The 144179-nt window shown below is 36.4% G+C and overlaps 1 protein-coding gene across 1 annotated transcript; it reads right to left on the reverse strand.

The window, feature by feature from the left end:
• Window positions 1–762: 762 nt before the first annotated feature.
• On the reverse strand, window positions 763–110760 carry plcl2 (phospholipase C like 2). Its single transcript, XM_088929430.1, has 6 exons — window positions 109559–110760; window positions 49256–51742; window positions 41394–41597; window positions 27788–27863; window positions 9535–9644; window positions 763–2067 (listed from the first exon to the last, which is right to left on the reverse strand). The coding sequence occupies exons 1-6, from the start codon at window positions 109814–109816 to the stop codon at window positions 1873–1875; spliced, it is 3330 nt and encodes a 1109-aa protein (XP_088785556.1). The 5' UTR covers window positions 109817–110760; the 3' UTR covers window positions 763–1872.
• Between the last annotated feature and the right edge of the window lie 33419 nt (window positions 110761–144179).

Genomic DNA, 144179 nt, shown 5'->3' on the forward strand with positions numbered 1-144179 from the left:
AGTGATTTTGAGAAACCCATTTAATGGGATTATATCAGAGTAATGATACAACATGATGCCTTTATCTTTTTAAATTTTACAAATGAAAATTTAAATTCAATGACCTTTATGCATATTGGTTCATACCATAGATTTTGATAAATGCAATGATATTTGACTGGTTCATGTAGCGTTTCACATAGAATGTCTCACCTTTTTGACTTTTTGTTTTTTAATGCATTAGGTCTTGCTTCCTTTCTGGTCCTAAGGCATGTTTGGCAGTAAACCATTGTTTGCACTGAGCATTAGACAGCCCATTTGAGATATACTGGACCACTGACCTCAAGGCATTTTGATCTAACCTTTCTTTTCTCAAGGATCAAAACAATATGACCTTGCACTATTGTGCAAGAGGCTTTATGTGGATCTCCTGTCTTGAGAATTGCTCAAAGAGGCTATCAAAGCAGTTTTATCGTTGTCTTTAAAAACACAGAACTGCTTTGTTACAAAAAGTGTTGTGCTCATTTTTATAGCACTGTTTTTTTATATTTAAAGCATGGTGTAAAGACAAAACAAATGATAAACGATGAAAATACATGGAAAAGAAAGTACTACACAAACGTTGCATATGTAAAGTTATGTTTGCTTTTTAAGAAACAAATCCTGTTTTCTCACAAAATATTTTACATTGCATTATGATGATTGAGGATTAATCCTGTTAGACTATGCTTGCCTATTTTTGTGGTCTTTAAATATCTGTGGATTAAAGAAAGGACAAGAACATTTTCTTTATGTGCAGCTTTATTTTTTTGTTCTATGCTGTTGGTTGGATTAAAACACAAAAAACTTTGAACAGTAAAACTGGGTTAATGTAAAAGGTCATATTTATACCTAGTTTGCACAAAATTTTATATATACTGTACTGTATAACAACAGTTTCAAATTGGTCATTAACCTTGCTGAGATAAGCATTTATTAGAAATGACAAATGATAAAAAGGAATAACACTGTCCTTAATGTTAAGACCTTAAACATGGACCAGTTACAAAAACAACATTTTTTTTTCTTTTAAATTAATCAACAGGAATATTTCAGGCTTCAGCTACCTTAGCTCTTTTATTAACTGGAGATTCCCAGCAATGAGGCACTATTACATCTCATTAAATGAATCAATTTATCCACAACTAGATTTGCCAGGTTCCGTAACAATACCTGAATAACTTAACATCTGACATTTAATATTTACTTCGAATAACTATACAAAGTAGTCTGCACAATCCATTTCTCTTCCCTTTACAATGCTGCAGAAAATATTGGGTCCAGAACTTAAAAAAAATACTGGTACTGCTACAGATCCCATAACTGGTTACATTACCAGTTCTTCTACAAGGGCTTTACAAGGGGATATACCGTATATTTCATAGTCAGAGAGCACATGGTACTGTACGTGGCATTCTTCCATCAGGACTTGGTGTTGAAACCTTTTGGTTTATTTTACGCACATTTAGACAAAATACTTAAAAAAGAACAAAGCAACTCCTCTAGATACACTCTATTTAAAACAAAAAATAAACAAAAAAGTTTATTCAAAGAACACAAAACATTGCACTTTAAAGTGTAACATTAGACCTCCATATATACACGTTTGGCAGAAAGAACTATAGTTCTTTGCTATAAATAGCGGATTTGTACACTGAATTCTGCTACATTCATAGCTCCAGTTTTTTAGACTGCTCAGCAACCTCCAGATTGTGCTTTAGGATTCCCTAAACAGAAAAAAAAACATAATAGCATTAAAAAAAACAACAATTCTCTCCTGTTTAGTTTTCCTTCACACCTCCAATATATGAGGAAACTGATGCTGTCACTCAATCTATTCATCCCAGGTGCTCTTCAGTTTTCTCCATCCATGGACTCCTCATCTCCTGTCATTTTTTCAGGAATGGCCTCTAGGCTGCGCCTGGGCTTGATCAGTTCTGTGGTCCCAGTGTTCCCTTTACACAGGTTGCAAGTCAAAGCAGCATAATGGATCTGCTTCAGGTTTTCCAGCACCTCATTTTTAGCATGCTTCAGCAAATCTGCCTGCCCCTATATGGTGGAGAAAGCACAGAGATCAATTCCAGCTGCTGACGAATGGGATTTACATAGTTCAGTCAGTAAACTACCTGTAGCTCAGTTGAGGCACAATCATCACAACAAATTGGTGGAAAGAAGACAATTGGTTATAACAAAAAAAGAGTATAAACGAGTAAATTAATTTTAATAAAATATATATGTATGACACTTTTATCCCAGGACTTGGGACAAAATGAGGACAATTTTAATTTCAACCTTAAGTCAAAATGTCGTTATTAAAGTTATACTACATTGTCTTCACATGATTGAAATATAACTTTTTAATGAAGCACAAAGGTCTTTGGTACTCAAAGTGAAGATGTATTCCTATTATTATTATAGTAATAGCTTCCATATTAGAAATAATAACAGTAGCAAGGGAAGTTGTTTTTATGTTTTTAACACTTTCAGCCACTAGGGGGCAAAAGCTATTCCTTTGAGTTCGGGACCTACAGTAGTTAATCTTTTCTAAACGTTAATCTAAACGTTCGGTGGTAAACCCACTAATCTTTTACTCCCTTATTCAAAGCTTTACATCTTACTCTGGGATTTTTTCATTAAAATGTTATGTATCTTTAAATTATGACAACTGAGTACCCTTTATTGTAAAAAGTTAAAATAAGTACATTGTACTTATTTTAACACCTGAAGTATTTTGACACCTGAAGAAGGCTCCATGGCCGAAACGTTGTGTTCTCTTTCTTCTTTTTTTCAGCATGGAATAAACCTATTACTTGTTCCATAAGCACATTGTTATTTATTCATCATTATTTTTAATATTTTAATTATTTTATTATCACTTTATTTAGTAAAGAGATGTCATCCTGTGAATGGATCATCACAGCCACTTCTACTAAGACAAATGCAGTTCCTATGAAAACTGATTCTTCTGTTCAATACCAGGACCTTGATATTGCTCACTGGTGATAAATTTCAATGGAGAAATTCAAAATTACTTTAACTTCGGGGCAATATAAAGACAATTACAAGGAACATGCACAGGGAGTAAAGTCAAAAAGAGAACCCAGGGGAAAAATAAAACATTGAGAGCAAAAGGCAATTAACTGTTTAAATCTAAATGTTAGGAGTCTTAGAAAGAAAAGACACGAAGCTTCAATATTAGCAGGTGATTATGATGTAATTTGAACGTAGAAAAATACATGGCTAATGGAGAGGAAAAAATACAACATTAGTGGATACACAGTGTCCAGGAAAGCAGTAGAATAAGACATAATGGATATGGAATCAGTAAAGGATGGATGGACACAATGAAAGATATTGTGCTTGAAGCACAAATCAGACTTATCCCAAGAGTAAGTAAATCAGAGGTTAGAAAGTACCAATTTCGCAGATGTCAGGTTACAATGGTGTTTGCAGAATTACAGTAGATTCAATAAACTACAAACAGACTGCATAAACTACTGTACATTCAGGGAGTCCTGTGCACAAACATAAAATCATTGTTTTCTTGTACCTTTAATACTGTTTCAAAACTATGCATTAAAATAGGGAATATTTTATGATATCAGTTAATACTGATAAACGTGAAGAAGGTCCAGACTGTGGAATTCTACAGCCTGAACAAATTCCAGTGCAAAACACTGGAAAGGTGTTTGTCATTTTTGTATTTTTCACTTATAAAATACCAAGGTCATTGTATGGTATTTTGGAAATACAGGAAATACCAACAGTAGTTTACAGAGAAGGTCAGAAACATTTTCTTCCACTGAAATGACATCCGCAATCAAAATCTACAAGAATATGAAGAACGTATAATTAGTTTCAAACAGATATTAAAGGTCACAGTCAGTAATTTTTCCCAAGCAATGTCCATCATCTGTTCATCTGTTCAATTCACGTAGTTAACATCCTTGAACAAGAGCAGACGTGTCATATTAAAGAAGGGTCTGAATAAGCTTCAATCAAAAAGCACTTTTCTGCTTGATACCATACTTGTGTACGTAACAGCATAAATATTATACTGTACTCACTTCAGCACATTTTATTGACAGCCGGGTGTAGGAATGCGATACAGAAAATACAGAACTTTATGCACAATTTGTTTGTTGTGGCCGACATTAAAATAATGCTGTCTGGATTTGCTATTTATAAGTAAAAGATCTACAGTATAACAACATATGATTATAAAACATTATTAGTGAAACATTCAAAAGCTTAAAGAGCTACAGAATGTCTCAGCTTGCAAATAGATTATTATTACTATTATGAATTTACATGTACTTAAGCTAACATGCTTGTCTAACTAACATGCTTAGGCAACTTATAGAGCAAAATTGACCGGCGGGTTGAATTCTGGGTCTGGTATATTATCGATGGGAAGTTTATAGGTTCTCTCTTTTTCTGCATGGGTTTCCTCCAGGTGCTTTGATTTTCTGCCACAGTCCAGACATACTGATAAGTTAATTGACTTTTACAAAAATTGAACCTGGTGTAAATGTGTGCGTGTTTATGGTTGCTGTCCTATCCAGGGTGTATCCTGCCTTATGCCTGTTGCTTGCTGGATTAGGCTCTGGCTCTCCTGCGATCCGGTATTGGATAACGTGGCTGGAAAATTGGCAGATGAATGGCATAAATGAATAAAGCTACAATAATTAAATATAATACAATGACCAAAACATCCATTGATTTTCTAAATGCACTGCGAGACACCAATACTAACCACTGTGCCACCATGAAGCCTAAAAACCAGAACAAACAACAGAAATGACAGCAATATGAGATGAATCCGATACAGTGCTTTGAAAAATCAGTCAGATCCGTCCTATGGTGTCCCATTTTGTTAAATAACAAAATTATTCACACACATTTTTTAAACTTAATATTTTTTTCAATGCCTAAATCCTTAAACAGAAGACTTCTAAGTGTAAAAATATGTTTCAGTAAAATTAAGTAGAAAAAAAGATAAAAATACTGTATGCTAATTGCATAAGAAATGAGATCTCTGAATATTTGTTGGAAGCCTTGACACCCTTGGCAACAATTACAGCTTTTGTGGTATAGTAAGTCCCTACCAACATTACACAATGATTTGGTGCAATTTTTGTCCACTCTTCTTCTCACTTGCACAAGTTCTCAAGTTGCCTGGGACTCACTTGTGGATTGCGGTTCTCAAGTCTTCCCAAAGATTCTCAGTAGGCTTCTAATCAGCATTTTGACTGGGGCACTTAAAGATATTCACCTTCTTATTCTTAAACCACTCCAAATTAGCTGTGGTTTTTTGCAGTGCAGTAGATCATTGGTGAATTTTTGTCCCCGTTTTAGTTAGAGCTGGTTTTCTATGATTACTTTATTCCCGGCAGTCTTTACAAGCTTCCCAGTCCCTGCTTATTCTTTATAAAAAACTATAACATAATGCTGCTACAGTACCACCATGTTCGACAGTAAGGTACTGACTGAGTAATGTTTCATGAGCAATAGTCGGATTTAACATTTAGACCAAAATGTTCAACAAAACCCTTTTCTACATATTTGCAGTATCAATGAAATGTTCTTCTACAAATTCCATGCAGGATATGAAATGGATTTTCCATTCTGCCAGCTTGTGTGGATTAATTGGTATATTGTTAATATTTTGTTATATATTAACAATAGTGTTTAATATTGTTAAATTTTATTGCATCTCAACCATTGAACTCTGCAGTTCTTTCAAAGTTTTCTCCTTGGCTGGCTGCTCAGTTAAGACAGAAAGCTAAACCTAGACAGTATCTAAGTGGTACAGTGCAAATATTTAATTCTGACTGAACGACTTCACACTGCTGAAAGCGATATTCAGTGTTTTGGAATTTTTTTATACCTGTCTCCTAATCTGTGCTTTTCTACAACTTTATCTCTGAGTTGTTTGGAAAACTCCTTGGTCCTCATGGTTGAATCCTTGCTTGAAATTTACTACCTAACTGCGGGGACCTTACAAGACAGTTGTGTTAATTGTGAAATCACATGAACCACTATTAATGCACACAGAGACCACTCAACTAATTCATGTGGCTTGTTATATTAATTTTGTGCACTTAATAATAATATAGGTTTGCTACAGCAAAGCGTTTGTAACTTACTGTAGACAATCATTACTTTTCCATTTTTCATATTCATTATCTGGCTACTTCTTTTTTTTTGTTTTAAATGTGTAGAGAAGGCACACAAAAACATACTTTGTGTTCAACCCAGCGATTTCAAGTGAACATAATGTCTGGGACATTCACATTAAGGAAACGTATTTAGTTGCATATCCCTTTAAGGCAACAACAGCATGACGTCTGAGTCCGAGACCGATTGAGCTCACCAAACTCTTTGTGCAATCATTTGAGATGATTTGCCAAGCATTTGCCACTTTGAGTTCTTGTCTATCCTTGGGGCATTCTGATTTTTTTTAAGCATGTAAAGTGCTGCTCAATTGAATTTAAATCTGCTGCTTCACCTTGCAGCGTGACAGTGACCCATATATAATGCTAATGGAACTGTGGATGTACCTGGAGAAAACAGTAGAAAACATCCAGATTTAAATCAAATTGTGCATGAATTTTTGCGTAACCCAAAAATAACAAAAAACATATTAATCCTATGATTAGCAATACAAACAAAAAATGAGTGTTGCCTTGCTGTCCCAGATCAAGCTGAGAAATGTAAGTTATGTCACTCTATGAGTCTTAAAGAGTAATACTGTAAAGCTTTAATTTGTAAGACTCTGCATCTTGTAACTGCACAACCTGTATATTAATAGCAATGGTCAATTTGTGCATGGCCAAATTTCTAAATACCAAAAACAAGAATTAATAATGAGAAAAAAATTACTTACCTTGCTAAATGGTGCAACACATGTACAGTACGTATACAAATGTTAGATAGCATTAATGAGATTTTTGCCCATTAATTAACTTTCACAGGTTAAAAAGGGAATCTTTACTGTTTCATTAAATTCTACTCTTGGTACATTGGAGGTCACCTCATTGGTTTAACGAGGTTCATGTAATCTCTTGTTAACAGGGTACTAAGTTTCTGACATACACTATACTGTAGTACTTTAATTGAATAGGATGTTTAGCCAACTTTTGACGTCTTCTTGTTTTAAATAAACTCTTTCTTTTTTCCCCACTAAAAACACCGTGTTTATAAATAAACTAGATGCTTTGTTTGCAGATTTCTAGAGTTATACTTATCTTAAATTATTGATCTGCTAGTTTATATGCTAGATCCTTGAAATGCTATTTTCTTTAAATCAGGTAAAAAACAGCACTAAGATCGCTACCCCAAGAAGTGGATTTTGAGTCATATGGCAAAAATGTCCCTTTTATTTTTAGCAATAAAACTGAACTCATTTTTAGAGATTTGCAATATTTATAACACACATTTTGATTACTTGCTTATGTATCAAAAGTAACAGGACTGCTACTAAGCTTCCTGTAATCAAGTCAGCTGCATATGCATCATTGTCCAAAAAATGATTTTATTGATCTAATCAACAAGATATCTGCCTGAGCTGGCCTTGCTCATGTTGACTTACAAAAGGCTCACAATAAATTATAGAAGGCCTATTATAATGGTCATTTAGCACCAAATGCTAAAAATAATGTATTTTTAATTATGCAATCAAAAGACAATCTTAAATACCAAGTCCACCTTTAACAGTGATGTTAACTTTGTACCACCCATCCATTTTCAATCATTCTTTAGTCCAATACACTGTTGTGGTGAGCCAGCGCCTACAGGCAGAAGGCAGGACACAATGGAACCAGGCACCAGTCTTTCACAGCACACACACATACTGTATGGGAATGCCTATTGAACTATCACATCTTTGGACTTGAGAAAAACCCATAGGGCCACAGGGAGAGCATTTAAATTCACACAGAAGACACCTTAGGTCAGAATGAAAACTAGAATTCACGAGCTGCCACATTGCTATTAATTACTAGGAATGAAAAGGAAGGAATAAAAAGTGTGACATATTGGAACAAGGTATAATTCATTCAGTGTGTCTATGAATTAAATGCCCTTAATTACAAAAGTGTAAAATCAGACTTCCATGAGCTTTCTATATCGAACTACAGTATGTGAAGCATTATAGATAGTGTTTCAATAAAAAGTAAAATAATCATCAGTTAAAGCTGATGAAACATAATACTACTGTAAATTCAATTTCAGAAACAATACATTATGATGGCTTAGCATACGTTTTATAGCTGTGGTAGAAATATGTTCCTTGGGAATACTATCTCTTCTGCATTTCAGTCCAATGTAGAACTCACTTACAGTACAGTACACTCAATCAATAACTCACAACCACACAGGAAAGTGAATTAAATGGCTGACCCTTCTAGCTGTTTTCAGCTCCTAAGAAGTTGCACATACAGGTACAGCCACTCAGAACGTGCGTCAATTCTTATTCCCGTGTTTGCGGTATTGCAGCACAGCAAGTTGTGTGATTCACTGGCCAAAGACAATCGATAGGTGGCACTTATGGTGCGCTAGATGTGAGTGAAACGATTGCTTCATTTAATCTGTTTCCCTACTGGGCATCTTTAAATCCACGTAAAATGGAATACTATTATGGAATTATAGTAACTAAAGAGAAATATGCAACTAAAGAGAAATTTTGGCAGCTGAAAATAAAAACGACAGAAATATAATGTTTATGAACGTCATTAATTTATGAATATAAATAGGCTATACCAAATGCAATTTCCTGTGTAGACAACTAATAAATATGGCATGAAACCATTTATATGGCAAGAAAATTTAGTGCTGGAAGGCTTTTCTTTTCATAATGTTACATTGGCTATTGATTGGAATGGATACATTTTACACATTCTTTAAAAGTTCTGCCATGGCATACATACAGATGAATTAAGAAAGAAAAGTGTGGCTTTTCTGTATGAAAATATTTTTGAAACTGTCATGGAATTTATACAGGATTCCCTACATATACTAGATAAATTGTCACCTGTTTGGTCACCTGGTGTAAGCTTCATAACTGGTTAGTTAGTATCACAAACTTGATACTAGATACTTAATATCTTAAAATCTTACCTACAGTATTAACTCCGTAAGATAAAACTTAAGATTACCAATGATTCAGAGCTCAAGAGCACATTATTTACTCAAAGATAAAAGTCAGGAATTGTACTTTGTAGTAAATCCCATACAACATACAGTACATAACACAATGATCTAAAAGTATTTATCATTTATAGCTATATATATACGTTCTGTGTAATGACCAGAGTAAAATCTAAATATTTTCCTTATGTATTCACAATCGGTGTTAAAAAGAGTTGCGAAAGAGGCAATCCATTGCATACCAGGTCAGATTTGGAAATGTTTTACTTTCCTGCAACACTGCAGTGTTTATTAATCAAGGGGATTTCAAAGCCTGCTCTCCGCAAGTAAAACATAACCAGTAGCTGTGTCTCCCACAGACCTTACCTTGAGAATGGTGATATTCCAGGTAAAACTCTCCACAGCCTTCTGCAGCTTCCGTCCTTTAAGTCCCTCTTTTACTGCTACACTGTGCAGATTCTCGTGGAATTCCATGCCTGCGAATAATCAAATGCCCACTTACATTTGTTCTGTGCCGCATTGTAAAAGATTACACATTACACAACAGCCTTTAATCTACAGCTGTGAACTGAATGGCTAGGACTAACAATCAGGCAGCAGTTTGTAGATGTCATTAGAAGCTGTGAACTCTGGACCAAAAGGTCAAAGTTTATATAGTTTTAGTTTGATGTTGGAGTGATACCTCTGAACTGTGTCCCAAATGGGGTTTTCTTAGCCAGTTTCCATCAAGCAAAGAATTACATGTAATATAAATATTTTGGGGGCTTGTTTATACCAGCTTTCTAAATAGGACATACTAGATGTTTTCCAATAAGTCTGTTTTGCTCAGCTACCGAACTTAGTGGAGAGGAACAAAGATAAAACTGTACACAAACAAGAAGGGATTTCAAATAAGTACACTTTCTTATTCATTTTGTTATCTAGTAAAAACAAACATGAATTGTCTTCCACCAAAATGATTAACGCCTTTTTTATTGGCCTTTCTCAAGAAAGATATCAAGACAACAGTTTGAAACACCCCATGCTTCTCGATAAAATAATAAGACAACACTACAGGCAGACTTTTCAAAATCTGCAATTACATTCCTTTTAAGACATTGTGAACACAATATCTTAAACCATTCCAGAAAATTGTGCCTGGCAGTGAATGTGCTTCAGTTTCCCTTTCAATTTAAAGGTCTGTCAAAGCAACTGTTTCTATAGAAACAGAACATGAAGAGGAGCTTGAGGCATACCTTTGAATGTAAGATCCAAGCCAGAAGTTGAAGGATAGACTAGTTTTAATACAGTATGTTAATATCTGCTTAGCAATCCTGTACAATATGAGTAAATTATGACAAAATGAGTTAAAAAAATAATGTTACAAAAAGGCATATTGTTAGAAATTCAAAATACATAAAGAAAATAAATCTACCAACAAGACCAATTGATATAAAATACAACATAAAACAACCCCTATACTGAGGAAAGAAAACCTATCAAAAGGATCACATGCTCTCTGCCAGAGTGAGGTGGTACTGCAATGAGAAGGCTCAAACATAAAAGACAAATATTTGATTTAAGACAAATGATTACAAAATAAATATTAGCAAATTATCTACAATCAGGGCTATTATTTGTAATCATTTGTAATCATTACTTGAGTTCAGGCCTTCTACAATCTACCTACATTCACTCAAATATGGAGACTCTTACTGCAATCTGAGACAGATGTTTAGGGAGATAATACCTGTTTCAACAAAAGACTCTCTACAGAATAGTCCTCTTTCTAACACTAATGCTAAAGTATGAGAACTACATTTCAGTCTAAAGCAAAAAATGCATCCCAGAAATACTGTTCTACTTGACAGGAACTAAAAGGAAATAAATCTTCCCTCAAATATAATCAAAAACATTACCTCTTAATTAAATTCACTTCTCTTTAATGCTCAAAAATATATTTTAGTTCAGTATTTAAAGACGTTATCTTGTTATTGTGTGTGGGCATCTTTCCTAGAAGTCTCTGCCACTCCAAGGGTGGGAGGTAAAACTAGGCAGGGACATCTAGGGAAGAATATGAAAGGAAATCTTGGATATTTTGAAAATAATATATTCAGAATATGTGGTTAGTGATCTGCAGCACATTTCTACCTACAGTAACTCCGTACATTTTCCAAGCCTTATTCCTGGCCTGTCTTAGTGACTGATTTCCTGTTTTTGGTTAGTTTCATACATACATAAAACAAACTTCCAACCATCTTAAGCAACTCAAGTATATGTTTAGATACACTGGAACCACTCAGCACGTAGCCTCCATAAGCCACCTGTGAGTTTAACGCAATGTACTGGCGTATTGTCTCAATGGTACAGAATATTAATTGGTTATGTCAAATTTTTATATACTGTAGGTATAATTGGTCTACCCTTCCGGCACACAGCAACACAGTACTGTATGTGACTGCAGAAAAAAAAAATAAAATACTTGGAATAAATAAAATAATGGAAATACTTGATTTTATATCTACTAACAAAAAACCATAAACAGTAAAAAATGACTTTTTTAAATTATAAGACATCAGAGGAGAATCACATGGTTCAAGCAGTTTGTAGGTATATCACTTTTTTTTGCATTCAGTTGTTTTAGCTTAATCGTTTTTAAGTAAAACAACAGGCACTGAAAAATTAATTGGGCCCATTTAAATGGCCACCACGAAACTGGCTAAACATGATAAGGAATACCGATGAAACCCTTTCATCCACAATACACAATGGTCACAATGCATAAATTCTTTGTCTATGGTACCAGCTGTATTAAGTTTATTTTGCAGTTCTATAACCTCCTCTACATTTTATAGTTATCACAGCTCACAAGAAGCAGAATTTGAAACAGCATTGCCCTTTAAGGTTAGTAAAGCACTACAGACAGTTTTACTAAACACACTCTATGCATGAGTTTTAACATAGGCAACCAAGGAAGAAACACGGAGTACAGAAATACAGCACAAGGCACTTCAGTACTATGCAAGTCCCAGAGGATGAAAAGCCATCCCTAAACATTTTTTAGGGCAGGACATTGTAGGGAAACAGAAATTATACCATTCATATTTATGCCAGGCCTTCATCCAATTGTTACACACCTTAATATGCCTAGGGAAATCCAAAATAATTTTTCTCTTTCTCTTTATTATCTGAACACTGTGATACACAAAAGGTTTTCTCTATTTTTTTTGTTCTATATCTGCCACAAACAATCTGCACAAGTCACTGTATTTATAGGACTGAATCGCAGCCCTTGCAAAGAAGTAGGTAAGGTAAACCAGGGTCCTGTCTTATTCTGATTATCTGTGATGAGATGTACTGTAATTTATCCTACCCTTTGAAGTCTTCAGTTGAAGTGTTCAAGGCTTAAATAAAATAATGAGCTTAAAATGTGTGTACTGTATATCATTTGGTTATTTCACAAAATGAGACAGCAAGAAGAGTCTGAATAATTTTGAAAGAATTGTCATGAATCTAATTAACTGCTCAGTATGACAGCAAAAAAATGAGGTCACACACTTCATGAAATAACAGCAAACATGAGCAGTTCCTACTGGTCTAAATTAATTTATGATTCAAATGTAGTTGTTGAAAAACTGCAATAAGTCAAGAAAAATAATTGGAAAAGCAAACAGGGCTTTTTGGCAAATGAATAAATATTTTTGTGACTGTAAAATATTACTTTTAAAATAAATTCGGAGAATACACGGCCACTGTATTGTTCACTGTATTCTTTAGGTGTCTACAAAGACATCTAAAAATCTATGTTTCACATCAAATATGTAAGAAGAATATTGAGAAAAACTTAAAAGGATCAAAAATCCAACAAGGAAAGATAGAAAAAATGAAGAACTGTAGTATTGTAAGTACTATAAGTTTACAGCAATAGACTTTATTTTTTAAGCATTTAATGAAAAATTCGTTGTCAACTGTTTAATTATTACTTCAGAATTCTCACATTCACACGGAATGTCCAAAATATTGTCTTATGTGAGGTCACAGATATAGAATGTTTCTTCGTCTCTAAATTTACATTTTTCTTTATTCCTTGTTCAAATCAGCTTGATAGATAGATAGATACTTTATTGATCCCGTGAGGGAAATTGCAGTGCAACAGCAGCTTAACACACACAACACAGCCACAGTGTAACGAATTATATAATAATAGTACAATACATACTTTTTTGACCTTTGACCTTTGCTTGGCAGCTTCCTTTCATTTAGGACATTTATAATAACATATTTATGATCTAGTTTTGGCAATACTAAAACACAAGGGGTTCACTGACTATGATTTTGACAAATACATTCCTTATCAAGTTCAAGTTCAAGTTTATTGTCATTATACTCATATACAGGTATATGGTATAACGAAATGCTATTTAGCTAGCTCTCGGACGATAAGTAGTACAAAAAAACAACAATACAATTGTATAACAAAAGAAAGAGACAACAGGCAGTGTGCAAAACAACAAAAAGGTAACAGGTAATGTGCAAAACAACATCAGATGTGCAAAAACATGCATCAACAGAATGAAATAAAAAGATAGAAATTATGGGGAGTGAGCTTTTTGACATGTAAGGTAGAGGTAGATTTCAATGTGACTTTTTGCTAAGAAAGAAGGCACTGTAAGGTTTAGATCATAGGTGAGAGGTGAGGTGAGAGTGAGAGAGGGTGGGAGTTTAATAGTTTTATAGTGCAGGGGTATCTGCGTCTGGTAGTCCGGGCCCGAATGCTCCGGTACTGTTTTCCAGATGGTAGAGGGTCATACAGTCTGTAGCTGGGGTGTGTGGGGTCTTTGATGATGCTTAGAGCTGTCCTCAAGCACCGTCTGTCATAAATTATGACTTATGACTCCTTAATTAAATCATGCTTGCTTAGGCTCCAGCATTTTTTTTTACTTATTGCATCAAAACAAGAGAATGGGAATCCCAAATTTTATGCATTCAATTTTTAATTATTTTGTTTCTCCACTGACATTTTAATCCATGCAATTACATATCCATAACACTACAGTTGGGGGATCAGACTATGTCTCAATTCCCTTCAGAGGCCTCAAAACAGATTGCCACAGAATTAGTTTCAATCCAAAGTGAGACAAAGATGATCTAATTAGTAATTAAAAATTAAAAGGGGGCTCCTAATAATTAAAGAAAGTGTATTTACAGAATCCATAAAGAGTATTAAAGGCCATGGATTTTTCTGCATGTCAACAGTAACTAGGGCTTTACAAATTATGAGGAAAGTGATCCTCCTGTGCTTTATCAAAATATCTATTAAACACCCAGGGCCATCTTTTACTCTCTCCTAACAAGCTAATTACTTTCTAATACAATGGTTTTTTAGGCAATTTTTTTGAAATACATAGATTTTTTCTGCTTTTTAAAAAAATCTATTGCAATATATTTTCTCCCAAGGAAAATTAAACATTTGTCTCCATTTACAATTCCATCTCCGCATTTATAATGACCAGATTAAAAATTTAACTTCTGAAGATTTTTTCAAACTTGCCCAAAAGATTCTTAGACATACAAAGGCTGAATTGAGCTTCTGTACATACAATGTACCACTTTATTACAGGCAACAGTGGGAGCAAATCAAATGTATCTCTGCATTTTTACAGTTGCATTTCTGACTGCATTTTGCACTTCAGTAGGTGCTTTGTCACAAGGAAAATGAACATTTCACACTTGTTTATTACATTGCCAGGATTCTGAGATATGTTCTGTTGCACTTCACAGGGGGAAGCCCAGCTTTATTCAACAACAGGAAATAAAGCCAAACCACTCCCTCCCCCCAGAATTCAGATCGTTTGGAGTTTCATCTTCCTTCATACCGTCATACAGTACTTTTTTATGCTGTTGAACAATTGATTTGTTATGCCTCATGAATGAAAAGTTTTTCCAGTTAACTGAAGTGAAATGATCAGTGCTTTTCCTGTAAGGCCAAAGTCTGAAATATCCATCCACCGTTCTGTATCTTTCCATGGGCATGTTCTCATGTCAGGGAAAACTGTTGAAAAGCTGCAGATTTCTTGGGCATACTGTATTATTCTTCCCACTTGATGCACACTTAGTATAAACTCCACTAAATTAAAATGTAGGAACCCGGGTTATAAAGAAGCACTACACTGCTGAAATACAGCTAGAAGGGATGAAGACCAGACATACTGTCCAAGTCAGATGCCTTGCAAATCTCAAGTCACACTTCATTTCATTTAAGACACAGTACTTTAAGGAGTCCATGTGCTCCCACTCCCACCGTTGTAGCTCAATGTATCCAGATGTCAGGCACACTGGGTTTGTCCTCCATAGGATCATATGGGTTCCAATTTAGGGGCAAGAAGATCAACTATATAACATGGCAATCAATGCTACACTAGCAGATTTCAGAAAATGCAGGATTTTACTTTTACCACCAAAAGTAGTCTTCAGTGAAAGATACTGAATATATGAAAAGTGTTCTGCATTCTCCAGGCACTCATCATGAAACTAATTTGATGGCACCGGGTTATGTGGATCTGGAGTTCCCTGATGGAGGACTTTGATCTTCTTAATGTCAAGTCCCATCCCATATGATTCAGTAAACAATGTAATTGTCCCAGGATATATTTCTATTAAAGGCACATATCGCAGTAATATCAGTGTAGTGGAGTTTGATGACTGATGACTCTATTCTAATTGACTCTATTTCTAAATGGAAGATGTAATTATACAGTAAAGGCAACAAATGCTGCAATGTATTTTTCAAAACAAAAGAAGAATAAACTGTTTTTTACAGTAGTAAACTTGATATATATACACAGGTATTTATAATAGACAATGTCAATAGCATGTGCCATACTAAAGAATGAACAATTTCACTTCTCGCTGTTTACAAGTCCCTAAAAGACTTTGTCCCTAGACCTAGGTTTCAGCAGTAGACCTGCTGAAACTTTGCTATCAGTCCTTCAATGTCTACTGTACATGCCAATTTGAAAAAAATCAGATCATTTGCTGGATTCATTTTCCAACTTGTTAAGGTGGTCGTAAATCACTTTTGGATGGATCTTTCCCTGTAACATTTTGCAAGATTTTATTCAGATTTAGGAAGTGTAGATTCAGCTTGAATGGATTTACTGCACTTATAATTCTCTTTCCCTCCTCTGCCGTTTGAAGCTTAGCTCATTATGTTGTGATGCCATGAGAGGCTGTTTCCTTGCAAGGAGTTACTTTCCCCAGAGGGGAAAAGTCATGATGGAATTCAGGATCAGGATTCACAGGAGGGAAATTTGAGAAGCTCAAGTCCACATACACACCATGTATTGCAAATGCACAACTGGAAATGATACAAACCTGTTTTGTGATCAAAATTTTTTTTTCAGTTACATATTTTCTGAATTCATTGTACATATACTGTACCTGCCTCTTGTATGCTCCTGCTCCTTGAGTGGCAAAATAATGAGAAAATCCTTCTTTTTTAAATCCTTGAAGGCCATTCACATGAAAACAATCTGTTAGGTCATACCAGCATATCCACTAATCTAAGGAACTGCAGTTTCAAACGTTTACAGTCTGCTAAGTCTTGTTATATTTGAGAAGCCCTAAAACAACATTTACACTACTGTTGAAGTGTCAAGTGGCAGGCTCTTGGTAATTGTCAGAATTTCATCTTTGTTTTTAAAATCTTTGAATAATGTCAGCACCGATTGTCATTTTCTCTTTAATAACTACAGCATCGGTGAATTATGCTGAAGCTATTGGGAAGACATTTCTGTGCTAGTTTTGCCTGTGTCCAAAAGTTTATAAAAGATTGACTGCTGAGCTTACAAAATGCCCTTCAACTTTTCAACTGTATGAATCGTGCCATTTTAAGGACTTTTTCTTGAAAAAAATTACATACACTGAGCTGTGCTGTTTATCAAATTATCTCTTCTACTCGAGGCTATAGTCAAGTGACAAATGAGACAAATGCTTGTCTTTGATGGGCTCATTTAAGAAAAGGTTAGATTAAATTTTATATTTGTTTTTCTATTACAAAATAAATAAGATGGAATCCTCATTTCTTTTACAACTGTTCTATAGTGGTGATTAGCATACTTAACACACAAGAGGAAAGGCTATTTACAGTAAGCTTTAGGCGATTAAATCAAGTACTGATTTAAACTGGCCACCTTCAGTAGATATCAAAGAAAGAAAGCAAATGTAACTTAATGTGAAACAATAAAAAACATCAGAAGCCTTCCTCATAGTGAAATAAATAATTCTGTCCTGTTTTAAAGTTTACCCACATTTGGTTTAAGGTTATTCTGAAACAGAACATCGACATAATGATTTCTGGCAGTTTCCTGGCATACACAACTGGATAGCTATCCTCCTATAATTCTGTGGCTGAGTGCTTAATGTATACCATTCCTAATCAGACAAGTACTTGCTTGTAAGGTGGAACAAAACAGCCTGCAAATCACTTAAATTAAATAGGAGTTAAATATAAAACACTAGTGTTTGCACTCAGTTGATTAATGGAATGAATAATTAATTATATAGTGTACTTAAATCTTTTTACAATAAATGAGCACTTTTGCAAATTGGCTCAGTTTTGCAGAGGCTTAATCTTGTGGGTTTTTTTAATTATAGCATACTGTATGTGTTTTGTTTATTTAATAAGGAAATCAATTTCTAGAGTTGCTTGCAATTTACAAGACATCAAGAGTCCCTTTATATGAATAGTATGAGATTTATTGGGTGTTCGACAAAAAAGAAGATGAATCTGCACAGAAGATGACTAACACTACTCAAGGTAGAGACCCCTTAGAAAATATCCATATCCAAATACCAGACTTCTAGGACCATAACTTAACATAACTTAAATTTATTGTGGGTGTTAAAGTGGCATACCAATTTGCAGTACCTGAGAAACATGAAATCACTTAACTCTGTAAAACATTGATTACTTTCAAAGAAGTTTTTTTTAACATATATTTTAACAAATATATGTAAAAATATATATACTGTACTAGCAACTATATCACCCTGCAATTCACAACGGGCAACCCACTGAATCTAAGCAGGTGTGAGCTTGGTCAGTACCTGAATGGGAGACCTCCTGGAAAAGCTAAGGTTGCTGCTTGAAGAGGTGTTAGAGGGACCAGTAGGGGGCGCATAGCCTGCAGTCTGTATGGGTTATAATGCCCCAGTATAGTGATGAGGATACTATACTGTAAAAAAAGGCTTTGTCCTTTGGATGAGACTTAAACCAACAGTCCTGACTCTCCGTGGTCATTAAAAATCCCAAGTTGTTTCTTGAAAAGAAACCAATCATGACCTCTTAATAATCCCCATCTATGAATTGGCTTCATCACTCTGTTCTTCTCCCCACTGATAGCTGGTGTGTGGTGAGCGCACTGTGCATACTGTGCGCACTATGACTGCCATCACATCATCCAGGTGGATGTTGGACATACTGTAGGTGGTTGTAGAGGGGAGTCCTCATTACCTGTAAAGTGCTTTCAGTGGAGCGTCAAGAAAAGCACTAAATTATTATATTAAAAATATTTAATAATAATAATTTTACCTCCTAACCTCAAGTGATATTTGACATTACACAACAATGTCACTATTTTCTTTTATTCTCTGGCACAGTTTGATAAGAGAATTAAGAACAAGCAAGTGGCAAACGCAGACAGAAAAATAAACAAAACGTTACACAACATAACACAAGTCACACTATGAACAGATACACAATCCGTTAATACAGGTTTGTAAATACCAGAGTCCTGCCTTCTACAGTCATAACAAAACCCAAAACTGGGTCTGCTCCTATAATCTTAACAGTAAAATGATTCACAAGACAAAGAGAAAGCCAACATCCTTTAAAATATAACAGAAAAAAAGTCTCTCTCTAAACAGATACTTACAAATGAGTTATAAACCATTTCTGTGTTCTAAATAACCCATCACAAAAACAGTAGAGATATATTTACTGTAGCATGTACTGTAGATTCCAACAAAAAGGAAATCAGAATTTACTAATAAATAAGATACCTAAATAATGGGTCCCAGAATCCAGTATTCTGTAGAGGTTATATTACATGGACAAAATCTGGCTTCAAGCTTGATTCAAAGGAAGAACTATCTCATAAAAAATAATCTTGTAGTGATGTTGAAGAAGGTGACTGTTCTCTGTTCCCTTCCTCTCTGTCTGTTCCTCTGTTCATTCCTGTCAAAAGACCTTTTCTGTTCAATGATCTATCCCTGTCACAAGGCTGTCATAATGGCCATAATGATCTGGTCACTATAAAATATTGAGTTTTAATAAGAATGACTCAATCATTTAACAGTGAGTTAGTTAAATGTGAGTTAATTATTAGGAATACGCCATCGATCATCTGTATCTTAGTCAAGGCAGCTGTGTAAATACAGCAAAACAATTGACATTGTTCCAAACCTCCAAAATAAGGCAACTTTAATGGGAACATTTAACAAACTGAGGTCAATTTTTGTTTCTGTAGGTTTTGAACTGTTTCTGTATCAAACATGTACACCTTTTATATATTCATACAATTTGTCCTTACAAATAATAGATCTGATTTCAGAGAATATGGAATCCCTTGAACTGAATTCAGTGAAACACTGATGCATACAAATATCTTTCAAGCCATGAAATTTAGATATGCAGATGAAGTGCAATTGCTAAATTGAATGTTACAAAAGGTTTGTTTGGCTGTGTATTCAAAATGTTTAAGACTAATAAACCATAAGACCAAAACTAGAAACAAATGAGAGGTAAAAAAAATCTGCAGAGAAACATAAGGCACAACTGCTATTCAACCTTCTCTGCAGGCATCTGGTTCAGTAAATCACAAACAACCACACAAAAAACTGAACTGTACAGATGCAGCCATTCAAAGTGCGCGGCACAGACACGTACCGCATCATGATGCGCGATGACGCAAAATACCGCGGTACGTGATTGGTTGACCGACAGGGGCACTCGTGGTGCGTTGGTCGGTCATAGAAAGATTTAAATGTCTTTACTGTGCCCGTTTTAGTATTGAATATTTATATGGAATTTTACCACTGAAGGGAAATCTTAGTAGCTGAGCATAAAAAGAATAGGAGCATACTGTAACGCATGTGAAGGCCATAAACGATATTAATTTTGGAACATAAACATACAGTATATGGCTGGTCTCGGTACTTAAAAGAAAAAATACACACCAGTATCCCATTTCTCCCTAAACATTTTAAGCATCGAAGTCTTTAACTAACGTGATACCAGAGTCAACAAGCATACTTTTAGAATTTGATTAAAAGGGAATATAATATGGTATCGCGTATCTAAAGAAATTAATAACGATATAATTATATTCATGTACCGCAACACAAGAATAGTACACGCTGTACGATGTCTGTTGATAACGTTTCTGTAGGGCTTTTTCAACATTCCTCATGTGACCTTGCCAGTGGCGCTGTGGGTTAGCTTCCAGACTCACACATCACATGTTGGGTGTTCGAATCCAGCTGGAGCCATGACTTTTTTTTTAACAAACATTTCTTTGAAAAAACAAAACGTTTCCCTGGGTCAGAGATTAAATAAAACTTCACTCGCACCAAACAAATGTATATTTCTAAATATTACAACATGATCGAATTTAAGTCATTTTAATAACAATGAATAGTCACCTATGCGTTACAATATAAACATTTATATTGATTTAAATCGCGTTTTGATTTAAATTGCAAACGCGTGTTTAAATATATGTGTTTTTTGATTCACAATCAGACAAATGCAACATAAATTGATATGTTTGTCTTCTAAGTATCTTAATAAACTTTCAGCATAGCTTTCTCCCCGTTTAGATTTATTTTTCTTGGGATCTTGGGATCAAACGTGGAAAGATTAGATTGTAATTGTTTTTATTTTTTAAATACATTTTAGAAAATTGTAATCTATACTAAAAAGCTGTACACCACCTGCTATAAAGATACATATTGTAATACTCTCGGGTTCGGATAGGACGGACACAAGAACTCAGACTTGCGGAGTTAAAGCAAGTTAAAGCCTTGATTTATATATCACCTTTAAAAGTGGCGTCTCAAAGCAATACAGTAGATGTAAAAACAGTTAAAAGAACCACAGATTACAAAGTAAATACCCAACACTGATTGTACCCATCTGTCATGCTAATAAAGCACCTTGAATTGAACTGAATTGAATTGAATTGAATTGAATTGAGAGGGGGGGGGGGGGGGAGGGCGAGCGAGAGAGCACAGCCAGGACAGGCAAATAAGATACACTCCACAGACATTCACAACAGCGACATATCATAAAACTTTTGCACATATTGTTAAATTATTACTTGTTTTTCAGGAAGTTAAAAAAACACTTGAATTACTTATCCAGTCTCTCAAAATAAAATTATTTTTCAAGCAATGCAACTAACGTCGGGCAACGTGTTTTTTTTAATCCAACATTGACAGCCACATCTTAAATCTTGTCAGTCAGCTCTTTTTTCTCTATTTGAATTGTGGCGATTCAAACAACTTGGGTAACAAGTGGTCTCAAAGTCACTGAGCTCACAGAGCTTCAACAACAGATGACAATTTCCTTAGTCCTTCCTTGGTCTTCCTGAAATTGTCAGATTATGAATGAATAAAAGCATTTTATTAAAAACATGTTTGCGTTTGTTTGGGAGCTATATTATGTATCCTGGGTTCGGTACAATGTTTCAGGCATTCATGTAAAGAACAACAGAGCTTTCACTGGCCGATTATCAAACTTTATTGATAAAACAAAAACAAAAACTATCCGACCAAGCCAGAAGAAGACAAAAAGAATAACGGACACAGCGCGAGCCTGCATTCTCTCCTCAGCCGTCCACACCACACTTTTCCCTGGGTCAGAGATTAAATTCTGTCAAAAATAATGCGGTATCGCCTGCTTGTTTTGAATGGCTGCATCTGTATTTTACATCAGTCCAAAATTATCATAATTTGTACCATTCATTCATGGGATCAGGCAAAGATGTTTTATTCTGAACACCAATGAACTATACACATTTGTACTGCATTTATCATTGTTGACTGCAGGCGGACTATTCTTCCCAAAAAGCACTTCATTTTAAAGCTGATATTGGGCATTAATTTAAATCAACACTGAACTACCGTATTTGTTCTTCAGATACATTTTGGGACTTGGAGAAGCAAAGTGATATTCAATTTAGAGAGCTGTAAAGTTCAAAATGATGTTTGATGAAAATGATGATGATGATGATGCCTTGTTTCATGGAAATTCAGTGCAACTGGCTGTCATACTGACAATAAGAAAAACTGTAGGAATAGTGATAAAACATCAGGTCTGCTAAGCCATAGAAACAGAGGCAGGATGTGATTGAAAAAATGGATAGAAGCAGTATTAAAACCATGTCATGTTCACAATTCTTATTCTAAAGATGTGCTATGGCTCCTTTCCGGTAATCAAACCAATTGATCATAATTCATATCATAATTATTAGAATTTATCTGTTCTCAGACAGAACAAAACTATCTTCAGTTTCATGTGCAAACATTTTTATAAATCCCAATAAGTGGTTACAATGATAATTTTGTATTAAAGAAATATTAAGGATATTTTTAATTGAAATAGTTTTTATTTCATTATGTTTTTACTTTAACCAGTATACTGTATATCCATGATAATGTATACAGTAAATACTAAATGTTAGGAAAATAACCTACAGTTGAACTGAATGTTACTATGGCAATGTCACAATCCATTCTATATCTTATGATGTACAGTATAGGCGTTAGCATTCATAAGAATTTTTATTCTAAAGAAATAGATACAGTGACAGAAGAATTCCCTTTTCAGGCTGCTCATGAACATGTAAGGTTCCTGACCACACACTGTAAATAAAGAGCTTTGGACACAATGATCATGCACAGACTTTCCTTGACGTATATCTTTAAAAGAGGCCAAAATGGGTGTCTGTTTACCTGCCAAATGTCAGGCTGTGCAACGGCTAGTGATCTTCAACAGTGGGTGTTGCAGATTGTTAAAAAAGAAGCTGTTAAATGGACAAACTCCTGTGTGTTAAATTCAGCCTGAGGCTGTTTTATAGCCTTTTCCAGGCACTCATCACTGCTGGAGATCCCAGGGCACATAAGAACCAATCAAAATATTTTTCCTCCAATGACAGCATTGTTTTTACCAGTAGTACTAAAAGCAGAGCCAAGTTTTGGAGTTGCATTAAAAAGGAATGTAAAGGAGTTTTCTTGTACTATGAAAAAAACATCAGTTTGATTTTTCTGTTTAGACAGGTCTTGCCAATCAAAAGTCAGCCTTAAGGGACAACTCCGAACAATACAAAACAAAACTAGCTGTAACAATCTTTCACAAATCAAGAACACATTATCAAATAAATTTCTACATTTTACAAAACTTGCAGCATGGTGGTGCAGTGTGAAGCTCTATCACTTTACAGCTCAGGGTCCTGGGTTCAAAACCAGCTCTGTGTGGAGCCTGCAAGTTCTTTGTTTGTACGGGTTTCCTCCTACATTTCAAAGACTTATTGCATAGTTTATCTGGTATCTCTAAATTGCACCCTGTGTGCATGTGTGCCCTGCATTGGTTTTCCATACTGTCCAGTGCATAGCCCCACCTTATGACCTCTGCCTGCTGGTTAGACTCTGGCTCACTTCAAACATCTAAGGATAAAGTTGTCACTGAGAAAGGATAGATGAAGTATTCAAGTCAGAATTAACAATAAATCTGCAATTATTGCCTTTCCATGCTGGGTTAATTTCACAGCCACTTAAAAGAATGCCACTTATTTTAACTGACACTACAGGGTGGTACAGAATAAAACAGTGTAGCTGGATAACAGATAAACTTTATGAGAGCTCAAAGAAAGAATATCTTCCCTTTGTCTTTATTATATACTACATTAATTTTAAAAGTAGATAAAAAAACATTGAGAATACTTAAAAGACTGGATTAGAAAAAAGGTACTTTCTAAACAAAATAAACAAGTACCCTTTGATGTGGTATTTTGTCATTTATGACTACCATATTTAGTATAGTATATTTAGTTAAAATTACTTTATGCATTACTTTAATGGAACAATCGCCAATGTTAGGAAGCCAATCATAACAAAATGTCTGCATCCAGTATGAGCAATGCTACTACTGTATGTCCCTACTGCCCGCTAGTAATCAGGCTTTCACTGAAACTGTCTGCATAGCTAAGTCTCCAGGCATTATCTAGAATAACTGCCAAAACCAACTGCCAACATTTAGCTTAGATCTCATACCAACTAGAACATTAAAAGACTTTATACATTTGCCCATGTAACAAAGCTCATGCACTCAGCCAGTCACTGAAGTGACATAATCCTGCTCAGAAATCTAGACAGTGCAAAACTCTGGGATGGCAGCGGTCTTGTGGTGCAGCGGAATTCTCTGCTGGCTAGAGAATAATGCTATATGGCTCTGGCTCACTAGCACCATGTGTTGCCTTCTGGTTCAAATTGTAAAAAAAAAAACTCCTACACTCAGACAAATGATGTTTGTTCATATTTTATCAAGGTACATATAGAGTATAGAACGGCTCTGTACTTGGACTTATACTGTTTTCCCTATACGTGCTTCCACTAGATAACATAATCAGAAAACAATGTATTGTAAACTTTCAGTCATGCCTCCTCAGCCATAAACAATCAATCCACCTGTATTCCTGACAGGATTCTTTTAAATTCAGAAAAAAACAGATTTTACTTATACGAAGGAAGAACTTTGTCTAAACTGTTGTGAGTAGAGAAACCAGCCTCACCAAGGTACATTGTGGCAAATGGTATTAATGCCCTCAAGGCTTGTTTTTGATAGGTCTGGGTGTTCTTGGATTACTTACACCCAGAAATCAATGAGTGGTTTCTGTTTGAACTGTAACTGCAGTCTCCAATTAAATATCAACTCCCTTACGAAACTGTAACAGCCGTGAAATGATAGCTTTGGACTGGGACTGAAATGTCAAATGGATTTCCTATCCAGAGACATGTCCACTGTAGTAAAGTATTTTCACAGCTGATTGAGGTGATCGAGATGTTCAGTTATGAGGCTTTTTAAATGCTTTTTTAAGAGCATTTTGCTTGTTGCAGTGAATTCTGTCAGCATTATAAAGCAGTGAAGGGAATTTTGCTGGACACAGCTACCTGAGAGTACTAAGTTCAGTTTTTTTTAATCATTGCTCCTACTTTGTCATGCATTTTGAACACTGTGATGGCGACGCCCTGGACATTCAGTACTGACAGGAGTTTTCCTGGCATAATTTAAGGGCCTCTCAATGAATATACAGTATACCTAGGAAGCCGGTGGAGCAACCTTCTTGATGTGAGCTACCACTCCTCTATGTTTTTCCATCATCACTGATGCAATTGTCATTGACAATCAAAGTCCCACACAAGCATGTCCAGTCAATTTCATTGGATTTTGTGAAAATGTCAGTTAAATTAAAAATATCTCCCCCCGTTGCATAGACAAAACCAAAAATCCTCACATTCTGTATCCTCAAATAAGTAATGAACGCAAACCAAAAGATATGCCAGATTCGCAACGTCTGTCGGCTTGCATTGTTTCTTTGCCACACAGGTACTCAGCGACGAACATTCAGCTATGTCCAATATCCCCAAAACCCTAAGTACTCAAGGAAACTAACAAAGGCTATTGTGTTGACCAAACCCAACCTTTTTTCACAATCTCTTTATTTTGTATCTCTCCCCTTGTTTGTTTTTCCTTATCTATGCGGAACATCCATTGTGACAAAATAGGAGTACATCAACAATAATCTACAGTACCTCAAAGAACTGTGTCAACGCTTCAGAAAATCTATTGTTTTTATTTAGTTTAAAAACTGCTGAATTAAGTATATAATCTTAAATGGTTGCTAAGTGTGAGAGTGTATCTTATCATGTAATTAATGAATAACTGCGATCTTCCATTCAGTTCTTGTATTACACTTTCTCATATTCTATTTTCTCACTGCCTGGATGGATCCCAGTGCTGGGATCAGATGGTAAGCACACATGTCCTGATGGCCAAGGACATCAGAACCTGGAACAGCAGATTCACAATAACAGACCCAGGAATCTTCAGCTAGCTCACTTGGATAACCATGATGACAGACACCGGAGGGCAGGATATCAGCCAAGACCCCAAAAAAATAAATCCCAAGAAGTTTATTATCTCCCTCTTTCCTATTCTCTGCACCCAGTGGTCAATTGTTATTATTGTGTTAACTGGTACATATGTCTGTAAAGTGATCTGTAGCAAACTGTTGCAAATTTATTGATTGATATTTAATCCTATTTTATCCTGTTTACTTCATTAAGAAGCCATCAAATTTTTAGTTGATTATCATTTGGACTTCTCTAATTAATCTTTTACAGTTGAAAAAAAATGGTCTATCTTCAACTGCTCACGTGTGGGATTACAGTGTGGTCTGGCAGCAGCTCGTTGTCTGACCGGAAGGCGTTACAGGGGGTGACCAGGTCTGCCCAGTCCATCATTGGAGTACAGCTCCCCTCTATTTTGGACATTTTTACAACTCACTGTCTCAGGAAGTCTGGAAGTATCGCTAAGGATACCAGTCTTCCTGGTTTCTCATTTTTCTCCCCCCTTCCTTCTGGTAAATGTTATAGGAGCATAAAGGCACGAACTTCCAGATTCAGAGACAGTTTCTTCCCACAAGCTGTCAGATTACTGAACTCTACCCCTACCACTGGATCACACTGATGTTGTATGTTATTTAACTTGTTGTTACTGCTGCTGTTCTGTGTTAGTTTTTTTTTGTTGGTGTTTCCTTAATGTCTTTGTATTAAAACAGTTGCAAATAAGCATTTAATTGCACTTGTGCATATGGCAATAAACTGAAATGAACTGAACGTCCTAAACAACTTCATAGATTACTGAAATAACATAGAAAAAAAAAAGAAAATTAATAACATGGTGCAAAAACACTTAAAATCTGGGAAGGTCTGCTCTGAGATTAGACAAGCTCTGAAAAAATGTGCTTAAGTCTAAGACGAAAACAGTCAAAACTTGTCAGACACATTGAAGTGATTATTTCTGTCCCCGCCATCTTGAAAATGCCTAATTCATATTCTCTATTGTATCTTTGAACAGATTCACTTTTTTTTCACAGAAAATAAAATGTTACGTTGTACTAAAGACTTTGACAAAGCTGCTCTGATGTCCTTGGCTACCTGTATCAGACTGCAGCTGCTTTAATCACACAGACTGCATCTGATTGAGCCAGTGATTAAAATATTGTGTAACATTTTACACAGGTCTAACACAGCACACAGGCTGGCACACGTTAATGGATGTTAGATTCTTATTTGTATTTCAATTTAACGGTAGCTCCTGGTATATCAGACTTCGTTCTTTTTTGTCTTTTTGTCATTGGTCCCGTCTTTATCAGATCAAAAGTGAGAGCTTCTTTAATTCACAATATATTTCCTTTCTCTGACCCACTTAAAACACCACGCAAAACTGCTAATAAACCATTGCTGGATGTTACTGTTCATTCATTTGCAAGACAGTAGTTCAAAAGACACCACTCACCTGCTTTCTGGCACTGCATTATCTTTTCATATACCCCATCAGCATTTTCAATTAGAGACTTGCTCGTCTGAATCATCTGCAAAAGAAATTTAAATATAAAGTAATTATCTTGGGGTTTGATTTATTTTGAAAATTTGTTTAGGAAGCATGAGGATGGGAAAATTATAAATGTTTGTTTTGAAGAAAATTGAAAAACCACTTCAACTGATCTACCCAGAGGGTGTAATTGGTGATCAATAGATTTGGGTTCACAATCCACGCTATATTTGAACTACTCAGTAAAATACAAAAACAGTAACCTCATGGTGGTTATATTTTCATTAAATGTGTAAAAAGTTATTTCCTCCATTTCATAAAAGTTGTTTATTAGTATTAGTTACATCTTTTTTTACTTGTGTTGCACATAAACTAAAAATCTTTCATTTTCTCGCTTTTAAACATGACTATTTTGCTGTAAATGTGGTTATTTCAATAATATAAACAGCAATAAGCAACAGCTCGCCTAATGGTCTGCTGTCTTAACTGAATTAGTTAAGATTACCATGACACATTATGAGATAGTTTTCAGCTGTGAGTCTTTGAGTCTACTGTTTATTCTAAGAATAACTTTGCATCCTTGACAGATTCCTCTGAGGGAAATCACTTTGCAACCTTGACAGATTCCTACTCAAATTATTTATTAATGGCTGAACTTATTATCCCAGACAACTTTATGACACACGACTTAATCATAACATGCTGATGTGAGCTACAATAAATAACCATCTTCTAAATATTAGAATCTAAACATACTGTATACAAAAGTTATTTATATAAGACAGTGAGGTAGGCTAGCCCTCAATGTGATGACCTATGTCAAAGAGAATGATCATCAAACAGCTTCCAGCTTGGATTCTGCCTGAGGGGAACTGGTAGATTGAGCTCAGTCTAGCTAGGTCAGCCTCTGTGTTTCATGCTAATGTAACAACAGGTAGACAAGAAATTTAGCGAAACCCATTTGGTTTTGTCAAAGTTTACTAAAAGAGAGGACAGTATTCTCAAAGTAAATTGGGTTCCTGGCTGTGTGAGGGATGGGCTTCATCCAGGATGTTAACTACAGATGACCTTCATTAAATATAAATGGCTGCAAAAATAGCAACTGCTAATATATCTTCCTTTCCTGCATAACAGACTACAGATACAAAAAGTCAATAGAAACTACATTTCAGTTACAATGCTGAATAGGATATAGCCACAATTAGTCCCAGCTGAATCACACAGCAGAGCTGGGTCTTCCTCCTTGTATCACACCTTGTTTTCTGTTTCTTGACACAGATTTGAAAACAGACACTGTAAGCAACGATTGAGAGGATTTAAAATGAATACATTTCAACATTTTTTAAACTGTCCAGCTGAACACAAATCAAACACAAAACTGTCCACCTTGAACCACTGTCACAGGATTACAGCATACTTTAGTTTTAGATGTTACATGTAATCCTGTTAAGTTATATGAATTATACTTAAATCTTGGTTACAAACACTTAAGTATTTCAAAATCATAGAGGTAATCTTAAATTATTTACTGAAATGTTGTTCACTAGAATGTTATTTTAATTCTGTAGTACCAAATATTATGTTTGCATAAAACCCACATAATAAAACAACATACAGTACGATTAAATGTTGAGCTCTATTTTGCTCTGTTGTTTAACCCTGTTGAGTTAAAAATTCAATTGAATAAAAATTCAGTGGTTATTCACAAAACAACAATTCAATGGCAATCTGAATGCTGTTGTGGGCTGAACTCAAAATTGCCTGTAATATATCATCGCATTTTCCCCAGAGTTGCTCAAATTAGGCAAGTTCTTCTGCATTTAAAAATGAACAGTTCTGTGGGGCCTACTGAGTGTCTCCTGAGTCTTAAGATGTGACATAGATGAATGTAATTGGGATTTGCCAAACAGCAATGCACAAGTGCTCACTGTCAAAGTAGAGCAGGCTTGATTCCAGGGTTCAATGGCTCATCTTGTAATGTAAGAACAATTAAAAACAAAACAACATTTCAACACTACTACCTGCAAAAATATATACCCCCTGACATCAGTAGAACTCCCTTGAGTCTTCCATAAATTTTGGTTGTATTATGAATTAAAATAAAAAGGGGTGAATAACAAAACTAATAGAAAAAGGGTACCAGAAGGGCAACAGAAGCTCTAACTTTGGGGAATCACTCTGGTATCCTGGTTGAGTGATTGGGCTGTTTCTTCTACAGACACAAAATGGTAACTAATATTACACTAAAGCACAACACAACCTGACCCGGTAATGGAATCATGTGACTGATTGTCAACCTTGAAAAAACTAGTCATATGTGCAGTGGTAGACTATTTTGTATATGAACTTAAAATAATATAAATTTTGACTTTGCAGTTGTGTATGTCTTGAATGAGAGCTGCCCAAAATTTTGGCTGAGTTGGACTTGTCATGGATGCAAAAGACGAAGACTCCACTGTATGAATCATTGACACAATACTCAAAAAGTAATTTGACCCTGTCTTGTCTTTAAAAAATGTTCACATCACCAATATATCTATAAATATAAATAAAAGCTCTCTGTAATTAAATCACAGTTCTGAGTTCTAATGACAAATGAAGAATTTGTTGATTATGTTTTCCTTTTGGCCAACTGATGATCTAGCCAAGCAGAAAATCACTCCACACGTTGCATGAGCTTAAAATATTTTCTATTAATTTGTTGTTAAACTGTTCCTATTGATCTTGGGAGCACTGGAGAAGGGTGGAGTAGTTCTAGGGGGTCGGGCTGGGCATAAGGCACGAAGGTGGCCGAGGACACCACAGTATAAGCAGCGACCCTCCCGACATCGCTGTTCTTTCTGCTTAGATTAATCGGGTATGAGGAGGCGCCCCTGGGTTCTGTTGAGTAGGGGAGGAAAGGTGTAAAGAAGAGGTGGGACGGTGGGAAGAGGCATGTTCACATTTACGCTCTTGAATGTGTACAGTAGGTCCAGCTCCTGAACTTGCGAAATAAAAGCCTCCAATGATAGGGTATAAACGGGAAGGAGAGTTAGATGATCCTTAAGTTCCTCAGATAAGCCCCTTCTGAACTGGAAAATTTAGGCTTCATCATTCCAGGACAGGTCCACGTCCATTCCAGGACAGGTCCAAAAATCAGTTATGTAATCTTGGAGGCGTCTGTTTCCTTGAGTCAGAGCAGCTAACCGGAGAGCCGTAAGATGAGCTGATGAGGCTTGACCGAAGACAGAGGAGACTTGCCCATCCGGAAAGGAGAGAGATGATGAAAGTAATTTTTTCCCCATCAGAAGGAAAACAGTCTGGGTGTAGTTGGAAGAGGAGACAGCACTGGGTCAGGAAGCCACGGCACTTGATTGGATCTGCGTTAAACTTGTCCGGTAACAAAATTGGTAGCGGCGAAGTGGGAGTCTGCATCGGAGGTAAGAGGGGTGGAGGTGGGAAAATGCCATGAGACAGGGAGGTTACTGGTAACCTGGAGACATGGTCGGAGAGTTGCTGCACTGTGTAATGGAGTTGCGACAAGGCAGAAGAGTGCTGCGCACGTAGAAACTGCATGGCGTGAGAGCCCACAGGATCCATGCTTTGGCCCAGTGATTCTGTAGCAAATTCGTGAGAAAAGGTAGAATTGTATGCAGGGCTTTTCGGAAGGTTGACTTGCCAAATCTTCAGGACGAAAATCAGGGTCAGTAAGGAAGTATGCAAACTTGAATTTTGCACCATGAGTGAAAAAGCATTTGAAACTCTTAGAGGAAAACTTATTTCAGATCTAAAATGGAAACAATGATCTTTCAACAGGATAGAGACTCAAAGCACAATAAAAAATATACACAAGTGACTTAATAAGAAAGTGAAGGTCCCTGAGTGGCCCTATCCTGTCTTAAGACCTACTGACTACCCATGGAAAGACATGAAAACTGCTGTCTATAAAAGATCCGAAACCGAAAAGAGCTTGAATAACTCTGACCATATTTGCTCAAGGTTAACAATTACATCAGGTCAGTGTCAAAGATGGCTATAATTGCTGCCAAAAAGCTTTCCACCAAATATAGAACTAATTAATTTGGATATTTAAGAAACATATTTCTGTTTTCTCTCTTTAGTATCTTCTGTTATATTCTGTAACTTATTTAACACTTAGAGTTCTTCGGTTTGAGCATTCATATTTAAAATAAAGTACTAAACTTGAAAAATGTGTATACTGTACATCATTTTGTAATTTCACAAAATAGGACACCATAGGAATAGTCTGAATACTTTTGCAAGACACTTATATTCAGAATCAAAACCAAATCCTAAAACAGAAACTTCTCAGATTGTGTCTGTTAAACAAATATGTACAAGTAATTTCTTGTAGATCTTCTACCAGTATTCGAAAAGAAGGAGAAACAAAAAAACAACAGTGGGTGGTTGATCTACAGTACATTTCCTTTGGAAAAATCAGTAAAAATTAGCATAGTTTGTACCCTTCGGAAGAGTGTTGGTATGGCACAGTTTCCGAGGGGCCATTTGTGTGCTTTTTAATATGGAAAATGACTTGAGTACGGAGAAGAGCAGGTCCATGCTTTACTAAAGATTGTTTACAAAAGATTCAGAGTTTCACAGAATTATGTAGCAAGAATTTACTCTGCCTATTTACACAGTTAACCATCATTTATCCAAAGTTAGTTTTTCTGAAATAGTTGATAAAATCGGATTATAGCACCTGATCAAAAAGAACAAAATGAAAAGGAAGAGTCAGAAGACAAAAAGAAAATGTCAAATTAATGAGAAGTAAAATGGAGAAGGATATAATGTATTCCTTTAAATATGTAAAGAAAATGGATTCTAATTAAAATGTGAGAAATAAGATGTGCCTTATTTTTCTAAACTGTACCGGCTGAAGGGTATCCTTATTTTTCCAATATAATAAATTTGAATACACTTTACGTGGTCATGTTAACATTAGCACACCAAAGCTACTAGTGTATAATGTATAAAGAAACACTAAACATGAGAAGCACACTTTCAATAGGAGGAATAAGCACATGAGCTAGTCTGTTGTAACCCCTTTCCTGTCACAGGTTTTTCAGTTTTTGTCTACAGTGAGAATGCTTGCATCATAAAACAGTACTTAATCATAGATCGGAAGTAGAGAAAGTCACCATTGTCCTACAACTTAAATACAGAATTTTTTTCTGATTGGCTTACATTTAGCATTACTTTTTATATACTGCATGCTCTTCACTGGCTTGTGTATTCCCATGAAGGCTTTTCAGTAATTGCAAAGATGAACAATAAAAATGAATACAGTTACACAGTTCAGAGATCAATCCTTCAGAGAGCCTTGTAAAAAAACACTTTTAATTACAGTTGTTTTAATGTCACCATATGTTCGTCAACACATTGATGTCCACACTTGCCAGTGTGACACAGCAATCGATATAAAAGTCATTATAATGTGCTGTGGTCTGGCAATACCAGCCAAAGTCCATTTACATTTCCATTAAGCTTCAAGATTGCTCTTGGGGCAATGTACATTTTATTGTTAACAGAGGGATGCAGAGATTTACAAGGTTGTACGTGTGTGCTATCAATTTCCCACAGAAAAGAAAAATGCTTCATTAAAGGATTTAAATGAATACTGTCAACATTTGCTGTTTTTTAGGATTAAAATGAAATTTATCTTAAAAGTTATAATTAAAAGCACCCACACATCTTTCTTTTTCACCTTATAAAGTGTAATCTGAACAAATAAATAACAGTTGCAGTGGACTGATTTTTTATAATGTATTATATAACATTTAAATCTGAATCAGAGCCAAGATTTTGCCATGGTTACAACTGCAAACTGTCAAATAAGACTAAAAACAACACCACATCTGCAGCATCCTTGTTGAAACACCTCTAGGCACGGATCCTGAGACTGTTATGGTTAAAATACACAAACCTGAACAAGATCAGTGGAAATACCCTTATTTACAATTTAGTATTATTTATGAGCTCACTTTGCAAATGACTGTTAACAAAGTTCATGGTTTCATGAAAGGGAATATTTAAAAAGGATTCATGTACTGTATACACAAAATCAGCAACTATGTACAGTATTGTGTGATTAAGAAAAAAAGTCGACTTTTTCAAAGACTTCACATACAGTAGTTGATCCTTGTTCATAGACAGACTTTTGTATACTTTAAGCTACATGCATTGGTATTAGCATTAAATAAGTCCTGCTAGCGCAACAGACAGATAATGGTCAGATGGGGTGAGATGTTCAACCCCATTCTCACTGGAGGGTGCAAGCCTTCAAAGGGTATGTACTGTAACTGTCCAGACTTACCTTAATGATATTTGAGACTGTGACACAATAAAAAAAAATATTCTTCAAGCTATCCAACTGTTTAATCTGTTTTTTATATCCAGCTGTAGTTTCTCAAATTCTTAAAGAATAAAAAATTAAAGGTTTGTAGTGACACAGCCAGATGCCATCGGTGTGATTACCAGAAGGGTCATCCCCAGTAACACATTGTCTCAGAGCCCAAATATGTGTGGATTTTTAGCAGACTTGCAACTGGGATTGTTTCAACAGTCCTGTCACTACACTGCTCTAGGGCAACTGAGACCTGAAGTTTCGAACCCATGCCCACAGTACCCTACCTCCAGGCCCGGATACCCAGCTTTTAGTGACACCTTAAGCATCACTGGATCCTTAAAGAAGTTAAAAACCATAACCTAATCAGAGCACCAAGCACAAAGAATGACAAAGCAAGAAGAAGCAGACAGCTGACAGGATTTCAAATCAGCTGAACATCAATTTATCTATCCTGTCTCTTTATCTTTTTCTTAAACCTTTGTATGTTTACTCATAACCTGCAGTAGCAGTGCAAACCCATTTCATCTGATCCTGTTTGGCCAGGGGTACTCCACTATAACATTTACTGGCATCCCTGACATTTACATTTACATAACATTTACTGGCAACAGCCATGTCTAATTCTGCTTTACTTTATTCTGTTGCCAAAGGGAAACCTATCGCCTATCCGGGTGATGCTAGGACGGGTTCCACCAGAGAGCTGTCTCCTATTCAGTAAGACCAAAGCTCCTTATATGAACCATGAGGTTTACCATAGAGCTAAACCATGGGGAGAGCTAACCATTCCTCCTCACCTACTGGTCATGCCTTTACCTAGGAGACTGCTCTTTGGGTGTTGCCTTGATACCATAATGGTATCATCATGGGTGTTCTCTGTGTGTGATGTTCTCTCTCCCTGTGTGACCCAACTCGTATATTTAAAGAGGCCGCTAATGAGTGGCAGCTGCAGCAGGGTGCTGCACTGTCTGCATGTGCAGCAAGGTTGCTCAGCTCACATGTAAAAATGTCTGCTTGTAATGTATGTGCACACATTTGTGCTCCAATCTAATAAACTTACTCAACTCATTACTCCTAATTAAATGACTCTATAGACACTGAAACTATGCAAGCTCGCCTCACAACTACTGCAACCATGTTACAAGGTTAATTGAAATTAAAAGCAGAACTATGTTTCTGTCACCAATTGAAGTGGCCTTACCATTATTACACATCAGCTATTTTCATATGTCATATAAGCTGAAAAAAGTCCTGCTAAATTTAGTGCACATACAGTACATATAGTGATTTTGAAACTGTGAACATACCGTGTAACATTTCTTTCTGAGCGTGAATTCTGTTTTTCCTTTCTTTACAACAAATCCAGTGTTTATTTATTCTTACTGCCTGAACTCTATCTCATTTTACAGAAGACAAAAAGCAAATCACCTCGTGCCAGCCAGAATGTATAACAATCTCTTGCAAGATGCAGAAACAGTAATTCAACCTTATACATACCATGTTTATATTACATGGGTATTGAATTATTTAGTAAGCACAGGTTTTGTCAGGTAGTATTTAATTTGCATTAGCATTCCTTTGAAAACTCAAAAAAGTAGATAAGAAACAATAAAAAACAAAGAATATAAAGATTTTAAGCGAAGCAAAGTAGAAGCAAATAGAAATAGTTTTTGTAAACTGTGGAAGTGCCAATTACTAAATACTGAATATGGAATTGGCACTAACTTTTGAAACGTCCACTCTCTGCTGATGTCACCTGAACCTTCTTGCAGTACCACATCCAGATCTTGTACAGAGCATCAAATGTTGATGTGCTCCTCCAGCACATCTGCTGTACCTTCAGAGCCATTTTTCATTTGTATGTAAGCTACATAGCAAATTACAGAAGAGGGAGGATGGACTGGAGGAGCAGCACGTCTCTCAGTGATGTCAAAGCAAAGGCTGCAGGCACGCAGCAAGTCACAGAAGAGTTCAGTTGATTAATCTGAAATTTATCCCGGCAGCACTTAGTCAATTGTGTGTTGCATCCTGGGCAATCCTGGCTACAGAAGGCTAGTGACACACAGGTTTGAACCCATAATACCTGGACATAGAGTTCAAATTGTGCTCTTAGTTAGCGCTTTTAAAAATAAAACTGTAGAAAAAAACCTTGCCTAGATATTAATCAAATTCCTAAATGCTCTCTCAACCCTCTTCAGTTAAAAGGTTATGTCACCTCAATGCAATACGCGTTGCTTGGACTTTGGTTGGGCAAACAAGGTCCATTTAATGCACTTACAGTAAGAATGCAAGCTAAAGTTTTTCTGAAATAGGGTCATGTAGAGACCAGATAATTCACCTGCTATTTATGCTGATACGACAGCAAGGGCGGTGAACCCACTTGAGAGGCAACAAATTCCCCTAATAAACAAGGAAGTGGTTTTGAATTATTCACAGCTGCAGCAAAAGGGACCCTTTTATCACAGCAGTCTAGCAAATGCTGTTCAGAGAAGTGGCACATATCTACCAACAGGACACTAGAATAAAGCTGCACATTTAGGTGCTTTTAGACATGCAAACAATAGTCACTTTAGTTTATTGATCACGGTTTTTCTTTTCAAAGGTAATTCTTGAAGGACAATAAAACTTCTTGGATACCAGAAGCTTATGCTTATGCATCTTCAAGTCCTTTTATCTAGTGTTATAGCAATAAGATATCAATTAAATTTCACTTTATTAGGGAAGTTTGGGGAATGGAAAGGTGCAGACTAGTTGTCAGGAACAGTTCTTTCTGGACCCTATGCAGACGACACGATCCGGGGTTGAGTGAGGAAACACTGGGGAAAAAGGCATGCAGGATACGGGAATAAAAACAGGGGGGCGTGTCCAAGGAGTGCTGGTGGTCGGGGGAGGTGAAAGCGAGGCGAACAATCCAGGGACGACTCCGAAGAGAAATTCTAAAACAGAGCATAAATCCAAGGCCAGGCAACCCATTCGAGACTGAAGATTAAAAACCAGAGCCGGGTCAGGACCGGCAAGGGGAACAGGAACAGGAACAGGAACAGGAACAGAAACTTAAAACCATAATGGAGCCAGACGCGTCCAGGTCCCGGCTAGCATGATGCGGGAACCAATGCAGAGCCCTGATTTTTCTTGACCCGCACCCTCCCGCAGTTGTGAGAAACAAACCCGCACCCACCCGACCCGATTTAAATTCCTAAAAGTACTGACCAGAACCTGGTTTGAACCCGCTCCATTAGAAATTGCACTGAACAATAGTGATGAGCAGGTCGGCTTTTTTTTACCAGCACCAGCCCGCAGTTGTGAGAAACGAACCCGCACCACCCGACCCGATCTACAATCTTTTTTTTTTTAACCTGAGCCCGCCCGACCTGGGGGTAAACCCGCAACTGCCCATGGGTGTGGGTCAATCCGTGCATCACTACCGCAGATACAAATAAACATGTCTGTAGAATTAATAGTCTATTAGGTCATACATAAGATGGATAAATTCTTCCAAAAATTAACATGCACCCCAGAATATTTATAGCTATACAATATTAAAAATGACACAATCGTGTAATTCTGTAATGTCTTCTTTTTGCATATGCAATGCATTATCACAGTTTACTCTGCACTGTAATAGTGGTGCCATTGCATTATATACTAAGTATAAATATAATTAGTCAGAGAGCCATGAATAACTCAAAAGAATTGCTTTATTAGTCACAAAACCTAAAAATTAATTACACCCAATTGTCAGAGTCATCAAAACATAGTTGTGCTATTAAAAAGAAATTAGAAAGAAATCACGAAGTGGCGAAATAAATCACCTCTCTGCTTTTCAGTGTAAAGGTTGATACAGTTTGCTTGCTAATGCTGTTAAACCACATACTAACTCGTTTAATTCCACAACTTAAATTCAAAACAGTTATGCAATATTAGTCTGTACATCCATCCATTTTCCAACTGCTTTTTCCACATGAGGGTTTACCTTCAGTGACAGAGGTGCAGGAGCCTATCCCGGCAAGCAATCGGTGCAAGGATGGCAATTCATTGCAGGGCAGGCACACAGACACAAACACAGACATGCACACCCTCACACCAGGGCCAATGTCCCCAGAAGCCAATTAATAATAATAAATATAATTGCTTACACTTATATAGTGCTTTTCTGGACACTCCACTCAAAGCGCTTTAAAGGTAATGGGAACTCCCTTCCACCACCACCAATATGCAGCCCCACCTGGATGATGCAACAGCAGCTATGGTGTGCCAGAATGCTCACCACACATCAGCTATTAGTGGGGAGGAGAACAGAGTGATGAAGCCAATTCTTAAATGGGGATTATTAGGAGGCCATGATCTCATCTGAAAGACAGCAGTATAGTGTCCAGTATACTTACAGCAGTATATTTACAGTATAGTGTCCCTGTCACTATACTGGGGCATTAGGACCCACATGGACTGAAGGGTGAGTGCCCCCTGCTGGCCCCACTAACACCTCTTCCAGCAACAACCAGAGGTCTCTCATCCAGGTACGGACCAGGCTCACACCTGCTTAGCTTCACTGCGGTGCCAGTTGTGAGTTGCAGGGTGATATGGCTGTGGGAATTATCTATTGTTGTGTAGTAAGTGACTATGTACAGTACTCTTTGGTTCATCTGAAAAAGTAATTCATACAATTACTGCAGATTCTACGAGCTTGTGATTTCTGATTTTTTTTCCAATTTTTAACCGAGAAAACAAGTTAAAAAACAAATGGTTGTTTCTAAGCAACCATTTGCATAAAGCAGAGATGTTTTTTTGACATTTAAACTAAGCTATAATTGTAATACTGCATATACACAACTTAATTTAACTAAGTTGTACAGAAGAGTGTTGATGGAATGTTAAGAGGTACAATAGTATGAACTGTGATTTACCATAATTTTACTATGTTAAAATGACAGTTAATAATTTTTTATTTGACATTTCATTAAAATTTGCTTCCTTTTGATTTTGTACATAGAACACACCTTGATGCAGCAGAATACATATGTACAAGTACTGTACCTCTCCGTCTTTGGGATATAGTCTTGTACCCCGTACGATATGTTACTGTACTATTCAACTTCCATTTCTATGTTCTTTAAAGTCATGACTTAAGAAAAGCTACACTTCCAAGGAAAGAAGATGTGTATTATGGAAAAGTGATTCAGTGAAATCTCTGGTTAAATATTTGTGAATTTTGTTCCCTGGTTTTGCATACCAATGTAACATATAGAATTTTGATATACTGTATACTGAAAGGCTCCAACACAACAAAGTAGTGTAACTAGTAAATGTGTTGTACTTTTAACCTCTAAAATAAATTTATTATTATTTATTTAAAAAGGTAAGATTTTCTGATGGATTATCAAAAGAGCCCACAAACATAAAAAGCAACACACACACAAGTTTCAGTCCTCTCCCAAAGAGTGCTTGATTCACTTCAAGATTCATTTCATTTTTGTGAAAATGGGATTGTTGTGATCTTGTCTATCAGTCATTACACAAATGAGGAAAGCTGAGGAACAGTGTGAAAAGCAGGAAAGGAATGAAAAACATGTGCAGTGTATTTTATTATTATAATACCAAAAAACATAGTTATTAATAAGATGCCTGAATCTTTTGCCTTTAAATTTCAAGCCATGTCAAACTCTGTTTCTTATTACAGTAGGTACACTGGGATAAGTCTTTGTTTTTTACTCCAGTGTGCAGGCATAGCTTTTATTCCATCATGACAAGGACAGAGATGGTAACAGAAATTGGAAAGTGATGGATTGCATGGGGTGATGGATTGTATCATATACATTACCACAAGACATCATTTTTTTGATCAGGAGGCTACTGTATACTGAGATGACTGATTTTTGAGACAGTATAGTAAAGAGATGTTCAAAGCACAAAAGTATAATACAATAATACATTTCGAAATGCAGTTTAACGGATGATAAATAAAATTGCAGTATCACTCTAATTATGCATTATTAATCCAACAACAAAAATAATATGGTAGGTTTACATCTGTAATAATTTATTTTAAAAAATGGAGGTCCTGTTATATCCTTTCTTATTATTCCCTCCCAATTACTAATCAACTTCATTGCTAGGGCCCTTATACCAGTACTGCCAGATGAAAAAAAGGTGTGTGGCACAGGAGATGGGGTGTTAAATTTCCTGGCTCACTCCTCTAGGTTATTCTAATACCAGGCTTGTTTTAGAAGGTAGGTTAGTGTGAAAGGGGGAGGGGTATGTCTATGTGCCTACAGTACATCTTCACATGGGCTGTACAGTATTTGCTCCCACTACAAGCTTCTGTACTAGTGCCATGTGCGACACTTTAAGAGGAAATCATCTGGGGACCCTCCCATTACATCTTTTCAGAACTTAATTGTTTAAACAAGGGATCTCGCTTGAGCATAGATCTCAGTTCAGTTCAGTTTATTGTCATATGCACAAGTGCAATGAAATGCTTATTTGCATGTATGCTCCAATACAAAGACATTAAGGAAACACCAACAAAAAAAACTAACACAGAACAGCAGCAGTAACAACAAGTTAAATAACATACAACATCAGTGTGAGCCAGTGGTAGGGGTAGAGTTCAGTAATCTGACAACTTGTGGGAAGAAACTGTCTCTGAATCTGGAAGTTTGTGCCTTTATGCTCCTATAACATTTACCAGAAGTTGAAGATAGACCAACTTTTTTCAACTGTGTGAGGAAGTAAAGGCACTGTTGTGCCTCCTTTGTAGCTTCATGCTCCATCCTTTGTAGTTACATGCAGGGACCAGGTTAAATCATTAGTGATGAAGTTACCCAGGAACCTGAAGCTGATAACTTTATGCTGTATGACTACATTTCAAATATCTAGATTCAAATTAGTTTTTTTTTTTAATTATAAGGACCATATTAAAGCAAACCTCTCATCCATTATTATTCTTGGCCAGACAGGTTATATCTCATCCTGTCATCATAAACCACACTACAACTGTGAAATGAGCCTGGTTTCATTTCTTCTCCTTCTCTAAAAAGAATGTAAAACTTAATCTATAATTTGCGTGTCAAAAGAGAACTGCAATGGCATTACTAAATCATTTTTAATTTATTTCAATCTAGAAAGAGGCAGCATGGTATTGAGCTGGCTAGCGTTTAATTTTCAATGCCTCAGTTAAGACTAGGAAAATAAAAACATTTGACAGGAAAACACAGTTGTACTTACAGCATCATAGGCAGTCACAATTTTCTTCAGCATCTCTGGAATCTGTCCTTGTGGCTCCATGTTGGGATACTGGTCCTTGAGGTTGAATACCACAAAGGGTGTGTTGTCTCCACTCATTAAGCGTGTGGACAGTGCCAAAATGCACTGCATGAGATTAGCCACAGGAGAAAGGCCACACAATTCTTTAAAGGGGACAATAGCATTCTAGAAGAAGAGAGAGAAAGATGTAGAGAACGTTGATAAGATCACAAGTGTCCAAGTGTTAGATCCATACCCATTGATTTTGATTGTTATTTTACAAGCTTTAATTAACTGGTCTAATGAATTTGTAATGTAAGAAAGTCAGTGTGAAACAAAAGCAACAAGTTAAAGACTGAATCCCCAAGAAGATTTTTAAAGAGGTCTATATAAGAAACACTTTTACCCTAAAGCCTGAAATCCCCTTAAATTAAAACAAGCCATTTTATATGTAAATACATTTTTTAAAAAATACAGAACATCTTTACTGTGATCCTATTCCTGTTTTCCAGGTTGCTTGCTTTCTTTGCCAAGGTCCATATTTACCAAATCATATAATATAAATGGTCTGTGAGGACGGTAGTGTATTTTTATGCTTTTGTTCTAAAAATTGTTTTCTTCTTTTAAAATTCAATAGTATGAGACTATAAACTCATATTTGTATCTATACAGTATGATACTAAATCAAATTGTATTGGATTTGTCCAGATGTTTTATGTTCCTTTTCATAATTCTCTAATCATCTTAAGTCATTTTTAAAATGGTCATGAGCCTCCAAGTTCAAAAGTATATTAAACAGCTATATCAACTGAATTCACAAAATGAAGTATTTCATTAATGTCAGTCTCATGACAGATGACAGAAGAACCTAAAGAACATCTGTGGACTTTACTGGATGAAAACTATTATTAAACAAAAAGAAGAAGCCAATAAGACAAAGGAGGTGCATGGGAAACACCTGATTTTAAGGTTAATCAGTCTCTTTCAACAACAGTCAATAAAGGAAAACTGCACAGTCCTGAAATAAACAGAAAGCCAGTTAAATCTTAACAGTCACAACATTAATCATTAAACATTTCTTTTGAGATGTTTCGTAATCTGTAATTTGTAAATTTGTAATGTAATTTGTATAATATGACTGAATTCAAATGGACCATGATATATTCAGTGTTGTAAAAGGTAAATCAGGCAACCTGACTGGAATCATTTAAGAAACTACTGGATAAGATCCTCAGATCAATTTGCTATTGGAAACCAAACGAGCTACAGTAGATGTACCACACGGCATGTTTGTATCCTTCCTTATCTTCAACTGATAAGTGATGTTCTCCATCCAACTTGTACCACTGCTCTTGAAGAAAGGGGTCACATTGGCCACTGCTCTCCCATAGCCCTTAGATGAAATATTGGCCTGGGACTGATCCACACTATCATGATAAATAGAGCTAAGTGTGTCGCAACTAATTGTAGCATACATCATGGATCAGTTTACCTGAACACCTACCTAAATCAGGATTACCACCATTTTTTATGGAAACAATAATTTGAACTACAGTGAATCAAAGAATCATCTATGGAAAAATGACTACTGTGGAAATTCAGCATGAGTTTTGAAAAGTCTTACTTGACTAATTTAATTTTTATTAAAATATATTATAAAACTTTAACCAAGTAACAATAGTAAAGGATACAAACAGATCATATAATATTAAAAACTAGATTGACAGGGGAGTAGTGTAAATAAACAGTGTAAAATCTGAGTTGGAAAAGCATTATGACACCAGCTTGAATATGAGGAAGGTAACACATCCTACAATGTCATGTGATTTCTTTTATCTTTCATCAGCAATTTAATGATGGAAAAATAAACAGGAACAAGTTTGGTACACACATATTTATTAGACAAATACAAACGTAAAAGACACAAACATTCAAAAACTACTATTTTCAGTTATTTACAATAGGAGTGAGCTCTCAGAACCTAACCACTTCTTTCATCAGATACTAATCTTCATCACTTTCATGCACTAAAATGTGGACATGCTGTAAATGAAGTTAGATGGTCAGCTGTAGCTTGCTTATTCTTGCCTCTTACTTCACAAACTTGGACACTCTCTTCCTACACACTTCTCTGCTATCTCTTTTGAAATTCTACCACGTGGCAGTTTCAGGGCTTTTCTGGGGGTTTCTAGAAATTTCTAATCTGGCCAGTCACCAAGTTTCCTTAACTCAGCAGATGAAGGATCAGGAGTGAAAACACAAACATGGCTTTCATCTAGGCATAGTGGAGTTGAAGGATGTCACCTTCATTATAGTTGCTCATAACAGATTTAATTATCTTGAGAAGTGATAATGAATAGTAAACAAAGAGTGTCCATAGGGGGAGTATATCCTCACTGGAATGATTTAATTAGCACAGTATCACAGGGAACTGTATTATTCTAATTAATCAATTATCTAAATTCTGGTACCATTATTAAACTAATGAAATTCACAAATTTTATAAAAACTAAGAGGAACCTAAAAGATACTCAAAAAGATTTAGGTCAAGAAAAACAGTTGAAAAACCTATTAGTTGTGATTTAACATGGACAAAAATGGACTGTTACATGCCGGTACATCATTGTCATCTTCTAGACAACACAGGGTAGCAATAAAAAAAGTAAACAGAACGTTAGTGTATATGGCTAAATGTATGGAACTATGATCAAGTGATGTTATTAAAATTGTGCAATGCATTAGTAAGTTCTCATTTAGAAGATCATGTACAATTTTGGCCTCCACAAAAGCGAAAAAGGTGCTTCTGCTCTAGAGTTAGTTCAGGGAAGAGTAATCACCTCAATCCCCAGGCATACAGGAATGTTCTACTCAGAGACTGAAAAACTACAGTAAATCTTTCTGTTGTCTTAAAATAGAAGACTTAGGGGGACTTGATTCAAGTATTTAAACTTTTCAAGGTATTGACATAACAGTGTTGACATTTCAGAACATACAGTAAAACATGAACAAGAGGAAACAAATGGAAACTAATGAGAACAGGAGGCACTTATCACTTTTTCTTTCAATAAACTATTAGCTCATTAGCTAGCAAAATCCAATAAGCAAGATATGTAGAATGGCCTAACTCTTGTTTGCAACATTTCTTAAGTTTTTATCAAGTTTAAAGAAGAGTTACTAAATAAGCGCATTATTAAAAGAATTGATAGTGGGAACACACAACCTTCTATTTTTCTCACTTAAGTCCCCAAGTGTGTTTCATTCAACTAAAAGACTTGATCATTTTTTAAAGCACCTTCTCTACAAAAGAGAAACTAAATTAAAAGAAAAGTAAAAACTAACATTTTTCAGTAATATTTATGTAACACAGGTGATGAAACGCAATTATCTTTAATTTTTAATTATAATTCCATACACTTATATTCGGCTTTTCTGGTAATGGGGACTCCCCTCCACCACCTCTTATGTGCAGCTCTCACGTGGATGATGCAAAGGCAGCCATAATGTGCCAGTACGCTCACCACACATCAGCTCTCAGTGGGGAGGAGAGCAGAGTAATGAAGCCAATTCATAGATGGGGACTGGTGAAGGCCAAAGGGAAATTTGGCCACAACACCAGGGTTACACCCCTACTCTTTTCGAGAAACGCCCTGGGATTTTTAATGACCACAAAATCAAAACCTCGGTTTAATGTCTCATCCGAAGGACGGCGCCTGTTTACAGTATAGTGACCCCATCTAGACTGCAGGGTGAGCACCCTCTGGTGGCCCCACTAACACTCTTCCCGGCAGCAACCTTAATTTTTCTCAGGAGGTCTCACCAGATACTGACCAGATTCACACCTGCTTAGCTTCAGTGGGTTGCCAGTTGTGAGTTGCAGGGTGATATGGCACCCTAATTTTTAAAAAATAATCTTTTCATTACAACAAACCACCCAAGTTTATTTAGCACTACGCTCATACTTTTGTCACCTGACATATTTCCAAACCTTCCTACTAATAATAGTATGAGAGGTACAAGCACAAGCACCAATCATTGACACAGTTTCTTCAGTTCAAGCATACAGTAATTGATTCCAACTAAAACACTAAATTTAAATTAAAAGAGAATCCAGGGGTCTTATGCTTGTTACTAGATTTATATACTGTCCAAATTATTACAAATAATAAATATTCTATCTGAACAGACTGTCAGTGGAAACAGGATGGGGTTTAACCATGACCTAAATCCTGCAAATGTTTCATTTGCATAATAGTATTGATCATGTTACAGTTAATTAAATTACTTCATCCATTGTGTCAGATTTTCCACTGATGGGTACGTACGTTTCTTATGGATTTCAATCAGATCTGACCACAGGGCCATATTAAATGTACTCAAATGAATGTCTAGCTTGTGTTAGACTGAAAGCATTGACTCATGGTTCTGTTCACCTGGTGATCTTTTCTAGGAAGAGAAACTATGAATCACAAAATGGGAGGGGATTCTCCTGCATGTATTAACCAATGCAGATTTTCAATAAATGTGTCAGAAAAGCTCTTAAAATTATACGTCATGTCTAACTATATGACTAAATGTTTTACAATGCCAAAACCAAATCACGGTTTCTATTTTATTTTGAAGAGACTCACCAACCCAATGGTAGGAAAGGACTGAGCAGTTATACTGATGCCACATACTGTAATACTCAGAAGCATGCAGCTTTCTGATACTCGAAGAATGGATGAATGGAAAGCTAACTTGATCACTTAGTATGTGCTATACTACCTTAAAAGAGTGAAATTATTAGATTGAAACTTATAGCTCCAGGGCTGGAAGAGCATTTCTTTGCAGCCTTTACTGACACTGTTCAATATGGTCATTTGTAATTCAACAAAATAGGACATCTTTGGGTGGGAGTGAATACCTTTACAAGGCACTGTATGTTACTGTATGTGCATTTGTCAAAGTTCTTTACAATGACATTACACTCTGCTCAAAGGCATTCTTTCTTTTCTGTTATCAATGACTCTTTCTTATATCTTGTTTAGCACTCATTTGACATTGTCTCTGCACAGCTCTCACTGGCTAACTGCTCTCACTTCTAAAATGTTAATATTATAGTTTCAGTGTCTCTTTTTCCTTATTTCTTATATTTACTTTAGTAAAAACAGAGTATAATATATTTTGTGACTCACCCTGGATAAGAGCATCTGATATGCAAACAAATATTAATAATACAGTACATTAAATAAGAAATAAATGACTACTTGGTTACCGGATGATTGCCAGTGATGAACATGAATGACAGCTAATTAATAATGGACATACTGTACCTCAGCGTTATACGTGAATTCATTTGTTTTGTGAGTGCATGAAGATTCAGTGGACTGATCTGCTTTGTGACTGCTTGGGTACCCAGAGCAGTGAGGCACACCACTCAGGTTAAGCAGACCTTTTGAAAAAACTAACCCCAGCTTCTTGCAATAAATATGAATCCATTTGTATAAGGTAACTGTATAAGGTCAAATCTTAGCCAAAATTATATTTTGTTTAAAAAAACTAGGCTTCCATATTATTTTATATTAATTCTAAAAATACATGTCAGTGTTTTGTACTACTAATCTGTGTCATTATCAAACAAAAGGTAATTATTACTTTGCTTCTTTGCAACCAAGTGTTAACATATGACATTTTATCCTGGATAAAAACCTGGCAGAGACATAACACATACAATATTGCAGGATTTTGTGACAAAAACTGTGGTGTATTATACTGACATATTTTTCGCTGTTAATTATCATTTGCCACTAAAGTAATTACTGCAGTACAGTACAATATAAATAACAACATTATGTTCCTCAGGTAATTACTATGAGTTTCTTTTAAGTTAGGGGGTATTACAGGTTTTTTTGTGTTGTTTGGTGGATAGTGCTGTGTTCAATTTCAGACTGTGGCATATTCTGTGTTGAATTTGCATATTTTCCCATGTTTATGGTGGTTTTTGCCTGGTGTTCCAGTTCAGCAGTTCCCACCTCCTAAAGATATAATGGGTAGGATCAATAATGTGATAATGTAATAACGTTTCTCTAAAAGAGTAGGGGTGTAACCCCGGTGTCCTAGCCAAATATCCCTTTGGCCTTTACCAATAATAGCCTCCTAATAATCCCCATCAATTAATTGGCTTTATCACTCTGTTCTCCTTCCCACTGATATCTGGTGTGTGATGAGCATACTGTGCATAATGTGGCTGCTGTCACATCATCCACGTGGGAGCTACACATCGGTGGTGGTGGAGGGGAGTCCCTATTACCTGTAAAGCGCTTTAAGTGGAGTGTCCAGAAAAGTGCTATATAAGTGTAAGGATTATTATTCAATTTTAAAATACTTGGTTTTAATGTTGTGATTTAGGTTTTTTGGAGTTTTTACTGTATGTACATCATATATATGTACATCATATATGTTATAGTAATAATGTACCTATTTTTAGTTGTCCTATAGATTTGATGTGCTGCATAATGTATTATCCATTCATTTTCTAACTGCTTTATCCAGTTCAGAGTCAGGAGGAAGCACGAGCCTATCCCAGGGAGCAATGGGCTCTAGGCCGAGTACACCCTGGACAGGATGCCAGTCCACTGCATGACCCACACAGACACAGACACACACACACTCACACAAAGGCTTGTTTTTCCAGAATCCAATGAAAATAACCTAAATTAAGTATGAATGCACAATATTCACCCACAGATCAAATTTGTTCAAATTTTAAATAAAGCTGTTCTCAGAATGACTAGTCATATGTACTTATTTTTTTATAATTTAATCTTTCTTAATCTTTGTACTATTATAATTTGTATAGCAGGTGATTCTGTAGTTACTTCACATTTTTCTAAACTGCTTTTACATTTTTAGAGGAACAAGTCTTACTTCAACCACAACTGAAAAATAGATTTGTTTCATTGAAGTTTTCCCATGTGATTCAAAGTCAGAGAATGGAGATATTTGTAAATATGCAAAGCCAATGCTTTCTCAGATGTATGAATTAAAATCAAACATTAAAAAACAACATTGCATTGCTTATAAAAAGTAATACATTTGTTACAGTATATGTTCCAATATATTTCCTTGCTAAGATTTTGACAGTAACAATAAGATAAAATGTTATCCTGACAGAGGTTTTTCCAAGCAGATCAGTACCTGGAAATCTTATTTTTCTATTGCACCTCTGATTTTTTAATAAATAATGTCTTTATTCAAAGTATAAACCCATATGTCCTTATTTTTCAGATGCTATAAATAGAAATCTTTTGTGTTTGAGATGCTTAAAAATCTTTTGTGTTTGAGATGCTTAAAAGACTAAGCTGTCAAAATACTGAAAACAGATTTGTTTACTATTAATCCAACCAAAGGAAAACCGACTAATTTGGGGGGATTCACCATACAGTTTTGAATAAGGTTATACACAATTTACCATTATTCTCTTACTTGAAACTAAAAGTGTCTCTGATAAATAATAATTTCTATGAAAATTACTTCATTACTGAAACCACAAACGCATCATTCTTATCTTTTTCAACAGAGTTTAAGGCTGTCACACAATGGTTGTCAAGTTACTGCTGTCATTTAAACTTTGGAACGTTTTTTAAAGTTTTTTTAATGAATCACAGAATGCTTTTAACTTGAGAACTGCTGTAACTGTACCATAGCTTTAGCAAAGAAAAATCTTGTAACTAAAACCCAAGTGATTACTTCAAAAATCCTTTCACACTATTATACACTTTGGTGCCTCATACAACTTAATTTTAAACTTGTTTTTAAGTTTAAAAAACATAATAATTACTATGTTTATTTAGTGAATGTCTTACCTGCATGTTCTCTCTGAGGTCAGTGGCTTCACGTAGTGGCTGGGCAGCAGTCTTGAAGACCTCATCCACAGCTTTAATCACAAGAACCCTCATGGTGGCATATTCTCTGGATTTCTTCCCCTTCCGCACAGAAAGACCACGCTTATGAGGCTTTCCTCCTCCTCTTCGGTTGGTGATGGCCACATGCACAAACAGCCAGGCATGGGGTAGCACCTCCCCTGTGAGTGACTGCAGAGGTATGTGCCGAAAGCCCGGCTGTAAACACTCAAATGGAATTGTATACTGTCCAATAAATTCATCCCCAATGTAATCATCATCTAGCACCACAAAACGCACCATTGCCAGTTCAGGCAGGTTAATCTGGAACTCAAAACTCTCATCAAAGATGGGGTTGTCTCCATTCTGATTGACAGTTTTTGTCCGTTGTTCAGCACAATCAGCTGGAATCCCATGAATTTCTACATATACATAAGGATCAACTACATCACCCTTGGCACCCGAGCCTTTGGGTTTGGGGAAATTCTGACCACTTATTATTTTAATGTGGAGAAGCTGAGGAGACACTCCAGGAACAGAGTCTTTAGTGTTGGCACTAAAATATGACACCTCTTCCCTCATAATTGCAGGACGTAGTACGTAGCCACAGTTCCCATTTTGGCGGAACCACCCAATGTTCAAGTCCATCATCAAGCCTGGAGTTTGAAAATTCATGGCCACTATTTGGCAGCCACATTTCCAGAAATCCTGCGGATTCATATTACTGGAATCTATCCGCATGGGACTTGGATAAACTCTGGCAAGAAACCTTTTGTTGTAATTGACAAAGTCCCCGGGTTGCTCACTGGCGTGGCGGGTAGCAAAGACCTCATTGAAAGAGCAGATCTCCCAGTATTTTTGGTTCAGGAAAGAGACCTGAAAGTCCTTAAAACCTACTGATTTGCAGAGGCTAACCAAGTCAGAAAGGTCTTTGGAAAGCTGAAATCTCTTCTGAGGCACCAGAGACTGTTGTTCCCCAGTTTCGTTACCCACTCTCTGAGACATTTCTGCTCCCTCATCTTCATCGGTCACATCACCTTCTGGGTTGACACAGTTGGGTGGAAGCTTCTTGGCTTTTAATAAGATTTTGCCTTTCAGATCATCAGGCGATGGAAGATAGCTCTCTTCTATGTTGGGAGAATCAGTGTGGATTTTATCCCCCAGAATCTTTTTCAGATGTTGAACCATGACCTTCTGCTGCTTGAGTGAACAGTGATTTTCCAAACAAAGTATTAAGGGGTACTCAGATGCCACAAAAGCATATTTGTTAATGATATCAATGACACTGCGGAAGACTATCTGTGATGTCATCGTGTGTCCTGTGTAAATGACTGGCTCATTGTCTGGGCCATCCCAGACATCCAATTCAACACTCCGGCAGCCCATTTTAAGAGCGCGAATGTATCCTGTGATGTCAGAAGGGCCACGGAACTGGTCCTCTATTAAGTACGTGTTGTGTGATGAATTAATGTAATAGTGGGATAAGGGCTGAAGCATGTCCTGACATACTTTTTTATGTTCAGGATCAAATATATGGCACTCAGGGGACATGAGGTAACTGGTAAAGCCATCTAAAGACAGCCATCCTTTTTGCTGGCCCTCCTTTGATGGTTCATAGTTTTGGATCACTTCAAGGCTGGTATCTTCATTGACATGAGCCATTCCCTGTTCTGCCTCTAAAAACATCATGAGATCCTTGGCATCAAGAAATTCCTTATTGCTTGAGAACTGAACTAGCAGAAAATAGATCTCTGGCCTTGTGCAAAGTTCATGAAAGACTTCAATGAACTCCTCCTTTGTAACATCACTTCCAATTTTGTCTTTAGCTTTGTGAAACTCTTTGAACTTAAGCTCTATTTTGACATTTTTCAGTCCAGGATTTAAGTTTTTAATCATCTGAACAGCTGTGCCTAAACTTATTTGACCCACACCATCAACATCTGCCTCGGCAAAGAGATCAGACAACCATGAAGTCCTCATGTTGTTTTGGCTGCTCTCAATCATGTTCAGAGTGTGTTTCCCATACGATATCAGATATCTGAGCCCAGTGACCCAGATATTTGCTACATCTGCAGAGTTAGCAACCAAGTCAAGGGATTCATAGTTTTCCCCATATATGACTGAAAATGCACAGTCTTCTGAAATTTGATCATAAACTCCATTAGCTCGGAAAATATCCGTGTTCTTTCCAGTTCGCACTTCCTTAATGGATTTAATATCAATCTTTGCCTTTTCTGATTCTTTTTTGGAAGGTTCCCATCTCAGCGACTGCATATCCGCATCTAAAAGAAAGGACCTCTGATACACACGGGAATTGGAGCGAACTTTTTTGAGATCCGAACCCTCCACCATGGAGTTGATGCAGTCACTAGCACTGCTGATCTTCTTTTCAGTTGGCATGCTGCTGAAGGAGACTGTTTTCTTTCTCTCTCGTCTCTGTCTTGAGCCATCCTGGAAAATGGGGAAATAATAATTCAATATACTGTATGGTAGCTAGTGAAGACCTGCAAAGCTTTCCTGTATATATCATTCATATAGTCAGTCATATATTCATAAATCAGCCATATATCATTCATATAGTCTGCTAAGAAAAGGATGTGTAAACAGGAACCATGATATCAATGCCAGAATGTGAAGAATGATTTCATTAATAACTATGTTCCCCACAATATAGGAATTCATTAAACTACGGATGAAGGATAATAGTAGCTATATCATTGTTACTATATGATCTTGTCACAGGTGGTAAAAAGAAACCACAGGTGCTGTAATGTTCATGTCACCATAGCTGCATATTTGTTATACTCAGAAAGAATATTGTTGTTTTGAACTAAAGCTAGCTTTTGGAAACGGAACATTTGAAATTAAGATAAAAACATTTATGGCGTCTCATTATGAAACAATGAACAGAACACTACACTAGTAGGGCGATTGGAAAACAGTTTCAGTTTTGTATTTAAATATAATTAAATTATATGTCAATACACGTAAAACCAGGTGCACACTTTCACTGCAGCGTGTTAACCTACACTATATATCGTTAATCATTGTTCCCGATCATGACAATTGTAGCAGAACAGCAGCAGCTGCAAGGGGAGCTTGCATGGGTAAGGTGTTTAAAGAATCATATAAAGGTTCATATCCATATAAAAAGGATTATTAGAGACATCGGAAGAGAATATGTGGGTTAAGAGCATTATTTTTTATCATTTACTATACATGTGAGATCTGAATGCACTTGGCGCAGCTGACGTCCATTAACTGGTCATTTTCAAAATGGGTTGAGAGAGGGAGATCCCACAGAGAAGAATGTAGAGATAGAGAGCAAAGAGAGGGAACAACAGAGAGAATGCCCACGACTGTATCATCAATAGTGGGATCCTAGTCATATATCAGTTGCTGCGGTTATGCTCTCAGGTTGTAAGCTCTCACTCGGTTGCTCTATAAGCTAAGAGCTCCAGCCTGACCCATTGGAAAAAAGGAAGCAGTTCTCACATTGAAGCTGTCCTAATGCCTTTGGGTTAGGCACTAGGTTGTTCCCCCGTCAGCAACCAAGAGTATTGCTTGGTAAAGTGCTAACATACTTAGTTCTTGCTGTGGCAGAGTCACCGATATGGTATAGGTTATTGGACAGCAGTTCTGGCCAAATGGGATCTACGAGGCAGTAACTGCACTGATAATACAGAAAAAGGTTTAAGACCATGGAAGACAGACCCAGAAGTGTTCTCTCATCTCAGAAGGGGAATTGGGTAGAAACATCAAATGTGGTTACAAACCCTGAAGGAGATTTGTGGTTCCCCAGGAGAGGATGGTTTAATAATTTAACTTTTTTTAGTGTTTACAAAAAGCATTAGGAGTTTAGATTTGTTAGAGGGGGTGAACCATGGGTGATTGAGGAAGGAAGATTGTTTCATAGTTCTAAATCCACTGTACACAGAAGGTGACTGAAAGATCCCTGAGCTCAGAATCCATGAGCAAAAGGTTAAGGAATCCTGCAATTAGTTATTCCTTGGGTTGCATGAGGTTATAGGATGACGACACTCATAGTGTAAGTTACCTGGGGAAAAACAAGGTCTGACCTCAATTGGGAGCTAAGGGTTTTTCTGGAAGGAAAAACACTAACACCAAAAACTCAGTAGAACCTTACATGTCAGTGCTGAAGGGCTGTGTAGTCCATTCCTGGAGTGAGAATGCTCTGGGAAGTAGAGGTTAGTTATGTATCCATAGAGCTGAAGAGCAATAGGACCATAGGAAGAAAACTAGTCACAGGTCATCTTAAATGCCAAAAAATCATTTGCAGTCGAGATTGTTCACATTTTGTTTTTATTGCAGTAACATGTAATATTCTTTTGTCTTCTCTGGAAAGCCAATAAACAAATTGAACATTAAAAAAAAACAATCTGGATAGCTGCAATGCTGTGAGTCATTGGCTGGGTGTGGCGAAAAACAGCATTGTCATGGTAACAGAGCTAGTGACTAGAGGCTGTGCAGCTACACTATGTCATCGCCTTATTCGCTTCTGAGCTAAAATCTTTCAGTACACAATCTCTCTTGTACCCTTGATATTTAATTTTTTTCAGTGAAATCAATTACTTCAAAGTTAACATACAACACACTTCTATGCTGAAAGCATTTAGAAAATACTATTTCCATGTGATTTAAGCAGCCGTTACAATCTTACAAATTTCCACATTAGTGTAATTTAATTCCAACATGACTGTAGGCTACACCTCTGCTTTACTGTATTTGTTTTAACCAGAATGGCTTCCTTTTGTAAAGTTTTTTTCTGTTGTAAACATATTGACTAACTGATTCAGTAGGGTAAAAAGAGAAGTGTGAAAAGGGTGGTTTTCATAGAAACAGCTTTCATAAACACTCTGGTTTGGACATGGTTTATTCGCCATCATACAGTATGTGACTCTCACAATTATCTTGCTGTGCACTTACAATACGATCAGTAAGAAACAACAGATTCAGGCTACTTCTGAAAGAATGATTGTGTGCACTATTAGAGATGTTTATTTCATTTCTCTGCTACTGCTCTTGTGCTTCAATGTAAACTAATGCACAGTAAATGCTTTGGTGCTGTATGAGTACATACAATGGGTGGCTTTTGAAGATCAACATTAAAATTAAGCAAGCAATGCTGACAGATGCTGATTTACAAGAGGCAACTGAGAGCAGAAAGTGAAAATTAAGAGTGGCTTGAAAAAAAAGAATGCTCCTGGATACAAGCAATATTATTACAGACTCCATGGACAAAGGTGGGATAATCTACTGTCTTAAAGCAACCAGCTTCAGCATATTAAAGTTGTACTGATTATTCATGCAAAACATAGCCATCTGCTTGTGGAAAAACAATCTTTTTGAAAACAAGGTTTCCTGACAGTTCACATCCAGGAAGGATTAGCCTGTGATAAGGAGTGGCAAGTTAGATCTCATTTGTAGCATCAAACCGCTTTCTCTCTATTTAAAATGCCCTTGTTTACAAACAGATGTAAGGCTTTTTTTAAAATACACATATAAATTTCACCTAATGGTTCCAGAACTCACATGCAACTGCTACTATAAATTAAATTGACCACAGTAAAAATAAACCATAGCAATCAACACAGCTGCCACACCTGCAGTACACACTTACTTTCAATGTTATTAACAATAATTGTGCTTTTGAGATTTTCAAAGCAATGTTTATTATTTGATTTATTATAAAATATTGTTATAAATATTATTTTACTGTGGTGGAAGATATTTAGACAAGCAAAACATGTTTTTAAAAATGTAATAGTAATTTAGGATTAGAAATTAAATTTGACAATATGAGTATCTTTACATTTTTGACAGTTTGTTTCTTTACCATGGTTATATTTTGAGAACTACTATTATTTGCTGCATCATTCTGCTGAAATGATTCTGAGGGACTTTAAAAACTAGATTCACTAATTCAGCGCTTCATCTACTGATAAACCAAGGAGTATTATGATGGATGGCTAAGTTCTTAGGATGTCTTGGAAGTTTAACTTGCAAATTAGAGACGGAGGAAAGCTCTACAGTACATAACTGTCATAGTTGTCTGATATTATTAAGAAAGCCTCATTCATACTGGTAAACACTCTGAGACTTTAACACTTAGCAAATAGTAACAGGACTATCTGTACTAATTCCACGATAAACATCACCGACAAATGTCTATACACAAACTTGTTTTATCTGTACACATCCAATATGCATAAAGAACTACAGACTGTTAACTGTCTTATCATGTTGATATGCTCAGAAATTTATTCTAAGTAATCCCATGAATAAATTACATTCTTCAAACAATACATTAACTTAAGATAAATAAAACACTACAGTGCCAGGAAAATCACTAACGAAGTTGATTTTAATGGCCTTCCATATTTGATCACATGGACATGCAGATTCAGTCCCTGGATTTTTTATAACTTCCTACAGTGTTTACAGTTCTGTAATGTCGTTGACTATATTTAAGACGAATACTCTAGTATAACTGTAGCAATCTATCAACTTTTCAACATAGGCTCATACCTTTTGCTATACTGGATATTTTGACTATAGTCATCACTATATCTATTTCAACTATACTACAAACTGTGTCACAGAAACATGAGTTCAACATTATTTCACTAGACAGAAAAGATTAGAAAGAAATAAGTTTAATTTATGGACACCAGTTTGCCAACATAGTAGGTTCTTATGCCTAAGATTCAACTCAGGAGATAACAATGAGCTGACTCATTTTAGAGCTGTTTGTGTTAATTAAATTTTCCTGCTAAAGTAGGACTGCAGATAAGCTTTTTTTTCTAAATATGACACAAAAAAAATGTAGTTCATTATGTGAAATACCAAAACATAAAACTACTGCATAACCTGCAAGTTACAGGTCTCTTTACATCAACAGCTTAAGCAACTATCCAATTCAATTAAGTTGAATTGTCAATTGACAATATTCCAAATAACATTTAAAAGAAAATAAGCTTGTTGTGACACATTGTCAACCAGTGTGCATTTACAAAGCCACAGCTGTAGGAAATTAATGGTTTGATAAATTACAGCTGTAGACATTCCAATTTATATGGAAAATCATACCTCTTGAGTGAAAGCGGGAGACTGCACAAGTTCTCGCGTAAAGCAGGTAGACTACATGGTCTCTCGCAGGCTCTCTTGCAGAGAGATGCAAATCTTAACTCTTTAAATGGCAATGCGTGTCAGTGAAGTACTGTACTCTCTGGAGCTTGCCATGAATTAATGTGTTTGATGCAGGCAGGGCATGAGAGAGACACACTGGCAGGTGCTGCTGGCCCACATGCCAAAGTGGCATAAAAAAAATAGGCCAACAATGTGGTCAGCTGTTGAGATACCATGGAGATATGTGACGAGACTGGAATCGAGCCCATGCCAATCGGTTTCACCACAACCCAGTGAAAAGCAATCTTATGCAGAGCTAAGCATTGGATTTACTGAAGGCTGCAGAAGTCTGTGATGATGAATTTGTGCTTGGAGAACAGGTGTGGCCTGGATAGCTGAGGGCTGTCAGCCACAGATGTTGAAGAAGTATTGCCATTGTGTTTGTGGGAGTTAACATTGTGCAGGTGAAGAAGACTGAACAGTGTTGCCTGGAACACCGTGTGATATCTAGGAGCCTGGTAAGGTTCAGACCTCCTGATGGAAAAGGGCTTTCAGATTGCAGTAGGCCTTCTCTAGTCATGCCCAATTAAGAGAAATGTGGATGAGGAGAAAAAGAGTGAATGAAAGAGTTGTGTGCGTTTGTGTATGCGTAATTGTGAAACGGAAGAGCAGGACACTCACTTGATGGTCAACTGGTGCCCAAAGTGTTGTCCCTGTCTATCTTTCCTCACTAACCAAGAAGGGAGCTGATTCTTATTTTTCTACATCCTGCCAAAGGTGGATTTACATCAACATACTATATTCTCAAATTATTGATAATCTGCTTTTTTAATGATAGCTCAATATACAACCATTAAACTTGTGATACAGCAAACAAATCTATTTTATAGGCAGGTACTGTATGTTATGCATGATATTAATATACAATTTTATGACAGCTTTTGTACATTAAATAGTGTTCCCATGTTCCTCATGTTCTTGGGACTTTTACAGAGCACCGTGTGTACTCTCTCATACAGCATGTGACATTGACAACCATCTGGACTATCAGTCCAGGAACTCCTTTGTAATGGAGTACAATGAAAACACAGTCATGCAAGTCCTAGTTTTAAAGAGGAAAGACCTGCAGTGGCCTGCAGGTAAAAGGGTTAGCTGTTAACGACAGCATTTTCCGCATCCCTTTGGCACAAAAAAAAAGGGTTTTCTCTTACATAATACATAATTATAGCTACTGTATAATACATTATGCATAATGGTAAGACCCAGATTTTAGCCACAACAAAGCAGCATGAACTGACCTGTGAATCATTAGAAATAATAACTATCATCAAACATAGAAATTATCCTAACAGTCATACAATATCCTTGAAATAATTATAATTGAACCTGAACTGGACTGAATTAAGGTCTGGAAATGTTTGGGCTGGTTAAAATCCAATACAAAATACTGAATCACTTGCAACCTTTTATTAGTTTTGTCAGTTCTCTACTTGAAAGATAAACATTATTTTAGTTATGCACACCTGAAGAAGGCTCCACAGCTGAAATATTTTCTTTTCCACTCAGCATGGAATAAACCTTCACCTCTTCTTTTGCCACCTACGCATCCTACCTACTGTACTTGAACTTTTTTAAGCCCTTTCTGCTGCAACCCACTAGGCCTTCTGCTAAATAGTTCCCTAGATCTTTTTCATTCTTTCTCCTGGGCTACTTGCTCCTTTTCTCACTAAACCAGCATTCTGTCTCCTCACAGCAATCTGTTCCAAGACCAGGCTTTCTTAACCACCTCCTATTCCTCTACAGATGTCCTCATTATAATATCATTCCTAAATTATTTTGTCTGATATTCAACACCTTTTCCTTTGACTCAAAGTACACCTCAGAAAGGCTCCACAGCCGAAACATTGTCTCTTTTCTTTTCATTTCAGCATGGAATAAGCCTTTACCTGTTCCTCTGCAGGCTACGCATGCTGACACAGCTACCTACTTGAAGTATTTTAGTTATGCCAACACCCACAATATATAATGGTCAAATAAAAAACTCTCAGACAGACTCTGTTCATAGTTTTTGATTTTTTTTTCATTTCATAATCTGTGCCTAACTCTATGACCACAATCAATGCATTTTTCCATAAAAAAAACCAAAAGCATGCAGAGGAAAAGATACAATTAAGAATCACCCTTGTGATATCAAGCCTCAATAATGTTTCAAAACCTGTGCAGCACATAGTAAGTACGTGATAGTTAGAACAACTTCATTTATGTTGGTGAATTTGCTATTGCCTAGTTCTTAAGTAAACAGAAAGAGAAGGTACCAACGGAGGTACTTGACAGTTAAGTTCTTCTTTTCTCTTGACTGTAAATATCTCTTGTGGTTTACATTGGGCGTTACCTTGATGACACTGAGTCAACAGCTTCCTATGAACTACAATGAGAGAAACTTTTGTTTCTTTCTTTTATTTTCTTGATTCATTGATTTGCAAGATTGTTTAATTGTGATATTTTTATTACATTCAGACCTAATTCTTAAACATTACATACTGTACACATAGAAAAAAAATCTGCAAAAATGAAAGGATCTGTCCAGTAGAATCTTATCTACTACAAATCTCTTAAGTTTTTTAAAAAATCTAAATATTTTATCATTTCTGGTCTAAACATATTTTGGTTGCTCATATTACTAGCATACATTGTTATCTCAGCAAGTGCATTAATTGCAGGTAACTGATCAAAATGTAAAGTTATAAGATGTTCAGTTCAGTTTCTTAGGTTAAGAATATTGGATGTCTTATTTCTAGCCTTATTAATTTTAGCTTTTTTAAATATTCTTGTGGAAATATCACAATGTTAATGCTTTTTTCTTTGTCACTTGAGAAAGGGGTAGTATCCAGGGTTCATTTATATGCAAATAATCAACATATACAGTAGTATATCACCAATCAATAATCATGGTTTAGAAAAAAAATAATCAAATCAATTATCAAATTGCAGGTGGTAGGAAGTAAAGTGTTTGGATTGAGAACTAGTTATTAAATAGAAAACAGATAAAGGATGAATACTCAGAGGGGCTGATGTAATTATCTCTGAAACAGAGATATGTGCTAAAGCCACTGTTCTTCTTATTTTTTATAAATGATCTAGATTCTGGTATAGTTAGTAAACTAATCAATTATGTAGATTACGAGAATTAGCAAACAATGTAGCACCATTAAATGAAATTCAAAATCATTTAGCTAAAATTCTAGAGTGGGTAAACACCTGGCAAATGACTTTTAAAGTAGACAAGTGCAAGATTCTGCATGCAGGTAGTAAAAACTTAAACTATAAAAATAAGAAGAGACTAATTCTGGAAAATAATTAACTGTTTATCATGACACGTACACCTTCTAGAAAATATGGGGAAGGAATTTAAAATTTAAGTAAAATGCTAGGATATGTAGTGAAAAGTGTATAATTTGAATTAAGGGGTGTTAGATCAAAATTGTATAATAAACTAGTAAGGTCTGATTTAGAATACTGTGTAAAATCTTGATCATCTCATAATAGAAAGGATAATTCTACAATGTACTCAGTCCAGGGAACCAGAGAGGAGTAACTACAGTCAATCTGGGGTTTAAGGAGATGGCCCACACTGACAGGCTGAGGGACAGCCTGGGGACCTGATACAATCCTCACAGGCATTAACAAGGTCAGCCCAGCTGATTTCTTCACAATGAACAGTAAAACACAAACAAGAAGGTACAAGTGAAATTGCACTGAAGTGAATTTAAGACCAAGGACAGGGTTACTTCTTTACCCAAGGCATTGTGGAAATATGGATCAGGCTTTCCTGCCATGATGTGGAAGCCAGTGGCCCTGCTTCTTTCAATAAACAGCTGGGTGATATCCTTGAGTCACTGAACAACTAACTACCAGACAGGCTAGATGGCCCATTTGTAACCTTTCTTTTGTTCTTATAATCCCACTGTAAGAATTTGTCTTTAACTACTTGAATTTTTAAAATGGGGGCCTTGATTTTACACAGACAAAGGTTGCATGGGTTTGCTGTTCAAATGAAGCCGTAAAATGCAGTGCGTGAGAACTGATGAAGAACTGTATTCTTTTGTTCTTCAGGAGGATGGAAAATTGCAGGAGTGATTTTGCAAAAGCACGTTTCTGTTCCTAGAAATAAATCTGAGGATGCACTTACTGTAGATCAACCTCGGAAAAAAAAGATCAATAGGAAAGGAGAACTCCGTGGCTGTTGAAGGTGAAAAGACTACTAAACGATGATGTCTTTAAATGGGAACACTGTGGCAAAGCCAGGATTAGAGGAGAAGACATTAACTTACAATTTAGCAAGGAAGGGCATGGATAATACAGCTGCAAATCTCATTGGTGTAAATGTTTTGGCATGATTGAAATTTGGAACATTAATAACTTCTCCTGTATGCCATATCCAATTCATTTTGCCTGTACCTGTACAGTATTCTACAATGAAAAAGAGCACAAAGTAAATTACAAGATTATTCTAATGATGAAACTAATAGATTAAACCAAATGTTTCCAGTTGTCCTTCTGAACAACTGAGTATGACCATGTCAGAAACCCTTCAGTGGACTGATCACTTTTCATAATTTGGGTTTGAAATTTCTGAAACCGTCAGAAATTGGAAGAGTACACTTGGGGAGTATCTGAGGATTCCTCGCAATCAATCAGAATAGAGCTACAGCACATGCACACAAATTCAGTGAATACAAAATACAATTGTATCAACACAATAATTAAAGATGGAAAATAAACTAATAGAAGAAAATGGATGTACACTAGCTATATCAGATTAATAACAGAGCCCTTATCAAATACATACTCCTTTGCAATGAAGCTTAATTCATTATAGAACATTATATATTGTTCTATATTGTGAACATTGAATGTATACTCATCTCAATTAAGCATCGGACATTTTTTTTTTAAATCTTACAGGGATAAGAAATAGCTGTTTATGGTCGCAGATTGTCATTTCCATGTTCATTGGTTCTACAGTATGCCAAAAGATGCTCTGTTAGTGCAGGAGTTTAGAGCTCTGCTTAGCCTTGTGCTTTAGATGGCTTCCTAAAAGCGTCATGTCTCAAGTCTCTAGATAGGTCAAGATTAGATTTGGAGAAACTTAGAAAGTCTGCTTGCCCATATTTTCCAGTAGCTACTCTGTATATTCTGTTATTGATTAAGTGATGTCAACAAATGTTCAAATATATTGTTTCACTGATCAGGTAAACAGTCCTGTTCACAAAATTTCTATTGTTGCAGGGAAAGTCTGACACAGAAATCTGTTTACATTCAATCTCTCAGCCTGGCAGTTACTTTTAGCTACTGTAAGTTGGGGTCATTTACAGTTTGGACAGCAGTCATGTGATTAGTTAGTCGTCAAGTTGGCATGGTTTCAGAGCGCATCCGAACTCTGTGTGCAGCCACTTTTAAGTCAAACTGTCATGGGTGGTGATTGATCATGGCATCATTTGGCGTAGTGGCCTCCCCACATTGGTGGATACTTCTAGCCCTGCCATCGGATTCATGACAGCTGATCTCCAGCCAGGGTTTGAGTGCAAGATGTGCCTTCCTCTTGCCATGGTACACTAAGATGCAATGATGTGTGCAGTTCATCACTGGTGGTACTATATCAAAATGGACCCAATTTACAATGACCTGGTTTGTTACAGAGTTTATCAGTCCCACCTCATTAGCATTCCTAAGAAGTTGGCTTAAGCAATAGAGGATTATTTTCCACTCCATTCAAGATCAATATTATACTCTTCCTTAACACTTAATACTAAGCAAAATAATAGCCTTTCTGCTATACCCGCTATGGAGAAAGTATTATGCAAAAATCTAGGGTTCACATCACAAAATAAACGCCATCCAGCACGTTCCTTTTTCACCCTTTTTTTTTTCTTTATACAACTTTATTCTCTTTATACAACTAGGAGAACACATTGGTGTCCAACTCAACTGGATTTTTACTGAAAGGAAAACAATTGCAAAAATGTTATTATCCAAATTAAATGGCATAAATAATAGGTTACAAAGATATTATTAATGGATATTAACAAAATGCTAAAATGCAAGGATTCCAACTTCTGGCTAAAAGGTTTTACAAAAGCAGCATTATGCTAATTCACTTTGACTGATCTGTGTTTTTTTTTATTCCTTGGCTCATTTGTAGCTCTATTTATCCATAACCTGGACATTAATGACTGCAGGCCTCTAGTAGAAACAGTTTCATGGCTTTCTTGATAGAAAGGAATCAATGCTACAAATTGTACCAACAAAACAGAAGAAGAATCACATCAATGGCTTCCTAAAAGCTATCTATCTGTATGCCTGGCATTAATAAGACTCCTTTTCTGAATCAAGCCCCCAGGACACACTATACCCACATGACCCTGCTCAGTATAAATTTTCGTGACATTTAGATTTTGTCTAGCATCCACCAGATTACAAAAAAACCTTGTCAGAAAAAGTCAAGTTATTCACATCAATACATCAATACATATTTTTAACCCTCAAGTAAACCCAAAACACATTTTATTTTGCCTCTTATCAAGTAAAGTTTGATATTTATGCTGGACTGTACAGCATTATATTCTATTGCATCCTGTAAGCAATGCTCTACACATAGTGTTCTGGAAGAATATCTTGTATTTTTGTTTTTTCTCAGAAAATCATTCCTTCTAAAAAAGATTAACTAAACTGCACTAGAACTCAAGCACAAAACCAATAAATATAATAAAAATCTCAGAATTGAAGCACAGCCCTTCTTATTTTGGCTGCTTAAGAAATTTAAAGTCTTGATAGTATACTGTATACTTTTTTTGTGTTCGTTACGACACGTGGGGGTTGGTATGTCATAGCAAGTGGTCTTTTTAGGTGGAACTGATGAAAATGTACTGTACATAAATGAAGCTGTAAAGTAAAAAAGTGTTTTTTTTTATTCACAGAGCAGGAGCACAAAACAATTACAACCAAAATAACCCACAGGATTTTCTCTCCTTCTTTTATTGTTTCTCTCTCCTCTCTTCCCGGAAGATCAACTGACCAATTGTCTTTCAGCAACTCGTCAGGAGACAGGGTGGCAGGACATTCCCACAGCTTTCTGAGGCATGCAGTTCTTCAGAGCAGCCATCTTGCCTAAACCTGCCATGCTCACAGGATAAATTAATTAGAAACAGCATTGAGCAGAACGGTGTTTAAATGTGTACAGTGTATAGAATTGATAAATTGGTGCATAACCTTTTTCCCCAAAGAACTAGACCCTGAAACTGAAGAGAAAAACATGTGTACTTAAATATATAATAAATCTTCACAACCCATGTTTCTTGAACAAGATTTATAAAGATAGCAAAAATAAATTTCTGTTGGAGCCCTTTGAGTTGCGAAGTTACAGCTCAGCTGTCATGCTTGAAATGTCAAGTCTTGGAATAAAAACGGGATCCCCTTGGAAAATACTACTCAGTACTTTATGATGATAAAATGTAAAACTCTGTTATGTTCGCAACAAGGAAGAAGCTGCCTGCAGTGCTATAAAAAAGTGAATTAAACCTTTTCACTTCTGGAGCAGAGACCAGACAGGAGAGAAAGCCCGCTGCTCTCTGACAGGCCACCAGGGAACTCACTCCACACTGCATGTCACGCCCAGTACACCTAGAGGGCGCTCTACTTCTCTCCTGTTCCTAGTTCCCTTTGATTATTCATGTCTTTCTGGTGTGTCTTGTTGTGTAGCCTATTTACTTCCTGCTTCTGCTCTGCTCCTCGCTCAGCATTGAGGTTCAGATGTCCTGAGACCCGCCTAGCACCAGGTGACTCCTGTCCATGGACTGAGGGCATAGGTTTCTATATGTCATATCCTGAACAGCTGATCCCGGGCTAACCCCCGTCTCGCCGCTATGCATAGGGTCTATTTTCGCTCTCCTGCCATTCCACGTTTCGTCCTTTCCCACATCCGTGACACTGCAGGCTCCATTGCACCAGATCCCACCAGCATATTCCTCTCACCATGGTCTGTTATTCACCCTTTTCCATTCTGAACTTCTCTTTGTTGGAAACAACTTCAGGCTCCAAGACTTCCCACATTCTTCCCCTTCCAGGGAAAACTGCACACACTCCTGCAGCTGTCCCCCTACTCACCACTCACACAGTATGTGGCTCTGCAATGTCATGTCACATCTCTGGCAATTCTAACCACTGCTTTTCTGTTGCTTACAAGGTTGCTTTTCACCAGGCTCTCCCTCAGAACCCTGCCCAATGACTCTATTCCACCCATATTTAACAAACCCCTGTGACACCTATAAGTCACAGCCCCTCCACTGCTCATTTCTTCTTGCACGTCAGAAACCTTGTGGGTGGTAGCACTCCGCCAAGCCTGAGTGAAAAACACCACCCTTTCCAGCTTTTTGTCAAGAGAACCGAACCCCTTATTAGTTCCTCTGGATACAAGGCAATTCAATTTACCAGTTACTGTAAGACTCTTTAGCAGGACAGTGTTGGAGAAAATGGCAAGGTGTCAGTGTAGCAATTTCCCCTTCTGACACAAGATGTGCTGATTTTAAAACAATTCACAAGCCAATATGTTACAATAATGTACATTACCAACTGCTTTTTCAGTTGGAGAAATAAAATAACATTATAGAGAATCTGGATGTTTTCTACATAAGAAATCCATCTTTGCTAAATGAAAAAAAAACAATCCAAAACAGCAAAGTAGGTGGACATGTAAATAAGACAAACAGAATGTAGTTAAGCACTTGGTTTGCATGCAGCAGTCCATCTGGTAACACAGAAGTGCTTAAATAGCACCAACCATTAAATTAATCATCCTGATGTTAAACAAACATCTTCTGTATTTATGTTACAATTAGTCATGTGAAATTCAGAGCTAATTAATCTTTGCTGGAAAAGCATCACTGAGTGCAAAGTCTAAGATAAACCTCAACATATGCTTCAGTTTTTATTATTTAGACTAATTAAACAGCCTCTTCTTAGGGAATAGAACAACAGATCCTATTTGACCTATCCACCATTAGAAGAACAATGGTGGGGTCTGCTTATACTTGAGCTAGTGATGCACCAATCGGCATGTGTATTTCCCCAGCTCACACGGCTTCAGAGGAACTGAAAAATAATGGCCATGCTAAAACTGGTTACATCACATTCTTCCTTATGTTATGGGGTGTATTACTACAGTATCTGCCAAGACAATTATGAACCCCACAACCATACACAGGGGAGAATGAGGAAGTACAGACTACTCTGTCCAGCCCATCTTCAAGCCACACATACTGTATCTCTTCAAACCACCACAGCCCCGCACCCGAGGGCCAGCACCAGCTGGAGGAGAGGCACAAACCTCACAGAGCTGCACACCTGTTAGTGCCCAGATGGCACGCTGCCTAATCGCACCTGTTCACAGCCCTGAATCAACTGTGCACCACAACTTGGGGAATCTTGGTTACAGTCAGCCAGCGACATGACTCAGACTTGAAACTGTAATCATAAAGCTCAACCTGAGTTCGGGGGAATGCTGAGCCACTAGGGAAGCCCCAGAAAAGCTTTAAGAAAATTCCACGTTAATCCCTCTTACAGATTCTACTTTTCTCAAATAATCTGTTCAACAGAAAAAATAGCCATATTATTCATATTACTTCTCCAATTCTGCCAGGACTGGTGCAGTCTCGGAAATAAACTCTTCTAGATTTCAGTAAATCATCAAGCATATGTCCCTCACTTTTAACACAAAATACTAACAATTATATATATATTTACAGTTTCCATTTGTGTATTTGCATTTTTTAATTATAGGAACCATCTTTCAAAAAATACATTAAACCATTAAAATGATTTTTCCACCTATATTTTTAAGTCTTCTTTTGAAGCAGATATTTATCAGACATACCATCTATACTTTAGAAAAGGAAACTTTTGTTCACCTTCACCTGTCACTCAGTGTGGAAAATCTGTCTGTTTAACCTTCACTTTACTGATTTACTGTACATGTTCTAGCAAGACAGGTTTTAAAGAATGCAGAGCCCATCTATTTAAACACTGTATAAGACACGCAATTAATGCTGATTAATAGTTTTGAAAACACAATAAGAGATAGGTAACTATACTTTAGGCTGTATGTCAGGAATAAAAATGTTTTTTTTTTATTTAACGAAGATAAAAGGTAATGAGAACTGCAAATAATATGTGTATCTGATTTATTATGGTCTAATTGTTTGCCACTGCAAAGAAGTAATACAAAAACTAAAAATTACAGTACAAATATGAAAGTTAATACTGTTATACAAGACAAGGCAAATATATACAGACTTCATTTTTCACACAGGGTTTGCCAATTCTGTCAAGAAAAAACTGAAACACTATAATCTGACAGCATGTCTTATTCTTTCCTGTAATCATACACTCCTATACAGTATGTAGTACATATAGAGTGACATTCAGTATGACAAACTATGTGCTTTGCTTTCTGCAATTCTTACACATTCGCTCCACTGTCTTCAAATCTTGTCTACAATACCCAGTCCTGTGTAGTTCTATGTGCTACAACACACTATGATAAAGTGAAACTCCTATGATGATTTACTGTATTACATTAAAATGGGGCAGTAAATAACAACAGTAGCACAAACAGTGTCCAACGGACCTTCACATTTGATGTTTTTTTTATGTTAATGGAGGCTAAAGTGGTTAAAAAATAATGCTAGAAGAAAAATGAATAAGAAACGTGGGGCAAAACAAAATGCACAGAAACAGCTTTGTCAGAAGAACATTTTTATTGGATTTGCATTTTTCCAAAGCCCCTTCACGGACACTTCATAGTGGACACATCATATTGTGCTCTGATATTCAGTGAGTTTGATTCAGTGATTAGCAGATCAAACACTTCCAACAGATACTGTATTTTGCATGGGTTACAATCTGTATGACTATATGGAAAAAAGTGTCTACTTTCTCCAAGCTCCATAATCTCTTGTGGGATTTACGATCAACTTTAAAACAGTAGAGCAGGTGTTTGTGCCTTTAAGTACTTCATAAATGACAATGACGAGTTATACCACCATACAGGAATGTAGGGGATCGCCGTTTGATGTCCTTAATTGAGACTGTAAGGGAGGGTAAGCGTATCTATGCTAAATGGGAAATTATTTCCCATAAGAAATTACGGAAATGGGATTAATGGGGAAGATGTACATATTCTCCAGAAGACGAAGTATTTCTCAATAAGAATCAATGTATTTCAACAAAATAATAGGGTCCGTCATGCAACAGATTAACAAAAATAATCAAGTTAAATTTTGAGAAGCTACAGAACATCTGCACACAACACTGAGGAGATAAAGCAGTGAAGAGTTGTGGGTGCTGTACACACACAAGAAGGCATAGTATATTGGGCACATACAGTACACACAGATATAAAAGAACCACACAGCAAAATGTGTTCAATTTCAAATTTTATGTACAATAAAATATTACATAAATGCTATACTGTACATATGATAATTAAAGACAGCTAATGTTGCATAAAGCAAAATTATTTATATTTGAACTTATCTAGCAACGTAGTGTGCTTGCATGTCTCGACATTTCTCTGAGCCTCTTTGTTAGGGTGCTTTGCGTTCAAAGGACGTAAAGTCAGGGCAGAAAGAAAAGAAAGACATAAAAATTACATAAACATCCCAAACATACACAGTTATAAAATAACTGAGTAATGATATATACATAATGATTTTTACACACTCTGGACTCCACGTTCAGGTTGAAGGTTGGAAATTTTTATGTTTCTGGTCACAAAAGGTTAATGGTGTAAAAGCGGGGATCCGCTGAACTATTTAAGTAAACGTCTATGCTATAAACAGAGAGCTCTTCTCTGTGCATACCAGCAATTCAGATGTGTTCAATTATTCATTTGCTTCTATTGCATTGAATAAAAACAAACTAAAATCCCTTTGTGAGATTTTTACACAAGATTAATCTTTTGTTCCATTTAAAAAGGACAGTTTGACAACACTTAGAGAAAACAATGTCTTTTAATCATTGGTATTTTGGAATTGGCTACTTGTTTTAAAAATGAAGAAGCAGCAAAGAGGCCTTATATCATCTTTTTTCTCTGAATGTGGTTTGTGCTAAAAAGGTCATGGCTGGCCACAGGATTTGCACATCACCCAAACCTCTGGGTGTAAAGAGACGCTAACAACACAAGCGAGTAAACAATCCAATTTGTTTCTCTGGCAAAGTAAGACACACTTTTCTGCTTTTGCCATAACAGTTTAAAATGTTACTTTTCTTTCTTTGGACGTCCAGAAAATTGGCTGTGAGGATTATTTTTCAGTATTATATGGAAGTACAGTACTTTAGCACAACTATTGACAACCAGACAGACATTTCACAGTTTAACAGCACTGTATCATAAGTAGGGCTGGGCGATATGGCCAAAAACATTATCACGATAAAAATGTTCATATCAGTCGATATTGATAATTATCACGATAAATGTCAAATCATTATTTCTTTCAAGTTTAAAGGCAGATTTTTTCTCCTGAGTGAAAGTTGAAGAAACCAGACAGTTAATTGGTAAATTAAACAACTCTTTATTTTAAGAACACAACAAACACTTGCCAAACAGCAGAAAAATAAACAAATCTGAGGTAGAGAGTATTCAAGTCTTTTTTATGTCAAAATATGCATGAGTAAAATTTACAAAATAAATATCTTAATAGAAAAATTAAACACTGCAGTGTGATAAAACACAGATAGAAGATGGCTAAGACAGACTGCAATGCTTAAAGTGCTCTGTTTTATGTCTGATCGTAAAAAGCCAAAATATCTCCAAATTACCGAAGTTGAATGACCTTTTCTGTTGACAATGTCATCGTCCTTCGAGCTGGTCGTTGGCAGCACTACATTTGCTTCAGTGTCGCTCATTTCTCCACTCTAACTACAATCCTGTCAGCCACCACCGTGTGGGTAAACAACACCACGTTAGCTGCCCGGTCTGCAACACGCACGCGCGCACGCGCAGTCGCGCAGTATTTTGCGCAAAGCATAAACATATATATCGAACATTTATCGAACTTTTGTTAAAAATATATCGCGGAAAATTATATCGCGATAATTATCGTTATCGAATTATCGCCCAGCACTAATTATAAGGTGTTAATATTAAATTATTTTAAAACAGAACTTACGTAGTGTACAGTACACTTTGTGTACTGATATCATGTAGAAACAAATTTCCATTAATTACAGTCTTCTCTAAGTCAAATACAATGTTACATATTTTGTTAGATATTTTACTTTTTTAAAATATTCTCATTTTCTGCAACACATGCTGGAGTTGAATTCTTACAGATATAATTGGCCATTTTATTACATTTTCCTAACCTGGAATCACCAGTCTGCAACCTCCATACAGTACATACAGTACATGAAGGAAATAGGTTCTTCTCTCCTCTGACATACAGTACACACTGTTGAGCTGTTCAGGTCTTGACAGCTACTTGCCGAATAGTGAAAAGACAAGCAAGATGAAACCATCTGGAGAACAGATATGTCTCTCATTGACAACAATACAAACTCACAGGCACCTAGAAAGTCCCTGGGTTTGTTGTTGCATGGTAAGTCAAGGACACTGGAAACCAAACAACCCTGTCAACACTCATCCAGCTGTTTTGGTGTGCAAATGTTTGATAAGAGCTGTAAAAATCTCAACGTGGCAAAAAAAGCTGGATTAATTTGAATTTAAAAAAACAACAAAATGTCTGTGGCCCAGCTGTGCAAGAAATTCGTAACTATCAGATCTCTGCCAGTATAGGGTGCACTTTAATTTGCCAAGCGCCTCTCAGCTGTCAGTGAATATAATCAACTCCTGTTGATTCCAGGAGTTACACTGTTCCTCCTAAAGATGTTAATTTTCCTGTAAGACAGGATGTCTGAATGACTACAAACTTGGAAGTGTTAGTGGAGTAATTTGTTGCTGGAAGTTGAAGTCTTAAACAAATCAGTTCCACAGCAGGTGAGTATATACTGTAATAATCATTACTACCCAACATACTATTAGTGCTTCCAAATTTTTAAAAAAAAAGGTTAGGTTATGCTCACAAACAGTAAAGTACAAATCAAGTTTAAATGCCTAAGAACAAGGTATGGCTGTTTCTTTAGGAGTACACTCTTATGCCTTTAGTGGGTGCTCACTCTAAATATTGTTGAATTTCATTAGTTCTTATTTTGACGGTCACACATCTCGCAGGGATGACAAGGCCTAATACAGTCATGTGAACCCTGTGAGACTTAATGCACACTGCTAGGCTTTATTTCCTAAAATAATAATCTACTGCAGGAAAATCCTCTCTTTCACCTCCTCTCCAAGAACAAAAGGACTAAAGCCCACAGTGAACTCCCTGCAGCTCCAAAGGATTACCCCAGAGTATCTCTTCCACACAATCACTGGGATTATGAGCCCACTACCTTGTTCATCTAGTAAATGTGCATTGGTTGCACTGCTGCATCTGGCAAATTCATCAACACTAGTAGACCACAAATGTCACCAGGGATCTCCTGACAGTGAACATAACTGTGATGCCGCTGGTTAAGCATCAGCAGGGCAGTAAAAAGACAATGGAAAATGTCTTCAGGTACTTCAGGTATCAGTCCTTTTTTATTTTGCAGCTTGGTTTTCATTTCAAAAATAAATATTTCTTCCTTTTATGCCATGCTTTTCAACCCAAAGCAAGTAAATACAGTTCATATTTAGGAAGGGACTCACTTGAAACACCACTGGGTGCAGTACCCATCCAGATTACTCTAACACACTGCGGAGGCTTATGATTCAAGGCTGAATTATCAAAACTGCTTTGCTCTTACGCCAGCAAATACAACATTGACCACCAGAACTCTAAACTGTAGTTTGGATTAAGATTCATCGTAGCTCATACATATATATATATTAGATATTTTTTATATTTTCTTCTTCCTACTACTGTCAAGCCAGCAATAAAATTTAATTAATATACAGCCTATCATGTTATGGCCGGATGTGTATAACCTACAGTATATCAATGGATCTGCTTAGAGTTCCTTGGAATGCTGGCATTATACGGTGATCAAAACATGTTAATAACATTTAATTTTAACACTGGAAGTATAAAGCATTCATCAACAGGACAGATGCCTACTGTCAGTGGTTGCATCACTTCTTTTTGTTTCAAAAATCATAGGATTACCTCACACAAAAACACAACTCTTATCAGGCTCTGCTGTAATTCAGAACTAGGAAGACCTGCTGTATGTCAAATTACGGATGTCATGCAACTGTCTTTCTCTGCCTTCTCATTGAAACAGACAGCCCTAGCTTAGGCAGACTACAAATAATCAGAATGTACAATAGGTACTAATAGAGCAATGAGCAATGCTTTTCTGACAACAGCTTTTGTGCCTTCATAACAGCTTGTAACAATCAAGTTACAAAGAAAATCATGATGGCGTCGGATTTCCTAATGGCTGCATTCTGAGTAATGCTGATATAGTTTCTTACTATACAGTCACTACAATACACAAGTGGGTACTTAACATCACATCCAAGCAGTAAAAGATGTGGTGAGAAAACATTTGCTGCTTGGATACTACATTATGTATGAGGAGTGTAATAATGTGGTACAACCTGAAAGGTTCCATGTCCTTAGAGCCAGGCACTGGGCTCAGTGACAAAAAATCAACTGACTCCCTTTAATCTGAAGGATGTATTCAATACATTGAATTTATGTATAGTCCAATTTAATCTGATATCCACTGATTCAGTGCGTCTTAGTCAAAACAAAGGGTGACAAAGCTTTCCTTCCCTTTGAGCAGCACCATGTCTTTAGAACTTAATGGCAACATACAGTTGTGTTGCATTTTTCTTTTAAAAAATATCATTTGAGAACTTTTTATATTAAATGTTTAAATCGACATCAGTTCTTTCATTTATTTTCTAACCACTTCTTCCAATTCAGGGTTGCAGGGGAGCCTTTCCTGGCAAGCAACAGGTACAAAGGATGTACTCTGGACAGCACACCAGTCCACTGCATTGCAAACTCAAACACAAGCACAGACAAACACTCACACCAGGGACAATATGCCCAAAAGCCAATTAACCTACCAGTATGTCTTTGGAGTGTGAAAGGAAACCGGAACACCTTGAGGAAACCCGTGCGAACATGGGGCGAACATACAGATTACATGCAGATATCACCCCAGGCCCGGAATTGAAACCAGGGCCCCAGCACTTGGCCACCCATTTAAATCAATTACAACATCACATTTTCTACACTTCAGCTATTGCTTTCAAAGTAAATAAACAAAACCAATAACAACATTCTATCCATGCTTGTGATTCAGATTATTCTTTTTTGTTTTGAAGGCAACTCAGTTTACTCCTAACCACAGTCATCAATGCTTTTTAATCAGCATACATTAACAACATTTAATAACACTTTCGTGTATCTGCAATTAAGAACACGATAAAGCTACAATTTACAATATAAAAATAAGCAGCACGTAGCTCACCAACACTTGTTTCACCTCCAGAAGACACACCACACTACTAGCTATTAATAGACTGTATTTATCTGTCTTCAACAGATTGCTTACCAAATAAACACAATGTCTTTTACAGATTAAAGAAAAATGTACACTTGAAGACAGAGCTTTTGTTATTCCTTTGTGCATCAACCTAACAGTATGTAGTACTACAGAATGAATATTTGTATGTATAAATAATTTGTAGGTGTCCAAAGCAAATGCATCCTTAAAAATATAATTTTTACCTGGGTAGTTACTAGTTACTATGGTATTCTTTTAATTAAGGGACAAGGGCATGAAAATGTCTGCATGGAATCACATGGTGTTTTATTCACAATTTTCATTTCTCTCTTTTCAGCAAATAAGGTCTAGAATATGTGACTCAGTGCTTTGCATAATCTGGAACCCACAGCCATTTCAGACTTCTAACAAACAGTCAATGATGAACACCCAAATACCAGGTACATCCACGTATTGCCTTTCAGACTTCCAAGCTGGCCTTAAATTAAGGTCTGAGTAAAAAACGTGTTAAATAATAACACATTTTTTTAATATGGCTGAGAAAACAATTCATAAATGTTCATTTAAATGTGTATACTGTATGTGTGCATGCCCTGCGGTGATCTGGTTTCCCATCCAAGGAGTAGTCCAGATTTGTTCTTTAAAGGTGCTCACTGTAAATCTTTAAAGATCAAGTGGTTAGAGAAAAATGAAGGGAGACTGTCTGTGTAGAGATTCATATACACTAAAAGATGGAGTGCATTTTGAACCTCTCCAGGCTTCACCCCCAAGTATCATGGGATACTTGACAAAGAGCAAATAGTAATAAAAAACTTTAGTTTATATAGCGCCTTTAAAGGTAGCTTCTCAAAGAGCTTCACAGAATGACAACAACAACAAAAAAATACACAATATATACACAATGAAAATACACAATAAGAAGAGATAGTAGATGGGGGTACAGAATACGGTAGGAGCAAAGTGGTATAAAACCAGTTAAGTAAAGGCCCTTCTAAAGAAGAAGGATTTGAGTCTACATTTGAAGGAGTTTTGGAAAGATGACTCTCTGATATCCTTAGGGATAGAGTTCCAGAGCTTTGGGGCATAAGAGGAGAAGGCCCTGTCACCCATACATTGTAGACGGGCTTGGGGGACAGATTGGAGACCAGAATTAGAAGAGCAAAGATTGTGAGGTGGAGAGAAGGATGATAGTAGCTCAGAAAGATACTGAGGTGTCAAGCCATGGAGAGCCTTATAGGTGACCATGAGGATTATGATGTTGACAAGAAACCTGACAGGAAGCCAGTGCAAGGACTCCAGGATAGGTGTAATGTGACAACTTGCACTAGTCAATCCTGGTCAGGATTCTAGCCGCCGAATTTTGAACATACTGGAATTTGTTTAATGTAGATTTAGAAATCTCAGTGAGTAGAGTGTTACAGTTGTAGAGTGTTACAGGAGAAGACAAATGTGTTGACCAGCTTTTCAGCAATGATGGCATACGATGTAGTCTGGTGATATTTCTGAGGTGAAAGAAGGATGTTTTGACAATATGTTGCACATGTGGGTCACATGTCAAACCTGAATCAAATGTCACCCCCACATTTTCCAATTTTGACTGATTCCAAGTATAGTACCATCCACAGATAGGGTTACTGCATTGGCTTTACTAAATTCATAGGGGCAGTTGACTTGTCACAGTTTAGATAAAGCAAATTTTGAGTCATCCATGTTTTTATGTCAGAGATACAATTAGAGAGAACAGAGACAGACAGATTTGGCATGGACGTAGATTTGAGTATCATCAGCACAGAAATTATCATTTAGGTCACGCGATCTTAAAAGCTAACCAAGTGGAAACAAGTAAATGCTGAAATATAGGGAAATATAGGGAGCCCAGTATCAAGCCCTGAGCAACTCCAGACTCCAATTTCAGAGTCCAATTTCAGAGCTAAACCCACCCAGAGAGACAACATGACAGTGATGAGTGAGGTAAGACTTGAACCATTTAAGACCAGTGTCAGAAACTCCAAACACAGTCTCAAGATGAGAAAGTAAGATATCATGGTTAACGGTGCCATAAGCAGAACTGAGTTCAAGAAGAAAAAGGATACAAAGAGAACCAGAATCAGAAGCCATTAGAAGATCGTTAGTGACTTTGACCAGGTCAAGCTGAAAAATAATTCAAGGAAGGGTCTCGTGCTCTTTGCAAATCCTTCACATTCTATAAAGTTTCAATGGGATGTGCTCAATGTCAGATAAAAACTAGGCTGTTCCCTCATAAAGTAGCCATGTAAGTTTACTTTGTGAAAAAAATGGGACCTAAAGGATGATTATTTTTACTTTCAAAGAGCAAGTTAACTTACTCTATAAGAGAAAAACAAGCCCTGTTTGTCTTACACCACTTAACAAGTAACTCAGTAGCATCTCAACAACGCCTCTTGCCAGTCCTTTAACCACTTTGTTCAACACTCTCTAGGGCTTTTTTCAAGTTTTCTTTTGCTTTTTTTTTCAAATATGTTTTTGTGTTGTCAGTTTGTGAAAAATAAAAAAAAAACTGCAAAAGGTACAGTATCAGTGTTCCTTCAAAGCAATTTATAAAAGTTGTGGCTAAGATGACAAAGGAAAATCCATGTGAAATTAAAATGCCTACATCCTTCAAGCTTCCGTGTGCTCTGTATTAACTTTTCACATGGCAATAATAATGTTTATTTTCCATGAGGTTCACAGTTGATGAAGTGCATACCCAGAAACCTAATATTTTTAAAATCCAAGAACCTACCCCACCCTATAAGATAAAGTCCAAAACACTTTTTATCTCCCTCTAAGACAAAGGAATGGCATTATAACTAAGCAGCTTTGTTCACGATACTGTGAACTGATGATGCGTTATGTCTCAGGGACTTAAGCAAAATAATTGTCTTTTTATTAAATTTTACAAAAACACAAAAAAAAAAGCAGCACATGGAAAATTATCTTTTTCTTGTCTAACATATTTATATTCTTTTGAAAATAAAAATGGCATGCTCAACTATGGAAAAGCTTTCTTGAGTTAGAAAGATGTATGGAAATATAAAACAGCTTCAGTCTACAAGCACTTGAAATACAGTACAATGTTTTCTGCACATAGCTGACAAACGTCCAAATGTCTGGAGGACACATACTGTACACTTCTTGCCCCCTGTATTAGGAAATAACTAAAATCCTGCTTAAATTAATAAAGAAAGACTCAAGAAATGTATTAAAACCTTGAGTCCTAGTTGCGTCTTGTGAAAAGAAAACAAGAGATACAGTACTTTGCCGTTCTCTGTGCACTGTCATGCAAAGGAAGGAAAATGAAGCAACGTCTGTAACTTGGCAAGAACTCAGCTGGCTTGTTGTATCTTCATCTTGGGACAGACAGGAAGTGTTGAAAGCTAGAGCAATATTGTAACTCTATTGTCTTAACCGCCAAGTGTATATTTTAAAGTGAGTATTTCTCTCTTAAAGATTACATGCTTTAAATGAAAATGGATTCGTTGTAAATGGTATTTTATGTACGGAGGTATGAATGATTCTACATTATATCAGTCTAATTATGTTAGTATACATGGAGACTAATTATATTAGTCTCTTCCCCATTGCAGGAATGCATAAAATGTTTTCTCATTAATTATTTTGGGGTTTTATTTAAAAAAATATCTAAGTCCTTCATAATAAAAATAAAAATGGGGACACTGTAAACCTACTGCACTCTTATTTTTTTTACGTTGACAGTACTGAAGAACAGGCCATTGTAACCTCAAAGATCTTAAGACCACAGTCTTCTATCTACAACGTACAGTATTTACAGATCACCAGCAAGTGAGGATCACACATCTGTATGTACCTACTTGTAACAATACGTTTTTTCACAAACATAACCTGTGTTCTTAACAATGGGCTGGATTTGTAAGCTAAAACAGCTTCAAGAATGGCACAGTTATAATATGACCAAGTCACAGATAAGAGCTGTGAATCTATCAGTCTTTTATAGCTCAATATTAAATGAAAACAATTTACTGTACTCTATTTACTTTGTTTGATTGCTTTGCTGATAAATTACAGAATGTTTGATAACCAGGTTAATTACTAGAAAAAATCAAATCTAGATGGGGAAAATACAGTATATGTTTAAAATCAGACAATGACCAAATGATCAAACCAAAGCAATTTAATTTTTTCTATTAATAAATTTGTTATTATATCCTGTGCTGTTCTCTCTGTGTTTGTGTGTGTTTTCTTTAGGGTGCTCTCCAGCTTTCTCCAAACTGCTAAGCTGGTTAGGTTTGACAGATTCCTCATAATTGTCCCTCTCTCGGTATTCCTGGACGGGTGTCTCATTTAGAATGACAGAAGTCATGTGATCTCAGGTCCACGTTGCGCCACGCAACAGAACTATAAAGAGTCTTTATTCTGTATTTAGTTATATAGTACTAAAATAATCTGAAAAGGTATGTCTCAAACGTGTGAGCGTACAGCCGATATTGTATCCCATTGCTCCAGGAGGATACTAAGAAAACAGCTACAATACACATTTAACATGGTTCTGGTGTTCTTATTTAATTCTTTCAGTATGTAAGTCAAATCACTCTATGCAGACCTTCCTTCATATTTAAGTCCTAAACATCTTTAAAAAGAGGCACTGCATTTGTATTTTGTTCTCTTGGCTAAAGAAAATATTTTTTTAAACAACCGAGGACTAAATCGCTATTGAATACCACCAAAAGCGTCATTTATTGTTAAATCTGTGATATAATGCTGGGATAGCTGATTTTTTTAATTAGTCAAAAAACTGTAATGTATTTAATATTTACTCAGCCTGAATGCATTAGAGAAATTAAGTAGTGGGGAAAGCCAGTACAACATGCAAAATGAACTTCTTAAAAGGTGTCATCACAACAGAACAGTCAAATACACATTATTATTGAACTGTAAAATGGTCATAGCTTGTATCTAAAATCTTGTTAAATCTTGAAATTGTTAGTCATACATGGAAGAAGCAAGTTAAAATCTTTTGCTTGTAACACACATCCTTATTTCTGTTAGGTACAGCTGATGCAGGACCTGTCAACATCACATGATGAAAGAAATACAAAACAGCAAACTACAAGCTTGTGAGGATAGGCGATAGATGAAGGGGAATAAATGTGTTGTGGTTTTCATGATACGATACACTTTATTATTCCCCCAAGGGGGAAATTAAGTTCTCCAAGGGGGTCAGTGAAATAAATGGTTTTCTATTTCCTAAGAGAAAAGTGATGGAAGACAACATTAACAATACATGGGACAACAAATATTTAAATGCAGTGAGACATATTCAGTAGCTTGTTTGTTTACTCGGGTATTCAAAATTCTGAAAGGCATTAACAAGGCCAGCCCAGTAGACTTCTTTAGAATCAACAGTGAAACATGGCAAACGTGGAGCCTATGTTGTGACTACAGTGAGGCCAAAAAATGACACATGAAAAAAGGATAATTTATAGAGGATTTTATCGCATGGGGGAGGCAGAACAGCTGGAATACATACATTCCATATATGGTGTTTCATGCACCATTGTAAATAGCAATACTTTGACACTGATTAATTCTGACATTTAATGTCAGTCAATGCGATCTGCTAGAAAACATCTACAGCTAAAAGGCAGCTTTTAAATATACCATAAGGAGATAATGTTGAGACCAGATGTAAAACCAAATGCAGACTTTGCATAGCAAAACAAGAAAGTCAGCAATAAACACATTATTATTATTTTCCTAATCTAAACATCATTTTCAAGAATGCCAGAATATGTAGAGCAAGGACTCCAATCAAATCCCACCCATATTACTTCCATTGCCTTGAGGATGCTAATTAGTTGTATCTAGCCCAATATCAAAAACTGGGCACACACAAGCAGCTTTAGTGGGTACTAGCAAACACGGAGAATTTGTCAGATGGCTTAATTAAGCGCATGTACTGTACCTATACCATTTGGAATATGAAAGCATTTTGTCCTGCAGGGCTATAGAGGATTGGAGAAAATAATATTTGTGAGGACAAAAAACAAACTGGAGAGAAGGATTCGGGAAACAGTGTCTCCACGGAAAAGGAAAATATAAAATTGCCCCAGAGAAGAACAAATTTCTCACGAAAATCAAAAATATAAAACATACGGCTCTGATGAGGAACTGCTGATGGTACCAAGTTCACTCTAGGCTACTGCACTACAAAAATGTAAAAAATAACATCCAATGTTAACACAATTAAATAGTGAAACTGTACCGTACTATAGTTTGCTTTTGCTTACAATGTTAAATATTATCTGGATTAAACTAAATCCGTGCTGTACTATTTAATGCAACTGAGTTACCAAATAGTGCACCTAACTTACAAGTCAATGTATCAAGTGCTCAGATCTAATGTACAGATTCACTGTGACACTGTGCCTGAAGATATAATGTTTAGGTGTAATGGCACCCCGCATAGGAACCAATGATTGTAAAATCTGGAACAGAGATTGAGAACATGTGCTGAGATGCGGGGGAGACTGCATGTTGAAGCAACAGCAGGTCTGAAAATTGAATTTCTGACAAGATCTGTCAGAACCTGGTGAGTCTGCATGAGCTAAATGCAAGCAGAGAAGCAAGGATCTAAAAGATACAGAAGGGAAGCTGCTGGTGAATCAGTTAGTTGCCCACTTTACACCCTTTACTCTTTTTGTTTTCAGTCTCTTTTTGGTTTACTGGCGAAGATTTCTTTCTCTGACATTTAGAATCGGGTTCAACTTACACCATAAACTCATTTGGGCTTTCAACCTTTCTTTTTCCTCCTTTGAAAAGGAGGAAAGCCCCCATGGGTGCAAGCCTCCATGTGCATATAAATCACCCTTGTTCTATTACAAACATTTCAGATCATTATACAACAGCCTTTTAGATAGATAGATAAGACTTTATTGATCCCGAAGGGAAATTGATGTGTTACAGCAGTCCAGCCCAAGACAAGCAAAAAAAAAAAACAGACATCAGGATAAACGAAAAATTAAAATACAGCAATACAAAATAAATATAAAATAAATAAATCAAAATAAATACATAGGTGTGTGCAAAATATGCTCATTGTCACTGTAAAAACAATAAAATATATGCAAAATGTGCATAGGTATATACAGATTGAGTGTCCAAAAAAAAGTACAATGGAGCAACATGCTGTCCATAGACGAGCAAATGAAAGGCTAACAGTCCTAGCCTAGGGCAGCGTTATACACCCTGACAGCCGCCGGGAGGAAAGACCTGCGGAAACGTTCCCTTGAACACCGTAGCTGGAGCAGTCTGTTGCTAAAAGTGCTCCGCTGCCCAGTAACAGTCCCATGAAGCGGATGAGAGGTGTTGTTCATGATGGCTGTGAGCTTGGTCAGCATTCTCCTCTCAGCCGCCACCTCCAGGGGGTCAAGGCTCAGCCCCAACACAGAGCCAGCCTTCTTTTATCTTTCAAAACCAGCATGAATGTTAGATACAACAGATAGGTTTTGTAAATATCACTTATGTATCCTGAACTCCACACTTCTATCATTCCATATAATTTACATACAGTACATTTCTAGACATTTCAGCATATGTAAATTTAGTGTTTGACAAATAAAGAATGGTGCTTTATCACACCTTATTTTTGGCTTAGATGCTTCTAATTTCACTCAGCCCTGCCCTAAGCCTAGATAAGTTGGATCAGTGCTCCATAACTATCCACTTCAATAGTTTTGGACAAACATGCATGTTATGGTCTTTTCCTTATTATACTGTGGAAAATAAATAAATAGTAGTCGCCGTTTTAAACAAAATTGAGCCTTTTGTTTTCATCTTTCCTTTGCAGACACAATGGAAAATATTGATATGCAAGATACCACAGACTGCTGGAATTTTAGCCTTGAAGGCAGGACTGAAACATTTTTATGAAACACTTTTCTAGCTAAGGAACATTTTTTTTTTCCACGGCAACATTAGCATTTTGGATGACCTCTCCGAAAATAATGACTATTATCTAAAGTATAAGCTGCTCTTGGCACAATCATCAAGCACAACACCCCAAAGATTTTAAAGTGGTTTTAAATGTCAATATGTTCAACGTGTTAAATGATTAAAATCGGAATTAATTTCAATCATTCTTGAGTGTTACCTTCTTGATCGATGAACAAAAAAAGCTGAAGTGTAAAGCTAGAGGAAAAAGCCCAGCAGGCTTAATTGATGATCATTCATTACCGTTACAAGGTTGTGCTGCATTATCAGTGTAGCTGTAGGGGATGAATTCTGTGGTATAAATCAATCACATCAGTTTCTGTCTTTCATCAAGCCCTTCTTGTGCATGTTATGGGCTTTCATTTTCAGTTATTTCCCCTTCTGTGAATCAGTAAGCCTGCACACTATGGCATATTTTTATGAATTTATATAGGATAAACAGAATGAAAAAGAGAGTTTTGTGGCTATTTACAGTATGGAGTATTGATAAAATGTCTTGTGAAGTGAGGAGCTATACATTGGGATACACAACTGCAGATGGAACTGTATAACAGTAACACAAAACTATTTTCAGGCAGAATTTCTCACCTTTAGCTGAATATTCTGTGTTGCTGTAATGACCTACACTGTATTTCTTTCGAAGAAGGGTTAACCAACGGCCCTGCTGTGAAAGCAAAAGGGAGCGCAAAGAGCTATTGTCTGCACACTCACTGACAGAATGTGCTGTGGCAGAGCTCAGATTCATGGCGGACAATACTGTATTTCCCTTTATTTCAATATCACTCCTCAAAAGAAACTGTGTTGCAAGACCTTGTGATTTCCTTCCCTGCATGATTACTGTGCTCAAGAACAGCAGAAACCGTTAAGGAGAAAACCAGCCTGTGGCAGAAAATAAATCAGAATCACCTCCAGCCAAAAATCAATACCTTAAGACAGAATTGTGTGTCTAGCGGAAAACCCAGGACAATAGAAATACTTCATCAAATCCTGTTCTGTCAAGCAGTTTATTAAATTGCCTTGTGAAGACAGCTAAGAAACACTTTTGCAGATGGGTGGCTACTATACAGTATGTAATATGACTGAGATGACATCTTTAGGCTTTCAGGGAAAAGCTAAAGAGACTCCCAAGCCTTGCTATAGTACACAGCGTTGCTGTTAACACAGAGAAAAAGTATGAACACTCATAGCTTCACAAATGTTGTTCTCTGCTTTGTGTGATTCAATATTCAAGTGCTGTACATTATAATATTGTGCTGCTGCAACTACACTAGACTGGACTACTGTCAGAGGATAGTAAAGATACAACCAAAGTGTTTTTTATGTAAATATGTTGCCTGGCACTTTTAAATACACCCTTCAAGAGAACAGTGAACTCAAAAAATGCTCTGAAGACATACACATTTTAATTAGCCAAAGTATGGATGGCTACAAAACATTTTACAAGAAGCTTCATTGTTCGTGTTAGCAATGTCGATAACTCTTCTGTTTGCACGTGTGAGATGGGAATGCTTTTAAAATGAGTCCTTCTTTACGGTATCTTGTATTTGCACTAAGAAAAGATTGACGGGTTATGAGGTCAATGCGAGTACAGAAGAAATGAAGAGAAATTAGTTTGAAACTGATCTTTCCAAAACAATTTAGTCTAGTCCATCCAGCTAAAACTGATTCAGATGCTTTTTTCTTCTTGATTATTTCAGACAGAATTATACAACTTCTAAATGTAAAGTAAATCCTCAGCAAACAGAAAATCCAGGAATAACCTGTGGCTAAAAAAAATCTAAAACATTTTTAAAAAGAAGAGTCGTTGTATGATATTTCTCAAAGCATAAGACATAACTTTTAACAGAAAAAGTTAAAAAATGGCAATGTAGTGTATGTTCAATTTAAATGCATCTCTACAAAAATAAAGATCATTTCTGAGTTGGCAGAGGGTATTGTTTCACTAAATATTTAAGGTTTTAAAGGCACATTGAAAATGTAAATAAGCTTGCAATACCTACAGTACATTACAAGGACATCCTCTTTTTTCTTCCTTATATCTTTATTTTCTCCCTTGACTGGAATTTTCTTTCTACTTCAACATTGTTGAACACAAATGCCTATCACAGAGGATTAAAATGTTTAACTTTCTTTGCTAGCCTTGTAATGCTTACCTCTCATTTTTCTTTAGTGTTAATAAAACTTAAACATGTGCATTGGTTTCATCTCTATCTATTTGAAATTTGACATCCCACAATTTTCCTGTACAACATCAGGGAATAAAAAAGGTTTAACAACATACTGTAAGTTTTACAGTAGAGTATAAATTGAGCATGTATCTCCTTTACCTCTTTCACTTCTGATCTTACTGTTTCTTACATGTAAACCTTTTCATTCACCTCTTTTCTCTGGATAAAGTAAATAAACTTTTAAAATTACTCACTAAACTAATATAAAATCTAAACTCCTGTGTTTTACGGTCTACACCAGATTTGAGTTTGTTTTCTTCATTTCATTCTGTATTACATTTTTGAAACAAACAAGGAAGTGAAAGATTGAATAATTTACAGTTTGGTGTGACCTGCTTCACTATATGTTGTCCAAAGTATTTTACCTATATGAAGGGACCCACTTCTAGTAATGATGTGCAGCAGCCATTATGTACTAGCAGCCCCACTACACAGCAGATCAGGTAGAGAAGTGAGAAACTGCTTTACCATCTGAATTAATGAGGGAAATTCTGGGTGCCTAGATAGTGCAAGCACAGAGTGGAATTGTACTAAGATTTTGGGCTAAACACCCCTCCTCTTACAGAAAGTAACATTTATCTTTAATAACATTGGTTGAACATCTCATCTTAACGATGGCTCCTCCTACAGCACAGTGTCCCCGTGACCATACAGGGACAATGGTTTGGAATTCTAATCTAAAGGGAAAAGTCCCACCTACTGGTCCAGCAGAATCACTTCAAAGAGTAAACACTGTTTTCCCTAGTGGTCCCTCATCCCAGTACTGCCCAGGCCTGATCTTGCTTAACTTCGCAGACCTCACAAGATCTAAGCCTTAAACCAGGAAAGTAATGCATACTTTTTTAAATCCCACATTTTCTCCTTCAGAATACACAACATGTTTTGCTATCACAAAAACACTGTGCCCTCCATATTTTATTACATAATTAAGATTAATTATCTTCACATAGTAAAGATAATTAAGGTGGGATGTTGAAAATGCACAGAAAACAGTAACTGCTCGGGTAGCTCCTCACCTTTTGTTTTGGTCCTGTGGTGAATTTTTAATGTTAGAATAGGGATAAATATTAACTAGGAGATTAAACTGCTCAAACACTGAACACTTAAAGTATATTTTACTAAAACCAAAATTGTGTGCTGTAATACTCTGATAAAAAAGTTTTTTTTTATAATGCAATTCTCAACTGTCCAATTTAAATGCAAAAGAGAATGTATGTAGTTTTTATTTCCATATTTCGATTGTTTTGCACTGCAGAAAACAAAGACTACTGCTTGTAACGTACTGTATGCCAACTGCTTTTCTAGCATGTTAACAAAGAGCAGAAGGGTCTGAATGAAAAACCCTACAGCTGTCATTTCCATCTTTAATATTCTCCTGTGAATGTCTCTTATCTGCAACAGTTATCACAAAATAATCTGTCTCACTCTAGCTGTAAAATATGTCTACTATAACGCACTGCACGGCTCCTAACTAAGACTGTGCCAAATCCACTGCAGCAATAACAGCCTTATAATCGCAAACCTGAATCTGTACACATGAGATAAACTCCTCGAAAGCCTACTGTTACAATTCAATATTTGAAAAGATAAATTTACTAAAATCAACGAGTATTTGATAAAATCATAAAACCATAGTGCATATTTAAAAAGTGTAAATATTTTTTAAAAACTGCAGAGTTTATGTAATGTATGAATTTCACACTACCCTTCCACTAAAAAGTGAACTGTTGATAGGTACAGGATCTTCAAAAGTCTGCACTCTTAAGGGTTTTATCCAGTGCCTTGTACGATGCTGCAGACATCACACTATTAAATTAATGCAAATATAAAATGCTCTCAAAATGTAACTACAGTATATTCCTCATACAGTATACTATATAATTGTAAGATTTTCTGAGGCAAACAGATTTTTGCTTGCACGGTCCAGAAAACAAAGTAATCCCAAAAGAGCAGCTATTAATATGTGGCATCACTGGGAATGGTCCCTTAAAAAAACATTAAAGCTTTTTTTTAAGACAATACCTTCACTTTTGGCTGTGGTGTCACATCACTGGCACAAAATGAGGAATAACACAAGTTTACCTTTCAACACTTAAAAACAGTTACTAGAAAAACAGCAAAACTGGAGGTTAGGTAGGCTCTTCAATACCTCAACTACTGTATAAGGTTTTTGAATTATCTTAGCAATGCCTCCCTTGGGAATTCCAATTATTGTCTGTATTGTTGTTTATTAAGTGAGCAGGATAAGCCTAAATGTTTCTCAAATGTTTATTGCAAAGTTCCTGCTTACACATAACTTGAACTGCTTGGTGAAGATAAGATATTCTGTTACGAGGTCAGGCTCTGAAGGTTACATAGAAACCCAGATTGTACTAGAAGTCTCCTAGCTTGTAATTTTTTTTCAGATCTCAGACATTTACAAAACTACACTCCCAAAACCAGAATAACAAAAAAAACTTGCAATTCATCTTATGGAGGATACTCTCTTTTTGCCTGCACATTTTCTTCTTTTTCCAGGACATCTTCATGCACTAGGAAACACAATGCCCCAAAACAGAAACAGGACACTATTTGTTATTCCACTTCAGAGCAACCTGACCCATGAGCTTTCCTTCTTCCAGACCATCTAAAAACAACATTAAAAAACAACCTTTTAAAGTTAAAGAACAAGGAACTAAAGACCTCAGAATACCTTGCACAGTTTTATCTGAATTCCAAATATGTCTGCTCTTGGGGTTTTTTAAGTCAATACATGTTTTTGCTCCTTTTAGAAAAAAAATGAATGACACTTGGGAGTAAACAGGTTTGCACGCCTTAGAAACTGTCAATCCCTGTGCTTAGCCCTAAAATTACAGTTGAGAACCCCTGCTGGAAAATTGTCTAATTCTTCACCGAAAGGCATGCAATTGACTCTGTGCTATTCAGAGAGAAGGTGTAATTAACCACTACTGTACATTAAATTGGAAACATGATTAGAGAGCTGTTACATGATTCAGTCTCTGTCTTCTCTGCAAGATGCCCTTTTCACTAAGCTTCACTTTAATACTACATTGCCTTTAAAAGAGTCTGAGAAGGCTGGGAACAGAGAATCCCAGCAGATGATGCTTAATCACCACTTCTGCCACTAATAATTAGTGACTGTTAATGTTGCATTTTGCAGATTCCATGCCAAGGTTCCAAAGCTATTAAACTACAATCAAACAGTAAACATACAATGTAGATCAAAAATGTAATCAATGATACTTGGATTGATGCTCTGAATAATTAACCTCTTTTACTGCCCTGGGGATTACACAGACCTGACCCTAGAAGACATTAAAAGAAAGAGAAAACTAAATATTTTTTTAACAGTTCAGCACCGATTTTATAAACCATCAAGCCTCTCCATATTTATGTTAACAGATTTAGAAAATACTGACACAAACACGCATTCTGAAAGGTTGATGCTAAAAAACAAGTTTGTAATCCTCAAAATAAAGACACCTGCATATGTAAAGATACAAGGCAAGTAAAAGTTATTTTCAAATTCAAGGTTTGTGTTCAGGTTAGGATGCGACTCTTTAGGATTACATGACAATGTAATATGAGGCACGTTTCAAGTAGTACTGAAAAAGCACAAACAGGGTAGCAGTCAAGTTTAAATTTAAGAGGCTTGTAATTCCAATCCTATGAACCAAATAATTTTACAAAAATACAATGCTGGAGTGGAGACAGGCTTCTTAAATGTGTTGTATGTAGAAATGTTCATCACTCAAAGTGAAGCAAGTAAATCTCACATCTCCAGACACCACCACTACACTTTTTATTTCCTGAAAGTAACTGCAAAACATGGGATCATCTAATCCATCTAAAAAAATACAGTTTAGTTTGTGGCAACACCGAGTACTTAAAGCATTATACACTTGCAGTAACATTCTGAAGCACATTTTGTGCTTAGGACAACTGCATACACTCAGGAAGCCCAGACAGATTATAACATAAATTCAGAAACTAGAAATTCCTTTGCCTCTTTTAACAGATAATTGTAATCTAGGCTAAGAATATGACTGCAGCTTCACTTCCGCTGGGTTTAAGTGACTGGGGCTGCACAAACCCTACCTCACAGCACTGAAGTTCCACAGAAACAAGCTGCTGTGTTTGTACAACCACATCCTCTTGAAGACATTAAGACAGAGTCCCAGAGAGAACAGCACTGCACCGATGTAGTGAAACCAAGAAAAAACACAAAACAATTACCTGCCCTCACATTTAAAGAAAAGAAAAAATGCAGAACACAAAAGGAGACCACTGAACCTGTTATGTTGTGTTGCTCTTTACAGTTTATTGAAGTGAATGATAAAAAATGTTACTTTCATAGCTTTTCTGAAATAAACCCAAATTGAAAGCAAATACTTATTGGATTATTATTTTTCCTTCTTGTATCTGCTTACTTAATGTCTTTGTTTGGCTGAAGAATGTTTATAATCACTGCTTCAGTATCCAAAGTTACAAAGTTTCATTTTCTGAAAGTAACTGCAAAACAGCTAAAGGTACTGTACAAACCAAGCAAGTGACCAAACCATCCATTCCATCACAAAAAGACACAGATTCCTGGTTGGGGTTACGATAATCTGGAGCACACAGTGGGGCTACACCCTAAGCAGGATGCCAGACCATCACGGGGTGTGCATACACACAAATACAGCTACGGAAAAGAGAAGTGAAATTAAATTTGTTCACTTAAACACTTTTTGTGTGCTTGTAAATTGATGAAAAATGTGACGTTTGCACAAGATCAAGAGATTTGAAAACCGTTATGACTCTTTTAATTGGAATAACAACTTGCAATGTTGGTTACTTGCCATTAACATTTATTTGTATTTCATTTTTAAACTGGAATACATGCACAGTAGCAATAAATCAATAAAACTTCAATGTACATTCTAAACTTTTGACTTATGATAACAATTGGAAAAGAATCTAAAGTTATAGCACCATTGACTCTCACTCACTCAGACAAGAGAAAGACATAGAAAGCAAAGTTGCTTCCACAGGAGATTGTGCTCACTCTAGAAAATTCCGCAGAGGACATGCCATTTTATAAACAACCTGAAGAGTGTTTTAATTTTCTTCTGTAATTTGCCTGGTTGGAATAGTATTGAAAAGATTACTACAGTACTTTATGGACATCCCGTTGAAAGAAAAAAGTTAATAATGGTACAAAAGAGAGCTTAACAACAATAAACTCTATGCCCTCACTCACTAAAAGTACAGTATTTGTTTACACATTCTCTGAGTATTGTTGGGTGTAAGCATTGTTGTATAATTGCCTTTTTTTTATTCGGTCATAGGAATTTTTAGTCAGGCAGAGAGAAAAGAGCACGCATCTACTAATTATACTTATAAATAATTAAGGAAAAAGTTCAAGGTTTATTCCATGCTGAAAAGAGAAGAAAGGAAACACAATGTTTCAGCTGTGGAGCCTTCTTCTTCCACAGCCGAAACGTTGCGTTTCCTTTCTTCTCTTTTCAGCATGGAATAAACCTTGAACTTGTTCCTTTGCAGCCTACGTATGCTGACACAGCTATCTACTTGAACTATAAATAATTAATGTTTCAAGCATACAGCCCCTTTGGGATACAGTCCATTAAAAAGACACAGTTGCCCCTTACCTTGTAGAAATAGTATGCAATGAGTGCATTTGTAGTACGAATAAGAAGACGTTTAATGGAGTCCACTAAATACTGGATTTGGAAATAATGACTTGAGGTGAGCCAAAGATTTGATTTAATCAAGACCCACACTAGGATTTGATTCTTTAGGATTACACCACACTGTGATTGTAGCAACAGCTACTAAGAATAAAAAGATTTTAAATGAAATAAGAATGAAAAGACTTTAAATGAAGTCCATACAATAAAAAAAAATCTTACATGAAGCCAGAAGGAATTGTTTGATATTACTCATGCAAGAAAATGTTCAGAGACCAATGCCAATTAGAAAGAAATGAGACTTAAATGCTTTTGATCCTGACATTTCCACTTCTCTTGACTGTAAAAAGGGAATAATCTGAAATGACCAGCATGAGCCATTCTTACATCTTTGTCACACAACATGTACAGTATCAAAGTACATGAGGCAAGATATAATAAAAAATGTGTAACAGATCGGAGCTCTGTAATGCTACACATGCTGCAAAGTACTCAGTCAATAAAAAGATTATATGACAATAACCGCAAAACCAAAACACTTTTTTCAACAGATAATGTAAATTTTCAATCTTTTTTCAGTGAGAATTATCGCAATTGATAAATAATCAAATTGCAACCATAAGTGATATTAGACTTTACAATTCACGCAGTTCCCATTCAAATCAACACCCAAACATTATTGGGTGGTTTTCAAAATCCATCTGACAGATACCTGTAGAGTAATTCTGCAAGGTAATACACTTCTCTTTTCTGTTCCCTGACAAGTAACAGTAACAGCACCCTTGCTTTAGCACACCTGTATAGAACCTACACAGCGTAAGTACCTGAATTCACAAGCTCAAATAACATCAAATCGTGCCTTTTTTAGAAAGTAATAGGTCAGGTGATTGCTTTTCAAGGCAATGAGATCACAAGGTTAATGTAGTTTTTGTTTTCAGAATAATGTTACAATATTTAAGTCATTGCTTGCTTGAGGATGTCATTCTTTCCTTCAGTTTCTTCTTCGCCAGTGGTCCCCCACACACCTCAGACAGTGAGCACAAGCAACATGTTTAGGTTCCCAAAACTGTATAGTCTAAAATACAAATAATATAAAAAATCTAAAACATACTGTGATCATCTTGTAAACACAATGAAATATTGCTTGCCAATTATTCCCAACTATTCTACAAATTACTTTTCTCATTGTCAACAAGGCTTAAGTAGTAAACACAGCTAACCTATAAAATGTGTCCTAAAAGACATTAAGGCCAACAAACAAAATAATTTCATTACAGTTTGGACTTTTAAAACCATTGACTAGATTTCTGTTTCAAAACCTTTATGAAAAGCTTACTCTGTTTAAAAAGCCACATTTCAAAGACACTAAATATCTTGCTAAAGGGAAATGTATCTTCAGATGGCTTTAATAAAAACAAAACAGAAGGCTATTCACAAGTAATCCAATCCTAGAGGACCATAGGCCATACAGTGCAGGGAATCAACTAAGAAAGAAACGACATAATTTACATACACTGTGCAGTAGGCACATTATTTTCACATGCCTACTGCATTTCTTTTACTATTCAAATCAGTGATTTCCATTTACAATGCACCAACACTTTTTATCTAATGCAAAGGAGTTCATGTTAACAAGTGATATATTATACCATCAGTATAAAAAAGAAAACACATTCCACCCAGTACCCAAAGGCAGTTTATTCTTGGTAATTTGGATTGTGGCACCCCAGAGTCTATCCTGGAAGCACAGGGCACACACTGAGATAGTAACCCAGGACCGGACACCAGTCCATTACAAGGCACATACAGTACATACTCTGAAACCTATGGGAACAATTTAGAAATAATGTCAATGGAATGTGGGACAAAAACAGAGCACCCAAAGAAAATCCATTTAAACAAAGGTAACCCACAACAGAATCGGACCTCATTTTTTTCAGTAAAAAACATTTTTTTGATGAATGCAAAACTAAACCGAATTTTCATTACAAGGTAACATAGTACAGTGTGTCATCTTCTTAACAGAGAAACATCACAATCATCCTGCCGGCTACAAACCTTTGCACAACTTCAGATCCACAATTAGCAGACCCTTCTGGGAGAGGGAGAGACGTTCTTTATTTTTTAATAAATCACATGATATCCAATCAGAATCCAGTATCCTGGCAGGAAAAAGGGTTATGGTAAAGTACCATTCTCCTCTGAGCCCAGCAATCAGCTTTATGGTGAAGAGAGCATTTGGTGCTGCAGAGAATGAGAAAATTCGGAGCTGGAGAAGAGTGAAAGAATGACAGAGATTGAGAGAATGAGAGAACTGGGTTTTTTGTTGTGTAAGCTGGTAAGCAGCTTAGCTACCAAGCAGTGATTAGTCAGGGACTGGAAGGAATCCAATTAACACTCTAAACAAAGAGATAAGCTTTTGTTTCTGTTTTTGGTTTGGTTCTGCACTGCAAATAAAACACAACCCCACACGCCTAGGCTTCCAATGACTACAGTATGTCAGAGCTTGTGTCCTGTGCTAGGTGACTGGCCTTCATGAGCCCTACTGTTGTGACCAACCCTCCAAGACTGTCACACAAGATGGACAATAAGGGCAGTCTGGATATATCTGTGCATGGCAAAAGTGAATCTGGACACAACGAATGACCTACAAAGACATTTTAGCAGGCATAAGCAATATTGCAATGAATTGTGACTCCAAAGAGCCATAGGTTCAGAGAGGAGCTCAAGCAATCCATAGAGCCATTGAAGAGGCTGAAGCTGGCAGAGAGGGCGGAGCCACAGCCAAGGTCCCACCCAGAGCAAGAGAGATGGGATGAGGAATTTCCAGATGAGTGTGAACCAGTGTGGGTGAGTATGAGCCTGAAGGAGGAGCCCAAAATCCTATTATTGCCAGAAAGAAATGAAGCATTCTTCCCTGATCCCGAGAGAGACACAAAGAACAGGAGTTGTAGTACTGCCCATGATCTCCAGGGGAGGAGAGCACTGTACCCCAAGAGCCTCCAGAAAGAGAAGAATGGCTTCCAGTAAAAAGGTGAGGAGGAGGTTTCAATGGTCCTCATGCCAGAGACAGAAGAGGACACTACTACCCCTGCCAAGCCCGGAGTAAAGGAGGAAAAGAGGTCTCTATTGCACCCAGAAAACAAAGTTCAGCTGCTACTTCTGTACACTGATAAGGAGTTGTCACGGCTGCCTGTCTTTCTAGAGGGGAAAGCTCTACAGAATCCTAATTGCCAGAGGAAGCATGACACTGGTGACCTGCAAAGAGAGGATAAACAGTTGCTATTGACCCAAGGGGAGTGCTACTGTGCCTGAAAGTCCTCACTTGTATCTGGATTTAAAAGGAGATCTATTTTCCCTGAGGCACTGTACAATACGCAACATCAATTGCAATCCTATGACACATGGAAGAGTTAAAAGTTTCACAAACATTGATAAGCAAACTAAATAAAGGACAAAATAATCAAACAAAATAAAGGACAAGCGATATACAGAGCTTTGAACAGAAAAAAATCAAGTGAAGCTCTCTCAAAGCACATCACTTCAACATGCCTGGGCCTTCTGTCATGTCATCACTAATAAAAGGTTAAGAGCAAACCCATCTACTGTGCTTTCTATAACGTTGTAACCTTCAAAGGAGAATAAGGCCGTTTCTTATACCTCAGGAGAGCACTATCAGTCACTTTGACTGTGCCTCCAAAAACCACAGGTATTTAATTCAGATTATTTATTGACTTGTTTTAAAAGAGAAAATGTACTGAAAGACAACTGCTCAAATTGATACTGCACAGTACTGATGGATTCTAATGCAGAGTGTGTATGTCCTAACCAGTTGTGACATTAGACCCTGGAATTTTAGTCCCAAGATGTGACAAGAAGTCACAAAACCTCAGCTACTTCTTTCCAATATCCCTCAAGAAAGATCCAGAACATTAGGATCCCAAAAATGTAACTTAACCAAGATGGTCTATGATTTATTATAGTTAATGTGCCATAAATTCCCACAGGTTTATATGCAGGGAGATTTTGTTTTCCTGTCCTCCGTGCCCTCATGTTCTACTGCTGCTGTACAACTGCTACTGTATATAATCCTGTAAATAAAAGATTGATTGATGGATTGAAATTCATAAGACTGAAAAGACAACTTTTAAGACAATAGGACATAAAAATCCTATAGTGTACACCTATGCCTCACACTTTTCTACTATTGTACCCTTCTGCATTTATAGTTATTCCATTTTAAATTCATGTTTTGTTGCATTATTCTTCCAACTCCACTTATCGCCCTTCATTCCCTGCGTTATATAAACTCCCGCCTGGAATTATGTAAACAACTGTACTTTTTATAGCACAATGTAACTTATTACATTTCACAGCTGTATTTTTTTTTCATTCCACAGCCACCCTGCATGATGCTTGTATTGTGACAACAATTACTCTTCTAAGCAAGAAAAGAGTCACACTATCGCATATTGATAGAGTATATCACTGTAACAGACTAAAGTAAAAAAATGCAGAATTTATTTCTTACTGATATTTCTTTCAGTAAAAATTACATTTGCTGAGGTCCTTTGGGCTTTAGAGAACACAAAAGGTCCAAATAGAGTTGAATTATTAAATGGATGAAATATCAAAACTGATGAGCAGACATACTATACTGTAGGAGAAAAAGGTGTGCACCAACCATAGATACTGAAAAAACAGGAGCCAAGAGCTACTTCTTGGATATCTTCCATGGCCCTGAGATGAAGAGTTGAAAAACAGGGGAAATGGGTAGCTTACTAGCTTATAGTAAAGTACACTTGTCTTCCGCTCCTGTTGACATTGACAAAAACACTAAACCACAGACGTTCCAGTAAATACAAGTTACTGTAAATAATGAGTATTGATTACATAAGCACTTTGAAAGCATACTCGCCATTCTAAAGAAGCTCAATATTCCATGCACAAAACAAACCTTAACACTACAAAGGGTTATTTAAATCAAATTAAAACATAGTGCCTGGATGGTATAATAGCCTTTCCGCATCTGTTTAAGAGACTCCTAAGCTTAGGATGAAGTTTTCTTCTATTCCTGGGGACTCCCTGGACAATCTCTGAGGACTCACAACAGCAGCCAGATCCCAGAATAAAAATTCAATACACTACTGAAAAGAATAAATAGTATAGAACTTCAGAATAATAGGTATTTCAAAAAAGCTTCAAATCTACTGCAGCACTAATGTGATGGAACAAAAGATATCGCCTGGACACCCCCTTCGCAAAACAGAGGGACTGGCAATATAGAGGAACACCGGCACCTGTTTCAGTTCATTGTTTCAGCTGAATCGAACATATATGCCACACCTTTATATAATAAATAAACCAAATCCTTTACAGAAAATATTTTCTTTCCACACCTGTGCTTATCTTCCAGATATCTGACAAAAACACTGAAGCTGTAAAACAAAAAAACATATTTCAAATATTTATATTTGAGATATATATATAAAAAAATTATGGAAAAATCTCAAAGCTGAAAGTACATGGAACCTAATAATGTAATTTAAAAAAAATGTAATAGTCTAATACAATATCCAAATTTCACCAACTGATCTGTTAACCAAATGAATTGAAGTATACCTGGTCTTAAACCAAAGCTGTATTTGGTGTGCAAGTGCAACATGCAAGAGTAAGATAAGAAAACAAAAAAATGAACAAACTGCTGTAACAAAAACTCTATATTTACAACCAAAACATAAATATGTTTTCATACCTTAACAGTTTGTTAGACAATATTCTGTACTTTTTGTCAGTGAAGAAGAATAAATCAATGATCATTTTGTGATACCGCACCTCTCTATTTCATTAAATACTCTGACATCAATCCACTGCAAAGTATTGAATATTATAAAATCATAAACTACACATTTAAAATATGTTCTAATTAAGTCATACATTACAGTACATAACTTACAGTGCTTTAAGATTTGTCAGGCTGCTTACAGAGATGCATATATACAGTTTCTCTCCACAATGATCTGGAACTTGTGACATGTTTAATAATAAGCAAAGTGATAGGGTGGGTTTTTTATAGTATATTACAGAATGTATCAAGTGACTTTATAGTTAGCATTAAAAAAAAATAAAACATTAAAACATAAGTAGATGCTCCAGTAAATTATTAAATTAGTTGTCTTGATTAAATAAAGCCTTGTATACTTATTTCTGCATCACAGGGCCTTAACCAAGCAGCATTACATGAAAAAACATTCCTTGTGATATTATATAAACTTTGAACAAAACATTGGATGAAAAACCATGTTTCTGACCAGTGATGAGAGTTTGATTTCAGCACCATCAATAACAAGACTGAAGTCACTAACTTCATAAAATCTGTGTTGCTAACCTATCAGCACAGGTCAGTCTTATCACAGTTTACTTTAAGAAAGTCCTACTGGATCAATATATAATAACAGATTTGCAAGATGAAAATAAACAGCGGTAGTTTCTATTCTAGTCTGCAAGTAATCTGAGCATCATCTCTCTACAAAGTCCCTCAGTCAGCTAGTGACTTTCAAGCCAAGATTCATCCATAAAGGCCAAGAAACTCACGGATAAAGTTGCATAAAGGCACAGATAAGGAGGAGGGTATAAAACTACTTCATAGACATTATTATCTCTTTAACCATGGTGACGTAGATCGTTAAGAAATGGAAGACACCCACGTGCTGCCTTGGACACTGCTGAGGTAGGAGAAAACTACTTAGGGATGCCATCATGAGGGCAACAGGAACTTCACAGTTCAGTGGACACATACAACAAACGTAATTGCAAAACTGGCTTAAGGTTTTGCGGTTAGAAAAGAGACAATCTGCAACATTTTGGTCTCAATGCAAAATGTTATATTTGACAAAAACCCAACATAGTGCATAACTCAGTCAACACCATTCCTACTGTCAAGAATTTTGGCAGTATTATGTTATAGTTCTGCTTCTTATCAGCAGGGACTCGCATGTTTGTCAAGACTTAAGGATAGCAAAGTACTCGCAAAGGTTGATAGAAAGGTCTGCTTCAGACCTAAAACAGGGACAAAAAAACACCTTTGAGCAAGACAATGATCCAAAGCACAATGCTAACGCTACATTGGAGGGGCTTACATACAGTATAAGAAAGAGAATGTCCTTGAGTGCTCCAGTCAAGGACTTGAAAGCTGCTGTCCATAATTGATCCCCAAGCAAAAAGAGAGCCTGAGCCAAGTAGTATTCTGCCAAGTAGAATAGGCAAACCATGCACCAAGCCAGTGTGCAAAGTTGGTAAACAGGTTTGGAGTAATTTCACAAAAGACTTTTGGCTGTAATGCCGGCAAATGTCTGAATATTTCAGATGTTTCTCTTTAGTTTTTGTTGACATTTACTGTAACGTAACTTACACTTTGAAGTCTTCAGTTTGAGCATTCAGGTTTTGAATAAAATATTAAGTACTGTAAGTATCATTTTGTAATTCCACAAAACAGGACAGCAAAGGAAAGGTCTGAATAGTTTCGCAAGGCACTGCAGATATACTTCTCTAATGTTACTACGCTAGATGTTCGAGGATCAAAATACACGAAACAACTACTGTGTGGTCAAAATGTATCTATTTTTATTCTTGGCCTTGTGCTCATAGGGCTACAATTCATTCCACTGTATAACTGGAGAAAGGTCTAAGGCAGATCACATTCAGTTTCAAACGTCTATATTACTATATTTCACGAACAAACACTGGAATACTCTCCATGAGAGAAAATATTCTAGCAGCTAGCTAGCAACAAAATGATCTCAAATAAATACTGTAAGGCACAACTACAGTAAGAGTTAACAATGATTGTTTCTAATTTATTGAAGGCCATGATGGGTCAATCTAATCATAAAATCTAGATGGACCTTGAGCTGAAAGAATACACAATCTACAACAATAGAGTGCAATACCTTCAGTTTATATGAAAATATAAAAATAAGAGGGAGCTTGAAAATACAGTAAAATTTCAGGCAAAATGTCACAATTAGAGTACCCATTGACTGGAAGATGTAATGGGTCAAACAGTATCACATAAGGTTGTTAATCACATTAGCCCAGTCAGGATATGGTAACTGATGAATGGTTTCACACAAAAATTGAATTTCCTGAATTTTATTTATTTAATCTGGAGCACTATATGTTTAGCCTTTTACTGGGAAATTTCAAAACTTCTAAATTAAGGGAAAGTATTATTACTGACAAAGAACCATATTAGTCTCTGTTACTGTAATTAAATTGCTGCAGTTTTAATATTTAGCGCTTATCTATTTCACAGCTAGAGCAGTGAATGATGTGACCCTACAAATGTAATTCGCAAGCCACTTATAATAGGCCTTGGCTAAGCCACAGAGCTTTCAAAACCATTGACCTTGGTGGAGATGGATGCCGAATGAAAAGACATAGAACATACAGCACAGTACAAAAGATTTATGCTACCTGCACTGCACAATACTTTTGTTTCACAGTCCACAGCAAAACCTAGAAAACCTGTGTTTTTAAATTCTGAGTAAATCAAGTCACAAATACAGAACCCTTCAAAACACTTAAACCACTAAATGTCAGACATAATTTAGTAATTTTGTCATAGTAAATAATGATGGGAAAAGAAGACCTTGAAATACCTCCCTGTACAATAATCTGAAGGACTTTAAATTAGATTAGTATGAATGCTTAAGACTGGAGTAGTCTCCAGACTACCAGACTACTACTAACAGGTAGTCCACAGAAGACAGATCTTGCAGTCCAACTATACAGCATTTGTACACTAAGTTTTCTAACTTGCTGATCACTATGCAGTTTGATTACAGTCAGTAATCTCCACGAAGGACAAATTTACGGCTTGAAACTATTAAGGCTCCACTAGCACCTCTGTCACTTTCTACTGTACTGTAAACTTCCACTCAGCTCAAAAAACTGTTAGGCCACAATGCCAAAACAGAAGTGCCCTTCTTCTGTACTTTCAAGAACAAAAGGGTGTGATTTTGAATTTCACTACAGATATGAACAGCTAACGCCCATGACAGCAGGGTAGTTAAAAACGAACCAATGCATACCATTGACACTGCTGAATTTCTCTCCAGTTCAGCCAAAACCTGAATAAAAGAGTTCCATGATTTGGCGTCATGAAAGTACCCTGTTCAATCTGCAGGATTATATTTAAAGTAACTGTTTAGTTATAATGCCTAGTTGCATAAGAAGATGCAAGGCTGCATGGAAACAGCCAAGAACCAAATCCGAGTAAATCTTATTTGACCATTTCCCTTAATTATGAGTTCAAAACAAACTGACATTTAGAATTGGATGTATTAAGCCACAAATTAAACTGAGGCCAGGTGGTAATGTTTCTCATTCAAAGAGACCTATTCTTCCTTGAAAAGATGTATATAAAAAATATTTGGTTCTAGATGTCAGGACACAGAACAGGTGCCAAGTAACACACCTAGCTGAAATTTACAAACAAAATATTGATTCACAAAGTTATTTTAGGCTATATACTTTCCATATACTGTACAGTAGTTCTTTCAGTTAACGTACTGGTAGTTTACATGAACACTGGGATAAGAACATGTATCGTATAAGGTAAAATGAGTGAAGTGGCTTCCAAACACATAACTTCAATGCCCATTCACGAGTCAGAAGAAAACTTTCGTGGAAAATAAACTTTCTCTAGCAACAAACACAATGCTGTACACCTCAATCAACAATTTGCAGTAACTATCTTTTTGAAAACAACAAAGCTAAATCCATCCATTTATTTCCTAACTGCTTTATCCAGATGCGGGGCAGCTGTATCATATCCCAGCAGGCAATAGGCGCAAGGCAGGCTACACCCTGGATAGGATGCCAAGCCATTGAAGAGCACACACAGACACAGACAGACTCACACCAGGGCCAATATTCCAAGAAGCCAATTCAACTGTCATTTGTTTTTGGACTGTGGGAGGCAACCAAAGCACCTGAAGGAAACCCACATGAACATGGGGAGAGCTTACAAACTTTAAGCAGAGAGCACCCCAGGTCCAAAATTGAAGCCAGAGCACCAGCACTGCAAGCTCTTTTAATTTATTTGAAAAAGTTCCAAAGTTTCCAGCACTGGAAACTAATATGTGTTGATGACTAGTGGCCATACGGCACAAGTACTTGTGCAGTTCTCTCTGCAATCTAAAATAAAAGCAAACATTTTCATTACTATAAAATGAGTGGCACTTCTCTGTAATATTTTTCATACACACAGGATAAAATCACCCAAAGAGGCTTTACTGCAACCCTGAGAAAACCCTGAACCCTGAAAACCCAATAATATAAGGAATTTCAGCACTCTACCACATACCCGCCAGGAGTTATGCATTGTTTTCCTTTCCCACTGCCAGGGGCCACTGTGAGCTGCTGTGCAAGTTTCATCTCAGAAGGCCATCCAGTATAAATATTATCAGCAAATAAACTCTGTGTACATATTTAAGGATTGGATGTAGAGCTACAATGAGATTTGCAGGTGTGAAAACAGGTAAAACCTCCTACTCACTAACACAAAAACTAACACAACTGAAGTAGATTTATTACATTTAATTATATACTTCAATGTTTTCTTCTTTTTTTTTTTACTGGATAAACATGTTCAGTAACATCTACAGTATGGTGTCATAAAACTGTTATTCACACAGCCAGCCTTTTAGAAATTCAATATTACTCTTAGATAAGGCTAAGTGTTTCACCAAACAAGATATGTTGGTACAATGACTATGAATATTTTAACGAACGCTAAATGTACATTTTCATCAATTTAACTGAAAAGCTCAGAAAAATGATCAAAGATTCAGGGATTCATTTCTAAAGGCTCTGAGATCATCTTTACAGATGATAAAATGTATACATTTAGTTAACTGAAACAGTACTTCATAAATTGATGTCTGATACCATGTAGGGATTAGAAATGAAAAATAAAATCTGAATTAGCACATTGTTCTTAAATCTTCAGGGTCATTGCCATAGAGGATTTCATCGAGTTTTAGTATAATGCATTATAAAAAATGAAACTTTGACTGTGAACGTTGTGTAAAAACACTCCTTATTAGAATGATGATGTTATCTTTTCATTATTTATTCAAGTACTAGCAGAATGCAGAAGGAACTACTCTTGTGTACTAGTTCGAACTGTGAACACTGCTACTGTCAGATATGCTATTTCAGCGACTTCCTCTTATGTAAATGAGGTGTTCTACTTTCATTTTCATACTACTAATACTACTGCCTCAGTCTCTTCGTTTACCCTTCAGTTCTTCAGCAAACACCTTTACTAAGACTTAAATAAGTCTTTACTAATGAAAACAAGCCAGGTTGTTAGGTTATTTGCAACTTCTTTATAAGGACATTTGTAGTGTTTAACCCAAAAATATTCTAATACGGTCAGAGCAGTAGAAAAAAGTGCGATTAAAGATTTGCTAACAAACAAGAATCCCCAATCCACTGCACTACCTTTCTTAAATCCTACTTTATTTTTTATATTCTTTTATTATAATAATAAAGTGGTGGTTTGGTCCAGTGTTCTGCAATGAGTCAAAAAGTAACATATCTTTGAATGGTTCTCTCCAGACTGGGAACAAATTATATATTTCTCATATATGCTCTAACTTTGTCTATGCAGCATGCAGAAATATTACAAGGAAACTGACTAAAGATCTTTGGCGTTTTTGTATTAACTACAACTAAACTTTTTACTTTGCTCAACTTAGTAAATATACTCAACAGGTGCAGAAGTTTATTCAAATAAAGAGAAAAATGGTTTTGTGCATACAGCATACTTTTAAAAAGTAAAATAATGTATTTATTTTAACTAGGTATAACTCTCATCCTAATAATAATGTTTAAAATGTGAAATATCTGCTGTACCTGGAATACACACTTTCAGCTGAAAATGAATTGAATATTAAGGATGGTACAAATTTTGTTGAAAATTAAATCCCATACGATGTTGGGCTGCAGTAAATAATTGTATTTACTCAATCAGAACCATAGAGCTAATATAAAAACAAAAAGTTCAAATAAGGAGGATGTATACAGTATAACAGCTCTTCTTTACATTACTTACACATTTATTTTATTTGTATTTTATTCAAAACCTAAATGCTCAAACTGAAAACCTTTTAGGGAAACAAGTAACAATAAATGTCAGTTAAAAACTATATAGAAATAACAGTGAAATTTGTGGATTGCTTAAATGTTCTAACCTGTGAATTCAATATTTGGTAGAAGTTCCTTTGGCAGCAATTATAGACTCTTCTGGGTACTGGCTTACTACAAATTTTGCCCTTTATTCTTAAGCTCTCTCAAGTAGCATGGGGATCATTTATGTACAGCAGTTTTCAGGTCTTTTCCTCAGTGGGAAATCGATAGGATTCAAGTCAGAACATTGACTGGGCAACTCAAAGACATTTACTTTGCTTCGGTGTTTATGTTGCGTTAAAACTGTACAATACACTAATTAGGCCTCATTTTGAATACCGTGTACAATTTTAGCCATCACATTAAAAAAAGATATTGAACCGCTGGAATCAGTCCAGAGAAGAGCAACCAGCTGCATTCTGGGACTTAAAGTAACATCCTACACTGACAGCCTCAAAGAACTTAATGATCTTTTTTAGTATTGAACGGTGAAGACTACAAGTGGACTTAATAGAAGTATTAAAAATCCTCAGGATCAGCAGACTTCTACAAAATGAACAGTGAAACACAAACTGGAGGATACAAGTGTTACAACTGCGAGCCTTAAAGCAACAGGGCCTGACTATTTTTGCAAAGCCCTGTATTGATGTAGTTCTTTCTTCACTGTCGAAATGGAGCTCTACTTTTCAAATAAAAACAAAAGAATACCTCACAAACATTACAAATTTCAGTTCTACATTTTGTAATGTAACAACTGTGAACTGAGTTTTCTTTGAATGCTGTACCACAAACATGACTGTGAGGATAATAAGTAAAATAAGATGTCACGTTTGTTACATATAAGATGTCAAAGATATGTTAAAAATGACAGTACACTGGTGGATCAAGATTTACATTCACTGACAAGTAATTGGTTATTATTTTTTTATATGGTACATTGTTTCATCTAAAATACACAAACTACTTTCGTGGATTCATTCCCTTCTTAAAACTAATACTTTAATGACAGTTTCTTGACAATCTTCTTTCTTGCTCTTTGGACTCTGAAAAATTCAATTTCTGCATGTTTTCTCACACTTCTGAAAACAAATGTCAGGACTGAATCTCTGAACACTAAAAAAGGACACTGAAATGCGAACCAACAGCCATTTAAGAACAACATTGCACAGTGGTACAGAAAATGCATTAGAAATAATGTATATTACCCTAAACTTCCTTTCAAAAAAGAAAATGAAAACATTCTGGCAGGAAGCTACAGAGATATTGGAGGTTTCACATTTTCAGAGAATTGCTGGGGAACATGGCACAAACCATGAAGGGATATGTAACCCAAATGCTTTTAAATGCAGAATATGAGTTAAGTGACTGGAAGCACTACAACTTAATAAGAATATTTATTCATCACAGTGTTTGCGAGACCATGCAAAAGCAGAGCTAACACCTGCGACTTGAAAGATAAGGACAGCTGGAAAAAAGGGAAAAAGAAAATGCCATATACAGGAGTTAGTAATTAGAATTCAAGCCTATATTAATTAATCTGATTGGTTTCCCATGTGCCCACACTCTTGCATATCTGAAAATGTGCACTGGGCTTTAGAGGGTAAAAAATGAAGTTGATACATATTTACCCATTATTGTAGAGATAATATGAAAGTTGCCATCACAATTCAGAGCGGATGAGATTCATCAAGTTGGAGAGGTGATTACAATTAAAAGAGATATTGAACGATAAGAGTTAGGATTTAAGCAGTGCATCCCTGCATTACAAAAAAATATATTTGTGCTCTGATATCAGTTCAGAGAAGAGCAACCAGACACTTTTCTGGGGTCAAAAAGTATGTCTTACACTGACAGGCTAAAACAACTTAATCTGTTTTAGTCTTCAACAGAGAAAACTATAAGGGGACCTGATTCAAATATTCAAAGTGTTCCAAAGTACTGACAAAGTCAGCCCAATGGACTGCTTCAGAATCAACAGTGAGACACAAACCAAAGGACATACTGTACTGTATGTTCAAACTTTGAGGAAGTGCATTAAAACCAACTGAGAGCAAAAGGCAGTTTTTATACAAAGTGTTGTGGTTGATTGGAACGAGTTACCCAGGCATGTTGTACCTTGGCTTCTTTTAAGAAATGACAGAATGAGACGTTGAATCATTAAGTAACTCGCAACCAAAATAACTAGGTGGGCACAGCCAATTCCTTTTCTACTGATAATAATACTCCTGAAGTATTACTGAGTCCTAATTTATATATATATATCTCTTCCTAATTTATATAAATGATCTAGATTATGGTATAGTTGTTAAGTTAGTTAAAGTTGTAGCCAGTTATGTACAAGTTAATTGAAAAAAATAATAATTGGTAATAAAAAAATGTTTTATTTAAGTGGTGTTCACTTAAATATCAAGGCAGATTTCTTACATAAATACTTTTTTACTGGATTTTTAAATAGGCCTATATGGTAAAACAAATGAGACTTATTTTACCAGAAACCTTCTATTCTCTAGTATTATACAGTATATACTTCTATTCTTCTAAGATATACACTGAAATAATATTGGTCTGCTTCCACATATACCAGATTAGGTTCATTCCAATCCGACTCATAGAATGCTACCTACTGTACATTCTCTGACAAATGCAGAAAAGTACTGTTATTACAACAGAATTAGAAATCTAAATTCCTGAAGTTCAAAGCAACAAATAAATATTCGAACAACTAATTAGACAGCTATTTTTGTAAGCTTATAAGGTTTTATAAACATACAATTCTGTATATATCCATTTTGTAAAACAGTTAATGAAGATGGAAACACATATTATAGATCTTATAAGATTTTAAAAGATCATTTACTGTACATGGTAAATCGGAAATTCATCCTCGGATTATTTCTGTTTTGTTATGTTTTATGCTTTTTTTATGCTAGAGCTAACACAGGATTATTCTAGTATCAGTAAAAAAAAAACAATTATTTTAGTGCATTTTTTACAGACAAGACCGAGTACAGTATAATAATTCCTAAATTGGTAGCAGCCAGAATGTGAGTAACAGGAAATTACATTTTTTATAACTGTTGGATGACCATCCAAAACAATTGAATAATACTGTATGTGGCAATTTAAGACAGTGCCGTGCACCACAAGCGTCATGTCTCTCAGGTGACTGGTCCCATTATGATTTTTTGTTAAGTTTCTAAAAGTGTTTGTGTAGGACTTTAAACTTGTCTGAATCCGCATATAAATCTTGTTTCTTTTAAATGTTGCTTGGACTATTTTAATAGGAACATCTGCCTTCAGAAAGGTTTTGGTTTAAAGCATTTATTTGAGCCTTCTTGCGGAAGAGTAGACTGTTACTGAGAGGCCATTTTTCACACCCCCGTGAGGCTTACAAGCCCACATTATATCTGCCAGTAAGATCTGCGCTCTAAAGAGTATCTTTTATCTTAAATAAACCTTCATAAATCTCCTAAGTGTGAGATAAGTATATGATCTTGGAACGTAATATGTTACACGAGATCCACAATGTTTGTGATCTGCAAAATACACAAAACAATCAACATACAGCTGGTACAACACCTTTTTACATTATCTGCTTCTTGTGAAGAAAGTGAAAATCACGTAAATCCTTTCAATGCTTTCTGTAGAGCTCAACCTCTAATTCAGGAATAGTAATTGAGTGCATGCAACTACTGTACTTTCTTTCAACATCCATCCAATCATTATTTTTCACAACACATCTCTCAAAGCAGTGCAGAAAACTGGCTTTTGAAATTGCTATGCACCTACTGTACAAGGAAGTGATTATAAATAAGATGGCGCAAGTATATAAATCAATAGTACTGTGTGTATTTTTATTTGAAATTGAAAAACCTTTGACTTGTTATTTTACTTGTTTTCATTTGTTTTTGTTCACAAGATGTTAATAAGAAAACAAGGGCATTTTTTTAAAGTCTCAAACCACTCTGAAAATTAGTATACAGTACATTCACTTTCTAAATATAAGTTACATCTTTTAACATACTTTATTACTTTACTGAACAATACAAATGTCCTAATAGCTGTTTTTCCCAGAATGTGTATTGTTAAAATATAACGTTTCGGACGAAATGTTGCGTTTTCTTTCTTCTCTTTTCAGCATGGAATAAACTTATTACTTGTTCCTTTGCAGCCTACGCATGCTGACGCAGCTACCCACCTGAACTACTACTTGTTAAATATACTGACTATTGTAAGTTTAATCATTGAATAACAAACCATTAAAATACAGCTTTCAAATGCTGATTCAATTACCCCACTGAAGGTTTCTCTTCTCAGTCCAAATAGTAATAGCTTGAAAAACACACCCTTTCTGTACAGGGAGGAAAACTAGAAAACAGTCAATTTTACCCAAGATTGTCTGAATAACTGAAATAAAAAGAAAAAATCCTTTTTTATATCTCTTCTTCTATACTGTATACAGGGGTCTGTTAGATCCAGACCATCTGAAATATATTTTTTTTTTTTCATGGAGAAGCCTCCTATATCATACTATCTGCAGTTATAATAACCTAGAAGGACATGGAAAAACTGGCAATTAATAAAATGCAAAAAATACTCCCTGATCCTGTTACTTGGTTTAATAAAATTTAGTCAGAATTATTTTCCAGCAGGCCATGTACTGTATATAATGAACACTGTACAAGCAAAACACAAATGACAAACAATGGTGTTCTTTTGAATTCAGACAGTTTTAATTACAGTAAAATCTAGATTTATGACGCTCATAAATCCTTAAGATGTCATCCTTTCAATTACCGTTTAACTGTCTTTACAATTATTTAAAAGCTAGAAAGTGTGTGAAATCATGAAAACATCTGGTATTAACAGGAGCCAAGATAACCCCGTGTGCAGTAAATAAGATTAGACTACACTGAACTCCCAATGTGCCCCTGGGTGGGTGGGCTGCAGTCAGACATGCATTTAAACTTTCACCTCAGCCCCCACATTGCTTATAATCAGGCAAATAGCCCAGTGAAAGGGATTCAGGAAGACATACTTTAAATTAAATAAAAGAGACAGAATATGCCTTTCATCATTACATCAAAACAACAGCCATCTGCCAATAAAGATGTAAATTATTGGACCAACACATGGAATCACCGCCTACAAAACATACTCCTTAAACTTTGCTAAGGCTGTAGACAGTGCCAGTTGTAATTGTGGAACACTTTTTATAAAATACCCCAATGTAAAGTGATGATTATTTCTCTAGCATGATACATAATATTATCTTACAGTATTAACTGCATGAAAAAATAACTTGTTTTCTTTTGACAGCTGATGACTCAATGTAATTTTGCAAGTTGTAACAGTATTGCTGTAAGAAAATAATGCAACATTTCCTGATTTACAGTCACAAAATTGTGAATACTGACCATTTCCTCTCACAGAAGCACACTAAAATCATTTTTATGGCCCCTCAATTTAATAGACTACAAAGCAACATTCCAGAAAAATACAATCATTTAATCTAGAGATCTGACATCTGAGCCCATCTGTTGTACAAGGTTCATCTGGCACTTAGCTTGCTTAAAAGGTGAATTCCAGCAATCTTTTCCACAGCATTTCTGATGCTGACTATAGATCAACAAGAACTATCACATCCTTCATTCTCCAAATTGCCACACTTGATACACAACTTTGGCTGTTTATTACATTTCAGTGAGTCAAAGAGAAGCCCTGTGAAAAGACTGTCTAATTGATTATGTATTGCTTACTATACAGCCTATGTATATTTACAGTATATGATCTACTAAGACTACATATGTACAGTACCACAATATTCATACATGTCCATATTTAGTGCACTGAAATAAAATCAATTAGCATCATAATGCAGGTTATCATTATCATCAATAAGCAACAAAATGGCTAAAATAAAAGTATGGGTTTGCATTACACCTTAATTTCAGAAAACAAAACACAGTACTCAATGAAAATAAGTGACACAGTGCATCATGCCATGATCCACATTATGTCCCCCTTCCAGCCTGCTAAGCATTGCTTCATAGAGCCCATTTTGAGCACGAGTGTTGTGCATCGTTTGGGGCAAACATTAAAGGGGTCATCACACTGGGTTCATTTGATTTAGCACCGGCAGTGACAATGATAACTGCAGTTCAGAAAATAGCAAAAAGTAGAAATCTATCTAAAGTACATGTCATGTAACACTGAATGCTACAGTACATATCCACTGGACAATAGTCTTTTTTTTCTCATGGTGATTTCAGAAGCTACAAACATTTAATGAAGAAATAAAATGGCAAATATTTCCTCCGCTTTTTTCAGTAATTTCTACTGGGCATTAAAGAGAACACCAGCCTTCAGGCTGCAATTGATTCAACATTAGCCCAGGTTTTGGAAAATATTATTGCTACAGATATTTTTTTACTGTTCTGTAGTGATACACATCAGTAAGCACATAGAGGAGAGCCGGCCTTTGTGGCACATCAAGCTCATCCAATTCCATTTCTTTTTAGTCCCACTGGCGGTACTGCCTGTACTAGAAACATCCGTATGCCCTCCCACCCAAGTATGAATCCGTTTGACACCCCTCTCTGAAAAGTAACATTTTACAACCAACCATAATCTGTCTTTGGGAGACAGAAAGAAATTAGGTTACCTAGCAAAAAGAGAAGTGAATACGGGCAGAGAAAACTCAAAATTAACAGGTGTACCAGCTCAGAACCAAACATAAGGGCTCTGAAGCTGTACTGCTAACCCCTGCAACCCCACGCACCCCAGTGAGCTAAGAATGCTGTAGCCTATTTCCTATACAGCGATGTGATAATGATTTTACACAACTGCTGAAAAATCTTCACTCTTTCCATTTAAAAACAAAGAACAGAAAATGCTGGAATAGCACAGACCCGATGTTGTTGATATTAACCGATTCTAATTGAGTCTAGAGTACACTAAACAGCAGTCATGCTGATGTACATGAAACATCTGTTTTCATTTAAAAAAATCAATACAAGCCATGAGGAAAAATTGTATCTTTACATTTACATTTTTGCTTTACACCAAATGTCAGTTCAAAGTGCAAGCTCACATTAAGTGAATCAATCACTTCATATTTCACTAGAGCAAAAACCACTATCCATTCAATATATTTAAAGGACAACAGTATGCACTTAATAAGGTGACATTTATTCACCCTTGCACATTTTTTTAACTCTAAGAAGTCTCTTCTTTTTTTTGTCTTGGATCCATCTGCTCTATTTCAAGACCCTTTTTAAATGAAAATCATTTGATATTATTTTCTTATGTTTCTTGAAATTCTTTAAAAGTTATTTTGTTTAAAAAAAACTTGAATAGTTGGCAGCCCTCAAAGCCAAAGTAGGGAAGCATCTTCTTTTCAGTCTCGACAAAAGCAGGCCAATCCTTTGAACTCACCCTCATTTGGGATTTCTTGCTCTTCCCACACAGGCCATTTTTACACTTTTGTTCAAAAGCATGTTTACTTTAGTCCATAAAAAATGTAGACTTGTTCTTTATATGGCTATTGCAAAGCCTAATTAAGATTTATTTTATTAGAAGTATTTGCAACACTGAACACAAACGTGTTCTTATAAGCATTACAACGGCCTGGTCACTTTAACCTCTCCGTGTCTACAAAAATACAGGTTTATGCAACATGAAAAAAAAAGGATTTTGCCAGAATCATTTCACTTATTAAGGCTAATCAGGAACTCATGAAAACCGTCGTTTACAGTGTGCAAGTATGAGAACTTTTTTTTTTATTGTGGTACCTGCAAAAAAACTGCGTGCAATACGACAGCATGTATGGCATCATTAATGACACCATCCTACACAGCCAAATTTTGAACTGGTAACTCAAGGTTAGAAGCAGAATCAGATGCACGCGAGGCTTTTCACAAATACAGATACTGTATACTGTATTTTTTGATAAAATGTCAGCCACAGACGATGTGTATATCCTGTATTTTAATATAAGTAATCCAAGTCTAGATTTAAAGTTTACTTTACACAACGCTGGTACACAAAATAGGAGGAACAGATTTTTGTATGTGATTAAACAAGGATGGCTCTGCTTAAATTCCAGAAGAATGTCCGCTTCAGGCGACATTGTCGACTTTGCGGTGTAACGTAGCACGATAAGAGTGCTGCACACTAAACTGCACAAGACCATTTCGCCTGGCGTAGGAAAATGTTTCACAACCACAAGGTATCAAGCATTTACCAAACGCCACCTAATTCTTTAAGATAAACAATGCTGTCTTTAGTCAGTAGGATAGCATGGTGTGGGGGGTGGGGGGTCTAGACACCCAGACATTAATCAGAAAACAATGACATGACCGTATATCTACTGACCTCCCCTGATCTAGTCGTCTTACCTTAATGATGCTACTCCTCCGGGGTATCCCGGGTTTACAGTCCAGCCCGACAGCGGTGTTGTTCGCGGGGTCCACCCCCGGGCTTCCAGGTGGTGCTGGAGATCCCGAACCGAGTACGTCTCCTACCCCACAGTCCCCGTTTGAAACAGAGTCTCCACGCTGGGTTTCCCCGTGAGCTTCATCGACGGGTTTGTCCGGTTTCTTTCCCGTGATGAGTGAAGAAGACACTCCGCCGTTCTCCTTTCCAAACTCCGCCATAAGAACACAGGCTGGTCTTGATAGTCCGGGTATGGTGATCTCGGTATTGTGGATTGTTGTATATGCCTTTGATAAATAATATGCCAGTGAAATGTTCACATACAGTACGGCTCTTCGGCGATGACAGACTCTGCAAATATATTTATTAGCAAAGCTATAAGGTTTATTTTTTCTTTATCAGTGGTAATTCCATTGGAAAGAGGTTCATTTTAGTCCGGCGACAAAAATTGTCATTGTGACACGGATGTCTAATCTTAATTATTCCAAATAGCTGCTGCTGGCTTTCTGTTGGTGATCCTCCTTCTTAAAGACCTCTTGGTGAATATATTTCAGTACGTTTGTATTTCCACTCAAGATTACGTTAAAGAGAAGGAAAAAAAACAAAAAGAAAAAATTAAACTGTTTAACGAAACGAGCCGAAATGGGGAAGCCGTTTCATAATATTTACCTGCAGGAAAAGTCACTAGACTGATATGTGTTACACACAGCCTTGGTCTATATTTGTTCATCTGATTTTATTACATTACTTTACGCGATCTGTTACAAAATCGTATACTGCGATTTAAAAGCCTAACCAAATTTTCTCAATCAGAATATATGCATTAAGATACCTTGCTTCCTCGCTCCATCTGCTTTATCGTGACTTTTTAAATGCGTATAGTCTTACAGTTTCCAGTAAGCAGAAATAATATGCAGTTCTGGTTTTGTTTGTTAAAGAAAATACGAAAAGCTGTTAAAAAAAACCTTACTCTTATCAGCGTGAGAATGACTTACTCTGACACTGTACAATTAAAACAGCAACACGTAACACATCCTCAATCGACCCATTAAATGAAATTAATGTTTTCCTCTCGGAGACTAGTATAGGTGAACAAAAGCCTAAGGTGTGATGCCTATTCCTGGCTCGGTGGCAGTGCTCCACCATCCAAATTCTCTTCACTGACACTCAGCCCAGCTGGCAGAGAGAATTCGCTTCCTCAAATCGACCCTTGTCGCTTCTGTCACTAACCACAGCAAGCTGTCAGTCAAACACTATTGCAGCTTCCTATTGGGTAATACTAAATCGCACTCCGCCCCAAGAGCTGCAGGAAGTCCTCTCAATGCTGGAGCCTTTCACTGTATTTGTTGATGCTGATAAAGGCCCACCTATGATAGTAAATTATCTGTCAATCATACAGAAGTTTTTGAACAATTGGTTGTACATGAAGAGACACGCCCATGATGTGCGCGTATGGGGTGGGGGGGGGGGAGTTATTCTTCCGTCTCTGTTTTGCAGATCATATAGCAAGGTAATGATTGTGCTCTGTACTTTCGGTTTTGATTGAGGTGTAATGCGATTGCTCGTCTGGGGGTGGGCAGCGTGTAGCACGCATTTCCCCAGCCCCCATTTGCCATGTGGGAAATATGGACGTTGCTTAATAGATGTTAGAGGCGATTACATCTTACTCATTTAGTATGTGACTGAAATTTAAGTTGGAGCACATTTAGCTAGTTGTCCACGATGTGTAAAAAAATCATTAAGTCGCCATGTTTAAGTATTTACAAAATCATGCTTTAATTATAATAATTAATAATCGCTTACACGTTTAATCACCACTTGAGATTTTAATTACCACTTGCAATGTATTATGTACATTCTATTACTTTGAATGCATTCTATAAACTACATGCTGGAAACAAAAGCGTTGATTATTAGTACAGCAAAGATTAAAACGTGGGAGCTGACAACATTTTCCAAAAAAGTATAATAAAATAATAAAGTAAATTTTTAAGGTTACCTGTATCTACAGGATACAGAGCAGCTTTCATTGTGGAGGAATGTGGTTCAGGTATCTATAGAACTATATAAGGGTTATATTGGTTGTGTTAAGAGTATCAGAGATCAGGGCAATGTGGGTTATGTGCACACAGTTGCGCATGCAAGCATTAGCAGATTTTTTATACAGGGTCTGAGGAAAAGAAAGAAGATCACAAAGGAAAGATCACACACAAAGAGAGAACACATGAATTGACACCTGTCATGAAAACACATCAGTCTTTTATTTATTCTCCCCGATAGCTAATTAAGATCAGTCTCTCGATTGCAGAGCTTTAATAATAATAATAATCATCATCATTGCTTACACTTAGAGTATATAGCGCTTTTCTGGACACTCCACTCAAAGCGCTTTACAGGTAATAGGGACTCCCCTCCACCACCAATGTGCAGCCCCACCTGGATGATGCAATGGCAGCCATAGTGCGCCAGAACGCTCACCACACATCAGCTATCAGTGGGGAGGAGATCAGAGTAATGAATCCAGTTCATAGATGGGGATTATTAAGAGGCCATGATTGGTAAGGGCCAATGGGAAATTTGGCCTGGACACTAGGGTAACACCCCTACTCTTTTCAAGACACAGCCTGGGATTTTTAATAACCACAGAGAGTCAGGTCCTCGGTTTTACGTTTCATCCGAAGGATGGTGCCTTTTTACAGTATAGTGTCCCCGTCACTATACTGGGGCATTAGGACCCACATGGACCGCAAGGTGAGCGCCCTCTGCTGGCCCCACTAACACCTCTTCCAGCAGCAACCTTAGTTTTTCCCAGGAGGTCTCTTATCCAAGTACTGACCAGGCTCACACCTGCTTAACTTCAGTGGTTTGCCAGTTGTGAGTTGCAGGGTAATATGGTTGCTGGAACTAGCTTCCTAGAAAACTGAACACTGTTCATTTTATAGCTTATATTGAATATAGTAAAATTTCTCATATTTACTGTTATGTTACAGTTAATTTAAGGAGTTAAATATACATTATGTTTGATAACGTGTTTTGTATTTGTGGTTTCTGAAACATTTTTATATAACGATAAACAGGTGTAAAAGAGTAGGGTGCAGGTTATGAATTCCCTTACCTACGATTTCAAAAAATATTTTTAAGTTAAATGTGCAAAAAGCAATTCTAATATGAAAATGAGATCTGATGAAAGACAGTTGGTATACCTGCAATTATGTTTCTCAAATCATCAGTCATCTATTTTATGTCTCATCTGTTTCTTGGAGGAGGAAGCGTTGCATCTATTTAAAACTAGAAAATGCAAGTGATTTTGAGAAGGTAAAGAGAGTGGGAGAGTGCATACATTTCTGCTGTTTAAAAAATTAAGGTTATCCCACCTTTGGGTGATGCAGATATTGTAAATTACCCAGGTCTGTCAACTCTGCTAATACAATTTTCTCATTGACTTGATGGTGAATGTCCTAATCTCACTGAATCGTTTATTTTATGAAGCACAGTATGAATGAGTTATGCTCATCAAATTCTTATTTCTAAATAGATGTGGGCATACTTGGACTACAGTACATGTACCATATTGCACTACAGTATAATGAATGCACAAGTTCAGAGAGTTGCTGTTCGGTTTCTGTGATGTACAATACTGGTAGAATTTTTTAGACTGGATGAATTATGGAATGTTAATCAATCAATCAAAGTTTATTTATCAAATGCACAGCAATACAGCATGCAGCAGTAATTGCTGGCAATGAAATGTCTTAATGAATCCTCATTAAAATTTGTTCTGCACCTAAAAGGTCTGGATACACGTTATGCTGTTTTTTGGACCTTTACTTAATATTGTAGAACAGGTTGTATACGTCTTACAAGGAACATAATCATATTAATGTCATCCAAGATATTATATGGTCTGGTGTGTTTTTGTGATAGAACCATACATAACTGATACTGCTTTATATTGTAATAAAGATTTACTACATCCAAAATTTTACAGCACAACAACGTATAATTTCATTGTTTTGAAAATGGAAATTAAATGAACATTTTGTTAATTGGAAATCATTATTTTAGAGTACACATTTTTCTAGGATAAATTCTAATAAATATATTTAATGTATTAAATATGGACCAATGACTACCAAATTACAAATTGTTTTCCCCTCATTTTGACAGACACCATAGTCCAAAAAAGCCTATAATGTCCTGAAATACAGGAACATGACACTGCTGCAGAAAGAACAAAGCAAAAAGTCTACAATGTACTATTTACTTCATTAGGAAAAGAATTTTGAAAATCTTCCAAACATCATGGTTTGGAAGGTGTTTACCAATTCAGTAATCCATTGCTATATGAGAAACCGCTATACGAGTAGATTAAGGGAGATGTAGTAATTCATACCCGTTTTTTCATTTAAAGAGCAAATTTTCACTCTTACGAGCTGTGCTCTCGTAAAGCATTGTCGAATTTCTTATTTTCTCTTTTTTTCGTGGATGAGACATTTTTATTTTAATTAACATTTTAACTTTTTTATAATAAAGGCTTGTGTGTGTTAAGTGAATATACGTAGAACTAGATAGTACCTAATGTTTATACATTTGCTAACAGCTAACGAAGTGACTAGACCTTGTTTTTGATGCAAAGCAAATTCATGAGAAATTGGACAATAAAGTATACCCATACCTCTTTTTGCAAACATAATCCGTTCCCAGAAACCATTCCATATACTGTAGTTTGTAAAAAGAAAAATATTTTCATTACTTCTCACTGGGAAAAAATTACGATCCGTTCCAAACCCCAAAAATGTCACTCCTACTTTTAATTTTTTCAGCATAAAATGATAAAAGAAACATTAATAACTGACATTCATACTGTGGTTTGTGTTTTTAGTACAAAAAACATTTTACCTAGTAAGACATCATTGATCATACCTAAGTAACAGTAACCACTTCATTCCCTTTTTTTAATTACACACACTCACAATTTTCATTTTCTTAACACCTTTAGGGTCCATGATAAAGTCTAAACCACAGATTTTCTTACACGAAAAGTAAGAGCGCACACGATAGTGAACAACGCACGAAGCAAGAAGCAGTGAACTGTATCACGCATACCTCTGGTGCCACTCCGTAGTCTCTGACTTAGCTCTCACTCATACTAGTTAGTGGAATGTGATGCGAACACTCGATATGAATTGAGTCATATGATGTCTTTTTCTCCTTTTTACATTCGTACATAGAGGTACGGGTGTATTGTCAAATTATAGCATATTTTACTCTACTATAAATGGATAGGACTATTATTGTTTTTCTATCTATTGCTTATGCGTCGGCTAATGACTAAGTATTTTACTCAAACAGTTAACCAGGAATGTTATTGCTTCATTCTTAGGTACCATTCTGTGCTGTATTAAGATGGAGTTTGGGTGTTTGACGGAACATTTTTGAGTTCTGGAGTGAGTTCTTTGATTTGTGATTCAGAGATATGAATACAGTAAGTAATGAGAATTTAATTTTGATTATATTAGTTTTCTCCTTATGAGCAGTTTTCGAGGAATGAACCAAGCTTGTATTAAGAGGGATGACTGTACTTGACATTTCGTGAAATTTAAAACAACATTGTTGACATCTGACATCACAGATTGGTCATCACAAAAAACACCAGATTAAAAGACCAAATTAAATACTTTATTCATGTTTCAGGAGAAACCTACTGAATTTCCTTTTACTCAGTGATTATCGTAGTGCATTTTAATCAAAGATGGCAGCCAAACATCACATGCAGCCATGCCCAAAAAGTAATATGTGTAACTGCACATGAACATACAGTATTTGTAAAGTTTCAGTTCAATAGCTCTAATTCTTCTGTTACATTTTGTGCCTTCAAAAAGTGACTTGATTTTTGTTCTTTCAGGCAGTTGAAACGAAAATTTGAAAGAAAAAGACTGTATTGGAAACATCATCATTACAGTAGGCTGCTTAAATGGTTTTAACATTACTGAAGTTACCCTTTGTATAAACTCCGAGCCACAAAGAATTTTTATAAAATTAGCTTACTATAGAATCAAAACAGAGCTTTCCAGTAAACATATCAGAGCAAAACAGTTTGATAATTTAAGTTTTACCTCAGTTACACCATCTCTGTGTCCAGATTACATTCTTTTAATGTTAATGTTTGTTAACATTTAATGTTGTAAACTTCATCTTACAAGTAAGTTGTTTTTTAAAGGCGCAGAAAAAAGAAAACACTTTACAATTAAAACCTTAAATGTTCTACTATCCAAAAAGTAACTATTCTAGTTACATAAAGACCATAAAAACACATGATGTGAAAATGTCTTTCCATGGATCAGCAATTAAGTGCAAAACAATCCTTCAGTTCTTTTATTAATTGAAGTAAATTGAAGTTATTTATGTTAGATTGGTTAAGTGAAAACTATAATTTCATAGTGGTCACCGCCAGGGTGCAGCAACTGTGATACAGAAATAAAATCCAATGCTGAGCTCTGGCCAACAGCAAGGTGACTGGCACACAGACGCAAAAGGGAAACAATTTTCCTTAGTGAACTGGGACATAGTCAAACAAGTAGAAGTCTAGCCTAGCGGGACTGACTGTGCACAGGGGAATATTCAAAATAAGGCTGAAAAAGTGGCAACTTGTTGCAGACCTTTGCAAAAGGACAGTTCTTCTAATAGTTCTAATAGTTGAAGCAAGGCCACAGGGATCCATCCTTCTGCTTTACCAAAAACAATCTAGCCCCCACCAGATATCTGGATGGACGGATGAACTCTGTCTTCAGGTTCTCCACACTATAAACTTTCATGGCCTGGGTTTCAGGTGTTGACAAGGAAAATAGGTGACCCCTAGGTGGAGATTTCCTAGGCATGATGTCAATCAATCATGATGTCATGCAGCCGATGTGAGGGCAGAGTCTGGGTTTTCTCATCCCCCATCAAATGTCATCAAAGTCCCTATATTCTGCCGGTAATGAAACAGTATGAACATCAAAGGTTGCAAGCAGACATGGGGTTGATAAACAGTGATTAGAACACTCTTGTATCCCTGCTAGCAGTTCTTGGCATCCGTCAATCCGAAGGTTGTGCAACTCCAGCCAGGACCAAAGGACAGTGTGGAGACTGAATGCACAGAAGGACAATGGATTCCCTGTGGAAGGCCCTGTCCATGAGCTGCAGTGGACAGGTTTGTTTCTCAATGAGGCCAGAGCTGATGGGACTACCATCCAGTGCCTGCACAGTAGCCACCGAGGGCACCGAGCCAAGGGAATTCCCAGAGAGACAGCTAATTTGCTTTCAATAAAGTTTCCAGCCACACTCAAGTACACAAAGGCCTCCACCTAGGAAGAGAGAATGTTGGTACTGTGAGTCTGGGATATGTTTGAAGATTTGGTTACCTCGCTCAGTAAGCACTCCTCATCACTTACTGAACTGAAGCATTTCCCATCAATTCCTGACAGCTATTGTGAAGGTGCCCTCTACCTCCACAGTATAGACGCAGCTGTACACAGCAAAGCTTTTCCTGGCAACGTTCCTTAAGACATGTATCCAGGTGAGTCACTGGATCATTGCCTCTACAGGTCTTTTAACTCCTCCGAGAGCACTGCCTGGAATACTATGGTGAGGGCCTCCTCTCTCCATCTTCTTTTGATGACTAGGGTGCAAAACTAAATAGTATAGTGGGCTGGAAGTTGACTGCCCTGTTCAAGGTGCAGTAGCTAGTGAGTTAAGGCTGCTGCGCGTTCCAGAGTGTCAACCCACCACAAGTTCTCTCCAAGTCATGGCACAAGGGAGTTGGGGACTCCTCTGAAGCTTTCGGCAGGCCATGACTGTGGGTAGATCAGATACAATGTGTGGAGCAGCAATGGGCACAAGGACATGTCTGCTATATATTTTTCCATTGCTAAACACATCCTGCTCTGCTTTGCCTTGGTTCTGAGACACTGGCAAATTGTCATCTCAAAGCAGACTCATGGCTTTCTAGTGTCTGCTGGATGTATTCAGAGTTCATTGGATTCCTGTCAGAAGCTCAGACATGTAGTGCTTACCTGCAGGGTGCTGCGACTGAAAGACATGAAAAAGAATTCAATAGCTGAGCTTTGACTGTCAGCCAGTCTGCTGGCAGACATACGCAATTGGAAAACAGTTTTCCTTAGTGAACTAGGGTGTGGTCAAACAGGCAGAGGTCTAGCCAAGCGGGACAGATTGTAGCACAAGAGTTTGCAAAGGAAGGTAAAAAAACGGGCAAGGTTCGAAAACACAATAGGCAGTCCAAGACAAAATCCAAAAAACAGAGTCGTAAGCCAGAAGATTCAAGTAACCAGAAGTGAAATAGAGTTGCAAGCAAAACAAAAAGAGATCAAAGCCAGGGAATAAATAAACAAAAATGGAAAGGACTCAATGACTGAGCTCTGGGTGAGGAAAATGTGAGGAAGGTAAGTGGAGTTAATTAAAGGGAGGTGACACAGACAAATGCCCAAATCTGGTTTGTATGGTACGTATGGTGGTTGATTGAGTCAGTGTGGGGCATGGTCAGTTGCTGTAGAGACTTAAGTAAGTGAGATATGTGAAACCAATTGTTGTTGAAGCTGATACCCTGGCTTCTTTCAAAAAAATATCTGAAAGAGATACTTGGCTCATTAAAACTACTAACCACTGAACAGGCTAGATGAACCGCTTGGCCGCTTGTTTGCGAACATTCTTCTTTCTTACTGTTTGTACTGTATGTAGTACTGGAGTTCATACTGTTTACATCCTGTGTAAGCATAACATGCTGAATTAAAGAATTTTAAAGATGTATACAAACTATTATGCTGTAATAACACACTAAGCTATGAACTGTTCAAAAGTTTTAATGGAAATTCACAAACATCTTAATGTCTTGTAATGTCAAACTTTTTTCAAAGTACAGTAAGTAATTCAAAGGAAAATGTTCTATTTTACTGTTTAACAGTTGATCCAGAAAGGAAGAAGTATTCCTGACAATCTGCAAGAGCAGGCTTTGGTCCATTTGTCCTCTTCTTACCCTGATTATGAGTGTGAGTTTTGTTATGACAGTGGTATCTAAATATAGTAACTCTAGGAACAATTGAACAAACATCATTTACAGTAGATACATACTGTACAGTGGCAGAAAGAACTTCTTCAATGGCATGCATTTATTAAAATATTATTTTTTTTAAATGTTATATTAAAGCATTAACAGAAAGCCACTTATTCCTGGTAAAGATCACAGCAGTCTAAAGCTTAGCCCTAAAAGCACAAAGTAAAATGCAGGACTGTACCCTGAATAGGATGTTAGTCTATTACAGGGCACACAGTCACACTGGGATACTTTAAAAACACCTGTTAACATGAAACTGTAGCATTCGGAAAAAAAAGACATGTAGGCACAGGAAAAACATGCAAACTACAGATGTTAGTTAGTCACCCCAGTATGGAACTGAGCCCAGAACAGAAACTTCATGAGGAAGTAGTGCTAACTAGTATACTATCATGCCTCCCATTCATGACACAATACAGGTACTTACAAATAAAGTTAGCCACATATGGAGCTAATGTTTTTTTTTTCAGTTACGGGTAATATGTATAGATTTAGAGAGAAGTAAAAAAAAGAGTAACATTTTATATATTATGTTTTTTATGAATTCAGAACCAGATATTAGCCTGAGGAATAAAAGAGCTTTTCCGCTTCTATCTTTAAAATAATCATTAAAACGATTACTCACAATAAGGTACATTTAGGGAATTTTTGGTAACCATAAAAACAAAAAATAACTGGAAGATGAGTTGATATTATAATTTTTCTGGGTTTTTCTGTTTCACATCCTGTTAATGTTTTGCATGATTCTCTTGTGTTGTTCCCGCTTAGGTTGTGGTTTTTCATGCTAGGTATATTACAAAAAATGGTGTTGGTCTTACGTTCAGAAACCTTCAAGTGAGGAAGAAGGGAGGAGAAGTAAAGCACTCTTGCACAACGTATTAGGAAAACATAGACAATTAAAGCTTATGGAGCAGTAGAATAATTCCCCATTATTCCCTTAATTAGATTCCAGGAAACGTTCCATGTTTGTCCTGGAATACTTAACTTAAAGATAATAGAACCTATTAAACAGTTTCAAATGACTTGAATATTAATTATAATCATAATATTATGGTATTATTATACCATTAATTATAATGAAATTATAATATTAAATAATGTATTATTACACACACCTTGAACATTCAATGGATCTGCAAACTAGAGAGGGTCATTTGGTCCAACTTGCTTGTTTGGTAGATTACTAAATTAATTTAAAAAGACAGCCAGCCATTTCTTAAAGGTGCACAGAGCTTGGGCCTGGAAATCAACTAGGCTGGAAATCCTTTCCCACTACTTTTTCCCCCAATTCTCTTGTAAATTAATCCCCATATCCTTGTTTTAATATTTGTGTCAAATAGTTCTCTACATAGAACCTATAGCCATACAGTATATACTGTATATAGAAGCTTTATACCCCTTAATCTTCTGTTCTAAACTGAAGAGATTTTGCTCCTTCACCCTGTATGTATGATAGATACCTGACACAGAAATAAGGGTTTGTAGCACTTCTTGGAAGTCTAAGGCAATACTATTGTTTTTGTGGATGAGGTCTTACTACTGCATTGTAGATCGTAAGCATAAATTCTTTGGATTTTTTTTCACAATTTTTAGTATGTACCTAAGCATTCTGTTTGCTTTTTATTGTTTCTTATTGTCTTGATAGATAAATCTAAATGAACAAACCTACCTAAACCAACTGAACTAATAACTAAATAAATCTAAATAAACACCCAGATCCCTTTTGTGTGTGACTTCCTGCAGCTCCATAGCACTCATGAGGTACTGTATGTATAGTGTATGTATGTACTACTAGTGTTGATCACTCTGCACTCATCAGTGTTGAATTTCATTTGCCAGTCTCCAATCAATGTCTTTTTGTTACTCCCTTGCCTTCCTGTGTTTAGGTCTCATCAGTATCATCAGCAAATTTGACTCGTTTGCTATTAAACCAGAATTTAGATCTTTGATATAGAAGAACAACGGGGCTAAAATAGATTCCTTTGGTAAACCACTGCTCACGTCCGCCCACTGAGAGGTTATACTCCCTAAGATAACACAGTGTTTCCAGTTTCTTAAATTCTCGAATATGTACATACATTAGCTTAGATTCATATGATTTTTAATTTGAGAATGATCCTTTTATAAAGGATCTAATCAAATATTTTCTGTAAATATAAAATATACAGTATCATGTCATAAGCTTTACTTGTTGCTTATCGTTGTTGCTTGCTTCTAGCAAGTTAGACAAGACCTTCCCTTTATAAAAAAAAACTACAGCTATCTTAAAATGTCTTTGTTTTCAATGTACAGTATTCTTCTAATTTAACTTGTTACTTTGCTATAAATAACAATAGCGGTAGCAAATGTAAGATTGATTAATCCTTTGTTTCTGTTTTTCTGTTCTGTCCCACTTTTTGTGGATTGTTACAACTGTGACTTTCCAATCCGTGAGTACTACTCCCATAACTAATTAGAACTACTAAATTCTAGCTAGGGTTACTTAAGTATGGCCATAATCAGGCTCTGGTTATTTAATTGTTTTTAACCATTCAACCATTTTAACTCATCCCTTCATAGTCTGTTTTTCTAAAATTATAAACCCTAATTTTAAACTCACATTTTTGGGTTTAAATATATACAGTATATCAAAATATACCATATAAAAGTTACAATTTCTCAGTGGTTTTATCATGTCTGTTCCCTGAATTATATCACAGTTGCTTGAAAACATAAGCGAATAAGAGCATCTTGCCTAGTTGGTGCTTTTATAAACTGTATTAAGAAATACTCCTTAACTATTTCTACCTTCTCAATTTTAGCTGTATTCCCCATTACAATATACCCAGGTTATGTGTGTAAAGTTTAAACCTTTGCAGTATAATATCTCCTTTGATCTATGGACAGTATTGATCTCTTCATACTGTAAGATACTCTGGCCCAATTGTTTTAAAAGTTCATGTAGGTACTGTAGCATCAGCACACATAGGCTGCAAAGGAGCACAGAATAAACCATTACCAATTTTGTTTTAGGTGGTCTGCAGCTATGCCTATTGATAAGCCCTTTGTATTTCTGTTTTCCAATTTTACATGTATTTACCATAATTTAACTCTTATTGATTCTAAAGCGTCTGCATCCTCTATCTTCAGTTCTTTAGCTTGCAGTTTTTTTTTAATGAATATATATCACCATTTCTATCCTGCCTGTGTTTCTAGAAATGTTTGTCCAGGTGTCAATTATCTTCTAAATCTGAAATACTGCCTACCGTAGGTCAGCATTGCGGGTCTGAGATGGACTCAAAACACACAGATGACAGCATTCACAGATGACTTCTCTCTGGATGACTCTGTCCATCCTGTAAACCACATACTTCAATGCCCTCATATTGCTATTACCTGTTTATTAAAAATCCTTAAATTCATAAGTTTGATTACATAGTAAAATTAAAAAAAAAACTTCATATTTTAGTTCTTGATCTGATATAGGACTTTAGGGAATCCAGGAGAATTTGGGCTAAAAAAAACTAAACAGCACAAGATGGCTTGTAGAAGTTGCACCCACAAGTTATTGGTTTTTGGCTACGATACTCAAAATAGCACTACTTTCATTTCAAGATTGGGATTGTTGATTGCATTGATGTATAATTACTTTTTATGCCATAGTTCAGTCTACTCAGCAAAGTTGTAAAGTGTGGGATTTCCTGTGCAAATGTAAAGAAAGTGATTTATTGTGATACATGCCAGTACTGCAGAATTTGTCCTTACTTCAGTGAAGGAATGTAAATCTCTTTTTTTAGTTTTTGAGAAAATACATTTCTTTTTTTCTCAAATTTAACTTACAAGGAGGTAAACACTTATTAAGGACAATTAATGGAAAGCTTGGGAAATCTTATTTATTGTTTCTGATGTTGTTTCATATGGTGCAATATGTTTGTCAAAAGACAAGCACAGACAAATGCTTTTATTTTTCGTCTACTCTATTAGGATTTGGGTTTTTTTTAGAAAAAGTACTGAAATCTGTCAAGCAGTGACAGATGATTAGTCAGTCACCAAGGGATTTGAATTTTTGTCTCCACATCATTACAACAAGAAACAAATGTTTTGATCCTCCTGTGCAATGTATGTCATACATTAAAATTGCGGACCTGGATAAACCTGTCGGAGTTCAAACCTCTCAATTTTAGGCACTAGCACAAGAGTCACTTGTATATTTGAGTACCATACTCTAAAAGATGTTCTGGATTAGAATTTTAAGCTAGAAATTGGTTTTAAGGCCTTTTTCAAATGAGTCACAAGGACTACAGTTCTTAATTCAAAGGTTACAGATACTTCTTTTGGGGATTTTTTCTATCCATAGCCATTTATGGACCCAAATCAAGCCAGATCGTAGCCCAGCATAACTCAAAGTGGAAGATAGGACAGAACCCTGGATGGGACGTCTGTTTATCAAAGGGTATGCACACAGTCACACAGGAGCAATTTAGAATCCCGTACTTGCCCAGGACAATTTGTCAACCTACGGAATGTGCCATTTTTGGCAAGCAAAGGGATTTTTAACACATGCAATGAAAGCAGCAGATGCAATAAAAATCTAATATACCAAAAAGATGACATTAATAAAGCAATAAAAATTACGCTTGACTGATCTGTAATTCTTTACGACATTCTACCCATACTTGGTTTATTTACTGTTATTTTTAGCAGTTTACCTATTGTTTTCACAGGAAAGTTCTTAATCCATGCCGCTGATATCATTTTTCACACTTAAGTGTAAAGTCAAACATTTTGGACAAAATAGCAGAAAGAAAGCAGTCACGACTGACCCGCTGAGCAAACGGGAAGATGAACCCTATGCGGTACCTTAGGGGGTCTAGAGATGAGGGAGAAGATTCAGAGGGTATGAGGGCAAGGCGAGATCCAAGTCGTGTTCCGAGGTTCGAAAGGCTTCCAATCCAAAAAGGGCAAGACAGTAGATGTGGTCAAAGGAAAGTTCCGAGATTCGTTACGAGGAAAGAGTTGAATCCAAAAAACAAAGGCAAGGTAGGAGCTCCAAAGAACAACCAATACCAGGCAAAGAAGGCACCTTCTGGAGGGTTTAAGCATTGTGCGAGGGAGAAGGTGCGCTGATTGATGGAGTGACGTGGTTGGCTGATTGGCAGGAGCGGTGTAGTTTAGCAGAAGTGCTCGGGGCTGGAGTGTGATTAGCGTGAGTGCACTTCCGTATGAGAATGTGGTGGGATGAAGGCGTGACAAAAGCAAATTTGTTCATTCATTTCAGCCCTTTTGTAGAGATTATTATACAGTACTTCTTCAACATAAAGACCATGCTTCAAGTGCCCAATGACAATTTTAGACAAAATTGACAAACAATTCAAGAATGAAGAAGTCAAGGCTGAGTCTATCAAACTTACCTGTGTGACGTCGGTACAGTCAACACATAAGTGAAATGGCCAAAAATGTTAACAAACAACAGATATTAGTGTTAAAAAATGCATCACAATTAGCAATTCTTGTGAGATACAGCGACTCAGATGGAATTAGAGAAAAGCTGTGTTACCAGTGGATGGCACATCTACACAGGAATATATAGCTAAGATGTTATGTAATTATTTTAAGGAAAGCGGAATTGACATTAAGAGAATATTTTCCATGACAAATGACAGTGCTCCGGTTGGAAAACAGAAGGCATTCATAAAGATTATTGCGGATCACATTGGCCACCCACAGTAAATCTTCATTGTATTACTCATCAGGAAAATTTTTGTGCCAATATTTCAAATTATGAGATTAATAATAGGAAAACTACAGTGGTGAAGAGAGTTAATTTTCTTGTTGCTCAGTCTGCCTTAATGTACAGGCAGTATCGGGCAGATTGAAGAGCTCAGAAAGGGAAAGCAAGGGCAAGGATCATGCTGAATTGTAAGATGTAAATATAGATTTATTAATTGTACATATTATTATATTAATATAACATTTTAATTAATCAAAATGTACGTAGGTTTATTATTAAAAGACATAAAAAATAGTATCAAGAGCAAGCAAATCTGTAAAAACAAGTGCATGAGCTAACTCTTGGTGCACTCTTTCTAAAAGGTTGCTGACCCTGTACTAGCTTAACTTGCATGATGTATACTTGAGTATGCAGAGAAACCCCATGCAAAGAGCAGTCAGTCCTTTATGTGCTATAGCAGTCTTTACAACAGTTTAGCACAGAGAGCTTTACAGACTTACAGTATGTAGCAGTTGACAATATTTTAAAACAATGTGTGGCACAGAGAATAGAAGAACAAAAACTCCCAGTGGGAGGAAATAAACCTCTGGGGGTCCCAGTCTCAATGGTCCCCCCCTGCAGGCAATGAGTTTATGGTACAATAATTTATAATATTATGCAGAGAAAACTGCTCATCCCAGCATCAAACCCATGACCGCAGAGCTCCCAGATGACAGAGCTAAGTGTCATTCTATCCAGTTATTACACATGAATATTAATGGTAATGTGCTTGATAATGTGCATGTACTAACGATAAACATGATTAGATGGATACTTTTTTCTTGCCTATAGGAACCATTAATGAAAATGAATTCCATTTATGGCCTCATGTTTATGTTGTTTTTCCTTTTCCTTTTACCATAGGACAGCCTTGACACAGAGCCAGTGGACACTGACCTAGACCCAAGCATCCTCTCTCTTCACAGGATTCTCAGACTGCATCCAGACATGTCAGTCCAATGCGTATATATGTACCTTTTTCATTGCAACACTCAAGAATTGATCTTTTCTTTTGAATAAATATAGGTTGGAAGATAATTAATTCAGTACAGTAATTGAATGTTACCTACTGTATCTTTAGAATGTACAGTATTAATGTGGGTTTATATATGAGACTGCTTCTTTATTAGTTGGCTAGCCTAGTTACAGTCAGTTATAGTCTTAACCCTGTTATTATCCTTATTCTTTAGTAATCCCTGAATAATTGATCAGCCATTTGTGTATTATGTCAAATTGAGTCACATATATTTCCTGACCTTTAGATTGAGTATTTTGTACATTTTATTATTTCTGTGAATAAAACTGTATGTTCTATCCTTGTGAGTTGTATTGTAACAAACCTGTATCTGATGTGTTTGATTTGTAGTAGCCATAAAAGTACTCTCACAATTTACTCTCACCTTTGCTTACTGCCTTGTCTTTTTCACACCTGAAGAAGGCTCCACAGCCGAAACGTTGTGTTTTCTTTCTTCTTTTTTTCAGCATGGAATAAACCTATTACTTGTTCCTTTGCAGCCTACACATGCTGACGCAGCTACCCACCTGAACTCTCACAATTTATTTTTCCAAATTCTGATTTATTCAGTAATTTCAAACTGTCATCACTACACTATAAATATATACTTCCAGGGCATAAGGGAATGTCCTACATTGACAGGTGGAAGAAAATTAAACTTCTTGGTCTTGAACAGTAAAGACTAGACCCCACCCCATAAAAGTATTCAAAATATTCAAAGGCACTGAATGAGCAGTGAAACACGAAAGGGCAGAAGTGGAAACTTCATCAAAGTGCATTTAAAACCGAGAACAGGAAGCATTTCTTTATCCAGAGAGTTGTGGGGATATGGATCAAGCTACCCTGCCATGTTGTGGAATCCAGTTTTTTTTCAAGAAACGGCTGGATGAGATCCTTGGTTCAGTTACAGTACCTACTAGCTACCATACAGGCTAGATGGGCTGAATGGCTTCCTATCTGTCACAGATGTCAGAAGGGCAAACAGTGGAGAGGCAGGAGAATGAAAAAAACCCTATGCGTAGCAGCGAGACGGGGAGTTAGCCCGGGCTCAGCAGTTCAGGAGTCGTATAGAAACCTATGCCCTCAGGCAGCGGACGTGGGGCGACCGGTGCTAGGCGGGCTTCAGCACATCCGAACCTCAATGCTGAGCCTGGGCCAACCCCCGTCTCACCGCTACACATAGGGTCTTTTCGCTCCCCTGCCATTCCACGGTTCGTCCTTTCCGACATCCGTGACGCTATCGTTTGTAACCTTATGTTATTATTGTTTATTTAATCTTGCATTGCAACATTTTCTATTGCTCAGTTGGCCTTTCTGTTTTAATTCAATATACATGTACTGTATGAGGATACTGGGGAGACCACCCAGAATAATGTTATATATGAATACAATAATGTAACTTTACTTGGCTTAAAGGACAAATAAATGTATTTGAAAAGCTATAAGCAAAAGACATTTAAATGTGTTTCTGATCATTGTATGGGTTTTGTTTTGTTGTGATATGCTTACGTATCTGAAACATAAAGAATTTTGCTGTCTTTCTGTAAATTATGATCACTGATTGTAACCATCTTAGACTAATAGTTCTGCTGAATGAGTAAGCACACCGAAAGGGATGATAACATGTTTATGTTGGAGTTTTATTGCAGTTATTTTTATCATGTTTTCTTAAATCCAAGTTGTGCAAGAACTGTAGAATGACCCTGAAGTGCAAAATAAACTTATAAATAAATTACTGTATGTCAAAAACAGTCTCAGAGAGTTATCATTGTTGTGTATATTTTAATAAAGGATGCATCTTTCTAAATCCATGTTGCTTTAGTATAAATGCTATTAATATTTAAACTTTTTTATTTTATTAAATTTAGACATTTTCTCATCTGACTACTTGGGAAAAATACAGAATTTATGGCATTTTGATCCTTATAAATGAAATATTTTGTTCCCTCTTGCCCTCTTATTTTTGTACTTTATAGAACTAAATTTATTTGCACTTCCACATAATGTCCTTGTTTGTCTTCTGTCTCATTCCAGTGACCACTTCCAACTTTTTCTCACTACAGCAACCAATGCATGACCAAAGGCAAATAAGGGTATTTTCTTTTTTAATATGTGTTTTTGTCTTCCTTTCATAAAGAGTGAAACAGATGTCTTTGAGGCTCTGCTCAGTTGGGATCAAGGTACTGGATTAGGTGCATAATCCCACAGTGAATACTAGTATGGAACAAGATAACCAGTCATGATGTTGAAGCCGATTCTCTGGCTTCTTTGAAAAAATGGCTGGATGAAATCCTTGCATCAATTAGCTACTAACTTCTTAACAGACTAAATGGGCCAGATGTTTTAATCTCATTTGTAATGAGGGAATATATATTTCCAAATGGAGGGCCCAGTTGAGGGAGTGGCTTGAATGTAGAGAGAATGTAGGGAGAAGCCATTCAGGTGATTGAAAAGAATTAGGTATATTTGTCCATTTGGACTTCATGGGGTCTCTGCAATGTTTCAAAGAATGATGGACCACCTTCTCCGTCCTTATAAAGAAAATGCAGCTGCATATTTAGATGTCATTTTTTCTAGCACATACTGGGAAATCGCTCTTTAAGGTTACAGTCTTGGATACATTTAAACAAATGTGACTTACTGTAAACCCTTCTAAATGTACCTTGGGGAAATCAAAAATTCAGTATCTAGGTTATATACTGGGAAGAGGAAAAGTAAAAATGGAGGCAATTAGATAAACACCTCAACCTGCAAATAAAAAATGGGCTTGAGCTTTTTGTGGCCTCATAGGGCATTATAGGCATTTTAGTCCCAATTTCGGTAACAGAGCTTACTAGGAGCCTGAATTCTGGACACATTGAATGGTCAGAGATAGCCCAGATTGCCTTTCTGGATGGATTGTTCAATGAGCTACAGTATGTGGGGCCAGGGAGTTGTACGTTTGCAAGACTTAGGAGGGGAGGAACACCTGGTAGCCTACTGTATACTGTATAAGTATACAACTTCAAACAATTATTTGAATGAGAAAGAAGCTTTTGCTATAAAACCTGCATTAGAAACATTAAGATACTATCTTCTGAGTAGATGGTTTACACTACAAATGGGACTTTGCACTGGATTTGTAGGAGTAAAAATATGTGCTAGAATTATGAGATGTTTTTGGCTTTACAGCCATTTCGGTTTACAATGAAACATAGTTCTTGTTGGACAAACACAAATTCCGATTTCTTGTCAGAGATGTACTGTAGCATTCGTTTGGTCAGGAGCCTTCCCTGGTATGGGTAGACTTAAGAGAAGTGTGAGCAAGGAAATCTACATTCACAACTGGAGAGTTCAGTTAAAGTTCAGCTGAGGTGTCTCCGGGAGGCTTCTGTAAGGATAAGCCATTCCAGAGTTTGAAAACAATCAGGTGTAGTAACTCAGTGACAAAGCTGATGAGAGGAAGCTGGTATTAACCGGAAGAAACAGAGGAGGGGGGAGATCTTTTAGAAGAAAAAGAAAAAGAGGGAAACTGAGAGAGAAGTGAGTCAAAGAATTATAGTTTAACTGTTATTATTCTTAAGACTTGGAATCAAGAATTGGATCAAGCTCTTGTATATATAGAGAAAATGTTTATATTAGAGTAAAGTTAGGACTTTTATAGGTGTTAGGTTTTTGTTTTGGTTACCTGGACACCAAACAGTAGTAAGAATAGTACACCCAATAGTAACAATGGTTGAGCTTTTTGAATGTTCATCATCTCATTAGAAAATAACTGTGATCTGGACAACTATCTGCAGTGAAAGCTGTGCTCAATTTTAAAGGGCACTGTTTAGCACAGACAGGCAATCATGAGTAATGAGGTACAGGAACAAGCTGCTCAGCTCAACAGAAGGGCATATCCTAAATTAGTACTATAAACTAGCACCTAAGGTTATAAAAACAACTAATAGCAAGAATGTGCATGATAGACTATAGACTATCCAGCTATACATTGATTGTTCAGATGTTTATATCAGACAATATAAGACATCTTGTGTCTTTCTTCCTATAGAACATTAATGTATTTTCTTACTAATGGCACAGGTTTATTCATATAAATTTATATAATTGTATATAATCCATCCATCCATTTTAACTCTGCTTTTCCTGGTGAGAGTCGCGGTTGCAGCAAGCCAAGTACAGTACATCAGCCCAGACTTCCCTGTTCCCAGCAACAGATTCCAGCTCCTCCTGGGGGGTCCCCAGGTGCTCCCAAACCAGCCGAGAGATATAATCCCTCCAGCGTGTCCTGGGTCTACCACGGTAAACCACCTCAGCTGGCTCCTCTCAATCCGGAGGAGCAGCGACTCTGCTCTAGGCTCTCCCGCAGTGCCAAGCTCCTCGCCCTATCACGGAGAGTCTGCCCAGCAGCCCTGCGGAGAAACCTCATTTCTGCCGCTTGTATCCGCAATCTCGTTCTTTCAGTCATTACCCACAGCTCATGACCATAGATGAGGACATGGACGTACTGTAGATCGACTGGTAAACCGAGAGCTTTGTCTTCAAACTCAGCTCTCGCTTCACCACCACAGTGTCCACAGAACAGCTGACGCTGCCCCGATCCGCTTGTATATAATTGTATATAATTTCATATAAATTTACAGTGCACCTCTTGTCAGGTATGGAATAATAGGTCTTAAATGTCCTCATTAAATTATGAGGCCAAAATCTGTATGTGAAAGCATTTCTCCTGCTGACCATTAACATACACTATAAAGAATTTCACTTTGTGAAGCATTTGCTCCCAAATAAGGATATGATTGGAATAAATATTTATTCCAATAAATATTTAAATTAGTCTCCTGAGAAGTGTGTGTGTGACTTGTCTTGTGGAACACAATAGATTCGCATGTTAAACATTAAATCTACCCTTACTCTCATGAACCTCATGGATACCCTGAACCCCTGACTTGTATAAAGCAAACTGGTAGATACTGTAGAATGGTTTATTTTAAATGAAACCATTTACTTATTTTTTTCCTTTTGCAGCACATAGTGAAGCCTTTCTTCTCTGATAGTGGTTTGTGGTTTAGTGCATTTAATTTCACAATAGTTTTTTCCTGTTTCATGTTTTAGTCTTCCTTGAAATAAAATGCTTGGTTGGAAGAGACATTTTATTAACATTTACTGTAGATTTCCCTGGATATTTTATCTTTGGGCCTTTTAAGGGAATCTTTTTTCTATAAGGCTTTTCTCAGACTTAGTAAGACCTGAAGCACAATCTGATTCAATATGTACTGTATATGACCCATTGTAGGTAGAAAAGTGCTGCACTAAGCTACATCAAGATGGGAACAAGACAAGAACTTATCTAGTTTAAGGTCAATGATCACATCTACATAACAAAGAGCAGACTCGGAATATTCACAATAAACCTGAATTTGTAAAACCGTCTACCTTTAAACTTGATAGACTCCTAATTTAAAACAAGCAAGATAATATTCTTTCAATCATAAGCAGAAAGCTGATTATTCCCAAATGGGTTGCCACATCCAGTAGTCTATCTCAGAAGTACAGGGTGCTATGTAGGACCACATGGTGGATGGCATGTCTGTCCACTGCAAGACACACTCTCACACAGGGCTACCAATTTTCCTAACCAGCATGACTGTGGGAGGTGGGAGGAAACTGAAGCACTCCACATAGGCGCCCCAATCCAGACCAAACCCAGAACCCACAAGATGTGAGGCAGCAGCACTTACTGCCAAACCACCATGTTGGCCAAGATAACAGTTCTATTCTATTAATACAAATCTAATTTTCATCATGTAAAACTGAAGACCACGAGAAAAGTGTCTTTACTGGGAGACGATAAAGCAAATCAAGCTGTCCTTTCCTATTAAATTGAAAGCCTGCCCCAGTCCTGGTTCTTGACATTTAAAGAATAATAAAAAGTCATCCAAAATATACTAACTATCAGGAGGTATCACTTATAAATGGAACAACTTCACTAAGTTACTTTCAGGAAAATTATATTTTTGGTAGCATATGCATTAATATTTTATTGAAGACGCATTACATAAATAATGTCTTTATGCCAATAAACGTCATCTTAATTAATAGGGGGTATAGTGTGAAAGACACAGACTAGTGGCATATGTGGCTATTGCTGAAAACAATAAAGGATATACTGTACATTGTGAAGCATTCTTAGCATTAGGTTGCAGTTGCTGTATTCAGAAAAGGATAACAAGTAATGTCCCGGGACTTGACTAGTTACTCCTGCTCTAACCATCACACTTAGTCTCCTGTGGTCTCCCACATCATTGGCTATCATTGAGAGACTGTGTTTGGCTGTAACATCTTGCCTGATTTCAAGTTGTTGGCAAGCTTCTTTTGATGCTTAGTATAAACTGATATTTTTAAGCTAACTGGAAATAAGAACATTTCTGAGAAATACAGTCACGCTTTTACCTTTTTAAGTGGTATTTAAAATATATATAGTAAAATATATTTAGCATTATAATCCTGGGAGACTATAGTAACCGACCTCCCTGGCAACAGCTCACCACAAATTGCAGAACAAGTTTAACATTGTACTGTATATACTGTAGTATAAACCACTTACACATTTTACTTTGTAAAATCTAATCAATATCTTCAAATGAATTTCCCAACCAAAAATATGATTTGAAATATCTAGAAATTATTATATTATTTAGAAATGTTCAGCAAAACATAAGATGCAAGTATTTTCTGACTGTTTCAACAATGAAAAATGCATCAGTGTCTTCCATAATTGTAATGTAATATATTGGTATTGATATTTTTAGGAGAGCTTTATTAATTATTCCCTTTTAAAGGAAAAAACATTGTAAAAACATTGGAAAGTGGTTTATTTCCCAGTGGGCTGCCTGTGTACATTATTCTGGGACACAACTGCTAAGGGTTGCACAGTAAATCTACAGCTACGAATGAGAGGCACAAAGAAAGCCAAAGTATTTGTCTTAAGTTTACAGATAAAATGGAATAACATTTCATTTTAGTTCCAAAATGTATCCATATTTCTAATCTGATATTTCTGGCTATTATTTGGATATTTCTGTGGTATATCAGACTGTACTTAGCGACTATAATTGTTTAATTAATTAATTATTAATCTGATATATACTGTACATTACTCTCAGTCAATGACTGCTTCTTAGTTTATTCTTCTTAACCCACTTGTTAAAATTAACCCACTTTAGAATTCCTAGTATAGATTTTAAATACAAAGACAGTATTTAAATTATACAGTATATTCAGTTGCATTATGCCCTACCTTCATGACATTTTGAAATATCGCACCAATCTTTGAAGATCCCAATTTTATATGTTTAATTTGTTTTCTTTTAATGGACTATCCTTAATTACCTATGAGACAATGTGCGCTATAGTTTAGAAGTTGCCTTATATCCCGCAATGCAGCAAGAAAAGATATTTACTATTTCTTTAAATATATTTAGTATAAATGACTTGTTATTTAGCTGCAAGAGTAGAAGCAGTAATCACTATAAAGTACACATTGGAGACGATATAATAGCATCTGTGGTGATAGAGGTACACAGATAATTTTGTTCTTAAAGACTCCTGACCGTCTTTGTCAGATAACAACACAAGATTAACGTTTCCAAAGAAAACAATTGGTCAAAAGCCTCTACGATCAGAAGAAGTCATAGTCTTTGAGTACAGTCTCTTATTTTTCAACCTTTTCAACTAATTCTTTAAGATGCTCAATTAAAATTGAACAGCAAGTTGAAATGTTGGATAAAACCAGCAGAGCTTATTCACTTGTGCTTTTACAATACTAATGAGGCCCAACCACAACACATCTGAATTTTCTTACATACGTTTTTCTTAATGAGGTTTTATAAAAAGATTAAATTTCTATGTGTGATTTAACACTGCTTTATGCACATTAAGAAATATCTTACTGAATTTTTGCTGTGAAATTATCCCTTAGAATGAGTGTCTACTGTATTTCAAGGGGGTGTCACAGTGATGCAGTGATTAGCACTGCTACAAAACAGCAAAGATATACATTACTTGTAGGTTTATTGACTTCTAGAAAAACTGGCCCTGGTGTCTGCGTGTGCTCTGCGATGGACCAACATCCCATCCAGGGTGTAATCTGCCTTGTGCTCGTTGCTTGCCAAGATAGGCTCCATCTCCCCCTTGACTCCATATTGGTTTAAGGTGGTTAGAAAATGGATGGATGGAATTTAGAGTTAAGTTTTGCTTCTTGTTTGTTATTAAAACTAAAAGAAAAGTAGATTTTGAATAGTCGTGTCTTAAGGTGGGGTGAGGTGGAATTAATTTTTAATTATGAAATCTACTGATGATTTTGAATGATTTTGAATGACTTTCATTTGAAACTCAGCAATTTAATTACTTTGAAGATGGCTCCCCTGGCTCCCCCTATCTGAGTAGCCTTTCTTCTCACAAATTCTGAGTCCCCTTCATTCATCAAACTTCAATAGATCATATATGTTCATATATATATTCATATGTGTACATGTGAATCATATATTTGTCTGATACATGTAGGCTAAGGACTAAGGAACAATTCTTCATCTCTGCTTAGTTATGATCTGCACCTTTGTTTGTGAAGTTTCATGGAGCTGTCCTGTGTGTTTCTCTAGAAAAGTATTTCTGGCCTACTAGAAATGGTACAGTATATGATTTCCTCATTGTACCTCAACAATTACAGTATATCACAATTGACAACATGGCTGTAAATTGTATCAGTGTACCTGAAGAATTGTGTGGACAGTGTTTATTTTGAAGATAGCACACGGTTTAGGTTATACAGCAATTACTGAAGTAGCACCTTGTTTGGTGTAGTAAACACAAAACAACTCAACATTGTCAAAGGAAGCAAGTATTACCACAGTTATAATGTTCACAATATAATTATTTTATTAAAGCTAAAGGCTCTTCCAGGGCAAATATGAAATTACAAATGTTTATGGAAGATAGGTACTGGATGTACATCTTTGTTTTCTGGTAGATAGGATAAAATTTGATTCCTAATTCTAATCTTGTGGGCCAGCACTAATTCTGTCACATTTTTGGCCTTGCACAAAAAAAACATACCAGCCTTAGCTAAACTTGTAATTCAAACCATCTAAAGAAATATGAACAAAATTAACAATCAATATAATGTCAGACTATATGTTCCCATTATGTTAATCGGAAACTGAATGCTCCTTATAGGACAACAGTAGACCCTAGAGAAAACTGGGGAAAGGTGAGTCTGGGTTTCCAATTCCAACTTCAGTTTTATTTTAAAATGTATGATTTTAAAACACATAAATAATAACTAATTAGGTTATTACCTTTAGTTGATGAAGAAAATTTTTCCATTCATTTTCAATAATTTGAAAATCTTCTTTCACATTATAGGGAAGAAGTGCTCTACAACCACTTCACTCATATAATGAATGCAATGGGCAGACTTGCCAGTTTTCTCATGGAAATAAACCCTCAGTGACAATGGACAGCAAGCACTTATCCCTACCTTGCTTTTCCTTGGGAGATGAAAGGAAACTGGAACTCTCAATAACCCACATAAACAGGGGAGAACATACAGACAGACACAAAAGACTCAATTCAAAACCAAAATGCTGGAGCTATGAGGAAGCAGTGCTAACCATATCACTGACCCATACATTTTCCCTTCATCCATTTGTTTTTTCATTTTTACTGGACCCTACTCTTTTGTTTTGGACAATTTGCTTATAATTTTGTGTATTATTGCTTGTACGTAATGCTCTGTACATTTTCTAGCAGTTTAAGAAATGTCAATAAGCATTAATTTTAGATGTTATATTGATTATATGGATACACATTTGTCATCAATGGAAGAAATGCATACAGTGTGGCTGTGGACTGCAGACAGCCTTGGTAAAATGACAGGTTGAGATCAAATGTCAGGGTTGGGGTGTTTCATTGGTTTTCCAGGAAGGGTGAAGGTGGAGGGGCCGGGACTCAACAAAGGCAGCCAAGGTGAAAAGAAAAGTGAGGTGAGTAATGACCATCTGGGATGAAAGCAGATGAGACTGTATCCATTGGGAGCAAGCAAGGAAGAACAGGTGACAGGTGACAGGTGCTTCACTCCAGGATACAGACACATTAGGGGATTCAGATTACAGGCCTAGTATCTTGAGGTTTTAAGGATTTTCTGGGTTTTCCCTAATGTGTCTGGTTAAGCTGTGCTAATCACTGCCAGATAACTCAATGTCAGAGCACCTTTCCAGTGGAGTTTATGGGATTTAATTGAGGAAAATAAAGTGGATAATTAATTGGATAATTTGGTGGCTGATTGATACAGGGCGGCTGTACTGAAAGGTGGCCCTAGCATGTTCTGTGAACCCTGGGCTACCTTTCGGTACAAATGTTATCACTCACAGGAATGTTGCTGGTGTGACATGCAGTTCATGGAATTAACTGGTAGCATCTGGTAATAATAATAATTATTATTATTACACTTATATAGCACTTTACTGGACACTCCACTCAAAGCACTTTACAGGTAATGGGGACTCCCCTCCACCACCACCAATGTGCAGCATCCACCTGGATGATGCGACAGCAGACATAGTGCACCAGAGCGCTCACCACACATCAGCTATCAGCGGGGAGGAGAGCAGAGTAATGAAGCCAATTCATAGATGGGGATTATTAGGTGGCCATGATTGGTAAGGGCCAATTGGAAATTCGGTTACCCCTACTCTTTTTCGAGAAACACCCTGGGATTTTTAATGACCAGAGAGTCAGAATCTCAGTTTTACATCTCATCAGAAGGACGGCGCCTGTTTACAGTATAGTGTCCCTGTCACTATACTGGAGCATTAGGACCCACATGGACCGCAGGGTGAGTGCCCCCTGCTGGCCCCACTAACACCTCTTCCAGCAGCAACTTTAGTTTTTCCCAGGAGGTCTCCCATCCAGGTACTGACCAGGCTCATACCTGCTTAGCTTCAGTGAGTTGCCAGTTGTGAGTTGCAGGGTGATATGCCTGCAGGCTAAGATAGATAGCATATCTATCGAGTTTCTCTTATGATTCAAGTTTAACACTTTCACTGAGATCATAGTTTTCACAAATCCACTATGGACCCATCAAAGCAGATACCTGTGTACTTAGATTACCTTGGTTTTTGGTACAACCTCTCTTTACAATGCTTTTTGGGATTAATATTGGGAGTAATATTGATGCAAATGGAGGGTCATGAAATTGGAGAAGAATTGACTGAGCAGATAAAAAAGTAAAATAATTGCTCATAACCCCCAACTTCTAAGGATTTCTCCAAGAATATACCTGAGCAGCTGGTATAGTTAGGCAAATTAATTCTTTGTTCTCTGGCACAGCTTTGGTGAAAACAATAATAATTCTGACAAACTTGGTTAATCATATTTAAGAATATCAGTGACACTGCACTACGCACAACAAGAACATAATACTCAAAAGATATTGTTTCAGAGACCTAGATCTAAACCAACCACAAAATCCCAGGCTGCTATCAAGCATTTGACTCTTAAATAATAGCTACAGAGTCAAAAGAAGAGACAAGATGCCTTCTAAACTAAATAGAATACAACCTACAATTAAATTTCTCTCTCTAACCTGGATGCCACAAAATAATTCTTCCAGCGCCGGCAAGATGGAGATGGTTTACAGAAAGCTCACTCATTGTGTGACTATTTTAATGTTTATTTGTCCGTTAATGCTCTTGTTTTGTGTTGGATGGTTAATGCCTGTCATTACTTATGACAAACACTTTTAAACCTGAGGACAGACTCCTTAGGGTCATCAAACAACTTTTTTCACATACTGGACATGTCAGATTGGACAGAGATGTGGCGAACAACAACAAAAGGTGGGCACACGCCAGGGGAGATAAGGCGGTGTACTAGCACATCTACGGAGGTGTCTGCACAGACCATCGCTGCTGTCTATTTTGTTAGCTAATGTTCAGTAACTGGACAATAAGATAGACGAGCTACACTGTTGGATCAACTTATTAGACCTTAAAGAGGGCATATGGGATCATTAGTATTCTGGAATATATTTTCCTATACAGTATATATATTACATTCAACAGTTTCCTTTCCCATGAAAAGCAGTATCAGTTTGGCCACAAATAAAAAAATGGAGGGTACAGGAAAACAGATAAATAGAAACACAGTCATAAGGTTCAGAAATACTTCTATATTTACAGTGTAGAGAACTCAATAACATAAACTAAATCAAAACAGCTCCATATGAGCTACTGATTTCCTCAAGTCTCTGATTATCATGCCAGACAACTTAACTGCTTACCAGCCTCAAAACAACTTAACTTCTAGGAGATACAGTACATATCTCTCTCTCCCTGAGATTCTTCACAAAATTATTTTAAACAAACTCAAATCTCATGCTGAAAAGAGAAGAAAGAAAACACAACTTTTCAGCCATGGAGCCTTCTTCAGGTGTGAGAAAGACAGGGCAGTAATCAAAGGTAATGTAGCGGGAGAACAAAAGTGTAACGAACAGTTCTTTCCGGACCCTATGCGGACGACACAATCCGAAGTAGTGAGGAAACTACGGGAGCAGGGGATAGACAGAGTGGCCAGCCAGGTAGTGTGAATTTAAAAGAAAATTAGTCTGTCGTTGAGAGAAGAGGAAAGGTGTGATCCTAGCTGCAGGATAATTTTAGATTCTGTAGTCTTTCTGATGAAGGAGTTAGGAAAACCATCTTTGAGAACACAGATGGAGAGATTAGTGTGATCACAGCCATTAGAGGTGAAATGAGAAACAATGGGCTTGGAGAAATCTTTAATCTTCACAGCCCTAACATGTTCTCTGAAGAGGTCTCCGAGTCTCCTTCCTGTTTCCCCAACGTAGATGGCTGGGCATTTACTGCAAGAGATACAGTAAATAATGCTGCTGGAGGTACAAGATGTCATCTGAGTGATCCAGAAATGTCCTGAGGGGCCTTGAATGAGTGTGGTATTAGATATGTACTTGCAGGTGATACAGCGAGCTGCTTTGCAAGGGAAAGTGCCTGGTGTGAATGGTTGCTAAGGGCGGTCCAGGGAGCTGTGAACAAGAAGGTTACGCAGATTAGGTGGTCTGCAATATGAGATGATGGGGTGGTCAGAAAAGAGGGCCCCCATAGAGGGACCATCCTGTAGGATGGAAAAGTTATCATTAATAGTCCTGGGAGAAAGTGTGTTGGGGTGGTAGAGAAGTATCAAAGGAATGTGGTTGTTACAGCGGGAGTTCCTGATTGAGTTGATGGTCTGAGGGGTGTTTTTGGCTCAGGCAAGGGTCCTGTCAATAATGCTGCTGGGGTATCCTCTGTTGATGAAAAAAGAGTACATTTTGAGGGCTTGGTTCTGGAAATCGATGTCGTCACTGCAGAGTCGTCGTAGCCGAAGGAAATGTGAAAAAGGGAGAATTTTTAATGTGTTTGGGGTGAAATGAGCTATACAGGAGATAGCTGTGAATCCGTGGGTTTGTAATAGACTGAAGTAGAGAGTCGGGGATAGTTGATGTCTAGAAACAGAAGAGTAGTGAAAGATACAGTATGTTAACTGTATATTTGAGGGACGGGTGGAAGTTGGTGAAATGATGCAGAAAGTGCTCAAGCTGGTCGTTAGAGTATGTGGCAGCGCAGACGCAGTCATCAATGTATCACTTGTAGAGGTCAGGGAGCCAGTGTAAGAAGCGAAGAAGTGTTCTTCTATCCAGCCGACAAAAATATTGGCATAGCTGGGTCCCATTCTGGTGCCCATGGCAACTCCACTAACCTGTTGGTAAAAAAGGTTATTGAATGAGAATGCATTCAGTTTGAGAACCAATTCTGCAAGGCGTACCAGAGTGTGGGAGGGTGGATCGAGCACTGTGCGTTTGTCCAGCGTGTGCTTGAGGGCTGTAAGACCATCATTATGGGGAATGACGGTGTAAAGAGGTTTACGGTTCATGGACCATTTGTTAGCTAAATTTGAAATTTAATTGAGTCTTTGTTGGTTGTTCATCATTAACATAATCTGTTCATCTCTATACTGTTGAAATGATCCAGAGATCCAGTTGGATGCTGCCCATTGGTGGTGGTGGAGGAGAGTCCCCATTACCTGTAAAGCGCTTTGAGTAGAGTGTCCAGAAATACACAATATAAGTGTAAGCAATTATTATTATAATTATCATAACACATCCGTAATGCTTAAAATGTTTTTGTACTACAAAATGCAGATTTATCAAGATTAACATATCTTAAAACAAAATTTACAGTAGAAGATCACAACAGTAATTGTATATCTGAAAAAAGAAGGAAAACATTAAGAATGCAAAATGTCTAAAAGTGTAAGCAATATATGATTTTAAAAAGTCAGATTCTTAAATTGTTTGAGATTTAAGGAAATCTTTAAATTACTAAAAGCAAAAATCAGAATTTGTGCATTTGATTTACTGCTAAATTTTGCTTACATACTATGATCTTTCATACGCTAGCTATCATAGTGCCAGGCAAAATAGATGTTTCTAGGAAATAAATATTATTTACAAAGATATTTGCAGACAAGGCATTTAATGTCACATTAGATACATTGAAAATGTAAGCAAACTGTTCAAAGAGGCCCTGCAGGAAATACCTCACGTAGATGTTTTAAAAAAACTTTATCATTTCTACTCAGAAATTACAATAAATGAATCAAAATAGTATTAATGTAGCTTAAGGTGTACGATGTTCTACGTCTAGATGACATTATGCCAGATACAGATGAAGGCACAGATGAAACTTGTAAAGTGCAATACTACAACAGAAATTCTGAACAATTAATGTTTATTTTCTGAATAACCCTTCAACCTTGAAACCTTTTATGTTCCATTTCATTCCTGAATATTTATAAAGTAGGAATTAGCAATATAAAGAAAAATATTGTTACAAATAGGGAGTTACCTAAATGGGGAAAAGCAGAAACAGACTGAGCGAACTATCCAGTAATAAAATAACTATTCATAAACCCATACCTGTAAGGATATACTGTAGTTGGTATAGTTGGGGGCATGTGAATTATTTGTTCTCTGGAACAGCTTTGAAAAAAGTAATAATTCAGGCACACTTGGTTAAAAAACATTTATTAACAATGACAGTGACATACATTACAGTACACACACAACATAAAAATACAACACACAAGGTACTGTATTTACAATTTTACAGACAAGGCGTTTCAGAGTCTTACATCGAGACCACCCAGAAAACCCCAGGCCACTACAAAGTGCTTAACTCTTAAAAATGCCTACAGATGCCAAAGAAGATGTAAGCTGCTTTCTTAATTGAATAGAATACAATTTGTGATTAAATTTTCCACTCTTATCCAGATGCCACAAAATAAATGGGAGCCTATCTTGCTATTCTCAAATGCACTCACTAAGTCAGAGAGACATTTTAAAACCGATAATTTTTTCACTTAGGAACTCCAAGATCCCCAAAAGCTACAGAACAGAAAGCTCTCTGAGCACAATTAAAATGCTGAGCTCCAATTGGACTTTTCAGCTGATCATGGAGTAGATACCCTCACCTGGCACAAGCTTCAAGTTCCCTCACCTCCTCTTCTCTTTCACTTGTGGTCTGAACTTCTTTTTCTCTATTTTTTCTTCTCCTGATCTGATCTGATCCTGTTTCATTCTAGGATCTTACTAAATTATCCCTCATTTTGTCTTTATTCCAAGATGAAGTCATTTGTGTGAGGTGTCCCTTGAAGATAACTAAAAAAACTACCCATACAACAAGTGTTATATAGGGAGCAAAGTTTGTTTAAAAGACTTTCAGTCCCTTCACAACCTGAAGTTGAGTAGATTTTAGAAGACAGCAGATCTCTCAGTCCATGCCAATCTGTATCCCCCAAAGCTGGAAACCGGTTCAAAACAGTGTAATTAAGCTTACAATTTGGTCAAATATAGCTAAAGTTAAGTACAGGTAACTGAGAGATCAATTCTGATTACTACTGGAGGACACATGAAGAAACCTGTAATTCAAACCCTCTAAACACTATTATCTTGTATGGTTATGATCATTATAATTAACAGAGTAGTATTTGTTCTTTAAAGAAAATGTTGGTCTAAAGTATGCAACAGTATAGTGGTGTAATCCACTCTATTCCAGTTTTGCTACTGACAAACTATAGACACCTCTCTCATTCATAACTATAAAATTGAGTTAGAAAATTCAAAGGACAAGTTGTCTCAGAAGGAAATAGTGTGCTGGTAATTGTTCTAAAAGTAAACACTTAAAAGCCTGGTTTAAAGTGATGTAATTAGGAGTAAAAGGCTGGCTCTGACTGCTGTGTCTTTGTTCAGGTTGGCATGGTGTTGTTAGTCCAATCAGTAATGCATTCGTGAAGGCAGCCATTGTCGGCTGCTTTTACAGATGCAATTATTCTGCTTGACATATTAATTGACAGTACAGCACTGTAAGTGCAGACAGCACTGAAGACCTTTAATGTTTGAAATGCAGAGTTTCATCTGTGAAACCCAGTAATCTAAATTAGGGGTTTGGGACAGCTGGGGACAGTAATGTTCTTTCTTATTGAAATTCAGCTGTTCAGTAAGGTAGCAAAAGGGTACTACATCATACATATACTGCATGTAGGAAGAAAAAACCATTAGAAAGCCAGAGTATAGAAATCTATCAAATCTGTGTAATTATTACCTTTTTATTTTATTATTAACTATTTATACTTTTATATTGTATATTGATACTGTATTATATTGTATGATATGATTCTGAATTCTTTTTACAAGAATTTTGGACAGATATATTCACTTTTTAAACAGCATGTTCTGCTCTTCCAAAAACAGGGGTGTCAGTGATTTTATGTTAGTGATTTTTTGGTGGTGCTGGTGTGTGTCCAATTTAATAATTCTTGGAGCTGTCCATTCTGTTGTAAGCATGGTTTTTGATTACTACTATTCAGGCCACATCTAATTTTGTCTTTAATATAAAGATTTTTACAGGGATTAAAGAAGCAGTCACACAAATTCTGTCAATTGTTAATGAAAGACAGAGGGGTGGGTGAGTGGATGGCTGGATAGACAGGAAAAAAAGCATCTTTCAAGAAATAGGATTGCAACAAAATGGCTAAAAGAAGCAGTGAAAAGAATAGAGCTGCTTTTAGTACATGCAAAGCTGTTATACCCAATTTTTATTTACAAAACAAAATAGGAACGATTAAGACTACTTACGACAGTGTTCCATACACTTTTGTTCTACCACAGTATGTGCATGGTTACCTGGGCAGAATATTGAGGTTGTTGATATGGCTTCTTTAATTAAGCTTTAACTGGTAACAGGTTAAGAGACAGAATTTACACATACTCATACTCATGATGCTATCCTGTCAGATACACAAAAACATACTAGCTGGAATAGTCCTATTATGTTCTGACCTCTCCCTTTGTTTGTTCTGTACCTGATTTGTTAAGACAACAATAAACACTGCAGACATTTCTGGTAATATGAGGATTTGAATGTTAAAAATAAAAGATGTAAAAACAAAACTGGTAAAGGAATGTTAGGCCAATAAGGAGAGACTGCTACTTTTTTCCAATTTTGAAAGGCTAGGAATATCAAAAAAGAGTGATACCCATTCAATTTTTTAAATGTCACTCAAGATATAATAGATTGGACTGGTGATTGACCAAGAATGCACTCATTCTGTTTGTGTACTAGAGCCCATAGATCCATTATCAGGGATCCTGAAGCCCTTCTGTAGTTTGCTAAAAGCCAGAAGATTAGAAGGCTCTAGTTAGGTCTGACAGCATGCAACCTCCCTCCCTTTGGATATGGAGTCCGTTCGTTACAGGCTATGGAGGAAAAGAAAATTGAGAACAGTCCATTAAACCTAGTTAACATGAAATTTGGAAGGAAACAAACTCCATGCAGACAGATGTCTGAGGCCAGAACCAAACCCAGTTCCTAAGAGCAGACAGGCAAAAGCACAAACTGCAATGCCACTGTATATCCGTTACTAAAGTTATTGTCAACATTATTCAAATCTTTATCACTGAAAAATAAAAAACAATGTATTTTCTTCCAAAAAGATCTGTATAAAGGTTTGACATATCTCCTACATACTGTCATTCTTTTCAATTGTGTTTTTGTATGGTAAGGTAATCTGTCCAAACTACAGATTTATGAGTTTATTCTTATCATTGCAATACCTGTCATGGCTGAGGCCAGCACAATAAACTGGACTGGACAAATCATTCCGTCAGGGATCTGTAATTCTGCTGTGCATAAGATCTTTGCCAAGAAAAAAAAATGAGTTTATGAGGAATGATCAATATATTAATCTATGAGAAAGGAAAAAACAAAACAATGATACTGATTTAATTAGTAATGGTTGGAGAGAGATTCACCCTTATCAAATTTAACTTTAACAGCCAGTTGTTTATTGAAACAAAATAAGCCTCAAATTAAATTGAATTTTGCAAAATAGCAGCCTCTAACCTAGCAGACTGAAAACAAAAATCTAAATTTATGAATCTTCAAAGCACTCCTACAGAGCACAACAGGTCAATGGCACATTAAATAAGAAAATCTTTCCTAAGTAGCAATAAATAATATGTACAGTACATAAAGGTACATAGGAACAAGTCAAGGTTAATTCCATGATGGAAAGAGAAGAAAAGAAACAACGTCTCACAGCCAAAGAAGTGTCATT

The sequence above is a fragment of the Atractosteus spatula genome, chromosome 12, assembly GCF_055471065.1.
Source record: "Atractosteus spatula isolate fAtrSpa1 chromosome 12, fAtrSpa1.hap1, whole genome shotgun sequence".
NCBI lineage: Eukaryota > Metazoa > Chordata > Actinopteri > Semionotiformes > Lepisosteidae > Atractosteus > Atractosteus spatula.

Bases quoted from the DNA above. Each gene is read 5' to 3' on its own strand.
- plcl2 (XM_088929430.1), bottom strand. From the start codon at position 109,816: ATGGCGGAGTTTGGAAAGGAGAACGGCGGAGTGTCTTCTTCACTCATC. The intron at 41,598-49,255 runs GTAAGACATTCA...CTCTTCTTCTAG, and splicing joins ACCTCAGAGAGAACATGCAG to AATGCTATTGTCCCCTTTAA. The intron at 2,068-9,534 runs GTAAGGTCTGTG...TCCACCATATAG, and splicing joins GGAATATCACCATTCTCAAG to GGGCAGGCAGATTTGCTGAA.